Consider the following 144,179-nt stretch of genomic DNA (forward strand, 5'->3'; position numbering starts at 1 on the left):
AAAATTAATCAAAATATCTTAAACAAATATTTGTGTTAACTATAAGTGAGCTTTCTCCCCTCGGTTGTGGAGGCAATGTGAGAACCACTGCGGAGATGAGCTAAAAGTGGGTACGAGATGAGCTCCCCTGAGGGGATCCCAGACAGACCTGAGCTGCTCCATAGCAGGCCTAGCTATGTTCCTCTGGGACTGAGAAAGGAATCTTTTCTGTCCAGGGAGCCAAAGAGGAAATGAGCTTCCCCCTGTTAGGAGGAACTTGAAGGTGATTCCAACTCTGAGAGCCTCTGAACTATGGCTTCATTTCAGTGGCACCTGAGAAACCCAGGTCCAGACCTCCCAGGGCTCTGTTCTTTTCACTGAGAGAACAAGTAGAGGGAAGTGGAGGTGGGATGGAAAGGGATGAGGGTTGGAGACCTAAAGCAGTCAGGAAGCTCATTTTCTTTTCCTGACTTACCCTAAAGAAGCATATAGAAGGAAAATGCATTCCTTAGATAGTACCAGGATGGGAGTGTGTGTGTGTGTGTGTGGGGGGGGGGGTGCGTGTGTGAGGATGGGTGTGCACAGAGGGAAATCTGTGGGGGGAGTGGGTGTGGCTGTGAGTGAGAGGCTGTGTGTGTGCTTGTGGGGTGTGGAAGTGTGGGAGGGTGGGGGGAGAAGGTTGAGTGCAGGGGTGTGCGGAGACGGGTGATGGGGGTGGGCTAGGGTGTGGGGAGGGCAGTGGCCATGGGGTGTGCAGATGTGGGTAGGTTTACAGGGATGGGGAGAGTGTGGGGAGGGGAGTGGGCATGGAGTTTGTAGTTGTGGGTGGATTTATGGGGATGGAGGTGGTTTTGGGTGTGGCCTGGCCCGCCACACTGAAGGAATGAGCCTCAGCAAATACATAAAATCATAGAGGTCTTACCACAGTTAATAAGATCTTCTTCACTGGAGCTTTGCAAATAAGTTTATTTTCCAAGCATTCACTCACTTATTTTCCAATTATCAACACTGATGTACCATAAGAAAAAATATATTGAAATCCACGAGGAACTTACACTCTTGTTGGAGAGGGTAAGAGGCAACGAGTTCCTCAAGGGACAGTGAACACAGCGCTGCATGCAAGATGCTGTTCTGCACACTCTGTGTGCATTATCTGATGGCCTGCTCACAGTGCCCTGACATGATATGTCCTTTGGTGACTTCTATCTCACAGATAAGGAAACCAAGGCTTGTACTAACCAGTCCAAGGTCACACAGCTGGTGAGTGTGGCTAGGATTCCCATGCATTCAGTTTGGCTCCTGAGAAAGTGCTCTAAGTGTCACATCAAATCTTACCATCTGCTCCCAGCTGACCTACAGGGCTAGGCTATGTCCCTTGTAAAGGACTGGCTTCCAGAGAGAAATCACCCTTAAGATAATTGGTGCTCTAGCATCTGTGAATGCTTAACTCATTGCCTGAGGTCCACTGTTGTCTGGGCCTGATCTCTTCCCCACTTCCTCTCCCTACAGCTCTATCCTTTTCTATGTATCACCTCAAGCCTAGGCAGACAGAGGTGTATAGAGAGGAGACCAGTGTAAACTTGAGAGCCAATCTGCCCACTGCCTACCAGCTTCCCCATGAGTTCTGGTGCAGAGTACTTGTCCTGTTGTATTTTTCACCCCAAAGTCCTCTGTCCTGTTGATCCTGGGAGGCAGCGCCCATGACAGCCACCTGTCAAGTGGATTCTAAGCCAGGTCAGGCCCTGTCCCAAGTCTACTAGCCTGAGAGACCAGGACTTCCTGGGAAATAACTCAACCCCAGGTGACCAAATGGAGACTGGTGCAGAGAAAGACCTGCTATCTCTCCTCAGCTTTGCCCCAGGCTGTCAGCCTCCCTTTTCCCCAACACCATTGTGCCTGGGTCCTGAGCAAAGTGGCCAGTGAGGACAGATTGGAAGAGCAGATGCAATCAAGGGTCCCCAGTCCATCAGAGGTCAGAGCATGGTGACGCCCTTAAGTAACAGGTGACATAATTAAGATGAAGAACGCCCCCTGTGGTTGTTCCTCAAATCACCGCAAGGCTTAGGTGTGCTAAGTGGATCAGCAGAGGCAGCCCAGGCAGGGAGTGACAGCTGCAAAAACGCCAGTGCCAGAGGTGGCAGGGCCAGGGTGTGTGTGGGGAGAGGACAGAAGGCAGAGGCTACCATCTGAGAGCTCTTAAAGGCAGAGAGACATTTTGGTGTGGGAGCAGTTTGAAAGAGAACAGGACCATTAGAGCGAGAGTCTGTTTACTCTACGTCATCATTTCTAGCAGTTAAAGCCCTTATTTATAAATGGATGTGAGAGTTGGACTATAAAGAAAGCTGAGCACCGAAGAATTGATGCTTTTGAACTGTGGTGCTGGAGAAGACTCTTGAGAGTCCCTTGGACTGCAAGGAGATCCAACCAATCCATCTTAAAGGAAATCAGTCCTGAATATTCATTGGAAGGACTGATGCTGAAGCTGAAACTCCAATACTTTGGCCACCTGATGTGAAGAACTGACTCATTTGAAAAGACCCTGATGCTGGGAAGGATTGAAGGTGGGAGGAGAAGGGGACGACAGAGGATGAGATGACTGGATGGCATCACCGACTCAATGGACATGTGTTTGAATAAACTCCAGGAGTTAGTTGGTGATGGACAGAGAGGCCTGGTGTGCTTCTGTCCATGGGTTCGCAAAGAGTTGGACATGACTGGGCAACTGAACTGAACTTAACGGAACTGATAAATGGCTCCAGAAGCCTACGTTCCTGCCTCAGGGCCCATGGAGGTTTTAGCAGCAGAGTACAAATGTTAGCCATTGTGTCTTCTAAAAGGAACAATTCAACAAATGGCCCCAGCTGAAAGAGCCGAGGGACATTCCTCGGATCTGTTTGTCCCACTCCTGGTGTCCAGTACAGCGGGGAAGTCATCTGAGCCCACTCAGGCTGACTGTTTGCCTATGACCTGTGGCCCAGCCCATAAAGGGAGCGGGCCAATCAGATTCCCACCTCAGGAATCTGAACCAAGAATGCTGAGGCGTTCAGGCAGTTAGCAGTGGGCTGGAGAACAGGAACACACTGGAAAGTTCTACACGGTAGGGTCTGAGCTGCCATGTGAGGAGAGACCAGGAGGAGACCCGGGCAGGAGAAGGTATGCAGTGAGAAGTGAGACTCTAGAGAGGACGGCGAGAAAGGCAGTGACAGGTGGAAACCACAGAGAAGTCCCTGGAGCCCTTTAGTCTCAGCTCCAGCCCTGACTCCACCATGCTCCCTTTCTCCTGAGAGGCTCTTTTTTCCCTTGAAACCAGGAAGCCAGAGTGTCCGATGGACGAGGGGTGACCTCCCTGCAGGATGGTGGGGGCGTCTGGGTTAAAGGAGACCCGATTTTCTGTCCACAGTGGCTTTGCGGAGTACATCCAGGGCACTGAAGGATGGCGTGAGCAAGGCACAGGGTGGCCGTGATGACCAGCTGCCTCCTGCCACATCTGAGCTGAAGCAAAAGGAAGGTGACTTTGAAAGCTTCCACACAACTAAAGTGTACCTCAGAGTGCATGCATGCGTGCTTAGCCCTGTCTCTTTGCGACTTCATAGACTGCAGCCTGCCAGTCTTCTCTGTTCATGGAATTTTCCGGTCAAGAATACTAGAGCAGGTAGCCATTTCCTACTCCAGGGGATAGTCCTGACCCAGGGATTGAACTCATGTCTCTTGTGTCTTCTGCATTGACAGGCGGAATCTTTACAACTGGGCCACCTGGCATGACCACAATTGTGCCTCAGGAAGGCAAGCAGATGGCAGAGAGGTTGCTTCCCCAGGTTTGGCAGCTAGACTGCCTTAATTCCTAGCTTCTCTAACTGTGAGAATGTGGGGACGGGGTTGGGGGGGGGTAGAATGTACTCTTCTAAGACTCAGTTTCCACATCTGTAAAATGGGCATAGAACAGAACCTGCTCCTTCAGGGTGTTGGTAGTCTCACAGGGGGGTGTCCAGAAAGAAACACACTTGGTCTCAGGTGAACTCTATCCTTTAGCTGCTGTAATTATGTGCATAAACTCCTTCATGTAGGGCCAGACCTGGATTAGAAGTCAAGGAATCTCTTTCCTTGTAGAATTTTCTACCTGTAATGATCAGCAGGGGCTTGTCTGGTGACAAGAGCACACCCTTCTTGTCACTCACAGGGCCTTTGTGGGGAAAGAGGCTTTCAGAGTCACTCTGGCCGCAGGCAGGCCTTACTTAGTTAGCCAGGCTTATTAATAGGAGTGTGTCCATTTCTGTCTTAAAATAGGTATAGAAAGTTATTTAAAATGAGCTTCCTGGTGGTTGGTCAGATTGCGTTTTATTGTCTTCCTCTCGGGAGAGTTCGAGAACTCTCACATTTTTCTGGTTTATTTATAGCAGAACAGTAATAACAGGAAGATCCATTGCTATGTGTGACTTCCTGAGTCAGAGATGCCCAGGCTGTCTGAGGGATTCACAGCCAGACGCGGCCCCCACCACCACCCACCACCCTTTACAGAGTTCTAGGAAAACAGTCATTTGCCAGGCTTGGGGGCTTCCTGGCTCCAATGGGAGAGGCCTGCCTGAGGGAGGGACACTGGACTTGGAGGGCAAGAACCTTGATCTAGAACAAGGCCCTCACTGCCTACCTAACTCAGGCCCTTGCCTCTGTTCTAAGTACTTTAAGAGACTCTCTGCCTAGAACAAGGGCCTTATAAGTCTCTTCCCTGACCTCAAATTCCATGCCCCCCTCACTCCCACCATTTCTTGCCCTAATATTTCTGACTCACTCTACTCTCAAATACTATTTAGACATTGCACCCTCAGGAACCCTCCATCCACTGTGAACACATGTTTCCTCTATACCCAGATCCTTCAGAAGGCTCTCATCACCTTCTGTTTTAACAGAAGTCTTCATTTCTATGTAGGCCTTTGGGACAAAGCTCACCCTCTCAGGACCATACCGTATGCCTCTGAGGCAGACATGGTGGTTGCATCGTCCTGGCTCTCCGTTGTCACATCCACACCCCTGCTTGTCAGATTCGTATCTTTCTTAGAGCCTCATGCCAACCAACATCTCTCCTTCCCAACCCTGAGAACTGTCCACTGCTTGCTCACTGAATCATTCGTGGCGTGACTCTCAGTATCCCTCTCCTGTTCAGGTCCTCCATCATCCTAAGAGACTTCAGTGCCCAGGCAGACAACGGACTGGACTGTTATTTCTTAGATCTCTTTAATACCAAGGGACTTCACCTCCACTCTGCTTCAGCCATCATTCCCAGACCCCATCTTGGATCTTGTCAAGACCCAGGGCTGAGTCATTCAGACTCGAGTAACCTCCTTTATGGTTGCATTCTCCCAATCTTTTGGTGATTTCATGATCTCATACCCATGATACCTGTACTCTGACCTCCAAGAAATGCTGACCCTTTGAGTCTTCTGTTTCCTTCAGTCAATCGTCCCCTGGGCTGAAAGTCCAGACCTGATAGAGGATCCTGTGAACTGCCCACACTAGTACCACCATTTTCCTTGCATGCTATCCTGCTATGCTTTCCTGCCCCAACAAATTCCAGTTATTTTCTTCCAATCTCCGTAGAGACCATTTAAGTCCAGCTCTTCAAGTGTGCCCTAGACCTCCCCTGCCACGTCCTCTGTTATAACCCCTCTTCTCTGCTTTGACTCTTACATTCCTCTGATATTTTCCTCTGTCCAGTCTACTCCAGCTGATAAGCACTCTCCTAAGCCCTCTTCTATCCACCAGTTTGGGCTCCCCTTACTATACTTATTCATGTGTCCCCCCCTTTCCTCACCTCTTACACATTCCCCAACCCACTGCACTCTGGTGTCTGTCCTAACTACTCCGTGGAAATGACTTTCTCTAAAAGTGATTGTTCTAGGTACTATTGTGTTGTTCTAGGTATTATTAGTATTGTGCAAAGTGGTGTCTGATTCTTTGAGACCCTATGAACTGTAGCTTGCCAGGCTCCTTGATCCATGGGATTTTGCAGGCAAGAATACTGGAGTGGGTTGCCGTTTCCTTCTCCAGAGGAACTTCCCAATTCAGGAATCAAACATGGATCTCCTGCTTGGCAGATGGATTCTTTACCACTGAACCACCCGGAAAGCTCTCTAGGTACTGTCACTGTGTAATAAATTACAAATTACTCCAAAGCTTAGTGGCATAAAACAGCCATTTTATTATGCTTTTGTGTTCGGAGGGTTAGGAAGTCAGACTGATCACACAGTATAGCTTGTCTCTGCTGCATGATGGTGACCAGAGACCTGTATATAACCTTTCTATGTGGTTTGGCTTCCTTGCAGCATGGCGGCCTTAGGGTAGTCTGTCTTCACACAGGGCATGCTCTAGGGTTTCAGGAGATGAAGTGGAAGAGGCATTGCTTGTTATGACTCAGAAATTGTGAGTTTTATAGCTTCAGAAGTCCCATAGCATAATTTCTGCCATGATTGTTAGTCAAAGTGGTCACAAGACCTCTCAGAATTAAAGGAAGATAATATTTATCTGCTCCCTAAATGGGACAAAGGCAAAGAGCATGTGAAATGGGAAATGTGGTTACAGTTATTTTTGAAAGATACAATCTTCAGTTCCAAGGGGTGTTAATATCTTGATCTCTGTTCTTTTTATTATTATTGATCATTACCTGTTTTGTGAAACCATCGACAACCATGCTTCTGGGTTACTACACTCTTCCTATTCTAGACAGACTTCTGTGCACTTCCTCCTTTTCATGAGAATGTTCCCTAAGGGTCTATTCTCAACCCAAAAGCTTATCTCATTCTTTGTTCTCTGTCTCATGGCTTCAGTCACCATCTACATGCCATTAACTCACAAATCTATCCCACCACAGACCTCTAAGCCGTAGGCTATAACACATCAGTCTGCTTGACATGTTAAAAAATACCTCAATTTTGGCATGTTCAAAGTTGAACCCACCATATTCCACTGTAAATGGGCTCCTCCTCTGGTCTTCTTTATTTTTTTCTCTCTTAGGAATATTCAGTTATCCAAACTTTGACTCTTCCTTTTCCCTAACCTCTCACATCTGATTATTTACCAGGTCATACTCTTTTTATCTCTTAAATCGTTCTACAAATTTTATTTATCACTTTACAAATGAAAACATTAAGAATAAGACAGGTTATTTCCCAAGGTTAAGCTATTATCTATTTATTCTTCCATGTGTTAATCAAACATTTATTGAGTACAGCTAAGTTATAGGAACTGGAGAGATTGGCAAGTAAGCAGTAGATTACTATAATGTGTGATAAATGCTGTGATTCTGGGAAGTGTCTGGTACAACAGGGACAACGAATCCAGCCTAGAGTGGGAGAGGTGAAAGTGGGGGCTGACTAGTCATCTATTGCTGTGTAACAAATCACACCAAACTTTAGCTGCTTAAGGGTTTTCCTGATAGCTCAGTTGGTAAAGAATCCACCTGCAATGCAGGAGACCCTGGTTTGCTCCCTGGGGTAGGAAGATCCCCTGGAGAAGGGAAAGACTACCTACTCCAGTATTCTGGCTTAGAGAATTCCATGGACTGTATAGTCAGTCCATGGGGTTGCAAAGAGTCAGACACAACTGACCAACTTCCACTTTCACTTAGCTGCTTAAAACAGCAAACATGTATTAGCTCACCATTTCTGTGGGTCAGAAATCTGGGTACAGCTTAGCTGATTCAAGGTCTCACAGGCTGCAGTTAAGATGTCATCTGGGACTGCAGTCATCTCAATGCTCAACTTGGGGAGGATTCATCTTGAATCCATACCCACCTCACCAGGCTGTTGGCAGGCTCAGGTTCTCACCGCCTGTTGGCCAGACACGCCAGTTTCTTGCCATGTGGGTTACTTACAACAAGGCACTTGACTTCCTTGAGCAAGGGTTCTGAGAGGAGAGTGAGAGTGAGGCAAGAAGAGAGGGAGCCGTGATGGAAGCCACAGTCTTCTTGTAACCTCATCTTATAAGTGACATCCCATCACTTTTGTCATATTTCACTTGTTAGGAGTGAATCACTAGGTGTAGGGGTTGCACAGGGCATGAAGACCAGGAGAAGAGGCTCACGGGGACCATCTCAGAGGCTGTCTATCACAGGGTCAGGTGATACCTGACTACACTCAGGAGTCAGCTTGACAAAGAGCTATGCAAGACAGTCCCAGGCATAGAATGGTATAAATGAAATAACCTGGAGGTCAGAGAGAGAGATCTTGGGGTTGGAGGAATTACATATTCAAGAAGGTTGGAGTGGAGGCCGCTATCTATATGGAGATTAGAACTCAAGCTAATGCTGTTGAGTTGTGTTTGACAGCTAATTCTGCCATCTAACCGACCATTGGTGCTTCCCAACTTCATGACAAATTCCTTGCTTAAAGTGCTATTGTCCACTCTGATTTAATCAAGTTTTAAATAATCAACATTGAACGTTTCACATACAAAACAACGCTTCATTATGTTAAAAGAGGGATTGACCTTGTAATCTCTTCTTCACAAAACCTCAAAAATGGTCAGAACAACTTTCCAGTAGAACACATTTAAAATCATTACAAATGTGAAAAGCATGACTAGTATTTCCAGTTATCGGCGGTTAAAGATGACTTGACACTCTGGAATGTTTTTATTTAATTTTTAAATAAAAATTTACATTTAAATATAACACACACAGAAAAGTGCACAAAGTACAGTTCAATGAATTTTCACAAAGTAACACAGTCTTATAAATACCCAGATTGGAAAATGAATAAGGACAAATCACCTTTCTCAAATCTCCCTTGTGCTACCTCCTAGTTGCTCTCTTTCCCAAAGATACCCATTACACTGATTTATTTCATCAGAGCAATTTTTCCTGCATTTGAAATTTATTAAATGGAAACAGTCTATACTTTTTGTAGCTGGTGCTCATTGTTCCTGTCTGTGAAACTCATTCATGTTGTTTCAATGTAGCAAAGTTTGGTTCATTCTCACTGCTGCATAATATTCCACTGCATGACTAAACCACAGTTTGTTTATCCATTCTGCACTGGATGTAAATTTAAACTGTTTCCAGTTTGGGGATATTAAGACCATGCATGATTATGCCCTATATTGTGTATATGTACACATTTTTTATTGGGTCTATGCCTGTGAGTGGACTGACTTACTGGGCCATTAGATTCTGACAGTTTTCTTTCTTTAAAAAAAAAATATTATTTATATATTTAACTGCACCAGGTCTTAGTTGCAGCTACTCAGGATCTTTAGGTGTGTCATGTAAACTCCTGGTTATGGCATGTGGGATCTAGTTCCAAGACCAGGGATCAAACCCAGGCCCGTGACATTGGGAGCTTGGAGTCATAGCCACCAGACCACCAGGGAAGTCCCCTGATAGTTTTCTGAGCAGTTTTTAGCAACTTACATTCCAGGAGCAATGTTTATGAACTCCATTTGCTCTATATCCTGGCCAATGCTTTTTATTATTAACATTTTAAATAAAAGTTAGTCTGAAGAGTGTGCAGTGAATGAAGAGTATGCAGTGAGACCTCATGGAGGTCTTACATTTCTCTATAATTAGTCATGTGAGCATTTTTTCATATGGCTGACCTTTGAATATCTTTTTTCTTGAAGTGTTAGTTTAAACTTTTGCTCATTTCTCTACTGGATTTTTTTTTTCTTATTGCTTTGTAGACATTCTTTATATATTATACTAATTTCCTTGGGGAGTCATAGCAAAGTACTACAAACTGGGTGGCTTAAACAACAGAAAAGTATTGTCTCACAGTTCTGGAGGCTAGCAGTCTGAGATCAAGGTGTTGGCAGAGTTGGTTCCTGCTGAAGGCTAGGAGGAAAAAATCTATTTCACAATTTTCTCCCAGTTTCTGGTGGTTTACTGGCAATCTTCAGTAATTCCTTGGCTTGTTAAGCTCTGATTTCATCTTCACATTGTGTTCTCCCAGTGTACATGTCTCCATATCCAAATTTCTCCTTTTATAAGGACACCAGTCATATTGGATTAGTGACCCACCCCACTCTGATATGATTTCATCTTAACTAATTACATTTTCAATGACCTTATTTCCAAATAAAGTCACATTCTAAGGTACTAGGGGTTAAGACTTCAACATATGAAGTTGAGGGAAAAGAACACAATTCAACTGATAATGTTGTTGTTGTTTTCATTTTTATTGGAGCATAGTTGCTTTACCAACCCACTCCAGTATTCTTGCCTAGAGAATCCTGTGGACCGAGGAGCCTGGTGGGCTGCCATCTCTGGGGTCTCACAGAGTCAGACACGACTGAAGCGACTTAGCATGCATTGGAGAAGGAAATGGCAACCCACTCCAGTGTTCTTGCCTGGAGAATCCCAGGGACCGAGGAGCCTGGTGGGCTGCCGTCTGTGGGGTCACACAGAGTTGGACACGACTGAGGTGACTTAGCAGCAGCAGCAGCAGTGGCTTTACCATGTTGTGCAGTTTCTGCTGAAGAGCAAAGTGAATCAGCTATATGTAGTCCCCTCTTTTTTGGATTTCCTTCCCACTTAGGTCACCACAGAGCCCGAAGTAGGGCTCCCTGAACTATATAGTAGGTTCTCATTAGTTATCTAGTTCATACATAGTATCAATAGTGTATATATGTCTATCCCAATCTCCCAATTCATCCCACCCTCTCTTTTCCCCCTTGGTGTCCATACATTTGTTCTCTATGTCTGTGTCCCTATTTCTGCTTTGCAAATAAGATTACCTATACCATTTTTCTAGATTCTACCTATGTGCATTAATGTATGGTATTTGTTTTTCTCTTTCTGACTTACTTCACTCTGTATGACAGTGTCTATGTCCATCCCAGCTGATAACATTTCTGAACATTATTTCTCATCATCTGTGGCTTGCTGTTACATTCTTAATGGTATTGCAGTAGATTAAAGATGATTATAAATTCTTTTTCATTCTCCCATTGAGAACTGGTGTTTACTACTCCCTTCCTCTGGATCTAGGCTTGCCCTGTGACTGCTTAACTGATAAGGCATGTTGCAAGCAATGCTGCACCAGTTCTGGTCCTAGCCTTTGAGAAGTTGGGCAGTTTCTACTTCTTCTCTCTTGGAAGACTTACTCTTGAGACTCCAGTCTCTGAGAAGTCTGAGTCATGTGGAGAGGCCATGTGAGTTATTCCAAAGTCAATCACCTTAGCGAAGCTCCCAATCAGTAACCACCATGGACTGACCAGTCATGTAAGAGAGCCATCTCGGATGTTCTAGCTCAGATGACCTTTAGACACCTCAGCCTCAACCAGCATCACATGGAGCAGCAGATTTGCCCATCTGAACCCACTCAACCCATTCCCTAAGAGGGAACAAAGTGGTTTCTATTTGTGTCAATAAGCTCTGATGAGTAGAAGTTCTTAAATTTAATGTATTTGAAGTTTATCAATACTTTTCTTAAGGGTTAGTGCTTTGTTTAAGAAATATTGGCCTCCTTCTTGGAGTCGTCTCCTATGTTATATTCTAAAGCTTATTGGTTATCCTTCACATTTTAATCTACATTATCTAAATGATTTTTATGACTGCTATAATGTAGTAGGGACATGTTCCTTTTGGATTTAATAATAATGATAACTTTTATGAATTTATAATTATTAATAAGTGTGTGGTAGAAAATCCCAACATACTAGTAACTTAACATCACAAGTAAGTAAAAGAAAATCTGAAACCCCCATAATTATTTTGATTGTTCAAAACCTATCTGCTATCCTATCTCTCCCCAATGGGTCTCAAGACAATGGAGATTTAGTTACTTATTCACTCATAAAATATTTATTGAGAGATTTACATTTATATGTGCCATATTCTGAACTAGATGATGAAATACATCAAAGGAGATATAGACCTCTCTTCATGTAATTACAGTCTTGTGGGAGAAATGGGCAATAACACATAATTTAAACTGTGCTGACTGTTATGAGAAAAGTAAAGATGATATTGGAGACCAGGAACTCTTAACTTAATCTAGTGGGACGTTGGGGTCCATCAGAGAGATTCCCTATAAAAGTGATGTTTAAGCTGAGACTCATGGTATGAGTATTAATTATCCAGACAAAGAATTTGGAGGAAGGAAAATTCCAGGCAGAAGAAAACACAATACACACAGAAAACTCTGGGCAAGGAAGAACCTGGGGTGTTTGAGATATTAAAAGCAGTCTCATGTGGCTAGAGGAGAGAGGATGAGTGTGACACAAGATGAGCATGGAGAGGCAGGAAGGGGCTAGACTTGCAAGCCTTCTTAAAGGAATCTAGATTTTACCCCAAGAGCCATGGGATGCCATTGAGGGATTTAAGTGGGAGAGTAGCATGTTCAGAGTTGTGTTCTTTGAAGATCACTAAGGCTGCCTTGTAATACAAGGTAGATGTTAGGCTGTACCTCTCAAACCTGCAAACCTTGTAATAGCCCAGCTTCAAGGTCAAAAAAAGAACCTAGAGACAACGACAGAGACATTAATGATACACTGGATAGCATGTGTTCCTGTGGGTTGTTGTGTCTGACTCTTTTGATCCCATGGACAGAAGACTGCCAGGCTCCTCTGTCCATGGGATTTTTCAGGCAAGAACACTGGAGCAAATTGCCATTTCCTACTCCAGGGGATCTTCCTGACCCAGTGATCAAACCTGCATCTCCTGCATTGGCAGGCAAATTCTTTCCCACTGAGCCACCAGGGATGCTGTATTAGAGGAAATTGTACAAGTCCAAAGTGAAGTCCTGGTGTGGCGCCCCACCATGTATAGCAGACACAGGCAGGACAAAACAGCCGTCTTCTGGTTTGGGGAGGGAACCTACCAGTTACCGGAAGCTCATCAGTTGCCAGGGACACCAGCAACTGGGGTAGGGGTAAGCACCTCAGGTCATTACATTAAGCCCTATGATTAACAGGATTGAATGGTCATGTGAGTAGGGTGTAGGTGAAGCAGGGACTGGACAGCAGGGGCTGTACAAAGAGCAGGACAACAGCCATCTTGGGTGGCCTGACCACACAGGAGAACATGAGTGGGGTCTGATGTATGCCACTGTGGTCCTAAGGATGGAGAAATCCCATTATTGGGGCATCAGGAAGCCCTTTATGGAGATGGTGCAGTTGCAAGGCCGAATTATTCAGACGCGGGAAGACAGTGTGTGTCTATGTGTCGGTAGGCAGATAATAAAGAGTCCAGGTATGGAGAGTGGCCCTCACTCAGTTACAAGCTAGATAAGTGTGAGACATGTTTGGAAAGTGGTTAACTGTCCAGTTTGACTATAGGATAATGGAGGATAAACCTGGAGGGATAGCTAGCAAATATTAAGGTTGGAGGGCACACACGGATATATATGTGTATAGCCATTCCTCATAATGTGTGGATTCTGTATTTGCAAATTCACTTACTTGCTAACATTTATTTGTAACCCCAAATCAATGCTTGCATCACATTTGCAGTTATGTGCAAAATTTTTACCAAAATTTTGAGTCACATTCCCAGCAGAGGTTGCAAGTTGACCCTCTGCTTTCATATTTTAGTCTCATGCTATAAGCAAGCATCCTATTTGTGATCTATTTGGTGGTACTTTTGGGCATTTTCACACCATTTGCAGGTGATTTCAATGTTTAAGATAGAACCACAGCAGAGTGCTAAAGTGCTACCTGTATTCCTAAGCATAAGAAGACTGTTTCTTAGAGAAGATATGTGTGTTGGTAACCTTTGTTCAGGTGTGAGTTATAGCACTGCTGGCCATTAGTTTAATGTTAATGAATCAGTGATACATATTCAAAATATAATGCGTGTGTATATATATATTATTTTTTTTCATTTATTTTTATTAGTTGGAGGCTAATTACTTCACAACATTGCAGTGGGTTTTGTCATACATTGACATGAATCAGCCATGGAGTTACATGTATTCCCCATCCCGGTCCCCCCTCCCACCTCCCTCTCCACCCGATTCCTCTGGGTCTTCCCAGTGCACCAGGTCCGAGCACGTGTCTCATGCATCCTACCTGGGCTGGTGATCTGTTTCACTATAGATAATATACATGCTGTTCTCTCAAAACATCCCACCCTCACCTTCTCCCACAGAGTCCAAAAGTCTGTTCTGTACATCTGTGTCTCTTTTTCTGTTTTGCATATAGGGTTATCATTACCATCTTTCTAAATTCCATATATATGTGTTAGTATGCTGTAATGTTCTTTATCTTTCTGTCTTACTTCACTCTGTATAATGGGCTCCAGTTTCATCCATCTCATTAGAACTGATTCAAATTTTCTTTTTAACAGCTGAGTAATATTTCAGCTTCCTTATCCATTTGTCTGCTGATGGGCATCTAGGTTGCTTCCATGTCCTGGCTATGATAAACAGTGCTGTGATGAACATTGGGGTGCACATGTCTCTTTCAGATCTGGTTTCCTCAGTGTGTATGCTCAGAAGTGGTATTGCTGGGTCATATGGCAGTTCTATTTCCAGTTTTTAAAGAAATCTCCACACTGTTTTCCATAGGGGCTGTACTAGTTTGCATTCCCACCAACAGTGTAAGAGGGTTCCCTTTTCTCCACACCCTCTTCAGCATTTATTGCTTGTAGACTTTTGGATAGCAGCCATCCTGACTGGCATGTAGTGGTACCTCATTGTGGTTTTGATTTGCATTTCTCTGATAATGAGTGATGTTGAGCATCTTTTCATGTGTTTTTTTTTGCCATCTGTATGTCTTCTTTGGAGAAATGTCTGTTGAGTTCTTTGGCCCATTTTTTGATTGGGTCATTTATTTTTCTGGAGTTGAGCTTCAGGAGTTGCTTGTATATTTTTGAGATTAATCCTTTGTTGCTTCATTTGCTATTATTTTCTCCCAATCTGAGGGCTGTCTTTGCACCTTACTTATAGTTTCCTTTGTTGTGCAAAAGCTTTTAAGTTTCATTAGGTCCCATTTGTTTATTTTTGCTTTTATTTCCAATATTCTGGGATGTGGGTCATAGAGGATCCTGCTGTGATTTATGTCGGAGAGTGTTTTGCCTATGTTCTCCTCTAGGAGTTTTATAGTTTCTGGTCTTAGATCTAGATCTTTAATCCATTTTGAGTTTATTTCTGTGTATGGTGTTAGAAAGTGTTCTAGTTTCATTCTTTTACAAGTGGTTGACCAGTTTTCCCAGCACCACTTGTTAAAGAGGTTGTCTTTTTTCCATTGCATATCCTTGCCTCCTTTGTGAAAGATAAGGTGTCCATAGGTTCGTGGATTTATCTCTGGGCTTTCTATTCTCTTCCATTGATCTATATTTCTGTCTTTGTGCCAGTACCATACTGTCTTGATGACTGTGGCTTTGTAGTATAGTCTGAAGTCAGGCAGGTTGATTCCTCCAGTTCCATTCTTCTTTCTCAAGATTACTTTGGCTATTCGAGGTTTTTTGTATTTCCATACAAATTGTGAAATTATTTGCTCTAGTTCTGTGAAAAATACCATTGGTAGCTTGCTAGGGATTGCATTGAATCTATAGATTGCTTTGGGTAGAATAGCCATTTTGACAATATTGATTCTTCCAATCCATGAACACGGTATATTTCTCCATCTGTTTGTGTCCTCTTTGATTTCTTTCATCAGTGTTTTATAGTTTTCTATGTCTTTTGTTTCTTTAGGTAGATGTACTCCTAAGTATTTTATTCTTTTTGTTGCAATGGTGAATGGTATTGTTTCCTTAATTTCTCTGTTTTCTCATTGTTAGTGTATAGGAATGCAAGGGATTTCTGTGTGTTAATTTTATATCCTGCAACTTTACTGTATTCATTGATTAGCTCTAGTAATTTTCTGGTAGAGTCTTTAGGGTTTTCTCTGTAGAGGATCATGTCATCTGCAAACAGCGAGAGTTTCATTTCTTCTTTTCCTATCTGGATTCCTTTTACTTCTTTTTCTGCTCTTATTGCTGTGGCCAGAACTTCCAACACTATGTTGAATAGTAGTGGTGAGAGTGGGCACCCTTGTCTTGTTCCTGATTTCAGGGGAAATGCTTTCAATTTTTCACCATTGAGGGTGATGCTTGCTGTGGATTTGTCATATATAGCTTTTACTATGTTGAGGTATGTTCCTTCTATTCCTGCTTTCTGGAGAGTTTTAATCATAAATGAGTTTTGAATTTTGTCAAAGGCTTTCTCTGCATCTATTGAGATAATCATATGGTTTTTATCTTTCAATTTGTTAATGTGGTGTATTACATTGATTGATTTGTGGATATTAAAGAATCCTTGCATTCCTGGGATAAAGCCCACTTGGTCATGGTGTATGATTTTTTTAATATGTTGTTGGATTCTGTTTGCTAGAATTTTGTTAAGGATTTTTGCATCTATGTTCATCAGTGATATTGGCCTGTAGTTTTCTTTTTTTGTAGCATCTTTGTCTGGTTTTGGAATTAGGGTGATGGTAGCCTCATAGAGTGAGTTTGGAAGTTTACCTTCTTCTTCAATTTTCTGGAAGATTTTGAGTAAGATAGGTGTTAGCTCTTCTCTAAATTTTTGGTAGAATTCAGCTGTGAAGCCATCTGGTCCTGGGCTTTTGTTTGCTGGAAGATTTCTGATTACAGTTTCAATTTCCTTGCTTGTGATGGCTCTGTTAAGATCTTCTATTTCTTCCTGGTTCAGTTTTGGAAAGTTATACTTTTCTAAGAATTTGTCCATTTCATCCAAGTTGTCCATTTTATTGGCATAGAGCTGCTGGTAGTAGTCTCTTATGATCCTTTGTATTTCAGTGTTGTCTGTTGTGATCTCTCCATTTTCATTTCTAATTTTGTTAATTTGGTTCTTCTCTCTTTGTTTCTTAATGAGCCTTGCTAATAGTTTGTCAATTTTGTTTATTTTTTCAAAAAACCAGCTTTTAGCTTTGTTGATTCTTGCTATGGTCTCTTTAGTTTCTTTTGCATTTATTTCTGCCCTAATTTTTAAGATTTCTTTCCTTCTGCTAACCCTGGGGTTCTTCATTTCTTCCTTCTCTAATTGCTTTAGGTGTAGAGTTAGGTTATTTATTTGGCTTTTTTCTTGTTTCTTGATGTAAGCCTGTAATGCTATGAATCTTCCCCTTAGCACTGCTTTTACAGTGTCCCATAGGTTTTGGGTTGCTGTGTTCATTTTCATTTATTTCTATGCATATTTTGTTTTCTTTTTTGATTTCTTCTATGATTTGTTGGTTATTCAGAAGCGAGTTATTTAGCCTCCATATGTTTGAATTTTTAACAATTTTTTTCCTGTAATTGAGATCTAATCTTACTGCACTGTGGTCAGAAAAGAGGACTGGAATGACTTTTGAATTTTCCAAGACCAGATTTATGGCCCAGGATGTGATCTATTCTGGAGAAGGTTCTGTGTGCACTTGAGAAAAAGGTGAAGTTGATTGTTTTGGGATGAAATGTCCTATAGATGTCAATTAGGTCTAGCTGGTCCATTGTGTCATTTAAGGTTTGTGTTTCCTTGTTAATTTTCTGTTTAGTTGATCTATCCATAGTTGTGAGTGGCGTATTAAAGTCTCCTACTATTATTGTGTTACTATTAATTTCCTCTTTCATACTCGTTAGCATTTGCCGTACATATTGCGGTGCTCCTATGTTGGGTGCATATACATTTATAATTGTTATATCTTCTTCTTGGATTGATCCTTTGATCATTATGTAGTGTCCTTCTTTGTCTCTTTTCACATCCTTTATTTGAAAGTCTATTTTATCTGATATGAGTATTGCGACTCCTGCTTTCTTTTGGTCTCCGTTTGCGTAAAATATTTTTTTCCAGCCCTTCACTTTTAGTCTGTATGTGTCTCTTGTTTTGAGGTGGGTCTCTTGTAGACAGCATATATAGGGGTCTTGTTTTTGTATCCATTCAGCCAATCTTTGTCTTTTGGTTGGGGCATTCAACCCATTTACATTTAAGGTAATTATTGATAGGTGTGGTCCCGTTGCCATTTACTTTGTTGTTTTGGGTTCACGTTTATACAACCTTTCTGCATTTCCTGTCTAGAGACGGTCCTTTTGCATTTATTGAAAAGCTGGCTTGGTGGTGCTGAATTCTCTCAGCTTTTGCTTGTCTGTAAAGCTTTTGAGTTCTCCTTCATATCTGAATGAGATCCTTGCTGGGTACAGTAATCTAGGTTGTAGGTTATTCTCTTTCATTACCTTAAGTATGTCCTGCCATTCCCTTCTGGCCTGGAGGGTTTCTATTGATAGATCAGCTGTTATCCTTATGGGAATCCCTTTGTGTGTTATTTGTTGTTTCTCCCTTGCTGCTTTTAATATTTATTCTTTGTGTTTGATCTTTGTTAATTTGATTAATATGTGTCTTGGGGTGTTTTGCCTTGGGTTTATCCTGTTTGGGACTCTCTGGGTTTCTTGGACTTGGGTGGCTATTTCCTTCCCCATTTTAGGGAAGTTTTCAGCTATTATCTCCTCGAGTAACTTCTCATGGCCTTTCTTTTTGTCTTCTTCTTCTGGGACTCCTATGATTCGAATATTGGGGCGTTTCACATTGTCCTAGAGGTCCCTGAGGTTGTCCTCATTTCTTTTGATTCTTTTTTCTTTTTTCCTCTCTGCTTCATTTATTTCCACCATGTTATCTTCTACCTCACTTATCCTATCCTCTGTCTCCTTTATTCTACTCTTGGTTCCCTCCAGAGTGTTTTTGATCTCATTTATTGCATTATTCATTTTTAATTGACTCTTTTTTTATTTCTTCTAGGTCTTTATTAAACATTTCTTGCATCTTTTCAACCTTTGTCTCCAGGCTATTTATCTGTAACTCCATTTTGTTTTCAAGATTTTGGATCATAGATTCCCTATCTCCTCCTCTTTTGTTTGACTTGGTGGGCATTTTTCATGTTCCTTTACCTGTTGGGTATTTCTCTGCCTTTTCATCTTGTTTAGATTGCTGTGTCTGGAGTGGGCTTTCTGTATTCTGGAAGTCTGTGATTCCTTTTTATTGTGGAGGTTTTACCCAGTGGGTGGGGTTGGACGATTGGCTTGTCAAGGTTTCCTGGTTAGGGAAGCTTGCGTCAGTGTTCTGGTGCGTGGAACTTGATTTCTTCTCTCTGGAGTGCAATGGAGTGCCCAGTAATGAGTTTTGAGATGGGTCTATGTGTTAGGTGTGACCTTGGGCAGCCTTTATGTTGACATTCAGGGCTATGTTCCTGCATTGCTGGAGAATTTGCGTGGTATGTCTTGCTCTAAAACTATTGGCTCTTGGGTGGTGGTTGGTTTCAGTGTAGGTATGGAGGCTTTTGGACAGTCTCTTATTGCTTAAAGTTCCATGTAGTCAGGAGTTTTCTGGGGGTGTTCTCAGGTTTTGGGCTTAAGTCTCCTGCCTCTGGATTTCAGTTTTATTCTTCCAGTAGTCTTAAGACTTCTCCAACTATACTGCACTGATAATAAAACTTCTAGGTTAATGGCGAAAAGATTCTCCCCTGTGAGGGACACCCAGAGAGGTTCACAGAGTTACATGAAGAAGAGGAGAGGGAGGAGGGAGATAGAGATGAGCAGGAGGAGAAAAGGGGGGACTTAAGAGGAGAGAGACAGATCTACGCAGTTGTCTGTTCCAAGAGTGTTCTCCGTAGCCCAGACACCCACAAAGATTCACAGAATTGGATTGGGAAGAGAAGCGGAAAGGAGGAAATAGAGGTGTTCTGAGGTAGAAAATGGAGAGTCAAGATTGGGAGAGAATAATCAACACACTCCTGAATAAAAATGGGAACTGAATATTGGATTCTTAAATGTCCACAATTTATATCATATACTGAAAAACAAAGATTAAAAATCTAGAGTAGAGGTTAGACTCTTAAAAATACTATATTAAAAACAAAAACCAAAACACACCAAAAAATTTTAGAAATATATATGAAGTTCGGTTTAAAAATAGGGCTTCTCTTTTTTTTCGTAAGGTTATAATGTAATGAAAATGAAAATTAAGGAGTAGTAGAGGAGTAATAGAGGACTTTAAAAGGAAATAAGAGAAAAAGAAATATAGAAGAGAAAAAGGAAAAAAAAGAAAAAATTTTTTTCCTAATTAAAAAAACCATAAAAATCTATGAAAATGAAAGCTAAGGAGTAATAGGGAATTTTAAAAGAAAATAAAAGAGAAAAAATAAAGAAAAAAGAAAAAAATTTTTTTTTTTTTACTTAAAAAAAAAGTAAAAATGTATCTAGGAATTTCTCTGGAGCTGTTGCGGTCAGTGTGGGTTCGGTTCAGTTTCAGATAGCTCCTCGTTTCAGCTTACACTTCTCGATATCTACAGGCCCCTTCCCGTGTAATCGGTGCTATCTACGGGGATTTTAATCTGTTGCACGGGTCCCTTCTGAAGCGGTTCCCTTTGTTTATTTGGCTTCTGTTTGCCGGTCTCTTCAGTGCCTAATTTCCGCCCTGACACAGGCGGGCGGAGGTGGACTCTTATTCGGGTTGCTAGTTCCGTCGCGCTGCGGCGAGAGGCTGGTGCTGCTTTCCCCTCTACGCTGCTCAGGCTCTCGGCTGTTCTATATGGAGCGTGCCCTGCGCTGCACGCAGTTCAAGCCCTCGGGTGTTCCACAAAAGCGAGGAACAAAAAGCTGCGCCTGCTTTTTGTGCCTTCCCCGTCAGAGCGGCTCAGGCAGCCAGGGGCTTGACGGGCGCACTCTCCCCGGGTGCGGTGCGCCTTCTCCCCTCCGCGGTCCCAGCCCCAGTCCCCGCCCGCGCCGGTTGTGTGCCTGCACCCTGTGTCTTGCCGCGACCCTCCTGGCGGATGTCGACCATCCAGAATCTCAGGAGGTCTTTGATTAGAAACTGGAGGCCTGTTTGCAGTGCGGTAGGGGATGCGGTCCATGGGGCAGAGCCTGCCCCTTTCCCCTCCCCCCTGCCTCCAGTCTCCAGCGGGGCTGGGTCAGTCCGCAGCCTGCGAGCTCTTCTCTGGACTTGCTCGGTCCCTTTGTTCTGCGAACGGCTGGCAGTGTGTTCGGGCCGGTTAATTTTCTCTCTCTTTTGCTGTCCCACAGTATAAGTTGGTAACTCACAAAAGCTCCCTCCGATTGTCCTCAGGGCACTCAGGCCCGGTCCTTACCCTAAGCAATGCCGCCCACTCCTCTCCGTTCTGCCCCCACTTGCTGGTGGCGGATGCGGGCGTCTGGGGTACTTTTCTGCTGGGAGTTGCTTTTAGGCACGTAATCTGTGGGTTTTATTTATTGTTCCCCTCTCAGTCAGGTTGCCCTCCGAGATTCAAAAACTTCCCCCAGACCCGCCAGTGCGAGGGTTTCCTGGTGTTTGGAAACTTCCTCTATTAAGACTCCCTTCCCGGGACTGATCTTCGTCCTTAGCTCTTTCGTCTCTCTTTTTATCTTTTATATTTTGTCCTACCTCCTTTCGAAGACAATGGGTTGCTTTTCTGGGCGCCTGATGACCTCAGCTAGCGATCAGAAGTTGTTTTGTGAAGTCTGCTCTGCGTTCAGTTATTCTTTTGATGAATTTGTAGGAGAGAAAGTGGTCTCCTCATCCTATTCCTCCGCCATCTTGGCTCCTCCTATATATATTATTTAAAAAGCATAAAACAAGGCTGTATATTGATCAATTGATGAAAATGTGCCCTAACCTTGTATTTCCCCTGGTATCAATTGTTCAATACTAGCAATTTCAGTGTTTGCTGCCACTTTACAGAACTACCTCAAATAATGAGAACTGACTGTATCTATGCACACATTTTCCCCCTGGGAGCCAGTTACTAAACATTATCAACACACCATTGACTGGGATGTCCTTTCTCAAAGAAGGATCTGAGTGACCCATCTCTAGGTTGGCTGTAATTTCCCATACCCCACTTAGAGAGGATTTAGTCTTTGCAGTCATCAAGACCCATGTTTAAACCCCATCTCTCCATCATACTAGCTGTGTCCTCAGGCAAGTGATACTGTGCTTCAGCATCCTTGAGAGGAGAATAATATGAATACTAATAATATTAATAGCCATTTCACAGCTTATATTGTCCCAGTGAGATCATGTATGTAAGATCCTCAACCCAGAGCCTTGCAAATTCAAGGTAGATGATGAATACTTGGTAATTCTCCTACTGTGTGTCTGTGTGTTAGTCCCTCAGTCATGTCTGACTCTTTGTGACCCCATGGACTGTAGCCCGACAAGCTCCTCTGTCCATGGAATTTTCCAGGCAAGAATGCTGACATGGGTTGCCATTTCCTTCTCCAGGGGTTCTTCCCGACCCAGGGATTGGACCCATGTCTCCCACATTGCAGGAAGATTCTTTATGCTCGGAGCCACACCTTTCAAATTCGAGCAAAAGGTGGGGGCAAGGAGGCATTCCATTCTCTGCCTGTTGCTCAGTTCCTTGATTATGGAGCTCCAGAATCCAGCAGGGTGGTGTTTTCATTCCATTCAGGGTGGTGTTTTCAGATTTTCAGACTCACTATATGAAAGACCCAGGTTGGGTCTTGCAGTGGAGATGCCCAAACCTGAGATTCTAGAAAACCTGCTGTCTTCAAGGGATCCTCTCTCCCCAGGACTGCCAAGGGTCCACTTTTTAATATAACCCTTGTTGCTTTCCCAGTCATGACAGGAAAAATAGGCCGCGCTCTAGCCAGCGTCTCTGTGTCCATGGCTTCTGATTTTGTGAGGGGCTGGGGGCCGGGGGTGGATGTATTTGCTTAGTTTGTGTCTCATCTTGTTTCTCAATCTACTCTGGGATTTAGAAGCTGCGGCCATCCCAGTTCAGGCCTTGTTTTCTCTGACTCAGCTTTACCCTCAAGACACAGCTTCATCTCTGAGTCATCAGGCTGAGCTTTCGAGGACAGCAGTCTGGCACTCCAGCTTCATCTTCCCAGGAAAGGTGCTATGTCTCCACATCCTAGTGCCAGCCCCATGCTGAACTTGGCTCACAATGCCTAGAAATCAGGCAGGTGGCTGGGGGAGGCTGGGGTGGGGGAAGGGGTGGTGGTGAAAATCTTGAGATCAGAGGATGCAGAAAGAAAAGTCTCAAAGATCAGGACTCAGACTGCCTAGCTTTCACTTTCAAATCTAGCAATTAGCTTGTGCAACCTTGAGCTACTTAGGGAAACCTCCTGCACTGGGGTTTCCTCTTGCATAAAATGGAAATAGTAATCTGTGCTGGGTACATCCTATAGGGGCCATGGGAACTCTAAATGAAATCCTGTGAGGTGCCCAAGGGGCACCAACCCCTGCTCCATGGGCTGGATCTGTTCCATAAATTAATTTCATTTGACTTGAACCATGTTGACCTATGGGCTTTTGAGGTGGTGCTAGTGGTAAAGAACTGGCCTGCCAGTGCAGGAGACTTAAGTGAGGCGAGTTCAAACCCTGGATCAGGAAGATTCCCCTGGAGAAGGAGATGGGAACCCACTCCAATTTTCTTGCCTAGAGAATTCCATGGACAGAGGGGCCTGTCTCTGTGCTACATGGGCTACATACAGTCCATGGGGTCGCAAAGAGATGGACATGACGGAAGAGACTTAGTATAGCACAGCACATGTTGACCTATAAATCAAGTGCTTAGTATTTTCAAAATGTTGTTGTTCAGTTGTTTGGTCATGTCCTACTCTTTGCGACCCCATGGACTGAAGCACTGCCAGGCTTCCCTGTCTTTCATTATCTCCTGGAGTTTGCTCAAACTCATGTCCATTGAGTCCATGATACCATACAACCATCTCATCTTCTGTCGCCCCCTTCTCCTGCCCTCAGTCTTTCCCAGAATCAGGATCTTTTCCAATGAGTCAGCTCTTTGCATCACATGGCCAAAGTATTGCAGCTTCAGCTTCAGCATTAGTCCTTCCAATGAATATTCAGGGTTGATTTCCTGAGTTATCAATAAATTGGGAAACTTGACTTAGATATCTGGATTTACATCTTCTCTGTGTCCATCTGGTCATATAAACTTGTTGCCCTGAGTGGCAAAAACTGGCAAGAGCTGGTTAGCAGCAACTCCTTCACTTGGGAAGGAGCTTGGATCTGCCCTCAAGTTCACCACCCCCTATCATTCCCAGTACTGAGGCCAAGACTGCACCATTTACTGTGACTCCAGGGCCATGGATTTGTTTATAAGGGCGCCCTAGAGGAAACCAAGCATCATTATAACCGTGCATCCATCAAAATGTGAAAAAGAAAGTCTCAGAAGTGTCCCTTGCCCTAAATTATCTCCCCCCCTTCACAATTTCAATCTCAAAAATGAAACACCTTTGGTTTAGGTTTTACCTGGCACCAACGGAGCCTTGGAAAGGTGCCCACAGTGGGTCAGTGCTGGGGTCTGAAGTCCCACAGACTCATTCATTCCATCCCTACCATACTTGTTTGTCCCCACCCGCAAAATGGGGCGGTGACAGCTGCTTTCTCCTGTTTGTTGTGCACAGTATTGTACTCAGTGAGCAGGTCATTCAAGGTTAGTGACTGAAATGCAAATATTTCAAACTGATAAAAGGTGTTGTGGGCAGTGCAAGTGTGAAGTGAGAGAGTGGGGCCAAAGCAACTGCTGGAAAGCAGAAAAGCAAAAGGAAAAGGAAACGACTTAGGAGAGAGAAAAGTTGGGATACGCTCACTCCCACCTTCCTTCCACTTCTGCAATGAGAAAACCCCAGAGCGATGTATATCCCCTCGCTGTACTCCATTACCCAGATTGGGTTCTAATTCTGGTTTGGTCAAATGATTACCCTGTGTGATGGTGTCTTCCCAAACCTAAGAGGATAGAAATGCCCCAACAGTTAGTTACTGTTGTAGTTTAGATGAACTAAGATAAATACACATAAAAGCACTTTGGAAATCTGCAAAGCGTTATACACAGGTTAGGAGTTTTTGGGTCTTCTTTCAAAAAGTTTTTCTTCCAAACTCCATCCAAAAGCTTTTTGAGTTTCCCAAGGCTAAGACCCTCCCCTCGGTTTCGCAATGCCGCCCCTTCCTACACACCAAAGCCCGCGCCGCGTCAGGAGTCTTTTTTTTTCCCCCTGGCGAAGGCGGGGACTCGGGTGGTGCTGGCAGCCGGAGACGCCGGGCGCAGCTTGGGCTGCCCGCGCCTGGCCAGTCCCGCAGCGGCCCGGGTGGGTGTGCCCCGCGGGGTGTGCGCCCCCGGCTCAGGCCAAGCCCGCCGGCGAGAGGGCGTCCGAAGTGGTGAGCGCCCGGGACGACGAGGGTGCGCCAGCCTAGGGGAGCGCGCCCGGGACGGGGACTGTGCAGCCGGAGGCTGCGTGCGCCCCGAAGCCCGAGGCACAGTCGGCGCCCCGCGCAGGACTCCCCGCGGCTCAAGGTAAGGCGCTCGGCCACCCTGGCTCTGCCGGTACCGGCCCGGCGCGACCCGGGTCTTGGCCCTGGAGCTCGGCCGCCCCTCTCTGTCTCTGTCACCCGCCTCGTCCCTTGTAGGCGCCGCAGCCCCCGCTCCCCTAAAGCAGAGGCTGCGGCAGCCTGGGCCAACCAGGCGCCCCCGCCCGAGGTCCGAGACAGCGCGGGGAGGGGGCTGTCCAAGGGCAGGCGCCACTCGCCTTCCGCCCATCCGCTCCTCGCGCCCCTGTGTCGGGGACCGCGGAGATCGATGGGGATGGGGGAGGCCGCGGTGCCCTTGCGGCTCGGATGGTGCAGCCCCCGCCCAGCGCCTTCGAGCCCTGCGGTCAGGGATGCAGCGTGCCGGACTGGGGCGCCCTGCCGCCGGCTCCTTCTTGCACCTGGAATCGAGCTCTTAGCCTCCCTTCCGCAAAAGCTGGCCCCGTCTCCTGCCCTGGTACCCCTCGGCCCCTGGCTGAACTTTCCAGCGCTCCTGTAGGACCGCGACCTTGGGTGGAGGCAAGGGGGCCTCTTGGGGAGCCGGATGTGCTGGCCGCCGCCCCGCTGAGGTCGCTTTAACCCAGCCTGCACTCCGCTTGGTGAGATTCCCTCCCTCTCACCTCGCCCTTAAGGTCAAACTTTTGACCCCAAGTACTTTGAACCTGCCGAGTGGCCAGTTGCTTAGCATGGGACTTGGAAAGTCGAGCCCCATGGCCCCTACACTAGGTCTGAATTTGCACTTGCCCTGAGTGTCTGTCAGGGCTACACGAACCATAGATTTTGGTTGTCAGACGCCCTAGGGTTCTGGCTTGGAGGGTCAGGAGGAGGAGAGGCAGAGGAAGGAGACCGGTCCTCCTTCCGGGGGATGACCCGTTGAAGCAGGGCAAGATCTTGTTGACCAAGTAGGTTTGAGGAGGATCGGATGCATGCAGCCAGTGACCGATTGAGGCTTGGAGAGAAAGCATCTTAAACAGGGTTCCCAAGGATCCTCCTTGGTAAACCAAATGTGGGTTCTTTTAGAGTCTTTCAAGACAGGACACAGGAGAACACAGAGCTACATTTGGAACAGAGGCAACGTTCACTCTGATATTGCCTTTTCAAGTCCAATCTTCCTGCCCCTCTCCAAACCTCCTCTTCACTGGACCAAAGTGTGAGTTATGGGATATGTTAAAGGCAGTGAGAATGGGGAATGGCTCGTGGTCCACACCAGTTTATAATTCAATCAACATATACTTGCTCTGTGCCAGGCACCGGCAAGGAAGTAAGATACAGAAATGTCTGGTCTCATGGAGCTTGCGGTCCAGAGCCAAGAATAAAATCACTCAAATAAATATAGAATTAGAAACTGTGCTGAACTGGTTGAAAGGAAAGGATAGGTGCTATGAGAATCTGTGATACATACTGTAGTCATTCACTTGGAAGGCTGATACAATGTATGTATACATATAGCTGATTCACTTGGTTGTAGCCCAGAAAGTAACATAACACTGTAAAGCAACTATATTCCCATGAAAAAGAAGAAGACGTAACTGCTTGAAGAGGGTGGAAAGGACCTTCTTGGCAGAAGGAGCAGCATGTGAGAGAGCCCTGAGGCAAGTAGCGAAGTCCTTTAGATGGGCTAAAAGACTGTTGACCAAGTGATGACCTGGGGCCAAATGGGCATGTGCTTTATTTCTGAACCCCATCACCTGGGCCAGTCACTACCTTCCTTTCTCAGCTATAATCACCAGTGGTTGGAGTTGCCCAGTCTGGGAGAGAGGAAGAGACTGACATGCCGGTGCAGAAAAGGCATGGAGGGAGTGGGCTTCTCTCTTGCTGCCACTGGAGCTCTGGCCGGCCTGCCTCCTGCTTTCTGCAGCAAGACACGTGCTTCAGGCAGCTGGGCCCGCGCAGTGCCTTCTTCGCTGCAGATCAGGGTCTTCAATAATTCACTAACTCACGCCTTCATCAAAACTGCATTGAGTCTCTGAGTTGTGCCAGGCACTGTGCTGATTGCCATTTATAAGGAAGGGTCATGGAGGGGGAGTCATGCGTGCACTGACAACCGGCACCTTTGCAGACAGCCCATGCTCACTCAGGTTGCCAAGAGGCAGCAGTTCTTTCCTCTAGCTGTTCCCTGTTACTCACTGTGCTCACAAAGGACTAAGGCTTCTGCCAAAATTCATGAAGATTCATTCTGATCATGGTAGTTCATCCTAGACTTTTAAAACTAGAATGAACTCATTGGCTACAATGTAAAGTTTTTTAGGTTGATTTATATGGCATTTCCGAATCTGGACCCTCCTTGCCTCTCTAGCCTCATTTCTGGCTTCTATCTTTCCTTCCACCCACCTCTTCCCTCAGTGAGCATCTTCTTTGTCCTACTCACAATTATACTTCAGTTTCCGAAACAGTTGCTGCCCTTTTGATAAAATACTCTTCCTACTTGTTCACCCAGTGAACGCACACTCAACTTTCAATATCAACATTTAACCTAGGATTCCCCCAGGACTCTGAAGGCCTTTTCCCGACCAGAGTCAAATGCTCCCTCTTATTTGTTTCTTAAGCTTCTGTCACATTGAGCAGTAAAATGCTCTGAGCTTCGTAAAGACAGGACTTTCCTGTCATATTTGTGTCTCAAATACTGAAGACAGAGAAGGGCACGTAGAAGGTGCCCAGTAACTGCTTATTGGATGGAAACCATCTAGCCTAGTATTTCTTAACTTTTTATGGAAGGTGGGTGTTGAATGTTACATACACCTTTGAGATTCTGATGCAAATTATGGATCTGCTCTTCCAAATGCGTATAACCTAAAATGTCTTGCATACAACATCATGTGATTCATAACCCTCCTCCCCTCCTCATTGACCCCACTTTCCAGAACTTTGAACTTCGATTTTATAGGAAATGGAGGCCCACTGAGGGCCAGTAACATCCTGAGTACCTGTAGCTGGTCAGAAGTATGGACACACACCCCCATCCAGTCTTCACACACACCCCGTCATCCCTCCATCCCTCCACCTCCTGACTCTCAGGCCAGCGCCCCTTCCAGCTGTCTCTGCTTCTTGTAGTCAAGTAGCCTCTTTTTGTCCCTGGCCCCTTGTGAAGGCCGCTGCTCATAGCTGGAAGATGGATATCTTGGTTTTGCTTTAGTTCAGTAGCAGCCTAAGGTGTGACAGGGAGACAAATCTTGTTATGGGCAGAGTTGACAATTAGGAAGACAGATGGGCCATCTTGCTGGCCTGTTCACTGCCCTGCCTGCAATGTTATTACATCTATTTTAGCTGGAGGAGGGTCACGTGTACGCTACAGTTGTCTTCTGGGCTCTGGATTGAGCCATGTAGGCCAGGTTTGGAAACACTTTGGACAGGACTCTTGCGATCAGGGGCCCAGCTCTCCATCTTTTCAAAGGCTTCTTCTCCATACAGCTGGCTGGGGGAAGGCATGGAGGGAGTGGGGTTCTCTCTTGCTGCCACTGGAGCTCTGGCCTGCCTGCCTCCTGCTTTCTGCAGCAAGACACGTGCTTCAGGCATCTGCACCCATGTAATGCCTTCTTATCTGCAGATCAGGATCTTCATGATTCACTAATTCATGCATTCTTCAAAACTGCATCGAGTCTCTGCATTGTGCCAGGCACTGTGTTGACTGCAGTTTATAAGGAACGGTTGTGGAGGGTGAGCCAGTGATAGATGGTGCTGGGGAAAGAGGTAACCCTTCTAATTCAAACCTTTCCTCAGGGCATGTGGTAAGGAGGACAGTTAGGGCAGCTAAGAATGTGTTCACTTTTAAAACTCTGGTCTCACGCAAGTTAGGTCATCTCTGGGGCTACTAAGTTTTCTTAACTGTGAGATGGGTTTGATAACAGTCTTTTCTTGCTAATCTCTGGGCAGCTGTGTGGATACAGTTATCACATATTGAATGGCAGATACACTCACTTCTGTATGTGAGATAGGAGCAGTATGTGGGAAGATACAAACTTTCTGTCGCAGAGTATGTGGGAAGCTCCAGGACTGGAGCCTCGATCTACTGCTCTACTGATTTACAGCTCTGTGATTTTCAACTGCACTGATAACCTCTCTGTGCTTCAGAATGCTAATCATCCAGACCCAGAGTTTAGACTGTTTAGACTAGCTTTAGATAAATAATAATAAGCCTTTCTGTGAAGTTTCCAGTCTACATGGATAATATTTCAAAGTACGATTAAAGGGAAGAAGTGCCTTCCCAATGAAAATAGGATTGTCACAGTTTCCTAAGATTTCAAGTAGATGCTTAATGTGATGCGCATGCAGTTACAGACTGGTGGTGTCTGAAGAAGATGGCTGAAGGTTCCTTCTCCAAAGGAAAGAAGTCTGCTTTCAAAAGGAATGCCTCACTACCTTGCTGGGCCTCTGGGACCTGGGGCTTGCCCCTCACTTAGCTTTCTGGGGATAGAGGCACTGTGGGAAAAGACACAAATCCTGATTTCCTGATTCTCTTTCCCCACCCCATGTTTCCCCCAAAGTAAATAAAATTTATTGGCTGGGGATTATGTATGTATATATGTCTTTTTTTATGTTACTGTGGCTTTCCCTCCATTGTGTGGAAGGAACTTTGGTGTCTCTTTTGGTATGTTTATGTATTTCTAGCTTATTGCTTTGAGGTCAAGGGACAAGGGAGAGAGAATTATGACACTGGGGAACATTTGCCCCATGCAAAGATAAAAGAGCAGCCTTTGGTGCCCGTTCTCCTTCACAGCTTGGTTTCTGCCCAGAAGCCAGAGATGCCGGCTCTCAGTGAAATCGATTTGGATTTTCATAGCAGGGCACCAGACAGCAGGGCTGAGTGTTTCCAGGTGCTGTCTTCATTGGCTGGTCCTTAACACCCCACTGTCATCTGCCTTGGAAATATAGCCATCCTACAACTGGGGAAAGGTTTAAAAGACAAGAACTTCAAGCTGGGTGGTGGCTGAGTAGGGCCTACTGGGGTCAGGGTCTGTCCTTCTTAGGGCAGTACAGATGTGTAGCAGAAGGACATTTCAGCAATAATGGCTATGTTTTTTAAGAGATTGTTTTCATTTATCATTTGCGAGATTTTAAATAGATAAATAATAAAGGCTATCACCTCTCTCTTCCTCAGAAAAGGATTACTAGCCCTGTGGGCCCAAGCAAGTGACTCCTGTTGACTGAATTTCAGCTTCCTCATCTGTATTTGCTGTTGATGATACTGACTCAGGGCTATTCTGATACAGAAAAGAGATTCCCTTAAGCTGGTTCTAATGAAAAGAGTGAGGAACCATGAAATGCAGTATGATGTCTAAGCAGAGGCCTGGAAGGAGGTGTTGGGGGGGTGGTGTGGGGGGTGAGGTTCTGAGTTTGAGGTTATTCCCCTGGTGCTGTTGGTCACTGGCCTTCACTCTGAGTGCCATTGGCTCAACTCAGCCCCTGCGCCGCATCCGTCGCCCCCACCCTCCTCTCTCTATCACCCAATCCTCTCCTTTGTCTCTGAGTTCAAGTTTCAGGGAGAACCCTATTTTCTGAGCTTGAGTCTGTGAAAGCTAAGGCTTTCTTTCCAGGCAAGTCTCTGGTCAACTTTGGCCCATCAGCTGGGAAGGGAGGCCACAGGAGGGTCATATGTGCATAACTTGACCTTTTGAAGCAGGAAGGGCTGTGTGGGTAAAGATCCTTTGAGAAGGAGATGAAAACGAGCAGGAACTCAGGGATATACCCAGTACAGATACCTATTGAGTTATGAAGGCTCTAATAGAGATTCTTAACTTGGGGTTAAGAGCCTCAAGGGGCCCATCTGTGGACTTCAAAGGAGTCTGTGAACTTGGATGGGGAAAAAATATGGCATCTTTATTTAGCATTTTCTTCGATGATGAATGTAGGCAACAAAGCAGAGTATTTATAGTACCTGTGACATTGTCACCAGGAGAAATCACAGATATTTTCATATCGCCTTTCAGCTGCTGCAGATATCTGGAACTATGATTTATGTTCATCGCAGCCTTGAAATTATAGCAGTTATTACACCTGCTGCTAGAGCTTGTTATTTAATGCATTAATAAAGAACATATACTACTGTATTGCACACTCATTTTGTAAAAATTAATAGTTATATTTCATTTTAATTGGTTTCTTTGTGGTCAAGCTATGTATTTTATTTTATACATTTTAAAACATTCTGAGAAAGGATCCAGTAGGGTTAGTCAGTATGCTAATGAAGTCCGTGGCACAAAATAAGGTTAAGACCACCCCCTCATGGAAAGTCAGTAAGCTTTAGTTCCCAATTTCCCACCCTCCCCTGCCTTAACCTTTCATATACCCATCTATCTCTGTCTAATTAGTACAAGACGTTCTTGAGCAGCAGTAAATTTCATTTAATAGTTTGGCAAATTTGCAAAAGCACATAATTTGTGGTTTGGGTAGAAGGATTTAATATATATACAAAGATGAATTTACAAATTGCAGGCACACATGGGCAAGTAGTTCAGTAATTCCTATTAGCAGACCCACCAACCTGAGCTTTGATCACGAATCCCATGCAAACCTGTCCATTGAAGCAGTCACAGAATGGACAGTTATGTTCTTGAGAAGTTAAGGAGCTTGTGTAGATTAAGTGATGAATCACTCAATCAAATGCAAGCTAGGATTGTAGGAAGAAAGAGAAGCAGTGGGAAAGATAGCTTTGAAGTGGGTTCTGAAATGGCAGGAATAGAAGAAGGCTGAATGGAGGAGGGAGGGAGTCAATGAGGATGTGGGAGGACTGACCAGATGTTGATTTTGAGGAGGAAACCTGGAGGGAGGAGGGTCACTAGGAGCAACATTAGAATAGTGGTTGGTTTTTTTGCTATCTTTTATTGAATGCTTACCATGTGCCAGACACGATGCCAAGCCCTTTAAACAGAGCAGTGATTTAATCTTTACCAACTACTCGGTAAAGGATAATTGTTATCATTCCCATTGTATTGATGAGTAAAGTGAGGCTCCAAGAAGTTGAATACTTGCTCTAGGTCACAGGGGTATTAACTGGTGGAGCCTGGAGATTGGCACTTATCTGCCTGATTCTAGAATCCTGTGCCCTTAAAAACCGCTCTAGGCAACCATAGGAGAGTCTGTTTGGGAAAACTATGGTGCCAATTTGTTTTGGTAAGAAAGTGCTTACTATCCATTCCTGACTTCCCCACCCTTCCCTCTGGCCTCTTGCCCGTTCTCACACCTCCTTCCTTCCACTTTCCACCCTGAATCCACTCACAGGCACACATGCTCCAGGAGTGAGGACAGAATAAAAGTTAAGAGGAAAGCTGTGGGGTCAGGCAGAACTGTGTTCCAACTCTGGCTCTGTCACCTGGCTCTGACTGTGCCGACTGTTGGTTTTCCTGTCTGTGAAATGGGGGTAATTGTGTACCCTTCCTAAATTTGCATGTCTTCTCTCTAGTGCTTCTTTTTGGCTAAGTGCCTCCTCTCTCTGCTTACAGTGGGACATTGTCCCCATCTTCTTCACATATCGGCTGTTCTAGAAGGGCTTCCCTGAAACCCCCAAACCTGGTCTGTGGGCCACAGGCATCGCTTCTCTTAGTGGAGAATTCTTGAGTGTTACTTGGGTATATGCTCGCTTCCTCATCCTTGGTGCAGCATCTGGTGCAGAGTCCTTTTCAGTAGAGCCTTGATGAAAGCTAGTGAACGTTGTCCTTCAGTCCCCTTTTCAGCATCCCATTTCCCATCCTTCACTCTGGTTCTGGGTCCCATCACCCAGAGCTGGTCTTTAGGAAACCTCAGTGGTTACCTGGCCCACGCCCCTCTGCTTTCATACTGATGACTGGTGTGGGCAGGTTGCAGGCCCGGGAGTGTGGGCCTGAGCTGGAATGAGAACACAGACCTTTTACACCAGCACACTGCCTGGTCCTGACACTAATGCTAGAAGTGTCTCTTCCACCGTGGTGTGTGGGCATGCGTGCTTAGTCGCTTCAGTCGTGTCTGACTCTTTGTGACCCTATTGACTGTAGCCTGCCAGGCTCCTCTGTCACTGGGATTCTCCATGAAAGAATACTGGAGTGGATTGCCATTCCCTTCTTCAGGGGATCTTCCCGACCCAGGGATCGAACCCACGTCTCAAGTATCCTGCATTGGCAGACAGATTCTTTACCACTATTGCCACCAGGAAAGCCCTTCCATACTGGTAAGCAGGCTAATATTTTGGGGATGAGGGGACATTTGTGGAGCACCTGGAATCATTTGCTTCTGCAGTTGCTTACTTGCCCCACACTAGTCCCTGCCTCAGGCCTGGCCTTCTGACCTCATCTTCTCTCCCATTCTACACCCTTGCCCTGGGCTTTGCCAGCTGCTGAATGGAGCCCCGTGTTAGCCGGGCCTGTAGGTGGCCGCCTTCGGGTGATGCCTTGTGGTGCCAAAGGCTTTTGCTCTAAGAACTCTGCCCACTGGCAGAGCTGAGGCCCGAAATTCCTGGCATTAGAGTCATTTCATTCCTTTGGATTACTTTGTCTTCTCCAGAGAGCTATTGTTAAAATGCAAATATGTTACCCTGAAGGGTAACCAGTTACCCCACTACTGTGGCCCCTTGGAGGAGCAGAATGTCCCAGGGCTTTGGTTAAGTCACACTCTCCTTGGCCCTCAGTTTCTTATCTGTAAAATGGAGACAATAAGAGACTGCTTATGGGGTTACCCCAAGAATGAAATGAGATAGTACACCTAAAGCCCTGGACACATAATCAATAAAATTTGGGGGAGGGAGGTTGTTTTGTTTTGTTTTTTTAAGCAGTTAGGGTTATCTGTTTAGTTCTCTAGCTAAAGTTTCAGCTCTTATTTGTTTGGTTTTTAAAGTATTTTGTTTTAATGTAGTCTCCTTTCATTTTAAGATATTTTCCCCCTTTCTAATTATAAGAATGGTTTTGACCTTTATTTTCTTACTTTTAAAACAGGGTAAAAGATCCTACCTTATTGGTTTATTGAGGATTTACTGAGATAAAGTGCTGCCTGTGGATGCCAGGCCTGCTCAAGGCTCTCACTTAAACTGGAGGTGGCGTTGAAAGCCCCTGAGGGCTTGGGGAACTTCTGGGTGGGTCACTAGAGAGGAGATGGAGGAGAAAGGGGAAACCGGGGGACTCTGCTTCCTCTGCCCCAGCTGCCTGGATGTGGAGTCTGGATGGGAGGGCCCCTGGGAGAGGGTGGACCCTGTGACCTTTCCCCTCCCTGGATCAGAAGATCCTTTGCCTTCTAGGCATTTCTCTGAGGTCTTGCATTCCCAGGAGGAGTGGCATCCTTGGCCTCCCTCTGTGACTTGACTTTGGTGGAGTGGTGGTGAGGAGAGGTGAATTTATTTCCTTACCCCTCTTGTCTCACAGGGTGGTTTAAACTGAGTGGGTATCACTGGGAGGTATAAACTGCTTCTTTGAGAGGCAGTTGGGCTTCTGAGAACATCAACCCAGGTGAGATTCTCTGCAGTGTCTCTGGAGAGCAGGATAGTTCTCTTCCGGCTAGGGCAGGGAGAGGATCCAGGAGCAGAAGCAGCTTTGGCCCAGCCTCCTGGCCTGAGAATGAGGAGGGGTGAATGGGTGGGGGGCACAGGAGTCTCCCAGCAACTCCCAGAGCAGGGCGCCACACTTCCAGTGTTCTGGGAACAAAGATGGCCCTCTCCCCCTTGTCTGCCCTGGGCAGTGAGGATTGTCAGCCCTTCCCCGTGCACTGGCCTTCTCCAGTGTGCTTTCCTGCCAGCTTCTGGGGAAGGCTCATCCCCACTCTTAATCCATCAAACTCATCCCCACTCTCAATCCATCAAATCCATTATCCTTCCAAAGCAGAACCTGGCTGATGCAGAAAATCGCTTTCCCTCGAGCTGGAGGACAGGATTGAAAAGTGGAGGTGAATGCTGGTTCTTGGGACTCCGAAGCCAAGCAGCAACCTGCCACCTTGCCACCTGCCTGCCCCACTGTGGCAGTGGGAAAGAAGGGGCTGCAATGGGAGTCTTCCGCTTTGAGGCAGAGCACAAAAGAGCCAGCATCAATTCTAGCCCAGAAATGGGGCTTGCAGTTGTGAACTACCATTACGGCTCCCATGTGTTGGTGGTCTATGGGATGTTACTATCCTTTTTATTCTCTTTCCCTTTTTCCTCCTTCCCTCCATCATTCCTTCCCTCCCTTCCTTCCAGCCATCCAATAAATACTGATCACCTGCTCTGGGCTAGGTGAAGTGAAGTGAAGTGAAAGGTGCTCAGTCATGTCTGACTCTTTGTGACCCCTTGGGCTATAGAGTCCATAGGATTCTCCAGGCCAGAATACTGGAGTGGGTAGCCTATCCCTTCTCCAGGGGATCTCCCCAACCCAGGAATTGAACCGGAGTCTTCTGCATTGCAGGTGGATTCTTTACCAACTGAGCTATTAGGGAAGCCCTAAGTACCTGGGCTAGGTACTAGGCTGGATAAGAAGTTGCCAGTTCAATAGAGACAAAGAGTTAGCTAATGGCAGGACAGTTTGATGAGTGCCATGATGGATGTTCTTACAGGATGATCTTGGTACATAGAATTTGGGGGACGGGAACCCCTCCTGACTGGTGGGTGGAGAAGGGAAGATGCTGGTAGGTAAAGCATCTTGAGGGCTGAGTAGGAGTTACCAAATAGAGAAGGAAGGAGTAAGATTTTGTGTAGAGGGAGCAGAAGGAAGTCTAGAAGATGCACAGCTAGAGGATGTACAGAGAGCTCAAGATAGTCACTGATTCACTGAGTTTTGGTTCTCTCTCCTGTAAAATGAGAATAGCACCAAAGTCATAGCTGGCACACATCAAAAAAGTCCTTCCTTTCTTCCAATTTATTTTATTTTTTTACCAGAAAGATTTTACCATGTGGGGAAAATGGCAATGAGAGGCAAAACATTCTAAGTGCTGGAGTCGATGGAAATACGATGGCAGGATGTAGCATTTTGGAGGATGGGCATTATTAATTGAGATTGATATTTAAGATTGGCAACAGTTGGCACAATCTAGGCAGATCCTTGAAGAATGGGAAGGATGCTGCTAGAGAAGGCAGAGAAGGGCATGTTAATGAATTGGTACATGGTGAGCCAAAACACGGGGGTGTTCAGGCACAAGGTGAGGTGTGGGTGCACTTTTCAGGGCCAGAGCAGTTGAGGGTGAGGCTGGAAAAGTTTGATCTCTAACCAGTGGGTACATAGATGGTATCTGGTTTGCATGTGAGTTTTGTTGGATCTGCACAGTATTCCTTTTCTTTAAAAGATCAGATTTTACATAAATCCACATTCCTGACTTCTTTTGGAAAAAAAAAAAATCAGATCTGGCAACACTGGCCCCACGTGACAGCACCTAGCTGGAGGGTGAGTGGTGGACATTCAGGATGACAGCCTTCAATCACAGGTGGCATCTCCCGCTGGCCAGTTAGCTTGAAATCGCCCTCATTCCAGTCTTCAAACAGTATGTTCAGAAAGCTCCTAATAAAATGCATTACAAGGAAAGAGAAAGAAGCTAAGCTGTTGTAGTTCCTTACTAGATTAGGGAATGAATTTTACTCCTCCTTGGGTAAATTTTGGTTGTGGAGTAGCAGTTAGGTGGGGAAAATGCGATGCTTGATGCATGATGGCCTGAGAAGGAAGCTCTCGGAAGTGAAGGGTGGAAGTGGACCCCTGGAAAGATGGAGATAGTGGGGCCCTGGTGTGAGCCATTGTACCCACTCCTCTCAGTCGTGGCGAATTCTATCTTTGCTGGGGAAGGACACCAAAATGCTTGTCCTTGTCAAATATTTATTGCATTTTAAGACATTTGCTACCTTATTTTATTGATTTTAATCTTAAAAAAATTAGACTCTTGAAGGATAAGGTAAAATTTGTGTGGTTTTTTAAATTGGTAAAGAAAAAAAGTGGAAAAGAAAAAATTTCTCCTATTTTTTGAATAATATTTGGAGTGTGTGTATGTGAGTGGGTGGTTTTTATAATTAAAAGGCTCAATAAACTCTACTGTTATTGTTGTTATTTTTCAGTTGCTCAGTCATATCTGACTTTGCTTTTTAATTAATTATTTAAAATATTATACCAGTTAGTAGTAAACATTTGAAATAACGTAAAACCATACGAAGGAAAAAACTCCATAAACTGTCAAACAATGGTGGTTAGGACATATGGGAGAATTTGGAGTGTATTGTTCTAGACTTGGATGTGGCTATATATGAGGTATAAGCTTCCCTGGTGGCTTAGATGGGAAAGAATCTGCCTGCAAGTCAGGAGACCCAGGTTCAATCCCTGGGTTGGGAAGATCCCCTGGAGAAGGGAATGGCTATCCATTCCAGTATTCTTGCCTGGAGAATTCCACAGACAGAGGAGCCTGGCAGGCTGCAGTCCATGGGGTCTATTGTTCTAGACTTGGATGTGGTTATATATGAGCTATAGGTATGTCCTTGTATATATCTAGGTAAATGCTCACGCAGATATTTGGATAGAAATTTTTAATAAAAAGGTTTTTACATACTGTCCTGCTATGTGTTCCTCTTAAACCTCTCTCTTGAGCATGTTATAGGTCATTACATCACCTCCAGGCCTATGTAAGGAGAGCTCTGCAATGGAAAAGACCACTGGATAGCATGCGATAGTTTTGAGTCCCCTGCTGTGTTCCCCTGAACCTCACTCCTCTCCTCTATAATGGGGATAGTAATTCCTTCCTTCCAAGAATCGAATGAGGGTTAAATAGAATGCTAATGTACTCAGCACAGTTTATTGGATATTGGGTCACCAGAGCCCATTACACCATTGAGAAAATGTCTTTCATTCCCTGGATTCCTCATTCTCCACCCTTCACCCCCTTGGGAGGGAAGTGGTGGGGGGTTGGGAGAGATGAGGGTGAATCTGGGGCGAATTACAGCTTTTCTCAATGGAGTTTAAAATCCTCTTTTCAGTGCTGGGTAACATTAAAATCTCAAACAGTTCATTAGCAGATGCATTCCAGTTTTGTCTAGGAAGTTTTCTCTGGACTCATGTTTATTTATTCAGCTGCAGGAAAATTCCTGCAGCCAGGTATGTTGGTAGGAGGGTATGTCTGATAGGAAGGCTGTGCCCTGCGCCTGCCCTTCGTGGGGGTGTCCTTGCTAGTGGGGAGAGTCTGCCCCTCTTGGTACGAGGAGGATTCATACCTTGTCTTTGCAAATGGCATACCTGCTACTCGGTTCTCTTCTACTTCTCTCCTTCCCCTTCCAGCATTAGATTACCATATTCTCTTTCCTTTGTGTAACATATCATTAACAAAGACTTCTTACTTCTAATATTTCATGAACCCTCTGGCAAGTAATAAATTTAGGTCCGTATAATGTGACAAATGAAGCAGTGGAGGCCCAGAGGAGCTGTGACATGACTCAAGCTCACACAGCAGAAATTGGACAGATCGGGATTTCTTGGCTTGCAATCCAAGCTAGTCGTGCTGTATCATGTTGCCTGCTTGTCTAATTGTTGGCAGGAAGCTCCTGAAAGGTGGGGGCTGCAGGAGGTGCTCTCATCCTGGCCAGTGGGGAAGACTCTTTGGAATGCATGCAGTTGTGGGCCTTAGTGTACTGGGAGGGACTGGTGAGAGCAGATGAAGGGGACAGGTTTGGAGGTCACCCCAAGGTCAGTGGAGGCCGGGAGCTGGCGGGTTGAGAATAGCCTGGTGCAGAGCCTGGATGCCGAAAGGGAGGCTGGCCGTTGTGGTCACTTGCAGGTCTGTGGGCTTTTCCAACCTGATGCAGTCTCATTTTGGGTATTTGACCCTTTTTTTTTCTCAGTCAGTAGCACACCATAAAATCCTCTTGCACATTCCACAGAGGATCCCTTTCCTAATTTAGCTCACATCTCCTGGGCCCTCTATTCCCATATCCAACAGATCAAAACTTATCAGTTCTGTTTCCCATTCTTTCTGAGAATAGCTGAGAGAGATCTTCAGATAACCTCATTTGCTTCAATGAGAGTACTGGCTGGTTCCATCTATATAGCTGTGTTTAGTATCAGAGTAGCCTTATAGACCAGCTCTTCCCAATAGAAATATAATGCAAGTCACATTTAAAATATGCTAGTAGCATATTAAATAAAATAAAAAGGAAACAGGTGACATTAATTTTAATAATATATTTTTATTTAACCTAATACATCCAAAATATCATTACTTTAATATGTAATCAATAGCGAAAATTTAATGAGATATTTTACATTTGTTTTCTCATCTTAAGTGCACATTTTACCCTCACTTACTTTAATATGTAATCAATAGCAAAAAATTAATGAGATATTTACATTTGTTTTCTCATCTTAAATGTGCATTTTACATTCACATCACATTTTAATTCAGTCTGTTAAGTGCTAGTTGCTCAGTCATGTCCAACTCTTTGCGACCCCATGAACTGTAGCCCTCCAGGCTTCTCTGTCTATGGGATTCTCCAAGCAAGAATACTGGAGTGGATTGCCATTCCCTTCTACAGAGGATCTTCCCAATCCAGGGATCGAACACGGGTCTCCTTCATTGCAGGCAGATTCTTTACTGTTTGAGCTACAGGAAAGTTTTTTAGTTCAGACTAGCCACTTTTCAAATGCTCAGTAGCCACATGTAGTTTGTGGCTATGGTTTTGTCAGGTGTAGTTATGAGGCTTCATTCACTATTAAACCAAGAATGCTTATTTTGTGATGGGTAGTGGGGTGCTTCTGGGCACGGCCCTATCTCTCCTGCATTCCACTGAAGTAGTGAAGAATAGCCCCACCTGCTGCTTCTACCCTCTTGTCAACTCCGGGCACCTTCCCCTGCTTTGCTGACACTGAGCTCATGGCTTTTCTCAAGACTCAGCAACTTTGGGTTTCTAGGATGCAAGCCACACTGGTTCTTCTTTCTCCCCTGCTCCTCACCGGACTTTTCCCACATTCCTCTCCTGCACACTTTTGCTCTTCACTCCCACCACCTCTGTAACCATCACACCAATCATACCAATACGGATGACTCTCGAATCTACACTCTCGTCTTCAAGCTTCTCCCCTGCTCCAGACCCACCTTTTCTACTGCCTGCTGGGTCATCCTTGCAGGATAAACCCTTCTCTTTGGGTGAACACACTAGGTGGACACATTCGTTCCTGAAGACAAATGGTCCAGCCTCCAAATGGACCATTTGGAGGTTAACAAATGGACCATTAACAAATGGTTAAGTAGCTTCAGTCGTGTTGACTCTTTGCAACCCCATGGACTGTAGCCAGCCAGGCTCCTCTGTCCATGGGATTCTCCAGGCAAGAATAGTGGAGTGGGGTGGCCATTCCCTTCTCAGGTGGATCTTCCTGACCCAGGGATTGAACCAGCGTCTTCTGCATTGACAGGCAGCTTCTTTACCACTCACGCCACCTGGGAAGCCCAGGCATTTGCTATACTTCATCCCAACTCATCTGTACAACCCTGTAAGGAGGAAGTTGCGGGTATCTGCTTTTGTTTTTGTTTTTCTGTTTTCTGTTTGTGGACACTGGGGCTAGCGGAGCTTAGGGAATTTGCTGAACATGTGCTGGTAAGTGGCAGAGCTGGGAATCGAACTCAAGCCTGCCTTATTCTAAAGCCCACATTCCTGATCTTTATACTCTCCTGCCTCTAGCAGTTCCAGCACTGGGCTATGCTGTTTTCAGAAGTGAGTGTGTACTGTGTATGTAGATACTCATCCTTAGAAGAACACATCCTTCTGTGCCTATGTTGCTTGCGTGTTGTTGTTCTGCCTGCTGTTATCCAGGCTCATCGCTGGTTTATTTCCGAGTCTGCGCCTTAACCTTTAGTGTTAGCACTTGAAAACCATCACTGAGACCAAGTCCCCTTCTGTGAAGTGTCAGAGCCTAGAAATAGGAAAGTGAAAACATCTTCCAAGAGGTTATCTGTTTCCCTTTCTGAAATCTTAGGCTCCTCAGCTGTAAAATGAGAGAGTTGCTTCAGTTAATTGCAAGAGCTTGTCCTGCTCTTATGCTCCATGAATCCGTTTCATGGTTCTGCTTCCCAGGGGCTGACTGTGTGCTCAGCACACGATGGATGCTGTGGGCTGTGCAGAGAGAGCCCAGAGACATCGCCCCAGCTGTCAAGGAGTCGACAAAACTATTCTGAAGACAAGCCAACATTCAGGAAACTGCCAGCAGTATAAGACATTATGTAATTATGCCTGCAATCTCAGATTATATACATTTGTGATGGTTCAATAAAGGAGAAGAAAAGCGGCTGTTCTCTTAAAAGAAAAAAGAATACATACATAAAAGGAGCAGTTAGTGGAAAGCATGAAGTCTGGCCAGCCTGCTCGTCACATTTGCTCCTCTCTCTTCCCTCTTGAAATCATTCTATAAATATTTACTGTCTACTAATGGGCCAGGCTCCGGGGACACACACTCTCCCTCACTGTAGCTGGAGTTGTATCTCAAACCCAGCCTTTATCTGGTTTCTTCCCTGCAGAAGACCCTTTGCAGGTTTCCAACTCTCTAACAGAATGAAATGAGCTGACCTCCAGCTCTGCCTTCTTCCTTCTGGGCCCCTCACACCTGCACGTTAGGCACGGGGCACTAGTCATTCCTCAAGCCCACTGTACCTGTTTTCATCCCTGGGATAGAGGGCTGCTTTCCCAGCCTGCCTGGTGAACTTCTATTCATCCTTCAAAACCCAGCTGAGATACCACACTGTGATGCTTTCGTGGTCCTCCATCATGCCTTTGCCCACTGCTGTGACGCCATATGTCTTTGTTTAGGTCTTCATCTCTTGTTTTGAACCATGAGTTCCTTAAAGGGTATTTATTCCCTGTCTTCTTCATCAGTGACTCCACAGAACCTAGCCCTGGGCCTTTAGAATAGTTTCTGATCAGTGGCTAATTGAACATCATTCATAGAGGCTGGTGTTTGAACAGGAAGCTTCCCTTTCCTTCTCTCGAGCTGCTGGGCTGTTTAACTCCATGCCTCGTGGCCTGCGAAGCAGACTGGATGGTTGAGAAAGCATCATGACTTCCTGTCTCCACACAGTAGTGGGGACACCCCACCACAAGAGCCTCACTGTAGCCCTGGAGGGGGACTTTCAAAGGCGGCAGCTGCTGACACCACACCCAGCAGGGGGCTGTGGTGAAGGAGGCATTTGTGTTGGGCTTGGCAGGCAGGGGGCTTTGTGCTCCAGAGCACAAGTGGGTAAGTATGTCGGGCAGGCTCCGGGCTGCACACGCCCGCCCAGGGCCTGGGCCTCTAACGCCTCCTGCCCTGGGAAGAAAAGGAGGCATTGTGTGCGCTGGCTGCCCTCCAAGGGAAATATTCCTGTTGTTCTATTTTGAACTGCTCCCCTTTTAAAGGGGAAAAGTCCAGAAGTGAAAATCTCTCTCCACTCTAACACATCCTGTCTACCAATTCCAAATCAGTTGCTGCCTTTGAAATATTAATTCGTCCATTGATTGATTCATGTCACTCTGACATCTTCAGGGAGCACGGTGATGGGTCATCTGTGTCCTGGGCATGGGAGACACAGTCCTCATCCCTTTGAGGCTCTATTCCTGATTGAAGTGAAGTGTTAGTTGCTCAGTCGTGTCTAACTCCTTGTAACCCCATGGACTGTAGCCCTCAGGCTCCTCTGTGGGATTTCCCAGGCAAGAATACTGGAGTGGGTTGCCATTTCCTTCTCCAGGGGATCTTCCCGACCCAGAGATTGAACCTGGGTCTCCTGTAATGCAGGCAGATTCTTTACTGTCTCAGCCACCTGGGAAGCAAGTTCCTGATTGCTGGGTGTCCACATCCTTGTGAAGCCCAGCCCCGCTCCTTCTCTGGGGCCTGATGTCCCTCTGCAGCTCATCACTCCCATTTCGAGGATTCTGTCTGCCCTGCCTGTCTGCCCACTCTGCCACCTAGTCCTGCATAGTATCACCCCCTAGAGGTACATGATTTCAGCTCACCACTCTTCCCTCCATTTAGGCCTTGCAGGCAGGTGTGGACAGAACCATGACTCAGTCTGGGCATAGAAACTTAGCAGGAAGACCTGATTTAGCCTTAGTTCTGCCTCTCACTGTCTTTTTGAGCTGGACCAAGTTCCTCAGGCTCTCTGGACTTCAGCTTCCTAATCTGCAGAACAGGACAAACGACACCTGACCTTGTACACAGAGCCGTCGGGGAGGAGGAAGTGGTATGGTGCTGCTGGCACAGGGCCTGTCCTGCCACATGGCAGCTCTCGGTGAATAATAACCAAACAGGGAACAACTACTGAGAACTTACTAGTCCCTTCCTTCCCTTGGGCGCCACAGCAACCATGGCTTATGTTGGAGTGTTTTCTGCCTGCTAATGCTGTGTTAAGTCCAGCCACGTCGCCATCAGACCATCAGCCTCTAAGGAGTGTGTTACTTTCTGTGGCCTTTCACAGCCGAGGAAACTGGCTCTGAGATAGAGTGACATGGCCAAGGTCACACAACTTGCAAGCATGAAGCGAAGAATGGTGCCGAGGTCTGTTGGATCCCTTCCCATCCCTTCCCAAGCAGACAGACGCCCATCACAGGCTGGCTTCTTGGTGCTGGGATCTGCAGCATCAGCATCTTTTGAGAGCGTGTTGGAAATGCAGACTCTCAGGCCCTACCCCACCCACAATGACTCAGCATCTGCATTTTATTAAGATCTATCGGTGTTGGATGTGCGTGATGCAGTTTGAGAAGCACTGAATTGAGTCCCAAAGTGTTTTTTTTTTTAAAGTAAGTTAGAGCAGGACTTCTCAAACTATAGAGTGCCTAACGACCACCTGGAGGGCTTGTAAAACATTGATTTCTGTCCCAGAGATCCTGATTTTTGTATTCATTGTTTGTTCATGTCTTAAAAAAATTTTTTTTTATTGGAATACAGTTGCTTGGCAATGCTATGCCAGTTTCTCCTGTACAGCACAGTGAATCGGCCACATGTACACACAAATTGCTTCCCTTTCGGATTTCCTTCCCATTTAGGTCATGGAACATTGGGTAGAGTTCACTGTGCTATACAGTAGATTCTCACTGGTTATCTATTTTATACATAATATTGATAGTGTATATACACTGGTCCCAATACGCCAGTTCATCTCACCACCCCCCCCCCCCCCACTTCTCCCTTGGAATTCATATGTTTGTTCTCTATGTCTGTGTCTCTTTTTCTTTGGAAATAAAACTATCTATACCATTTTTCTATATTCCACATACATGTGTGTTAATATATGATTCTTGTTTTTCTGACTTGCTTCACTCTGTACAGACTAGGTCCATCCGTGTCTCTGCAAATGACTCAATTTCATCCCTTTTGAAGGTGGAGTAATATTCCATTGTATATATGTACCACATCTTTATCTGTTCCTCTCTGGATGAACATTTCAATTGCTTCCATGTCCTGACTATGGTAAATAGTGCTGCAGTGAAGATTGGGGTGCAAAGTGCCTGAGTCTTTTTGACTTATGGGTTTCTCTGGGTATTCGCTCCATTCTTATCTATTGCCTTCACTTCGTGGGTTCCTCACAATAGGTGTAGTGGATGTGAGTAGGATCCAGGCAAACTTCTGGCTCACGTCTTGGCCCAAGGCTGCTCCTGGTTTATGTATGTGGAGGCATTAAAGGGAATCTGGGCTGGACTTGGGTCCTGCACTGAGTCTTTGGCAGCAGCATCCCAATGCTTTGGAGGGAACCGTTCCACTCTCAGGAAGGGCATTTCTCTCCTGAGTTATATGAGGCAGGAGCTGTGGAGCCCTGCAGCAGCCACATCACCCCCACCCTTGTGAACAAAAAGGAAATTAATTTGTAACCTAAAACTCTGAAAATACATGTTTGTAATGGAAATTTTGACAGAGCAATAGATATGCAAACAGCATTTTCTCTAAAATTGACATCTGTGTAACTTGACTGCTGCTATCTGATTAAATGGCAATTAAATGTTTCAAGACTCCTTGGAACTTTCAAAGATTATTTGAAAAGTAATTGTATTGTATTGATTAAATAATTTTAAGTTAAGCAGAAAGTCACTGCATTTCTTAGTCTATTCCTTTGCAAATACATGCATCTTATTTATAGACCTATTGCATGTCCCCCAAATGTTGTTTATATGTTAATAATCATCCAATATTTAATGAGTATGAGTGGTGATGGAATTAAACGGTAAATTCGTTCCTTTGCTAAATCCTGTCTTGTTCCTTCTCTTTCTATTCTGACTCCACCGGCAACTCACTTCACAGACAACTGTAGAACTAAAACCTGAAAGGCAGAGAACACTGCGGTTAAGAGCTTCGTCTCTAAAGTGAGACATACCTCAATTTGAATTCCAACCTGCAGCTTACTAGCTTTATGTTCTGAGCCTATCATTTGTGAAAAGGATATAATAGCACCTACCAAATATGGTCATTGTGAAATTGAACATTATCATTGTACAACATTGGACAGTGTCTGGCTAACAATAATTTTATTATTATAACAATAGGAGTAGTGATTATTATGATGATGATGCCTCAGTTTTTGAATCTGTAAAATGGATGTGACAGGGAATTAAGAATGTAAATGCATGAGTATTCAAAGCTTCTTTGCCCATAGAGCCTTCAAGTAATTCCCTTCTAAGAAAACTTCTGGCATAGCTTGCTTGGCTCTTGCCCCTCCATTATTATGCCAACTGGGGTCATCCAGTGATGAGAATCTCTGGACAAATGGAGCCAATATTAGGACTGTGACAAGGAGAGAGAGAGATGGTAGAGGATGGGAGAGTGGATGCCAGAGGTGAGGGAGGGGAGGGAGGGAAGAGCCAGGTGGAGAGTTTGCTAAGGGATGCTGGGGAACAGAGCACACGGCTGCTAGAGCAGTTGCTTCGCTGGAAATAGATACTGAGAACAGCAGAGACAGGAAAGAAAAACTTTAAGACTTTGGCTTTGTGCTAAGAATGCACTTCCCCTTTCATGTTTTCTCTAGAGACTGCAGTGAAGCTTTGGACTGCCTCCAATTTGTTTTTTTTCTACTTAACTGCTGTTTCTTTGAATACGTCCCGAGCTGAGGCCGGGCCATGAGGTGGCCATCTTTACTTCATTTACAGGGGAGTTGAGCTAGTACCATTCCAGGGCTGAATGAGGATGGTTCGAGGACCCAGTACACAAGATGTGCCTAATTGCCAGTGGCAACTATTTCCATTGCTGTGCATCACACTTTGCCTGAGCCCAGAGGCTGTAAGCAAAGGTCACCAATAGGAGTAAGAGCCGTTCACCTGCTCAATTTACCCACATCGGTGCATTATCCTCTGTTTAAACTGGGGACACCAGCCACATTGTTTGTTTTCAAAGAAACCATCAATGTGGTGTCCTACAATGCTACACTGCAGACCAGGGCTATTAGCACGAGGTTTATAAAGGAAAGCAGGAGGCTAGGAGGCAGAATCTGACCTTGGCCTTGCTGTGTGGTATGGGCAACTCCTTGAGCTGCATTTTCCCCATTAGTAAATGCAGATAGGTCCAAGGTCCTGTGTTGTGTGTCTCACCTTCAGGTGCAGACAACAGTAGATCATCAGAAGGACTAATTGCACACTCCACCACCTGCATTGCTCTGAGCTAGTGCCCTAAAGGAGACCCAAAAGTATAAAAGAGGGGCCTCAATTGGGAAAAAAAAAAAAACCCTAAAATCTGACTGAAAGAAGAAATGTGAACATCTTTGTGTTTTTTTTTTTTTTTAAATTGGAGTTACCTAATCAAAGTCCAATCAGTCCATTCTAAAGGAAATCAGTCTTGAATATTTGTTGGAAGGACTGATACTGAAGGTGAAACTCCAAAACTTTGGCCACCTGATGTGAAGAACTGACTCATTTGAAAAGACCCTGATGCTGGGAAAGATTGAAGGTGGGAGGAGAAGGGGACGACAGAGGATGAGGTGGTTGGGTGGCATCACTGACTCAATGGACGTGAGTTTGAGTAAACTCCGGGAGTTGGTGATGGACAGGGAGGCCTGGTGTGCTGTGGTCCATGCAAAGGGTCGGTCATGACTGAGTGACTGAGCTGATCTGAACTGAATGGAAGTCTGGGCTTCCCTGCTGGCTCAGATGGTAAAGAATTCACCTGCAATGCAGGAGACCCACACTCAATCCCTGGGCTGGGAGGATCCCCTGGAGAAGGGAATGGCAACCCACTCCAGTATTCTTGCCTAGAGAATTCCTTGGACAGAGGAGCCTGGTGGACTGCAGTCCATGGGGTCTCAAAGAGTCAGACACAACTGAGCGACTAACACTTTCACTTTCAGTGAAATTCTACCTGTCATATGCTCCCAATGTGTAACCATTTTGTGACACCTTTGAGCTGCTGTGGGGTGATACAAACAGTGGATGTCAGTTCTGAAAACACCTTTCCTTAGTGACTTTAAAACAAAACACATCAAAACAAAACCTAAACCAGAAGAGCGTAAAACCTTACTTTGTATTGCCATGTGGCGCACTGGCAATGAACCAATCACCAAGGAAAGTTGAGGTCGATAGAAGTTTCTTGAGCCCTTCTCTCACTGCCTCTCTCTGGTTCATCTTTAATGATGCCCAGCCTGTCTTCAGCCACATGCTACTGAGGTTAAATGCTCATCACCCTTGTCTGATCCACATCACAGGTGCCCGCTCCTTTTGTGACTGTGTTAGCTAGAGGGCCAGGCGGGACCTTGTGAAATAATAATAAAAAGCCTTCCAACTTGCCTGAAAAGTTTGGAAACATCTCTGGCTTCACCTGGGTATCTGGAGATGACTTATCAGTTTCAGTTTTGTTTAACAGACTTCCTTGTGCCAAGAAAAATCTTCCTCCCAACCTAGAAGGCAGATGCCGCAGCCCACACGAGCCCTCAAGTGTCTGCACCTGCAGCCGTGTTCTGAAGCCAGCCTGATGCCTGTGAAGTCTTCCGCTGGACCCTGATCAAGACCGTGATGCTGGGAGTTGGGGCTGCCCAAAGAGGGTATTTCAGGGGCACCCTACTGCAGAGGGTGCACATGTGCTTACTCTTAGGATGCTTTCACTGAAGGGACCCAGGAGGGAGGAGATGAGGCTGAATTCCTTGATTTACTCCCAGTTGTGGTTCCAAGCTCTTTGGATTGTGGCCCAGTTTGGCCAAGCAAAAAACCTGGTGGCCCACTGAGCCCGCTGATTCTCACTTTTGGGTGAGAAAGAATTTGGTAATAAAGGACAAGGGGGAAGAGAAAAATCATCGACATGGTCATGCAGTAAATCCTCAGGACAAAACAATCAGCAGGAACTCTGAAGAGCAATTCTCCAAGTAATGTAAATTAATGGAATAGAACAATTAAAAACCCAGCCAACGCTGATGCCTCATTATAGCAGTCAAGGGTCACAGTTGCAAACAAGAGAACTGATTCTAGCAAGTTTACGTCAAAGAGGAATTTATTAGAGGATGTCAAGTCACTCCGCCACCCTCCCCAGAACTGCTTGCCTTCAGCCCTTGATTTTCCAGGGCACTTTCTTCTAAGCTGAGGCCTGGCCTGGGTGCCTCTGCATGTTGAGCGCAGGTCTCACAATGGGCTCCTAGCTGTAAAAGAGGCTGGCACTGTAAATTCTGTGTTCTACCTTGAAGACGTGGAACTCCTAAGGAAGGAAACAACCCAGACATAGGAAGGGTGTTCACATGGTGCTGGGTAGGCAAAAAAAACACGGCAAATATCTTTTGCAGTAAGAACAAAGCACCCTTCCTGAAAACTGCAGGATTTCCAGCTCTTTGCCTGCACGTGTACACCCTAGTTCTGCAGTATTGTTTACTGATGGATGGAGGTCATACTCTTTTGTAGAACAGAGAATTAATATTGTCAGTAAACTCTTCTAATAAACTAATTTTCATGTATGAATGCCAAGGTTTATTAATTCTCAATAATTCATTATGTTCCTAATTCCATATAAAAATGAAATCCCATGTATGAAATTTCCTTTGAGGGTAATGAAAATGTTCTAAAATTTGATTGTGGACTTTTCAATAATGAGTCCTGGGAATGTTTGAATATTCAAATTCCTAAGATTAAAACCTTTATCTTAAGCCTCAAAATGGTTCAAAATGACCTCAGAATGGTTCAAAATCCTAAATTTAAGAGCTAAAACTATATAGCTCTTAGAAGAAAACATTGAGGAAAATTTCTATGGCAGTGAATTTGGCAATAATTTCCTGGACATGATACCAAAGCACAGGCAACAAAAGACTGTATAGATAAATTGGACTTTATAACCTTTTTACATCAAAGAACACTGTCAACAAAGCAAAAAGACATCCTACAGAATGGAAGAAAATATTTGCAAATCACATATCTGATAATGGGTTAATGATATTAGTGATACTAACCCATTACCAGATATGTGATAAAGAACTCTGACAACAAAAACAAACAACCCAATTAAAAAATGGACAAAGGACTTGGAATAGACATTTCTCCAATGAAGATATACCAATGGTCAATAAGGACATGAAAAGATGCTCAATAATCATTAGTCATTAGGGAAATACAAATCAAAACCACAATGAGTTAACACTACACACCTACTATACTTACTAGGATTCCTATAATGATTTTTTTAGTTGAAAAAAAAACATGTTGGTGAAGATATGGAGAAACTGGAACCTTTATGTGTTTCTGGTGGGAATGTAAAATGGTGTAGCTGTTTTGGAAATACTTTGGCAGTTACTCAAAATTTAAACAAAGAATTAACATATAACCCAGTAATTTCATTCCTAGGTATATATCCAAAATAAATGAAAGCAGGAACTTGAACAAATACTTGTATACCAGTGTTCACGGCAGCATTACTCACAATAGCCAAAAGATGGAAACAACGCAAGTGTCAACTGATAGATGAATGGATAAACAAGGTGTGGTATGTACATGTGATGGAATATTACTTGATCATCAAAAGAAATGAAATTCTGATATATGCTGCAACTTGGATGGGCCTTGAAAACATGCTAAATGAAATAAGCCAGACATAGAAGGACAAATACTACATAATTCCACTTACAGAAGGTACCTAGAATAGGCAAGTTTATAGAGACAGAAAGTAGAATGGGTCTTATCAGGGCTGGAAGCAAGAGGGAATGGGGAGTTATTGTTTAATAGGTTATAGATTTCATGTTGGAGATGATGAAAAAGTTTGGGTTATAGATAGTAGTGATGATTACAGAGCATTGTGAATGCCACTGAATTCTACATTTACAGATGGTTAAAACAGTAAATTTTATGGTATGTATTAACATATTTTGGGCTTCCCTGATAACTTAGTTGGTAAAGAATCTGTCTGCAATGCAGGAGACCCCAGTTCGATTCCTGGGTTGGAGATGTGCTGGAGAAGGGATAGGCTACCCACTCCAGTATCCTTGGGCTTCCCTTGTGGGTCATCTGGTAAAGAATCCGTCTGTAATGTGGGAGACCTGGGTTTGATCCCTGGGTTGAGAAGATCCCCTGGAGAAGAGAAAGGCTACCCACTCCAGTTTTCTGGCCTAGAGAATTCCATGGACTGTATGTCCATGGAGTCCCAAAGAGTCAGACACAACTGAGTGACTAAGCACACACACAACATATTTTACCATGGGCTCCCCTAGTGGCTAAAGTGGTAAAGAATCCACTTGCCAACGCAGGAGATGTGGGTTTGAACCCTGGGTCGAAAAGATCCCCTGGAGAAGGAAATGGCAACCCACTCCAGTATTCTTGCCTGGAGAATTCCATGAATAGAAGAGCCTGGTGGGCTACATACAGTCCATGGGGTTCCAAAAGAGTCAGACATGACTTAACGACTAAATAACAGTATTTTATCACAATTAAAAATATTAGGTTGTGGCAATGTTTCCACAACTCTGAGTATGCTACAGCTATTATATAGCTTTTATTGGTAAATTGTATGGTATGTAGATTATATCTAAATAAATCTATTAAAAAATCCTTTCCAGCTCTGGCAGTCTCTATGATGTATCCATTAATCTGTTTATTTATTCATTAATTCAACACATTTTTGTTGCGTTCCTGCCGTTCCAGCTGTTAGGAGTAGGGAGATAAATAAAATAAATGCAATTCCTGGCCTTTCCTTGCTTAAAACACTGTGGGTTTTAAAAAGTAATCATAGCTAACATTTATTGAGTGTTCACTAAATCTTGAGCATTGGCAAAAGCACTTAAATATACCTTATCTCATACGGTTCTCCCAGCTGTGTACTGAACTGGGCTCTTCTTGAATAAGGAAATTTGCTCAAGATCACACAATCAGAATTTGAACCTGGTCTATCTTACCTTGAAATCCTTGCTCTTAACCATTCATCACCACATGTGGCAGCTGGGTTCCAGCACCTGAAATTGGGGTATTCCCTGGAGAGCTGCCCATAGGCCTGTCTGACAGTCTGGCTGATCTGGGTAGCATTGCAGGGAGGGTTAAACTTAGAGATGAAATGATCTCTAGGAGGAAGTGGGTTTGGAAAATAAGGCCTAAGTCCGTGGAATCTTGCACAACCATTTACAGTAATCACTATAAATCGGGTATCACTGTATTTTCTAAATGTTACATGATAAAATTTTAAATACAAAATCAAATTCATAATTAAATTTGCATCGTTATGTTAATAGATAATATATTTATTATTTATTAAACACAGACTATATACCAGCCTCCAAGTTGTTGACCATCTTATTTAATCCTCCTGACAGATCCATGATGTGTACAGTGTGTTACTATTCCTATTTTACAAGTGAGGCAGCTAAGGCACAGAGTAGTAGTTAGTAGTTTAGTCGCTAAGTCATGTCTGACTCTTGTGACCCCATGGACAGTAGCCTGCCAGGCTCCTGTGTCCATGGGATTCTCCAGGCAAGAATACTGGAGTGGGTTGCCATTTCCTTCTCCAAGGAAGACACACTCCAGGGAAGAGTTTAAGTAATTTGTCCAAGATTGCACAGTCATTAGCAGAGCTGGGATTCTAGCCATGACTTCTTGACTTAGTGTCCAGACTTGTAGCCACCACAGAAATTGCTCTTCAATTATGTTAAGATATGCAAAATAGATGGACAGGAAACGGGTTGTATCAAGATGAGGGGATGATGGTGATTTCCCACTTTCCCCCCACCCCAGTAATTTATTGTTTTCCAAGAATACGTCATAATAGTGATGACTTTTTTAGACCAACAAAAGAAATCGCTGGTCAGTGGGACCGTTTTCATCTCCTTACTTCACGGTTTCATTTTGTTGTATTTGACTTTGCAGTTGCTTGTGCGCATGCGCAGACTAAGCCTGCGCAGTTGCGCCCACACGCCGGGGCTGGGAGAGGCTGACCCTACGTGGGCTGCCGCTGCCATCTTCTGGGGAGGGGAGGATCACGCTCTTCTCAACACTAAGGACCTCTCTTTAAAACAAGCTTGTTTTTCTAACTTGTGTGAGAGTCTGCGTCATACTGTGGTTAAAAGCAAAATGATACCTGGGTTCGAATCTCGGCGCTGATGGTCTCAGTATCTGGGCAACTGCTCGAAGCCTCAGCTTTGTCCTCAAATAATGGAAATAATCAGTACTACTGTATGGGGTCATTGTGGGAGTTAAACTGGCCGGTTTCGAGATGGACCTAGGGTGCCCGGCACAGTGTAGGGTAGATAAATAGTATGCCGTTCTGATGTTTCTCTGGCATCTTTTTGATGATTAATTCATGTGGTTAAACATTTTTCTAATAGTAAACACTGGTATTTCTTCTTTTCTGAATTGGTTGCTTGTGCCCCTTCCTCATTTGTCTACTGGTGTCTCGATTTTACAGTGTGTTTGAGTCAGAGACTAAGAGCATTCTGGAAGGGTCTCAGTGAGGGGAGGGATGAGGAGTAGAAGTCTTTTCCCTGGGACCCTGATGCCTTTCTTTTTTCCCAAGGAGCATTGTTTACAGCAGCCTCCTCACTCCCTGCAACTGGCCCTGTTTCCTCCCTGGGAAATTTTCATCTGCCTTAAAGGGTCAGTCATTTGAACAGCTCATTCCCACTGGACTGCTACACCCACCGATCTCCCACGGGTGATCTCTTTCTGCGTCCAATGAAATTGTGTTCCGTCAGAGTGGCTGTAACCACTCTGCTCTGAGGCTGTTTCAGGAGCACGTGTCCCTAAGCAGTGCGCTGCTCCCCAGCCCCGTGTAATCGCACAGACTGCCAAATAGCTGACCTCTCTGGGCAAAGTGCAAAAGCCTAAGGAACCGCTTAGATAAAAGGCACATTCTTCAGATAGTTCCACCTCTTTTCCCGCTTGCCTGGTGCCATCTTGTCTGACTTAGATGCCTACCTTTTCTTCATCATGGAGCAAAAGGGACCTGGGACATAGAATTTGGAGCTTTCTAAATTGCAAAAGGAGTCAAACCTCCCCCCAGACAAATGATTCCTGATGGAAAGGTTTTCTTGGATAACTGTGTCTGGTCCAGGGGAATTTTCTGGGTAGCTTGGTGGTAACATGAAATTGGCTACTAGTCTTAAGATATGTGTCTGAATGAGGTGTAGGGGTAGAAACATGCCAGTATCCCAACATGGTAAAGGCCAGAGGCGATGGAGAGGAAGCTCAGATTTCCTCTCCAAAGTTGCTGGCTTTTCCCATGAAGAACTTCCCTAAATGTGAGATCACCTTCTGCCTTGAGAGCAGTAGCACTGAAACTTACATCCTGGAGTCCTGTGTCTCCTGAATTCACCTGCATGCCCAGTTCAGGCTGTGTGGTTTAGAGGAAAGAGTATTAGAGTGGAAGACAGAACATCTGGGTTTGAATTGAGTCTTTGCTTTTTCTTAGCTTTGTAACCGTGGGAACCAACTTTGTTTTCTCATCTGGAAGGTGGGGATAAGATTCCTGTTTCTGCTCACCTCTGTGCTTGGCCGTGGAGTAAATTGTGTGTACTAGGTAAGGGCAAAAGACAGAAAAGACAGAAGAATCTCCTCTCCTCTTAGAGACATAGGCAGTCAGCACCATGCCTGAACTAGTACCTCGTGTGGAGCTCAGAGAGCTGACAGTGCTACCTGTCTTCAGGAGGAGATCTGGAGGAGGGAGGGAGCCTTGGTTCGAAGTGCACGTGTGTGCGTGTGTGTACTTTCCTGTGACTCTGCTGTCCTGGCACCTGAGCCAAGCTGGTCTGTGGCACTGCTAGGGACTAATATTTTCATCCCTCATTCTGCTGAGTTTTTTTTTTTTTTTTCCAGTCTGATGAGAGGCCTGGCACCTGTTGGAAAGGAGAGGCACTTTCTTGGTACCTCAGGGAGTATCTGAAGAGGTCACCTGTGTTTATAGCCATTGGTATCGTGGATAAGTTCAGTTTGACAACCTTTATGGAATGTTGAGCTCATGATGCTGGTCTGGGAGACAGACACAGAGGCAGCAATTAGAATTCAGGTGACAACTGCTGCAGTTGAGGGCCGACAGGAGCAGTGGGAAGAGGAAGGCTGGCTACAGCACTTGGGGGGGCGAGGGGGATGCTGCAGAGAGCTGGAGGGGACAGATGGGAACTGGCCAGTGTTCCCTGAAGAATGTTGGTTGCTTCAAGAAAGGCTCAGTTCTGCGAGTAAGCCTCTCACCATTTTGTCTTGAATAAGGAAGAATTTATCTTGGGAGAGGAAATGGGAGGGCTTACCTCTGTCACATAGAGAAAGCAGAGAGGCAGAGTGGGTGGCTAGAAAGTCATGGGCCCTGGGGAATGGAGAGCTCTTTTTAACTCAGCTTCCTGGTGAAATGTCTTATGCCTCTAGCCATTCTGTAGCCAGTTCTGAGGGGATGGTTGATGGTCATTTAAAAGCTATCAGAGAGACAGTTTGCACCTCTGTATATTTTTTCGTATAACGGCAAAGTGTATTTCTGATTTATTTTTAAGTTTTGATGGTTTGGTCTGCATGCTAGTTAAATACTTTTAACAGTTGAAACAACTGAATGTTGGCATTTCCTAGCCTCATGCATCACATCATCCCATGCCCTTCAGTAAGTTTGTTAACCTCTGTTTTGAGCAAGATGCTCTAAAGTCTTGCAAGGAAAGTAAGAAGTGTGATCCAGTGAAGTGGGAAAAACACAGAAATCTATCCCAGGAATCTTCATTTTAATCCAGATTCACTCGTGGGTGAGCCAAGGGAAGTCACGGTCTCTCACTTTCTTTACCTGTCCAGTGGGGTCGCTCAGCCCTGCCCGGCTGCTTTAAGCTGGAGGTGAAATGCTTTCCCAGTGTCCTGGGCTGGATGCAGTCAGCACTTCAGGGTGACACTCAGCTCTGGCATCAATTTCAGTGTCAGTTAGACAGGAATCTGCCCTGGCCTCTGAGAACACATCTTGACAGGCAGTGTCTGCAAAGGTCAGAGCTGCTTTGACATGTCTTCCTGACGGGGCTTTATTTCCAAGGACAGCCTCCTTTGGCTAGAGCCACTGAAGGTCAAGGGGATAAGGTCCTCCAATCCTTTTGCTGAGACTGTATACGGGAGCCCAGACGCTTTCCTGGCCCCGTTTGGACTGCACCCACCCCCTGTATCCCCTCCAGGTCCAGTGGTGGTGCTAGCTTTGCAGAGCGTCTGTGCCTGCGCCTCACACCTGCCTCAGCTCCAGAGAGCTGCGGCTGCAGTGGGCTGGCCGAGCCTCTTCACGCCGCCTGCCTGGGACACCCTGAGACCTTGCTCTTGCACAGCTGCCGTCTCCCTGGCTCCTGCACCCGCCCCTCTGAAGTCACTGGTCCGCGCTACAGTTGGAAGCCCTGCCTGGAGCTGGATCCTTAAAGAAGGTACTTCCTTGCCTTTCTCTTTCTGCCAGAATTGGGTGCGTATCGGTGCTGGGGCATCAGATTCGTAGAGCGGCAGGGAGCGGGGGCTGCCTGTCTGGCCCCAGGAACTCACTGATCATTGTTTCTTCCAGCTCTGCCCTATAGACTTCCAGTCGCTGATTGATGGGGGCAGTGAGCAGTCTGGGGATTGCTCACAGAAGCCTTGCTCCGCTGTGGGATCTAGGAGGTGGGTGGGCGGGGGAGGAAGTTTCTAAGACAGAGATTGGAAGAAAGAGATGCACCACTGGAGGGTTTCAGCTCTTTAGGATGCTGTGCTCTCATTAGGAACAATTTTATTAATGAGCCACTCAGCTGGAGGAAGGGAGGAGGAAAAGCATAATTAATTATGACCCCTGTCCCAGTGGAGCGCCTAGCTCTGGGAGAGTACAGGGAGAAAGGTGTGTACCATTTCAGGATCTTTAGATGCATCCCTCTAAACTGCTAGCAGCTCTGAGAACAAACTTTCTAATCGAATGATCTGTGCTTTTTCCTCTTTCTGCAAGATCTAGTATCAGCTTATTGAGCATCAAATTCCTTTCTGACCCCAGTCCCCTCTTCCTGAGAGCCAAAATGAAGTCAGTGTTTGCTTTTCCAGCAAGGTCACAGATCACCTGACCAAATCTTTAACAGCTAGGGAACCAGTGCTGCCGTGCTGAGCTCAGGAGCAATCAGCTCCGGTCCAGCAGCAGAGCCCCGGGGAGGAAGTGACTTCTCTGGCTCCAGGCTGGGGTGGGGGGAGGATGCCAAGGGAAGGTACTGTGGTCACTACTTCCCTCCTGACTGTTTTCTCTTCTTCATGAAGCTCCAGATTCAGCTGCTGCAATGCAGGCAAAAATGACAGACACGTGCAGAAAAATGTGGGAATGGAGTTAATGGGATTGTGTTAATGTGTTATTTATTGAGCGTGAGTTATCTCTTTGTTTCCTGGGTTGGTGGGAAGCGAGCCCGCTGGAGAACTCGGTTGGTGGAAGCTTTTCCAGGAGTGTGTCTCACTCCCCGGGTGCCTGTGCTTTAGCCCTCTTAAGCAGCTCTATCAGATGCCTCCGGATTCTTAGCACAGGGGACATTTCCACTTGGAGGCGTGGGGCCCTGGAGCGGGGAAGCGGGAAGCTCTAATCATTTGGGGAGATTGGTACCAGGTATCAGTAATATTTTTTCCTCTTTTGGAAAGAGCATTTTTGTCTCTGCAAGAGGTCGTGCAGGGATTGACAGATCGCTGTTGGTGCACTACCTTGCTAAATATTTGACTTTGTTAGGTTGAATTCTCCAAGAATTCTCATGGCAATAAGACTGTGCTTTGAGCCAAGTTTTCTTTTTAAGGAAATCCAAGGTGCTATTTATTTTGGCATACAGCCTGTTCTGGGATGAAATATGGCATTTTTATTATTGCAGAATAAAGAGACGTTTGAAAGGAACACAAGTACAGAGCTAGGTTTCAGTTTCAGGGCTAAATAGAGGAAGGTTTCTTTGTATTTGGATTTGGGGTTAAAAATGGTATCATTAAAAAGAATCAATGTGGAGGGAGAGGGTGTGGGGATATACTGGGGAGTTGGATATACGGAGGGAGTTGGGCTGACCCAAGGAAATCCATGCTCCTGGCACGGGCCGTGCTGGAAATGTTTCTAGCGTGGCCTGGTAGTTACACGTGGGCCATCACTGCCATCTGCCAGTGACTGCCTCTTTGGTCGATTTTGAGCCGAAAGCTTCAGTCCTCATCTCTTCACTGCACATTGACTTTGAGAGGCAGGGTGGACTAATGCAGTCCTGCCCCTAATTAACTGGATAAATTTGGATTGGCTGCATAGCTTTTTTGTGTCTTTGTTCCTTATCTGTAACTTGGAGATGATCTGCCACATGTTAGGATGGAGAGGGTGGGGAGTGTCTACAGAAATGAATTGTGTAGGAGTTCTGACCTTCACAAACCTAATAGGGGATAAAAACTAGAAAAAGATAAAGTTGTATATACTTAAAACATCTAGAATATGATGAGCTTGTGAGAGAGGTTGGGAGCTAACTGGGCATACTCGATTCTGGCATAGGCCATAAACAAATGAAAAATTACATAACACCACTAGGTATTACAAGGTTCGAACACTGGGCAGGCAGTTTAACAGAACATGTAATAAATTGCTTCTATGTCAAAATATTAAATGCTCCAGGAGGTTGCAAAATTCCATTTTAAAGGGAAATTCTGTCCAACAAAGCTATTTTTCATATTCTGTTGTTTTGCAAACAAAGTAGCGTGTGTTGATACAGCATTTAGTTTTTGATTCCACTCCCCTAACCACATCAAACATCCACTCACTTGAAGAAAACTCCCTTAGCTAAATTCTGAGATGTTCACCGTAAGGACCCTGGGCCAAAGGGGAGAAGGCTGGGGTGGGTGGGGCTGAAAGTGGCATGATGTAGACATGACTGTCCCCCCTTTTCTTTAGAGCTTTAGAGTGAAAGGGCTTGGCCCTTTTCTTCAGAGAATTGGGGTATCAGCTCCATTTAATTTCTCTTGCCTTGGAATGACTAATTTTAACAAAATTCAAGTCTAAGGGAATGATTAGAGGTCTCTATAGAGTTCTTTTTTTTAAATGAAATTTGACCCCAAGTGTGCTGCAAAGTTATTTGAAGCTCTATGATCTGGTATATGAAGGACTGAATTGTAGCTCTAACCAAGGGCAGTGGGTGTGACTGAGCTCCTTGAGGTGAGGGTGAGTTTCTGCAGCTGGAGGTTCACCTGCACCCTCTTTCTTAGGAGGAGCTTTCTTACTTGGTGTCCAGCCTCAGAGAAGCAGATCGCACTTGGCCAGAAGGACTTACAAAGGGAGCCGTCCTCCTTGTGCCTGCCCAGAAGATGCATCATCTGCACTGGAGGGAGAAGCAAAGAAGCAGAGTCAGGAACTTTTTCCCTCACAAAAAAGAGCTAGGGATCAGTCATCAGGCTTGCTTACATTAGTGGACAAATGTTTACAAATCACTTTCGTTCCCAGCACAGACTTAGAGTTGACTTGACTTAAGAGCAAATCCTACACGAACACTGGCTTGTTATGTAACTTGGGGCAGCCCTTTAAACTCTCTCAGCCTCAGTCTCCCATCCAAGTACTAACCGGGACTGACCCTGCTTAGCCTCTGAGATCAGACGAGATCGGGCGCATTCAGGGTTGTATGGCTGTAGATAGCCTCAGTCTCCTTATCTGGAAAATGGGGACAATAGTAACCCTCTTGGGTTATGGTGAGGCTTGCATGAGGTAGTTCGAGTATGCCAAGTGCTCTGAGCTCTGCCTGTTACTCAGTAATGTTATGAGGTGGGAGGAAGAGGGATAGAGAGGGAGAGAAGAGGCTGTAATGATGAAGGGGCCAGGTATAGGGTTTTGTCCCCACCCCTTTCCTCCACACTTTTCACCTGGAAGCTGCTGGGCCTCTTGTGCCCCACCCCGCCTCACTGCATCTGGGAGTCCCCTTCACGGGCTGTGGACTGCAGAGCTGGGGCATGGAGATGGGCAGCAGTGTCCTCTGCCCAGGAACCTTCTCTTTCTTTTTTCAATTGAATTATAATTGACATCTAACCCTGTGTAGTTGTATAATTGACATCTAATACGGTGTCCAGCATAATGATTTGATATTTGTATACGTCATGAAATGACCACCACAGTAAGTTTAGTTAGCATCATTATGTCACCTAGTTTTTTTTGTGTGTGATAAGAACTTTTAAGATCTACTCTCTTAGCAACTTTCAAAAAAATATAATACAGTGTTGTTGACTATAGTCACTATGCTATACATTATACCCCCAGGTCTTATTTATCTTAGAACTGGAAGTTTGTATCTTTGGAGCCCCTTTACCCATTTTGCCTACCCCTCACCCACCCAGCCCCTGCTTCTGACAACCACCAATCTATTCTCTGTGTCTATGAATTCTTTTTTTTTTAAATGAAGTTTCACATGTAAGTGATACCATACAGTATTTGTCCTCAGATGTACCTGAGGGCATTATGGTCAGTGGACTAAGTCAAAGACAAATACAGTACATGTTTGTGTTATCACAAATGGTAAGATTTCCTTCTATTTATGGCTAAAGTAATATTCCACTCTGTGTGTATACACCTGTACACACACACACACACACACACACCACATCTTCTTTACTCCTTCATCTGTTAACGGACACGTAGGTGGTTTCAGAACTTCCTCTTTCTAGCAAGGGTGGTCCTCCCTCAGCCCTGCCTAGGACCTTCCATGACTTTCCATTGTCTGCCTGCTTAGTGCCCACTCTAAGCCTCCAGGACCAAATATAGTCCACATATATAAATCCGCATTTATCTTTCTTCTCCCTAATTTCTCTACTCCAGCTCCATGCTGCCCCCCAGTTCAAGTACTTGTTGCCACAAGGTAAGTGACTTAGTTTCTGTGATCATTCTGTAAGGAGTGTCTCTGCCTACAGAAGCCCTGCCTGCCCTTCCAGGCTCCATCACTCGGCAGTGGCAGAGGCCCTCTGGCTGCTGAGTGGACTGTGGTTATGGGAAAACCAAGACAGGAGCGGGTGATGGCTTTGGAGACCGTAGCCTCGCTTACAGAGAGAGTGTACACCAAACTTTCCATCAGGCAGACTTCAGACTTCCTTTAATTTGGCAGGTCTCATATTTCCCAGCCTTCTTCCCCAGTTTGCTTGTTTGTTCCCCATTTTTTATGCCAGGTTGCTGGGGGCTTGCCGTCATCCTTCTCTCACTTCCAATTCCCCCCAGCCTTTCCCTCATCCCTGGTACATTTTTCTGATCCAGAGGTTGTGGTCAAGCACATTGGAATTCCTAAAACAATCCTGTTTCCACTGCTGAGGTGTCACAGATTATTTATTATTCTGATGTGTGTGGAGTTAGAATCATAAAAAGTCAGTTTCCTGGGTGATTTATTATATTGGGGGCAGGAGCCAGGTTGTTTACCATTTGAAGAAATAGTTCTGGAAAAGGATTGAAACTTTGGGGAGAATTTATGATCAAACCTCAAGGGACTCTAATTCAGAGTCAGGAGAGTATTCTGCTTTCTAGTCACCGATGTCTTCTGGCCACCTAGTTCGAATGAACCCCTCCTTGTTCTGCCCATGGTTAGAAATCACGCTGAACTATCAGCTCCTTGTCAGTCCTTCTAGTTAGTTCATCTTTGTCTTGAGTCTGATTGGGATGTCACAGATCATTTGAAGCTTCTCTGGTTCTAACTTTTCCACAAAATGGTTTAGAATTCGTTCTCTGTGATGGAAGTGAGTAGGTATCAGCTCCTGATATTGTGGAAAGCATACCTAGCTGTTTGTTGGAGCCCTGGGCCCAGTTTCTTCACTAATATGCTGAGAGGTGTTGCACAGAACAACTAACTTCTAAGCCTCAGTTCCCTCATCTGCCCAGTGAGGGAGTCGGACCAGAGACTTCCTTTGGTGTCAACCACTGCTAACATCCCAGGAAGACACACCCAAGATTGGACTCTAGGTATTGTGTAGAGGCTTTTAATCTCCCTCCTTCAGGGCTAAGAGCTCACGGGCACCCTGGGACAAAGGTGAGGAGGGGTCCTCTACACTTATTCTAACTGTAATGAGATTCTCCACTTTTCCTTCCTTCTTCCTTTCAGAACTCTCCAACGAATTGTACAGACTTATTGGATGAAGAGTACCTGAGAGACTGGTGGTCAACAATCCCTAAGATGGAGAAGACGGATGGTAGGCAGGCTCCTTTGTAGTCCCTGGTCTACAGTGAGCAATTGGGTTGGAAAGAGATTATTACCGTAAATCCTGGACGCCTTGGGGGAAACATGGGAGACCTTCCCCATATAGGCGGTGCTGGGAAACCCAAACCATGTATTTCAGGCATGAACAAGAGAAGGTGGTAGGGAATGAAAATGAAGCCTCATGTTTATATTGGACTTGTGTAATTTTTGGAGTGTTTCTCATCCTTTCTTGGCACCAAGAAGGGAGCAGGATGACCTCCCTCATGAACTTCATTTTAGAGACGTGGCATGATATGGTAAAAGAGCCAACATTCCTACCTGAGTGATCCTCCAAGGCATTTCACTTCTCTGAGCCTCACTTCCTTCATGTGTCAGTTAGCTTTGACGCATAACAAAACACTCAAAAAAAAAAAAAATACCAACTTAAAGGTATTTATTATTTCTCAAAAGAGTCTGTGGGTTGGCTGAGCCTTTGTTCTGAGCTGGGCCAACGTGACTGATCGCTGTTGGACTTGTTTATGTGTCTGTGGTCTTCTGGGCGACTTGTCCTGACGGTTTAGGATGGCCACACTCACATGTCTGGTGGTTGACTCCACATCACCTGGGGCATTGGTGATGATTTGGCCGTGTCTCTTTTGTTGTCCAGCAGGCTGGCTGAGGTATGTTCACCTGTTGACAGAAGGGTTCCCAAGCACCGTAAGAATAGACAAACTCCTGTGTGCAAGCAACTTTCAAGTCTCTGCATGTGTCACATTTGCTGTTGACCCACTGGCCAAAGCAAGTCCCAAAGCCAAGCTAGGATCAGTGTGGGAGGGAAGTACACGGGGTGGGTTATAATTGTGGCCATTTTTGTTAATAGTCTGCTGCACCTCATCTATAAGCAGATCCGAATATCTACTTCACAGGGATGGGAAAGGACTGAATGAGATAGTGCATGTAAGGTTGTTGAGTAATCACTATCTAGCCCAACAAATGTCTCAAGGAGTGTTCCTCCTTTCCCCTCTCTAGGAAATTTGCCAAATGTCATGGACTAGACCCTGATCCCCTGACTTCTAATGAAGTGTTTTTTCCCAAATCACTGAGTGACAGGAAACAGGAGAGCCTAGATGGCCCTGCAGGGCTTAAATTCTGGACAGCAGCTCCAGCCCCTCCATACCCTCCTTTCCAAATGCAGTTACCATCTATTTCAAAAGTCTGCCTCTCTCCCCAGAGAGCTGCCTTTTCAGTGCATCCCTGGAAGTGGTCCCACAGAACACCAGCTAATTCCCTTAATGCCCCGGGGGCCTGTCATTTCTGCTTGCCTCATTTGTCCCTGCTCAGCATCCTCGGCACAGCTGCTTGCCACGTGATCACCCACAACCAGCTGAGAAAGGCGGCCCTCCCTTCAGGCCCACACATCTCACAAAATAAAGGCAGGAGAGGGAAAAGAGTTTCCGCTGTCTTGGCCTTTTGAGGAGGCTTGTTTAATTCCTCTTCTTTCCGGTTGTAGTTTTGGCCATTTTCTCTCTTATTTCTGTTTTTCCCATTTCCTTCAGAAACTGAGTATAGGCTTTTGGACTTTTCCGCATCATTTTATTTATTTATTTATTTTTCCTTTCAAAATAAGTTTTTTTTTTTTTTTTTATTAAACAGCTGTTAAAAGTGATACTACATTTTCCCAGTAGCCTGGTCTTTGGAGTTTTCTGCTTTATTTTCTTTTTTTTTATTTTTTATTTTTTTATTTTATTTTATTTTTTATTTTTTTTTCCATTTATTTTTATTAGTTGGAGGCTAATTACTTTACATCATTACAGTAGTTTTTGTCATACATTGAAATGAATTAGCCATGGATTTACATGTATTCCCCATCCCGGTCCCCCCTCCCACCTCCCTCTCCACCCGATCCCTCTGGGTCTTCCCAGTGCACCAGGCCCGAGCACTTGTCTCATGCACCCAACCTGCGCTGGTGATCTGTTTCTCCCTAGATAATATACATGTTTCAATGCTGTTCTCTTGAAACATCCCACCTTCGCCTTCTCCCAGAGTCCACACAGAAAAAGAGACTCAGATGTATAGAACTGACTTGTGGATTCCGCATCATTTTAAATGCCTCTAATGGATTCACTTACCTGCGCTGCGCTTCACTTTGTCCCTCAGGGCAATGACTGTGGCACCTCCCTCCTTTCCTTGTCTGTTTCTAATCTCTGTTCTCGCGTCTGTGTTTAACTTCCGCTCATGACTGCGTCTGCAGGTTCCTTTTCAAGGTCTGGTGATCTGGGGGCTTTCAGACCAAGACTCTAGAGAATTCTAGGTGGCTCTGAGCCTCATATTTGTTGCCATTTAGGTGCTCAGTAGTGTCCGACTCTTTTGCAACCCCATGGACTGGAGTCCACCCTGCTCCTCTGTCCATGGAATTCTCCAGGCAAGAATACTGGAGCCTCATATATCCTACTTTCTCCTTCTCCCCTGACTCATTTTCCCAGTTTCTTCAGAGTTGGTTTCTTGGACTCTCACTCCCTCCTGAGGCTGTCATCCTAACACAGAGTTAAATACTCCAAGAGAGAGCTCAGGCTCAGTGAATACCCGCTGCCCCATTCGGAACCAGAGCATCCTCGTTTTTTGGCCCCTTTGTTGAGTCCCTGTGTCATGTTCTCTGCTGCATCAGTGCCTACAATCACAACAACTCTTTGAGTTAGGTATCGTTATTGCTGTGTTACAAATGGAGAGATTGAAGCATAGGGAATTTAAGTAATTTGCCCAGAATCACAGAGGTAGGAGATGACAGAGGCAGGATTCAACTCCAGCCAGTTTGGCTATGTGTTGGTGTGTCTGATCTGAAGTTCATTTCAAGAAGACAGCTCTCCTAATTAATTCTTGCCCTGGCCCAATGCCTGGAATTCTGAGCTCCTGCATACCTATCACCAGGTAGAATTAAAAGGGGCAGAACTTAATGTGAACACAGATCTCCCAGTATATCAGATCAAGATCCTTCATTCAAGGTCCAACATTCCTCTTGCACTGGGAGAAAGAGAAGGAGCACAGAGTGGTAGGTGGCAAGCACAGCGGTGCAATGTGCGCATGTGTGTGTGTGTGTGTGTGTGTGTGTGTGAAAGGGACAGAAAGAGAAATATACCCCTACCTTGGGAAGCACCTATTAAAGCCATCATCGGGGTAACACTCTTACAGACATCTTTGGTTCACCTCAATCTCGCTTGTGGAATACTTCCCCTTTGAATCTGCTGTCTCTCATTTGATGCCTTTTTTGTATTTGTGCTCTGGCCCTGCTCCCGGAGGCTGATAGGCAAATCACTGCATTTCTACCGAATTGAGGCAATAAGCAGATAAATAATGCAGTCTCTCCTTTGTAGTGTTCTTTGCCTTCTGGGTCATAAATCTGCTCCCTGTTTAACTTTAGACAAATACCTCCTCTCTGATTTGGCTTGTCCCTGAAGTCCAGGAGGCTGCTAAGTTGACCAGTAGGCTTCAGAGTACAGCGGAGTGCAGCTGGTGAACTAACAGAGAACAGTTGCTGTCATTTATTGAGATACCAGTGTGCCTCTTTGAGGAAAAGCAGGTTGGTAAAAAAAAAAAAAATATATATATGTGGGTGAATGGGAACTTAGTTGGAATTTTTTGGATATTGGAGGACTGTTTACTCCTTTTCTGCCTGGAGTCCAGGTATTTGCACAGAAGCTCTGGAACCCAACTTGGACCCAACCCTGTAGATCAGCACCAATGCTTGTTCTGTTCCCTGTTGTGACTTAATCACCCACAGGCCCTGAGATTTTACTTAGCATTGAGGCTGGTAGGGTCAACTGTGTCAGTGTTCAAGGGTTCAGACTTCATGTGTCTACTTGACTTCTTTAGTTCTTTGGAGATAATTGTATTTCCATAAGCACAGTTCCTGTGCCCCAAGCATGTGACACTGGCCAGAAGGATAGATCACACAGGCAAGTGGGAAGAGCTCAGCCCTAATATGTCATCACCTTTAAGGAAAAAGCAGTCCTATGTGCCCCAGGTAATGCCATCACATGCATCTCTTCTTGAACCTGCCCCTTCTCTCCATTCCCTTAGCTTGTTTCACCTGGATCATTTCAGCAGTCTCCCAACTGGTCCTTGGGGTTCTGGTTTGTCCATCTTCTAATCCTCTGTGAGAATGATCACTGTGAAGTCACATTTGATCAAGTCACTCCCTTGTGTAAAACTCTTTGATGGCTCCCAATGCCTAGAGAGTAAAGTCAAAGCTTGGTGGCAAGCATGCAAGTGGCTCCTTGATCTGGGTCTTGCTGACCTTCCAATTTTGTCTTTTCCTACTCTTCACCCTTCTCTTCCACATTTTAAGTTCCATCCATATGACTGCAATTACAGAACCCTGAATTACCGTGGATTTTCACACAAGGGGCTTCCCTTGTGGCTCAGAAGATAAAGCATTTGCCTGCAATTCAGGAGACCCGGGTTTGATCCCTGGGTTGGGAAGATCCCCTGGAGAAGGAAATGGCAACCTACTGTAGTATTCTTGCCTGGAAAATCCCATGGATGGAGGAGCCTGGTAGGCTATAGTCCATGGGGTTGCAAAGAGTTGGACACAACTGAGCGACTTCACTTTCTTTCACTTTTTACACCTCAATGCATTTGCTCATTTTCTGACATATATCTGATCTGTCCTGGCTATCTATTGCTGCATAACTAATCATCCCCAAGTTCAGTGGAGTAAAATAATCATGCATTATTAACACAAGCTCAACTGAATGGTTCTCACTTGGAGTCCCTCCTATCAATGAAGTCAGATGAGGGCTGAGGCTGGAGTCATCTGGAAGTTCTTTTACTTATACTGGCACCTGAGCTAGAATGTCTGGAACAGCTCAGGCTGGCTAGGCATCTCTCTTCTCTCCACATGAACTCTCTATGGGGCTACTTGGGCTTCCTCACAGCATGGCAGTCTCAGGGATGCTGGGTCCCTTTATGTGGCATCTGGCTTCCCACTGAGTGTGCATCCTAAGAGACCCACATGACACTTAAGAGGCTTCTTATGAGCTAGCCTTGGGATTCTCTCAGTGTCATTTCTGCCATTTTCTTTTGGTCAAAACACTCACAGGCCAGCTGAGATTCAAAAGGGTGAAGAAATAGATGCCACGTCTTTATATGGGATTCCCTTGCCTGCCTAGAGAAGGTAGGAATTGATAATGGCCATCTTGGAAATATACAACCACAATGTCCTTCACTGTCTTATTCTCCTGGCTAATTGCTGTTTATTCATTTAATACCCAATTACATGGCTTCACTCTTGTGAAGTCATCTCTCTCCAACCAAGGCAGAATTAACCTCTAAGTCCAAGAAAGTTGTTCTGCAGAAACTTGGAAAATAAGTCAGGAAGGAAGACTGACCCTTGAGCATGTATCTGTTGCCATCCTTGTCACATTGCATCATACTTGTTGGTGTTTCTCCTACTTGACCATACTTTTTTTGAGAGCAGTGCTATACCTGATTTATCTCTAGTGTCCTTAGGATCTATCTTAGCAACCAACACAGGTGCTCAATAAATTAGTGGTTGAGGTAAGTGAACTGAATTACTGCTATTTTGTCATTTTGCCCCCAGGGCCGATCATTCTTAGAGTCAAGCAACCAATTAGATACAAAAGAATTTGAGGATCCCCTCCTATGTACCCAGCAAATCAGCTTCCATTAGAGGGCTTCAGTTCTCTATGATTTGGGATTCCACAAAGAGAGTAACTAAAATATTGAGTGTGTATTGAATGTTTATCATGTGATAGGCATTGTTCTAAGCATGTTATATGTATTAATCAATCAGTCCACACAATCTCATCTTCCCTATTATTATTGCCATCTTACGGATGATTAGATGTAGGGAGGCTAAGTAATTTCCCCAAAGTCACAAAGCTGAGATATAGACCAGGCTCCAGGGTCCATATTCTTGGCCTCTGTGCTCTTCAATAATGTTCTCTCCTGAGCTCAGCATTTCCAGAGGATGTTTAGCAGAATGTCACAGAGATAATAAGGGGTGTCACATGAGGAACATCAAAAGGACAAAGACTGTTTAACCCGAGGAAGAGGCTACTTGGAGACAAATCCCTATGGATCCAGATTATCAAAGAACTGACTTGTTCTCAGCATCCTCTGTTGGAGTCAAGATCAGTGGTGTTTTGGTATGATAGAGAACTTTTTCATTGTGCTATTCCCTGATACTTTGGGCTGCCCTGAAAAATCATGAGTCCCACACCTCTTGGAGGAAGTTTGCCAGTGTCTCTTTTTACATTAATTGTCCCATATTCCATCACCACTTTTTTTTTTCCAGTTTGTGAAAAACGTGATATTTCCTTACCTGGCATAAGCTTTTGAAAGTAAAACTTGTTTGTTAAGTACCATGCAGTTTTCTGGTGAAGAGCGTATAAGCTGAGTGTAACTATATGTTCCCTTTCCTCCTGAGCTTCACATACCTAGAGGCTCAGCCATCAGAGGAAGCTTAAATAATGTAGGAGGCATGACTCTGTGATATCTCTGGCTTTAGCAAGATTTACTAGTACCTATTTGAATAATGCAAGGTTCCCTTTTTAATGTTGAGAAAATTGTGTATCTCATCCTGCGAAAACATCCATATTCACAATTACCAATTAGTACCCTGATTTGGCAAATTCCTGGCTACTTCAATTCAGCAATTACATGACTCAAACCACAAAAAAATGGTATGAGACTATTTTATTTTTCTGATTTGCAGGCCGATTCCACAGTCATAGCTGAGATGACAGAGTGCAGATTGGAAACTATTCCCTTCACCTATTTCGTTGCAGACAGTGACTAAGTCCACACTGATTTAATAACAGGGTTTCTCAGCACAGCCAAAAGTCCGTGAACATTCAGCATAATTCAGAGGCTGGAACATTTAGGAGAACACTCATGCAAGAGCATTAAGTCAAAACCACACATATGAGGTCTCACCGTCCTGCATTTCTTATTAACTTTGTGCTTCTTTTTTTATGCCTTCTGCCTCCCAGCCAAAGACCAGTCCTCTCAGGGGGATGAAGAGAAAGACCCTCCAAAGAGCCACCCCTACTCCGTGGAGACCCCATATGGCTTCCACCTGGACCTGGACTTCCTCAAGTATGTGGATGACATCGAAAAGGGAAACACCATCAAAAGGATTCCTATCCACAGAAGGGCCAAGCAGGCCAAGTTCAGCACTTTGCCCCGAAACTTCAGCCTTCCCGACAGCGGGGCTCGCCCTCATGCTATTCCTTCCCGCCCGAACTGGTCCCCCATGGTGTCGAGGAAAGTGCTGGGGACAGAGGCCCGAGCCCAGCCACTGTCCCTCGGGGATCACCCCCAAGCCCCACAAGCCGCCAGCGGCAGTGAGGTGAGCTACCACCGGAAGGCCCTGCTGACGGAGACGGCCAGACAGCTGGAGGCTGCTGCTGCTCCCGGGGAGGCTGAGCTCACCTCCGGGAGTGGACGGCCCCAGCTTCTGAGAGCATCCAGCATGCCGGCCACGCTGCTGCAAACCAGGGCCTCGGAGGACCCAAGCCTAAACTCAGGACCCCCCACCCCGCCCGCCCTCCCCCCACTTCAGGGCGAAGGCGTTGTCTGTGATGGTGCCTTTGGGCCCGCGGAAGGATTTGCAGGTTTTTCCAACTCCACGCCGCGAGCAGCAACCCAACGGGAAGTCAGAGAGTCTGGAGACCTAGTGCCAGGGATTCCGGAGCTGATCCGGGAGGGGCCTGAGCCTCCAGAAGGCGAAGAAGAGGTTCCAAATCACCTCTCTTTCCCGAGTCCACCTTTCTCGCCCCAGAATGCACTTGTAGTTCTAGAGGATGCAAGTCCACCTTTCTCGTCCCAGAATGCACTTGTAGTTCTAGAGGATGCCGAAGACCAACAGAAAAGCAGAGAAGCCCAGGTGGTGGTCACAACCCCTAGCTCTCCAACACCAAGCCCCCCACCTCTGCCGTCACCCATGCCTGAAAATGAGCTCCCCCTGGAAGAAATCGAGCTCAACATCAGCGAAATCCCACCACCACCACCTGTAGAGGTGGACGTGAGAAGCATCGGGATCCGCGTCACGGAGGAAAGCCTGGGCCTTGCCTCCCTGGATCCTGGCAGCATCTCCAGCCTGAAGCAGCAGATCTCGGACCTTGAAGGCGAGCTGTCTGGAAGAACTGAGGAACTGGCCCAGGTCAGAGCTGCCCTCCAGCGGCAGGAAGAGGAAATCAAGGCGAGGGGGCAGAGGATTCAAGAGCTAGAGTGCACTGTTGCTCAACTGGTAGAAAAGCTTAGCAGTGGGAACACCAAAGATGCTCAGGGCCAGACTGATGCTGTGGTCAACACTGACCCTCTGCAGGAGCTCTTGACCAGACAGTCGTGTGACAAGAGCATTGGGGTCAGCCTTCTGGGCAGCGTGGGCTCTGAAAGCTGGGGAGCCAGGGGAGAGGGGAATGGCCTCCTGTGGGGGTGGGAAAGTCACAAACGAGAGGATGGGAGCCCAGCAGGACTTGTGTCACCACCCCAGCCATCACTGCCACAGGGATCTGAGACAGTCCTCATGCCTTCTTTACACAGCTGCCTCTCTACTGAGCTCAGGATCGAAGAGGGAGGTTCTGAGCAGGCAGGAGGTCCTTCGGTGGGAATTAAGGGTCTGGGCAGGGGAGTAGGAGGATCTCCAGGGAGTGGCGAGAGAAAGGCTCCCCCAGCAGGGAGGGAGGAGGCTGGTCCAGAGCTGTCGGGGAAGGAGCGCCCTGGAAGGCCACCAAGCTCCCCCACCGATGCCACTATTGGGCAGTACGTTAAGAAGATCCAAGAACTCCTGCAGGAGCAGTGGAGCTGCCTGGAACATGGGTACCCTGAGCTGGCCCGCGCCATCAAGCAGCCTGCTTCCAAGCTCAGCAGCATCCAGAGCCAGCTACAGAGCTCCCTCAACCTGCTTCTGTCTGCCTACTCGGCCCAGGCTCCACCCCAGAAGGAGCCCCCCGGCCCCTCCTCCTCCCCACCGATGGGTAAATACTGGTGCCTAAGACTGGGAGCCATTTCTCCTTTACTTGAGGAGTCAAAGGGGAAAAAGGGTTTTAATTGCATGCATGTGTTTTTTTAAAAGATTTAAATACATCCGGGAGCCCAGTGGAATAAAAACTGATCTCTGTAACAGTGGAGGCTTGGTACCCCTCCTCTTGTCCTTGCTCTAACATTGGGACTGACTGCAGGGCCACCACGTACAGCTGTTCAGATAGCGCAGGGCACAAAGATGCCAGAGGGTAAATGGGAGCTGAAACTCAGCCCACACTTGCCAAGCCCGCAGCACTGTGTCTGCCCAGAGGGGTGCCTCGTTCTCATTTGCCTTGTGTGCAGGCAGCCCTGGCCCTGGCTGTGAGTGCTTTACACCTCTGCCTTCCTTAACTGTGTCTTGGGCTCTTGCATTCCTGCGGTGCTCCCTAGTTCTTGCACATTAGAGGTTTTTTGTAGCCTTGTTTTGGAAGAAATTCTGTTGAGATCTGAAATATTTAACTGAATTTCAGTGTGTGTGTGTGAGACAGAGAAAGAGAGACTTCCATACTCGCATGTGCAAGTCGACCCTTTGGCTGAGCAGCACTTCTTCCTGTAACAGATCACACACTCTTCCCTGTTAAGTGGAACCATATTTTGCTTTGCTTAACGGGCAGCAATGTGTTAGTCTGCTTCCTGCCGCAGAGCACAAATTGGCTTTCTCATTATTTCGGTGCTAGTTCTAGTCTTAGCCCTTGTGAATTGCCCCCTGTACCTTTGAGAAGAGCAAAATAAGATGTGTGCTCTAGCTCATGTGTTTTCCATGGCTGCCCCACATCACAAGTATTAACCGACTTGTGAGCCAGGAAGGGCCTCTGAGGTGCAAAAGTGGGTGCTGGATCTGGGGTTGGGAGGCCTAAGTCCTGCTGCTGTTCTTTCATTTATTCAGCACATCTGAGCCTCAGATTTCCCCAGACTGAGATAGGGACAACAGTGGCACCCACACCACATGGTTCAACAATTCTCCAATAACCCTTCTCTGTCATCTACATGTAGAGGGTTTATAAACAGGAACAATTTGACTAGCATTGACCAGAAGGTTGGCGCTCCTCAAAGACCCTCAGAATATTTGCTTTATATTGTCTAGTTCCCGTTCTACCCCTTCACACACCTCCAGCCTGTGTCCCCTCAAAGCAAGGGTCAACAGTTTTGTTGCACTTTGGGGTATTCCCAAGATTGTGCTAACCTGTGATGTTGTGTCTGCCTAGAGATCTCCCCGTCGACCAGCCTTAAATCCATAATGAAAAAGAAAGACTATGGCTTCCGTGCAGGAGGTAATGGGACCAAAAAGAACCTTCAGTTTGTTGGGGTTAACGGTGGGTAAGCATCACTCGTGAAGCCCAGACTGCCCTGCACACCACCTCTCCCACTGTTGTCCTGAACACTCTTTTCCTAGGGGAAAGCATCTGGTTTTCATTCTTCTTCAAGGGAATTAATCTCAACGGCCCTTTAAAACTCCCTCTCGGGTTTGCATATGTTTGGCTGCCTGCCAGACGTGGTAGTTCTGTTGGATCCTGTGCTCATAATATGTCTTGGCTTTGGTTTCCCGGGGCCAGGATTCAGTACTTTCTGGGAGTTGGGGGACACATGAGCCCTTGAAGGAAGACATTTAATCTGAACCACAACACTACGTCGACAAACCCTTAATTTGTAGAATTTAAAATTTCATCCTTTTAATTTTTTCCTTCCTTTAACTAACTTAGGGCAAATCAAACTGACGTTTTTTAGGATGAAGAAAAACAACCAATGTCTGTGGACTCAGAACTTGAACCAGACCTTATATAGGGTAGACAGTAAACCGCTGGATTTAGAATACTTTCTCAGTCAGTCATTTAGCGAACATTTATTAAATACCAATGATGTGTTTGATGGTAGGGATAAAAAAAGTCAAATAAATCATGGTCCTTGCCCTTAACTCACAGTTTGGACCTGGGCAGAGTTGAAACAAAAGTAAAGAGAAAACTTGGACCGGCTGAGCTGAACTCTAGTTGAGAAAGAAGCAGAGGATGGTAGGAAAGCCCAGAGCCGGGGCACCGGGCCCAGCCAGGGATGTGCCTGCGAAGTGCCCAGAAGGGATTGGAACCCTGGCTGATTTGGGTCAGACCAGAAGGAAGACACCAGATTCAGACAAGGGTGTCCTCACTACTGTTTCAGGTTCTGTGAGGGAAACATCAGAAAAGATGAAATGGGGTCATAGGTGGGTTGCTATTCCCACTCCTGCAGCTGTCAGATATTGTGGCCCAGGAGAAACCACTTTTTTCTCTTACCAGCTTGTGTCCAGAAAGGATCAGCCTAATCTCAAAGCCTAAAGCAGGTCCTGCCTCTCCCCTGCTTAAATACTTGCAAAAGTGCCAGCTTTGTACTAAAACCCGGAAGTCTGTCTTGTGACTATAGCATGCCTTGTCCACCTCCACAGGCTCTGGCCTTTCTTCACTCAAACAAGCCGGGTCAGGCTGAGCTTGGGGACTTTGCATTTGCCTTTCCCTCCAGAGGAGGAAGTGGCAACCCACTCCAGTATTCTTGCTTGAAAAATCCCATGGACAGAGATACCTGGTGGGCTATAGTCCATGGGGTCGCAAAGAGGTGGACATGCCTGAGCAACTGAGCACACACACCATTTAAAGTGCTCCTTTCTTTTTTTTACACATATATTTAAATTTTTTTATGCATTGTTTTAAAAATATTCTTTTTCATTATGGTTTATCCAAGGATATTGAATATTAAAAAAAAAAAGTGACCCTTTTGCAGATAACTGTCAGTACGTGTCACTCTGGTGTGATGGTTCTCAACCTTGACTGAATCTAGTAAACCCTGGGGGAGCCTTGAAAAATATCAATGCCTGAGCCCCTCCCAGATGGAAGACTCTGGTTTAATTAGTCTCAGGTGCAGTACAGCTATTGGAAATTTTAAGTACCCTCAGATGACTCTAACATGCAGCCAATGTTAAAAAATTCTGCTCTAAATTAAGTGGCTCTTCCTCCCACCACAGTATCCCATGGCCCATTACTAGTTTATTCATTGTTCTTACGATTATCTGAATGCATTGTTCATGTGTTTATTTTCTCCCACCCCCTACTTAGAGTTTCAGCTCAGTTAGGACAGGGATTTTGGAGTTTTCATGGAAGCAATTCTAAGATAAAGAACTGTTTGGTAAATTTAATATGTCCCCCCACTTTCTTAATCACAAAAACAAAAGGTTGTTCCAAGCACAGTAGAGGAAGAAATATCTGGGGTTTGAACAAGACAAAATGCGACCATACCAGTGAGCAGGTTTGGTTTGCAAATCCAGTCAGCATAGGGGCCTTACATAGGGACCACTATTCAGAGAAAGAGCATGAGGGGATTCAGTAGAAAGCATGGCATTGGTCTCACCTCATCTCTGTGGAAGTGTCCAGCCGGCCAAGAATCTGAAGTCTTCCTCTTATCTGGAGCATCCTCCATCAGAGGTCTCTTGTTGACCATCAGCAGAGAGATCAATAAGTCTTCCAGAACTTTCCTCCATGGTGTCTGGTCTACCACCTCAATAGAGTTGCATGTAACTGAACATAAGGATTATTGCCACGAGTGACCTACACCCACACCTTTCCTCTTCCGAGCTGCGGATGAAATAGCAACTGAGAAAGGCAGGTGCTAGTTTCTGGATTCCCAGCTGTGGCCCAGGAGTAGACACAGATGGTTCTTCCCTTGCCAGGGGTGAGCTAGGCTAGAACAGGGGTCTAAAGGGAGGGTTCACTATCACCCAGAGATATGAGGCAATTCAGAGAATTCAGGGCAGGGATGGGGGCTGTTTGCCTAGATCTGGTTCCCTCTCTGTACAGTACCTTAGGATTCCAGAATCAAATACTTTCATGAGAACCTTGGATTGCTTGTCTGAATCATCTGATTGCATCTGAATGCATGGCCAATTAGGCCATGGGCTATTTGTACGTTTGTTGCAAAAAGCTTAATTACCTTTACTCCCCAAATGGCCTCTAGTGTTAGAGCTCTTAAAAGCAGGTTCCACTGACAGTAAATTTCCTGGGAGTCCCCTTGCTGAGGCCTGCAGATATAGACAATAAACGACAAGGTTAGTGAGCAGGCCAGTGTTATCTAAAATCCACCGAGTTCTCACCTGTGTTGGCATGAGCACTGGGCAGGAAGCACAGAATGAGTGACCCTGTCTCCTTCCACAGCTATGAGACCACCTCAAGTGAGGAGACCAGTGGTGAGGACAGCTCCCCAGAAGACTTGTCTGACAGCGAGGCTGAGAAGAAATGTGATGGCCCAGAACCCAGGCGGGGCAAGGATGCCCACCTCAGCTGTAGGGTGGGCCAGGGCACCCCTGAGGGCACCCGTGACACAGACCAGGAAACTGGGCCTGGCGAAGAGCTCCCCCATCCCAAGACTGAGAGGTAAGTTAGATGGGGACCGATGGGCACATGATCCTTTGAGAAAGAGCAAGCATATTTATTCACCTTTGTATCCAGTCATTTGTTTATTTGTTAACTCGTTTATCCATCTCCCTGGTGGCTCAGACGGTAAATTGTCTGTCTACAATGCGGGAGACCTGGGTTTGATCCCTGGGTGGGGAAGATCTTCTGGAGAAGGAGATGGCAACCCACTCCAGTATTCTTGCCCAGAAAATCCCATGGATGGAGGAGCCTGGTAGGCTACAGCCCATGGGGTCGCAAAGAGTCAGACACTACTGAGCGACTAACACTTTCACTTTCACTTTCTCCATCTATTCACCAGTATTTATTTGAGTTTCAAGTCTATGCCAGGTACTGTGCACTGGTTGAATGAAACAGATCTAACTCCTGCCTTCATGGATTATACTGTCATAGACAGAGCTCTGCCTATAAAGTTAACATGGTTCTAGCACTGAAAATGTAAAGGACTTGACATGCATTTTCTTGATGTAATCCTTTTAACAATCTGTAAGGTAGTAATTATTAGAAGACCCACTTTATAGATGTAGAAAGAGAGGCTTAGAAAAGTTAGGTGACACAACTAGCAGAGTATTTCAACTTTGGTTCTTTCTTTTGGGCTGCTCTGGGTCTTTATTGTAGCATTGGATTTTCTCTAATTGTGATTAGCTATGGCTTCTTCTGTTGTGGAGCGCAGGCTCTAGAGTGCACAGGCTCAGTAGTTACATGGCATGGGATAAGTTGCTCCACGGCTTATGGGATCTTCGTTCCCTAACCAGGGATCAAACCCGAGTCCCTTGCATTGGAAGGCAGATTCTCAACCATTGCATCACCAGGGAAGTCCCTCAATTTAGGTCTTTCGTAATTCTCCCGCGTGTTTTTCTGCCTCTCTCATTGGCCATGCTGACATAACCTGGACTTTTAAAGTGATGGGAGGTCATTTGGCATGATGACAAGAGTACTGTCTTTGGAGTTGGATATACTTGCTTCAAATCCTACATCTGCCACAGTGTTACTTTAGACAAGGTACTTAAGCTGTGGTTGCCTCAGTTTCCCCCTCTGTAAAATGTGGATAGTAGCGACCTGATAGATTTGGTCTGAGGACTAGTTGAGAAAAAGTATGTAACATGCCTAGTGCAGTGCCTGCCACATAGTAGACTCCATGTAAATGGGAGAAATGAGAGTAGTAAGTACCATTAATTGTCATTATCACCATCCCCAGCCTGGTTGCTGAAGAAGAGACGGGAGTGAACGGCAGCTGACTGTCCAGCAGGGCCACAGGGCTGCTCCATCATAGCAGCGCTGTAAGGACTTGATGAAAGTGGAGCTTCATGGTGACCAATGCCATTGACTCCCAGCCTAGGCCTCTCAGTGCTAAGCCTGCCCTTTGCCAGTGCAGCAATAGTGGGTATCATTGAGAGAGCCCTGGTGCTATCAATTTTCACTTGATTGACTCTATTAGTGCTTACTATATCCTTCATGGAAGAATAACCTGAAGAAATTTGCTGCTGTGGAGTGGGTCCTTTGGATTTTTCAAGTCACTCAGGCAGAAAATGTTTGCTCCAAATTCAGGAAGATAACCCTCCCTTTCCCAGCATGTCAGGAATGACAGTGGGGCCCGTGGCCCCCTAAAATGCTTTGCTGATCTGACCTCGTCCCCTGAAAACAGCAGGATCCAAAGGGAAATATGCTTGGCTCATTCTTCAGAAGAGTTCAGAAGTCAGCCCTGTCCGACAGGAGGCTGTGTTCACTCAGTGTTTCTGAGGAATGCCCCTGACCCTGAGAAGTTGCCTAGTTTGGATGTCTGAGTTGCTGAGAAGTAAAAAATGAGAGTGAAATTCAAGGTAGGGGACTTTTATCAAGATGGAGACTGATATATATATATATGAATTAATTTTTTTCTTTAGATATAAACCCTCAGAAGAATTCCTTAATGCATGCCGGGCATTGAGCCAACATCTGCCAGAAACTGGGACGACCACTGACCAGCTCTTGGTACTCTGATTTGTCACCGTCATGTAAAGCTTTCCATACTGTTTAAACTGTTAGTTCCACTCGAGCGACTTGGGTCCTGCAACTGAGACAGCTTTGTGGGTGTGCTTGGGATCCCTCTTTGCTGTGTGCTGTCTCACTTGCCCAAACTCTGCTGCCCGAGGTGATGGATTGTGTTGAGAAAGTAGAATCCGTGAATGTGCACAGGAACCAGGGCTGGGGCTCAGAGGCATTTACCAAACGTTATCAGGCATCCCACCCTGAATATGTCATGGAATCACTTGTGGCTTAGGCTCAAAATTACCTCACAGTTTGATAGAACTGCGGGTAGAGAGGAAAAGAGAAGGTGGAATGGAAACTGGGGTTCTCTTCCCTGGACTGCCATCTGTGAGATGCTGAGTGAGTCAGTTCAGTGGTGGTTTCCTCATTAATAAAATGAAGGTGGTGAACTGCATGTCTCCACTTTCTCAGGCCTTGGCATTTTGTTCTGTAGTCTTGATTGTTTTTCTTGAAGTTCACCTGTGGGTCAAGAGGCCAAAAGCAAGCAAATACATCTGTTTGCTCCCTAACACCATCATGGCCCACAGAGATTTAAACATTTAAGAATTAATTTCTGCTTGAATCAAGAGGTACTGATACAGATGCATTTTCCCATGTCATGAGAGCCACAGATAAGCCCCAATATGTAACAGTGTGTAAGCATTTTTAAGGCCCATTTTGTTCTCCTTTGCAGAAAAGCCTTAGGAGTAAAAATGATCGATTAGTCCATTTTCATTAGTATTTTATCTTCGCTGATTTGGCAAATAACTTGTTCCCAGATTGTTAAAGAACCAATATGTGATGTGGATATTGATTAAAACTCCTGCTACTTATTCTTCAATGAATTACAGAGCTAAGTTATTTCCTAGATCTTCAATTAAAATCTTCCCCTATGTTCCTTAATATTAGGGTCTTTCTCCAGATTCTCCTGAAGATCCCAAGGGTAAGGGAGATATTCTGATACATAAAAACTGTTTCAGTCACAAAAGAGTCCACTGTTTCTGGGTAGAAAAGAAATTAGAGGACATGCAAACTTGACATCACACACATGTTAGGATCAAAGCAGAGAACACCCCTCCCTACCTTAGAGACAAAGCAGCGTGTGCAGGGACCTCGTTTGGCAGAGCCTGAGAGGTTGGAAACCAAGCCCTTTTTCACCCTCATTTTATAGATAGTACGAGTAGGATTCAAAATGTATTAGGACTTCCAAGGTTCTGCAGCTGAGCCAGGACTTAAGCCTGGCCCTACAAGTTTAGTGTCTCCCAATCCAGTGCCCTTCCTGGAATGAATATGAACGCATCTCTTACAATCACAGGCCCATTATTTCTCCTCCCCTTTAGGAAAATAATCTAATCACATTCCATTTAAAGCACTTAGGTCATGTCACGTGCAGAGTTGGTGTCGTTTGCTCTGGGATTCTCCTTACCTGGAATACTGCAGATAGTGGGATCCTGCCATGGGCTGTTTAACCATTTTCTCTGAAGGTCCCAGCAAAGCTTCAAAGCCAAAACTATTTCAAGCACATCTGCTTGGATTTTACTTCATGCACATGTTGGGCATGTTGTTTGTCTTAGCTTCAGTGTGCGTTTTCCCCATTAATGTGACTCTCCAGCTATGCCTGTTAAAAACGTGCAGGTGCCCCAGTGGAGTCTGGGCTAGAGTCAACACGGGCTGGTGTAAATGTGTGAAAGAGCGGGTCGTGGTTATCCTGTGCTTATGGGGAATGTGAGCTAAATGAACAGTGGACTCAAGCTGTCCCCAAGTAAAGTGTCAGGTTACTGGCTGTTGTGCTGCTCTCCCAGTCCTCCTGTCTGCCTCACATGATGGGGGAGCCAATCCCGCAGGTTCAAAGAGTGGTGCTGTGTACCACACACCCTGCTAGCTCTGAGCCCTCCAGGAGTAAATCGCAGCGAGAGTTGGAGGGAATTGAAGGGATATACGTGGAAGGAACCTAAGCTGACCTTTCCCAGTGGAAACTGACACTCCAGCTGGAGCACCTCGGTAGGTAACCTTCTGGAATTGGAATGTGTTGGTATTTCAGAAGCAGAGCTTGAACACCATCAGTCAAGAGTGGTTCCGCATCTCCAGCCGGAAGTCATCCAGCCCTGCGGCAGTGGCCGCCTACCTCCGCGGGGTCCAGCCTCACTCCCCACACTTGCTAAAGCTGCTTGTCAATCTGGCTGATGGCAATGGGAACACAGCTCTTCACTACAGCGTGTCCCACTCTAACTTCTCCATCGTGAAGCTGCTGCTGGAGACAGGTCAGGAACACTTGTGCCTCTGCTGACTGGGTCCCTCTGAAGGGCAGTTCTTGTTACCACTTCTTTGCAGCAAGGAGCTTTTTTACTGTTCTGAATTCCTCCTGTACTCTAGGAGCTGGCCAGACCATTTTGCCTTTTATTATATCATATATTCATGAGATTAACCTAGCAAGCTGCTGCGATATTTATTTTTTCTGAGATGAAAGCAAAAGGAAAGGAGGTGAGGTGGGTGAAGGTCCAGAGAGATGTTGAGTAGGAGAAAAGGGAAGTGAGCATTAGGTTCTTAATTGTTCAGGGTTTGGAGAAAGGGAAGACTGTTCCCTCTGGTGGAGAATCATTGCAAATGGCCTTGACTCTCTTAGGAGCTGGAAAAGGCAGTTAAGAGTCAAATAAAGACCTTTGTGTCTGCTGATACGCTACCACAAGGCTTGTAGTGGAGTTTCAACAGATTGTGTGACAATGTCAAGCAGTCTAGGAGTGGTGGTATGAGTGCAGGGTGAGAGGACTGACTGAAGGTGTGCGGGTCCCAGTCACATGTCACCTGTGAGTTTAGGAAAGCTGTATGAAGGATATTTAGGATGGTACCTACAAGAGATATAAAACCCCAGATGATCTCCATAGATTAGGCCCTCCCTCTACTAAGCATCTGGCACCTGAGATCTCATTTAGTCTTCATAACTATCCTGTTAGTAGAATGATTATCCCCTTTTTTATAGACAATGAAAGTGATGCTCAGAAAAGTCAACAAATTTGCTCCAGATCAAGCAATTACTAAGTGCACTGCTGGGGTTTGAAGTCCATACTGTGGAACCCAGGAATCAGAGCACATGCTAGATGTGTAATCCTAATTTAGAGGCCACAGGGGAAGTTTAAACAGGCATCAGGAAGTCCAAATTCCAGATCCAACAACTTTCCTGCAATGTGGATCTTGTTCCCCTCACCCCTCCACCGGCTTCCATCCCTCCCATGGCTTCTGCTTGCTCTTGGAACAGAAGGCGGCTTCCTCAGCCTGGCCTTCAGGTATCCCAGATGCCCTTCCTTTCTCTGCAGCCGCCATGTACCCTCCTTCGTTCCACTCTAGCCACATGGCCTCAGAGTCACCACACTCATTCCCTCCTTGGGACTTCTGCATTTTCTTTCCATCCGGATCCTTTCACCTGAAACTCATGACTGGTTCCTTCTCATTGTTCAAGTCACAGCTCAGATGTCACCTCGGAAGGTGATCCATCTAAAGTGGCTGCCCCATCTCTCTCTAGTGGAACAGCCTGTTTATTTCTTTACGTGATCTCTGCTTGTCACGTCTATCTGAGCTCTAATAGAACTGAGCTAACCCAGGAGAGGCTCTGCCTGTCTCATTCCTTTCAGTATCAGCAGCACTTGGTCCACTTCCTGGCTCATGGTGGCTGTTGAGTGAAAATATTTGTTAGATGAGAGAGTGGATGGATGACCCCTGGGAGTTAGATTAAATTCCAGTAAGTTTCCCATTCTTCAAAATTCTCTTAAGTAGCCTTGAGGCTCTTTATGTGTGTGGAAAGGTGATGTATATAATGATAACCTAAAGTTCTTTCTGCATCCCATGTCATCAGAGGAAGATAAATTTACATTTCTAACATTCTTCGTGGATTCATGGATACCATCAAAATGGTAGCTCAGTTGAGAAAGACACCCACCTATGCCTCTGGGTTCCATTTAGTGTGTTCAGTCTTAGGGCCTTTCATTATGGAACATGTATAACAGCAACACTACTGCTTAAAAGGCTTCCTGGGTGGTGCTAGTGGTAAAGAATCCTCTTGCCAATGCAGGAGACTCAGAGATGCATGTTCAATCCCTGGGTCAGGAAGATCACCTAGAGAAGGGAATGGGAACCCACTCCAATATTCTTGCCTGGGAAATCCCATGGACAGAGAAGCCTGGTGGGTTACAGTCCATGGGGTCGCAAAGAACAGATCACCTTTGATTTGGTTGTTATAAATTTCTGCTGATGTTTTCTGAGATCCAGTCAATACTCATCAACCATAAAGTGGTTTGGAAGCTTTTCCCTTTAACATGCTGAAATAGCTAAACAGCCACAAGCATAAAGAATGGGGTGGGTTGGTTGGGAAGACGGCCTGAAAGTCCCATTCCTTTCCCTCACTGTAGAAGGGGTGTTGAGGAGGGCAGATCTGTCCCACTCCCAACTGGGCTCCCTTCCCAGCCATTTGTGCAGAATCTGGAGAGCACGTTACAAACTGTAAAAGGCTGCACCGAAGTGACTCATCGTTATTGAGAACAGAGTCGTGGGTGTACCTCCTTTGTGAACCGTGCTCTATTTTACCACGACCCCCCTGCAGAGGAGAAGCTGGCTGACTCGGAGAATGTCCAGTCAAGAGTCTGCCCCTCACCTCTGGGGAAGGTTGGTTTGCTCACTGGAGCTGCTCAGAAGCATTGCTTTGAAAGTGGGGTGTCCTCAGTCCTTTTTCAGAGCCCCTGGGGAGGAATTAGTCATTCTGCTGAGTTATAGGTCACATTTCTGAAGAGAGCATAGAGAGTCGAAACCTGAGGCTCATTTACACATCTTAAAAGCAAACATAAAATAGTCATGGGGTAAAAATTTTAAAGTCATTAACCAGGCAATGCAGATAGCTATTCCCGTCTTTATCAGAACAGGGTTATAAGGCATTGAATGGAGCTGATATTTGCCTTTCACAGCTCAGCTGGTCATGACAGTGGTCAGAGAAGCTTCAGTGAGGAAAACTGCTGATTCATGAGCACAACTGTATCCATTGGCATCCTGGTCCATTATGACACATTTCTGAAGAGTTGTTTGGGGTGGAGGGACTGTCAGCCAAATATTATTTTTTTCCCCTTGCACAGAACTTATGAGTAAATCTCACTGACATTTTGTCATAAATCAGATTTGTTTTAATGAATATTGAGTCTTCAAGAGCAAGTAGCAAGGATGTGATTATAGGAATACCGTTCTGGACAATAATAGCAGTAGCAGTTAATGCTCATTGAGTGTTTATTATGTGCTAGCTGCCGTTCTAAGTGTTCTTAATATATTAACTCATTAAATTTCACAGTAACCTACAGGTCCTTTTATTATCTCCCTTTTACAGAAGAAATGCTAAGAAAGGCTCAGACTTTTTCTACTGAGATAGTTTTATTACTGGCCTAAAGAGACACATAGTTTTTTCTCCTGAGCAGTAGTACAGGCAAGATTTAGTTTTTCATGCTGTATGTGTGTGTTAGTCACTTAGTTGTGTCCCACTCTTTGTGACCCCATGGACTGCAGCCCACCAGGCTCCTCTGTCCGTGGGATTCTCCAGGCAAGAATGCCATTTCCTTCTCCAAGCTGTATACCCCTTAAAGGGCTTCCCTGGTGACTCAGTGGTAAAGAGTCTGCCTGCCAATGCAGGAGACGTGAGTTCGATCCCTGGGTCAGGAAGATCCCCTGGAAAAGGAAATGGCAACCCACTCCAGTAGTCTTTGGCTGAAAGTTCCATGGACAGGGGCCTGGTGGGCTATAGCCCATGGGGTCACAACAGAGTTGGACACGACTAAGCAACTAAGCAACAACAACTGCCCTTAAAAGGTGGGAGTCTTCAGACAACAGCCTGATGATCTCCTCCATCTCCTTTGGTGGGAAAGGATGTGAATGCCTTTCCCCAGGGTTATGAAGCAGAAATTTCCCTTGAGTTCTCATGTAATACTTCATCTTAAAAATGTGCCAGTTTTTCATTCTCTTGTGAAATGTATATTCTTACTTGCTTTAATATAAACATTTGTGAAGTCTTTTTCTATTGTGCTCAAATGAGTTAGTTATTCCCAGAAGATTTCTGGGTTTACCCTGGGACGGTTTTCATGTCCTCTGATCCATTTCACAAGATATCACTAGGCCTTTGAAAGGACCTACAACCACAGCCAGTAGTTTATGAGTTATGCATAGATACAGAGCAAGACCTGACACCTGAGGGCGACATGAGGCTGTGTGAGTGACGGGCTCTAGCGTCAGATAGACCTGACACTGAGTGAGTCCTGCCCTCGATTCTCCTTCACTGGGGCACTGATATAGTTTCACTCACCTTCAGTGTCCTCATCTATAAAATATGAATAACTGTGCCCCACTTTAGGAGATAAAGTAAGATCATAGGCCTTGGTCATCTCTGACTCTCCTCTGCGCCTTTTTTGCTAGGTATCCTCAGAAAACTTGTAAAGAAAAGTAGCCACTGTTAAAAGCTGCTAAAAATGTAGGATACAGATTCTACCACTGGGAAAGAATTGCTCTATTCTGTGGCTGTTTAGCCAGCAGGAAGCCTCCTGTTGAACAGGCTAAAGCCTGGCTTCTGGCATTTTAAGAGCTCTTCTAGCATCAGTGTTTCTCTTGCAGGTGTCTGCAACGTGGACCATCAGAACAAAGCTGGCTACACTGCTGTGATGATCACTCCCCTGGCTTCTGCTGAGACCGATGAAGACATGGCTGTCGTCTGGAAGCTCTTAAGAGAAGGGAATGTGAACATCCAAGCTACTCAGGTAGGAGGCATGAACATGATCTCCTCTTTAATGAATGCAGACTCCTCCTAGTTTTATTCTGCCAGTGGGGTGAGGAACTCCATGCAGATCCAGTTTTTAGCTTGAGAAGTCTGGGCCCTCCAAGTGGCATCTATCCAAAGATTGGACTTCTGGTTTCCTTGGAGCCTCTTGAGGCCCAGACAGGCTGGGACAGAGGTTGTGAACTTCTAATCTATGTTCTGGGCTGAAACAGGGCAAATTCCTTCTGGGCCTGACTCCTTGAACTGAAAGTTCCCACAGATAGCATCTGGACAAGGCATTTGCTGGTTGTGATCTAGAAAGCCCCTGGAGGTGATACATAGAGGGATCATGAATCATAGAGCAGTTCCGAGGGTTGGGTTTTCTCTGTTCAGCTGCAGGGCCCTTCTACTTGAGAATATGGAACCAAGGTGTAACCCTTAGCCAGTAGGGCTTTGAGTCAGAGGGAGCTCCATGTGGAACAGTGGGAACTCTTCAAAAGGCCACTTGCCCATCTTTGACCAAGAGGAGAATAAGTGGAGTGCATTCCACTCTCCTTTCCCCCTAGAGTGATCATGGGTGTAGCCCTACTCTCAAGAACTATGAAGGATCTGAGATTGTACTCTCCCTTAAAGCTAACAAGTTAGCTGCCACAGTGTCATGGATGCTGGCAGAAGACACAGGACTCCTATGCCAAAGGCCAGTGTGGTACTCACAGTGGTAACAGTAGTCAGAGCATCGCTATTTATACCTGTTCCTGGAGTCCCAATAGCTACAGGGCGGTGTGAGGAGGAGCAGACCCCTGTGCACAGAGGGGGCTGTGTTACTAGAGAGAAACCCTGAGCTTAGGGGGACCTGAATCTTCCATACTGGATAGTGAGCATGACTGCCCTCTGTTCTGAAGGAGACACCACCTCTGTCTTCCAATGCTGTTCACTGTACGTTCTTCCTTAAAAAGACAGTGAAACAAAAGGCCAGATAGTGCCTCACTCACCGGATTGCAGCAAACCGAGATACCATAGAAAACAGTCTCCCAACAATCCATTTAACTCTGCTATCCACCCCAGCCCAAAGTGATTGCAGCTAAACCTGATGGCAAAGTCATTTTGCCCACTTCACATAATAGCAATCCTATTGGTGGCAAGAATCAGACATTTATAGCTTACTTTCTGGTTTTTAAAGTGTTTTCACTCACCTATAGCTTACACCATAGGACTCGTAAAGCTGTTTTCACTTCAAATAATGTTTTCCATAAACATAGTAAATCTTTTTTTCTCAATGGGCCCTCTTGAAGGCAGAATGCTCACTAATGATCAAAATATATGCACTTCTTGTAGAGGAGAAACCGATGCTCTAGGAGAATAAGGGACCCATCCCACCTTGCCAAGGGAAGGAAGTGATTACACATTGTAGCCGGGCTCTTCAGCGCCCCCTGGGGGTTTTATGTATTAAGGGAGCCACAGGCATCAGGGTAGATAGGAGTGAGCTGGAAGGCCAGGAGTCTCCTGGGCTAAGCTACCTATTTCTCTCTGTATCTCCAGGGTTGGCACTGCACCGCGCTGATAACAGTATTCTGTAAATGTTTGTTGAATTAAATTGTATGGAACCAGACCAGGAGGGAGGTGAGGAAGGAAAGGGTCCCAAGTCAGGCAGTGGGCAGACAGGAAGACATCTGTATATGACATCTGGCTTTCATACCACTCGGAGAGAGGGGCCTGGAGGGAAAACTGTGGTCTGGTTAGTACACTCAACAAGTATTACCTCAGGACTAGGCATAAGCAAACCAAAGAGCAAAGAGTCTTCTCTGGAAAGATCTGCATTCCAGAGAAATGGGGAACCAGGACACCTAGTGATACATTCCCATGGTGGTCAGACATTATCTCTAACACTCATAAAGACAATAATAGCTAAAATGTATACAATATTTGGGCTTTTCTAGTGGCTCAGATGGTAAAGAATCTGTCTGCAATGCAGGAGACCTGGGTTTGATCCCTGGATTGGGATGATCCCTTGGAGAAGGGAATGGCTACCCACTTCAGTATTTTTGCTTGGGAAATCCCATGACAGAGGAGCCTGGTGGGCTACAGTTACAAAGAGTGGGACACAACTGTGTGACTAACACTTTCACACACATGACATTTGGGCCTCATGCAGGTCCCACAGCAGCCCCAGGGGGTAGGTAATACCCTTAAGCATTCCTGTTTTACCAGGCCAGCAAAAATCACCAAGAGGTTAACTTATCCAGACTCACATACGCAGTATGTGACAGGGCCAGCCTTTTTCTGATTGCAGCCCCCTTACTGTTCTCTAAGCCCCAGCCTTCTGGGCAGGGAAACATAATCTATCAGTGACTGCACTTTGGAGCCTTAATCAGTGAACACATCAGCCAACATGTTTTACTTGTAAGACACTGCGCTCAGAGCCGCAGGGGATCTGAGGGAGAGAAAACAGAGCCCTTACCTCATTCTTACAACCTTCTAAAGCCTGACAGTCAGAGAGACTCGCCTGACCTGCCTGGAACCCAGGAGAGAATCGTAAGTGCAAAATATATAGTCAAGTTGTATAAGAGTACTGTGTATATACAGGAAAATCCAGGGGAAATGATGATCAATTTATTATCAGAAAAAATATCTGCCACATATTTTTATATTTATACCCTTTATTTCATTTGACTTTCACAAATACTCTGACCAAGACTGACCAAGATTCTGGGACACCAGGATGTGGCCAGGGCCACACACTAGGAAACAGCAGAACCAGAGCTTTGTCTCACTCTCTGACTCTGATCCATTGCTATGTGTGCTGATTATTACAAGCAAGTGAAAGATTGTTGTCAATGGCTGTGGGCTAGCGATGACCATAGTACCACGCAGAGAGCTTGGTGAGAAAAGAGGGTTCTGGGTATCATTCAGCTGAAAATATCAGAGGCGTTCAGAGCAATCCCAGGCTTCCTAGAGGAAGTTAGGCTGGGGCAGGCAGTCAGAAGCTGTGCTCCTGACTTTTAAGCCCTCCGTTTATTCCATCATTCAACATTTATCAGCACGTACTTGGTACTAGGTGCTGGAAAAGACTTAGTCCCTGCCATCAAAGATGTCATAGCCCATGAGAAAGACAGAGGTTGACATGTTGCAGAACCAAATGTGCTGTGTTATGAAAGCTGTGCTTGGAGTGTAAGTCGAGGGTTTTAGAGAGGATGTACATTTGACTAGTGTCTTGGAAGAGGAGTAGAAGTTTGCCAGGCTAAGGAAGATACGTCCCATACCACGGAGATTCAGATCAACTATCATTTTCCAGAGAAGTCTTTCCTGCTTGTACGTAGGCTATAGAGGGGGTCCTTCCCATCAGCCACAACCTGACCACACCCCTGCTGTCTGTGTGCAGGGGGGCCAGACGGCGTTGATGCTGGGAGTCAGCCACGACAGGGAGGACATGGTCCAGGCTCTGCTGAGCTGCCAGGCAGATGTCAACCTACAGGACCATGATGGATCATCAGCCCTCATGCTGGCCTGTCGCCATGGCAACACTGACATGGTACGGCTGCTCCTGGCACATCCAGCCTGCGACAGCAGCCTGACTGACAAGGTGAGACTTATAGGCAATTAACAAGTGGATGTTTCACTTTCCTTCCTGAAAAGTACCTTGCCAGCCAGCAGGATTCAAGGAAGCATATGGCAGTAGCAACAGAATTAATCTCATAAGGCTGTTCTTGGGTTTAAATGAGATGACCCATGTAAATGCTGAGAGACTTGGGGCTGGGAAACCCAACACTCTAGCCTTTTACACCATTCTGAGGGGTTATGTCCAGGCCTGCTCTCAGCCCTGAAGCACGTCTGATCACGGCAATAACAGTGTGTGTCCTTTGAGGCAGCAGCTTGAGCAGGGAAGCTCTGCTGTCCATGGGGCTCCCAAAAGGCAGGAGGAAGAAACCATGTGAAAATCATATCCCCCCTTGGAAGTGGCCCACCTTACAGAGAGGCCCGTTTCATGGAGACTCCCTGCCTGAAGCTGCATTGCCAGACACAGTCTTCTTGTAAGGCGGTGGTGAGGGCAGTGATGAGGATGGTGATGATGGTGGTGGTGACCATAATGAGATAACAGTAGTGAAGAGTTAACCCATATCATGTGCTGGCTTGGTGCCAGGTACCATACCAAGCAGTTACCTCAGACCATCTTGTTTAAATCCCATAACTACGTTATGAGGTTGACTTTGTTGATGCCACCCCTTCACTTATAAGGATACCGAGGCACCAAGTGGTGAAGTAACATATGCAAGGTCACACAGCTAGCTAGTAGAACCAGCTCCATCAGACTCCTAAGGACACTCATAGAAACTAACTCTTTCTCTGCATTACCTCATGAATCATCTCAATAATCCAGTCAGGGGACTTCAGTGATCCAGGATCCCTGGTGATCCAGTAGCTAAGACACCATGCTCCCAGTGCAGGGCCTGGGTTTGATCCCTGGTTAAAGAATCAGATCTCACATGCTGACATTAAGAGTTTTCATGCCACAATTGAAGATCCTGTGTGCCAAATGAATAAATAAATGAATAAACCAATCAATAAATATCCAGAAGATCCAGTGAGGTAGAGTCTGCCATCCCTGTTTTGTACTGACAAGGATGCAGAGGCCTTGAGCGCTTATGTAGCAGTTATAGGTCACAAGCTTCTTATTCTTGGAGTGAAAATTAAAACCCAGGTGTGACTCCAGTGTCCTTAATGCTGGCATTGTAATTTAATGCTTTAAACAGACTTCTCTGTATTTTCTTAGCATCCACAGTTCAAAAGGGACAAAGGCCTGGGGAGGGAAATAGCGCCCCCTTCTCACCCAGGGACAGCCTCTCTTACTGGGTCAACTCTGAACTCCCCACCATTGTTCCATCAGTGACTCAAGCTGCCAGGTCCCTTCCACCACACTCAGGCAGCAGGCAGACCCGCCCCTTGTCTTCAGGTCCCCTGAACCCCAGCTTGTTCAAAGTCATTTCTGTGATCAGTGGAGAGCACAGACCCTCTTGAAATGCCTGTGGGAACAGTGGCGGGCTCTGAAAATAAGAGCCTCCTTTTCCAGATGGGATACAGTCAGACAAAGGCTCTGTGTCAGTGAGCTCCCTGCAGGGTTGGCCTGGGGCTGAAGGAGGTGGCCCCTTAATCTGGAACAGGCCCAGGGCCCTTTCAGGGGTAACCACGGCAGTGGAGGAGGCCTGAGAGGGCAGGCCTGCAGGATGGAGGACAGAAGCTTTGCAAGTCCCTGGTTAGCGGGCATCCTCAGGCAGTGAGACTGAGGGTATCTCGCGGAGCCTGCCGCAGACTAGAGAGCTCGGTGGCTGCTTTGGGAGGTGGAGGAAGAGCCGTGGCAGGAAGACTCCATGGTTCTTCCAACAAGTTGAGTGATGGTTAGAAGCATGGACTTTTAAACACCCATGAGTTTGAAACTGGGCTGTGTAACTGTGCCTTTGGGCAGGTCACCTAACCACTCTGAGCCTCCGTATACTTGTCTGTAAATGAGGATAGTAATAGACCAGACCTTAATATGGTAGCATTTGTAAAGCCCCTATTAGATAGCTAAGAAATATTTAGTTAATGGCAACTGTTATTGTTGTGAATAGGTGAACCGTGATAGCAAATATAAAGAAGCCGCTACATGAATGAGTAGGGACCAGGGCATTTGCGGGCCGTGTCTGGAGGGAATAGGAAGGATGAAGGTCTAGAGTTAGGAGGGGACAATCAAAGAAGACTGGTCCTCAAAGGGAGACATGGTTCTCATTCGGGAGTGATTTTTCCCTCCGGGGAAGATCCCACAGTGTCTGAAGACATTTTTATCTGTTATAAGTATGTGCAGGGGTCAGTCCTGGCATCTAGTGGGTAGAGGCCAGGGATGTTGCTGGACATCCTACAATGTACGGCAGCAATGAAGAATTACAAATTATCTGGCCCAACATGTCAGTGGTGCCAAGGCTGAGAAACTCTGGTATAGGTTTCTGAATTACAATACTGTTACAATACAGTTACAATACTGAAGTACTGAACTTCTTGGATGAGAAGTCATCCAAGTCAAATGCTGGATCAGGAAGAGCCAGACCAGGGTTGAGGACCAGGCTGGCTGCAGTTTGGGGGAGGGCTGGAAGCTGGGGAAGTAGGAATGGGGCATCTAAACTGGAGATGGCGACAGAAACCCATCTTAGGGGAGGGTGGAGAGGGTTAGGTGACGCCCAGCGAGCACAGGGTTGCCCAGGCAGTCAGTCAGCAGGCCCACAGAAGGTTCTAGACCCCAGCTCACAGAGGTCAATCAATCACCGACTGCCTGCTGAGGTTTCCCAGCAGGAATTTTCAAATTGACTTGGGTGAGAAATGTCAGTGGGAGATAGGGACAGCTGACTGGGGACCCAGCAAGCACCAAGCCCTGTGCCTCCTGCTGTACATGGAGGGTGGGGGGTGGCGTCCAGCCCTTATCATGATCACCATCTCGTTTCAATGTTCAGTTTCCTATGGAGACTTAGGTACGCCGTTGGAAAACTGAGAGAGAAATCATGTCTTGAAATTGGGTTTTCTCATCCTGCCAACATTTAAAGGTTGCTGTGAATGCAGAACCCCCAGAACAGCCAGAAGGTGTCTTCCCCAAGTTTGGAAGGTAATTGGAGAAACTGATCACCCAGCCTCTTGGGGCAGCCAGAGTGATAAGGATGCGGAGGTGGTGGTGAGGGTGGAGGCCTGCCCCCAACCCCGAGGCTCACCCTTGGAAGGGCTTGTTTGGGCAATGCCTCCAAAACACTTATTAAATTGAGAGCTTCTAGAAGGCAGAGACTATGCCTTGCTCATCTTTGCCTGATATGCAGTGGCTTCTTGTTGAGTTCTTGTCATATTGAAAGAGAACCCCCCACCAGACACACACACACACACACACACACATACACACACACACAGGTGTGCTGGCTGCCCGAGCCCCTGCCATCTCTCTGGGCCTACAGTGATGCTGAACAGGGACCTGCCGTTCCTGACTCCCACCAGAGCTGCGTGCCATGGACTTGCTCCCAGTGCTCGGGCAAAGGCATCTCAGGGACACACCCTCCCCAGGTGGTCCCTCTGGCCACCCTTTCTGAACTGAATGGGGCCCTCCACTTTCTATGTCTGCAGTTGAAGAGCTCATAGATGTAGGCTGTCATCTCCAGGTGGGCCCTGTCAAAGTTGCACGTGCCCCTGGGACTGACTCTGTGACTCTTGCCCGGTCAATCACACTGTGTTTGTATTATGTGGAGCCTCTGTGTTGATGAAGTGCGGCAGGGGACAGGCCTAAATAAACCCTGGGTGTCTCTGTGGGGCTTTCACAAGATGCCTCTGAGAAACATCTTTGCTTTCTTCCAGACTTGTCCAGTCTAGGAGCATATTCGTTAGGATTCAAGTGGCTCAAGTTATTGAATAATTTGAATACTCTCTGTTATAATGTCACTGGTATTCCCTCTTTCAACAGTGCATATTAGGACTGACCAGACCACAGGCATGGGGCCAGGGGCTGGGCCAGCAGAACAGGCCAGATCCAGTGTCTGACCTCATGGGGACTGAAATTTGTCGAATAACCCCACAAATATCAAGTTGCAAAGACTGATAATAGTCACGAGGCCTTTTCAGGGAAAACTTCATCTTTGTCTGTTTGGGGAAGCCTGTTTGCTGAAACGCCGCTTCTTCTGCCTGTTCCCCACCCTTCCCCCATACACACAGGATGATCATCCTCTCTGGAGCTCACTCTACTTCTTTGCTGCTTGTTTGACCTCTGGCCATGCATTATAGTTAATTACATGTGTGTGGGGCCCTGGTGGCAGCTAGACTCCATCCTGAAGCTCAGAGAAGAGACTGAAGGGGTTTTAGCTGAGTGTAAACACTTCCTACCTGCTCCTGTGGAATTTCCACATTTTAGGAAGTAGCTTCCCCCATCTGCAGTAGAGAGCACTCTAGTAAGTCTTGGGTGGCCCTCATATGTCAACCTATTAATGTTTATGCTGCAAGATGTAAAAATATTCACACATTTAAATGGGCTAAGTAAGGACCAGAGATAACCTTAGGTTGGATTTTGCCTCCAAATGAGTTGCCAAAAAAGTGGGTTTTGGAGCTGTTTTGGTTTCATAATTCTGGGTATGGGCTGGAGCCCTCATGGAGCTCAGCGCCTACTGCATCATGGCAGCCCTTCCTCTCATCTCTGTGCAGAGAAGGGCTGGTGCTGCCTACTGAGAGTTGCTCTGCCTGCAGCTTCTTCAGATAGCACGATGCAGCTCCTTGCACTGCAACTGTCACGAGAAAAGTTAGCATGGTATTAAATATCAAGAGGTAAAAATGAATGTGCCCTTCCTAGTTGCAAGCCCATTTCAAAGATTTGATCCTTAGGAAATAATTAGGAATGCACTAAGTTTATGATGGTGAAGACTTGGAAACAACCTAAATCTCCAGTAGAAGGAAAATAGTTCAGTAAATAATGGAATATTATACAGTGGATAAGAAAAACGATATGTTCTGATGACTGTGTAAGAGCAGGGAAAATCTCATAGCATATTATGGTGAGTTAAAAATAAAAGCAACATTCAAAATTGATACACATGATCATTCCTCTACGTAAAAACCAACCACACATTTGCATAGAAGAAAAGACTGGAGGGAAATTCACCAAAAGGCTACTTCTCATTTAGGTCTGTGTAATGAAATAATGGAAGAGTTGTTTTCATCCCTCTGTTTTCTGATTTTAAAAGAAAAAGTGTTAAAAACCAAGTGACAGTTCTTTATTTTGATCGGAACAGATTTCCCAGGAGTGAATGCTGTTTCCACAGAAGGGAGCTCGTTTCTTTGATCCTCATGTCATTGGAGTCTCCTGCTTTTCTCTGAGAATGCTTGAAACAGACTTCCATGCCCTGTATATATCTCTGGCTCCCAACTCACCCTTTCTTTCTGCGGTGGGAAGCAGATGGGATAAAAATTTGTTTTTCCTTTTCTTTCTCTCTTGTAGGCTGGCCGAACGGCTTTGTCCATCGCTCTGAAATCGCCCGCCCATGTGGAAATTGCAGGGCTGCTTCGGGCCCACTCGAAGCAGGGCCGGTCCCTGGGGCCATAGGGGCTGTGGAAGAGCTGGCAGCTGTGAACAGAAGAAGCACTGTTTGGACTCTTCCCTCGCCCTTGGAGAGGGCATGGGTCATAGCCAGAGGGCTGCGCCTGAAAAGAAGAAACAATGTCAAATATGCACATACATTCCTGTTGTATAATTTTGCTCATTAGGATGCTTTGTAGTTTTTGCCTTAGGCCAGGCCCCAAAACTCTGGGCTGTAGAGGGGTGCAAGGTGCAGCGTGCATTGGTGTCGGCTAAAAAAATTCCCAAACATCTTCAGCCTCGAATTCCTTGTGACTCTACCCTTTGCCACACCGTGTAGAGAGCAAGCAGGCAGGAGCACAGTAGCAAAGCAATACTTTTTACATGGAATTTTAAAGTGTACCGTCTTTTTGTTTTTTAATCAATTATATATGAAGATGTCCCATTGGACATGCATGTCTAGAGAAGAGGGGTGGGGAAGGGGTGGGATTTAAGTAGCTGCCCTGGCAGTCATTCTCTGGAGGACCTAAAGAGAATCACCGTGCAGGCAGGTGAAACTGAACAAATCCCACTGGGGCCTCTGTTTAGTTGGGGTTGACAGAGAAATCTTAAATTCAGATGAGGTAGGAAGAAGCACATTGGTGTCAGTGCCAGATACACAGTCTTGACCATTTCCAAGTCATCAGGTGGCTCCACTTTGCTCCAGGGAAATTGAAATTAAATAGAAAGTTATCCAAACTAGTGAAGCACATCACGTGTATTTAGGCAGAGCCCAGTTACATAAGCTCTTCTAAATCTATGAAAGAAACAAATGAATCAGAGTGAGCATCCTTCTCAGGGTAGGTCCATGTCATCTAGAAGCCACCTTTTTCTTCGTAGTAGTATCCTTGGTAGTTTAGTTGCTAAGTCGTGTCCGACTCTTGTGAGCCCATGGGCTGTAGCCCACCAGGCTCCTCTGTCCTTAGTCCATGGGATTTCCTAGGCAAGAATACTGGAGTGGGTAGCCATTTCTTTTTTCAAGGGATCTTGCCTACCCAGAGATCGAACCGAGGTCTCCTGCATTGCAGGCAGATTCTTTACCCACTGAGCCACCTGGGAAGCAGCAGTACCCAAGGCCCTCACAGTAATCCTGGATCACTTCCACTCCACCTTTATGAACGGACTGTGAGCCCTCATGAGGTTCTGAGGTTTCCAAGGCTCCTGGATGCAGAACCTGCCAGTGTGGGCTGCAGCAGGAATGTGGAGGCTGGGCCCAGTAGGGCCTGTTCTGCACAGACATATATCTCTTCTGAAAAGCTCCTTCTTAGACTTCCACAATCCCAGGGGCCACTGTGTGCATGGCTTTATCTATGAATTTGTTCTTTTTAAAAAAATCTCATGCAAAAAAAAACCCTCTTGTATAAAAAGGAAAGACATCATAGTTGGGTGAGCCTCACACTGGCAACTCAAATGCTTGAGTTCTCATCTGATTCAGATACAGATTTGCTTAATGCCCCTTGAGTGAGTCATGGTCCCGCTTTCATCACCTCTAAAAACGGAAGTTATCATACAACCTAACTCCTGGGGGTGCTGGGCGAGGAACAGCCGATGGAAGTCTTAGGGTCCAATTTGTAATCCATGAAGACTGTCTACACAAATGGCACAGCAAACGTCAGTACAACTTGTGATTCAAAAGAGAGGCTCAAAAGTCCTAGAGCAGGACACTGATGTGTGACAGTGTTGCTCAGAGAGGATGAAGCAAAGTATGATCTAAAATGCTTTAAATGGGTTTGTTTTGACCTCAAAGCACATTTTAAGAGCAGAACCCTACATTAATAATGTGCTAGCCCAGTTCTTCTCAAACTTTGATGTGCATACAAATCACCTGGAGATCTTATTAGAGCTCAGTCAGTCTGGGAGGGAAGGGGGCTGGAGAGTCTACATTTCTAACCAGTTCTCAGGGGATGCTGACACTGCTGGGCCACACCACACCTGGGACAGCAAGACTGGCCTATCCTGACTGTTTATATATTAAAATGCTGCCTCTCAATCTTTTGTCTCAAAGTTTCTTTGCATTTCTGTGCTCTCAGCCTTTGGGAACTTGCAGTGTGAGTCTTATCTTCTGTTGTGGTTCTACAGAGAACAGTAAGGGGTCCATGTCTCATGTTGCCAATTTAGAGTCTGTTTTTGCATCTCATGTTGGGTGGCAACTTGCATTTGGTCACATTTTAAAAAATTGTCTCATTTGAGTCCAGCTATTATATTAAGTACAGCTTATTTACCAGAGAAGGCAAACTGGTTTTCTTAGTTTGAAGCCACTGAATCATTATCGAAAAGATCTTGTCCACCGTTTCTGAGATTTTAAATATTTCTTTTCCTCTTGAGTCTGGAATGTGAATACATGACCTCAGCCCTTATAACCATGCCATTCCGTTGAAATGTCTGAGTCCAGAACATTGTGAGATGAACAAGCACAGCTTGCCTCTTTACATTGTCACTGCTCTAAAATTCATTCCTCAAATATCTGCAGAGACTGACCAGGTGCCTGGCCTGTTCCCAGTATGGGCTGTTAGAAAGCAGCTGTGGTCCCCTCTTGAAAACCAGTGTCTAAGGTTACCATGATCCCAGTCTCAGGTTTTGGAGGACGTTAAGCCATGGGTCCACTGATTAATACAATTACCAAGTATTTGATGGCACAATCTCCAAGCAGCATAAATCAGGCTCCCTGGAGACAGGTATTAACCTCCGGCCTAGGGAGAGACCCACAGGTACTTCGGCTTCCCTCACTGCAATGCAGGAAATTCTTGCAATCTACTTTTGAAAGACAAGACATACTTGCTAATAGTTCATTTCACAAATAATTCTGGAGTGCCTACTGTGGACAGGAGCTGGGCTCAAATTAGAGACACCGGGGACACAATTCAGATGGTCATTGCATCTACTTGGGGAACAGTGGTGAGAAGGAAGCCCAGAACAATACAGGGTACCCATGAAGCGCACCAGAGCTGGTCTTAGGAAGTCAAAGGAGGCTGCTAGAGAAAGAGGAGTCTAATCGAAAATAGTGGATATTAGTTAGAAAAGGAAGAGGAGTGAGAGGTGAGGAGAAAACTGAGCCTGGCAGTTAGACTAGGGTTGCCAGGGCTGAAAGATTTGAGAGCCAGCATCGAGGACCTTCATTCAATTTGATCGAACTGCTGTGTAGGGTTTGAGACAGACCCTGAGACCAAAGGGTGGATTTGGAAGAGATGAAACAGAAAATACATGGTAACCAGATCATAAAGGATCCTAAAGCTGTGATTTCTTTGTACTAAAGGCAATGAAAAGCTATTGGTTTATGATGGAGAAATTAATTTGTCTAACTTTCATTTGACACAGATTTCTCAGGTACTTACTCCCTTCCAAGCCTGTGTTTGGGGTTAGGGACATGCTGGTAGGCAAGTTAGAGACAGGAACTTATAGGTTAGCAGGCAAGAGAGACAAGTCATTTTGGCCCAGAATAATGCATGCTGCCACTTGGAAAGTACAAGGTGTGATGGGGACACAGGTGGGACCCTCAGCCTAGTCTGAGGGTGAGGAGGGGATCAAGGAAGCCTTTGTGAGGACTGTGTAAGCACTCTGAAGAATGACTAGGCATTAGTCTAGCAAAGAAGAGCTGAGGAAGCATGCATTAAAGACTCAAGACAAGGGAGAACACATTTGGGGCATTAGAAGAACTCCAGTGTTTCTGGAGTAGAAAAAAGGAGGGATTGCAAGATGAGACCAGAAAGAAAGCCACTATAACAAGATGTGAAGGAAATAGGGACATAATACACAATGCTCAGATTTACATTTTAGAAAGAATATTCCAGGCTTGAGGGCATGAGTGACATTGTCTCAACAAACATTTGTGGACTATTTATGCTGGGTCCTAGGCTCCAGAGTTCATGGTTTGGTGGAGGAGAAAGACATAGGCTGACAGCAACTAGGATGAATACAATGGAAGTCGAAATAGTGCTGGGGTGACTGACTTGACCAGATCAGAGGGAGTGGAGAAGACTTCAGAGGGGTCAACTTTTAAGCTAAGCCGTAAGGATGTGTAGGAGTTTGCCCAGGCATTCCAGTTAGAATAGTAGGCATAAAGACGTGGAGTGTGAAAGAGCATGATCTGCTCTTTCAGAGTCATTTCAGGAGGTCTTGGGTTTAGGTTGCACAGGACAAGTGTCCAGAGAGGAGATGTGAGAAGAAGGTTGGTGGACACATCTCACTTTTTCATTGATTAGGGATTTAAACTTGAGCCTATAATTGGAGGGAGAATCACGGACTCCTTGAATCTGAAGCTTTCTTTGGAAAAATGCACATGTGTGACAAATATGCATATAATTTCAGGGGTTCAGAAATCTGCAGTTAAAATCTCACTTCTCTGAGCAGTGGAGCCTTTGAAGACCTTATCACCAGTGGAGCCGCACAATCAGATTTTCACTTTAGAAAGATCACTGGAGGAGGGTGGAAAGAGACTGGAGGCAAAAAGATCTGCTAAAAAATTCTCTTAAGACAAAAGTTATGAAGCTGTAAGGGCTATTCCATTGTGGTATCAGCAGGGATAAAGACTAGGGTAAGGCATCAGGAGTGGTCATGGGCCAGGGTGTGATGACAAATGGATTGTGGAGAAAGGTAAAAAATGAGTTACAGGGAAATGTTGGTGCCTCTGTCCCCAATATCTATTCTTCCCATCATTCTTAGTAGTAGAATCCCCAACTTTTAGCTGGACACATCACTACCCAGAACAGACTCCATCTCCCAGTAATCCTCACGGCTTGATGTGGCCACATAACAGTTACTTGTTCAGTAGTGTCCAGCTCTTTCCAATGCCATGGATGGTAGCCTGCCAGGTTCCTTTGTCCATGGATTTTTCCAGACAAGAATACTGGAGTGGCTAGCCATTTTCTTCTCCAGGGGTTCTTCCTGACCCAGGAATCAAACTGGGGTTTCCTCCATTGCAGGAAGATCTTTACCATCTGAGCTACCAGGGAGCCCCTGCAAACCCTGGCTCCTGCATTTAAAGAAGAGTGGAAATGCATTTCTCCCTTCTCACTGGCTGGAATGTGGTAGTGATATATCTTGATCCATGAAGGTGAGGCCAACAATCTAGGGATCATAGAATAACAAGTCAGAAAAAACTTAGGCCCCCAACATTGTAAAGCCATTGGATGTGCTCCTGACTTTTTATTCCCCATCTGCTATGTGAGTAACAAATAATTCTCTAACTTGTTTACACCATTGCACATTTCTAATCTGTTTCAGGAGAAATAGGACAAGTACACTCAGCATCCCAGGGCAGTCTAAAGGGTCTAAAATGAGATTATACAGGCTGGGAAGAAATATTTGCAAGTGATACTATCAACCAGGGCTTAATTTCCAATGAACAGCTCATACAACTCAAAGAGTCAGATACTACTAAGCTATTAAGCACACACGTATACAACTCAATAACAGAAAAATAAAAAAATGGGCAGAAGACTTAAACAGACATTTCTTCAAAGAAGACAGGCAGGTGGCCAATGCGCACTTGAAAAAACGTTCATCATCACTAACTGTTAGAGAAATCCAAATCAAAACTACAGTGAGGTACCACCTTACACTGGTCAGAAAGGCCATCATAAAAAAGTCTACAAATAACAAATTCTGGAGTGTGTGGAGAAAAGGAAATTTTTATGCAGTTTTGGTAATTATATAAATTGGTACAGTCACTGTGAAAAACAGTATGGAAGTTCCTCAAAAAACTAAAAATAGATTTGCCATGTTATAAAGCAATCGCACTATCCAGACCAAACTATAATTAAAAAATACTGAACCTCTATATTCATAGCAACACTATTTACACTATCCAAAAAATGAAATAAACCTAAATGAGCATTGACAGATGAATGGATAAAGACAAATGAGAGATAAAGAATATATATGAGTGTGATATACACACACATATACAAAATGGAATAACTCTCACTCAGCCTAAAAAGAGAATGAAATAATGCCATTTAAAGCAATATGGATGGACTTAGAAATTATCATACTAAACAAAGTAGGTCAGAAAGAGGAAGACAAATATCATTTATCACTTGTATGTGGAATATAAATCATGACACAAATGAACTTATCTGCAAAACAGAAACACAACACTATATGATATCACATTTGTGGAATCTAAAATATGACACAAATGAATTTATCTATGAAATGGAAACACAACACATATGATATCACTTACATGTGGAATCTAAAATATGACACAAATGAGCTTGTCTATGGAACAGAAACAGACTCACAGACATAGGGAACAGATATGTGGTTGCAAGGGGGTAAGGGAGGAAAGGATTGGGACTTTGGGATTAGCAGATGCAAACTATTATTTGTAGGATGGATAAACAACAAGGTCCTATGTGTAGCATAGGGGACTGTTGATCCAGAAGAGGGTGGGAGCAAAAGCCAGGACCTGTCTCTGCTCTGCCTTCCCATAGAGAGGATGCACGCAGGTCTGCTTTCCATCCACTGCTGGCTCAGCAGGACAGGCCCAGCCATGCCTCACTAAGGGACTAAGTTTCTAATAACCAGTTCCAGTGTGTGGGATGTTCCCCTCATCCAAACCATTCTTGGGCATCAGCTGGGTGTCCTACCTTTCAACTTATCTGATACTATGTACCTGGAAATGGAACCAGATATCAAAAGTTAAGGGTTCAGTCCCACAAGACTGCCCTGCCCTTCAGATGCCAATCACAAACCCAGGTTGTCACCTGTGCTTTTGATTGAGCGCTTGTAGCTTAGAGGCTCTCATGACCTCCTCTTGGGTTCAATTAATTTGTTACAGGATCTCACAGAACTCAGAGAAACATTTACTTCCTAGATCACAGGTTTATCATTAAAGGATATGACTCAGGAACAACCAGATGGTAGGGATGCATAGGGTAAGGAGGGGGAAAAGGACATAGAGCTTATTCATCCTCTCAAAGTATGCTACTCTTTGTATCTCCATGAATTCACAAACTGGGGAGCTCTACCAACTCTGATCCTTGGATTGTTATAGAGGTTTCAACATAGGCATGACTGATTGAATCATTGGCCAATGGTGATTGAACTCAATCTTCAGCCCCTCTCATCTCCTCGGAAGTCAGGAGGTCAGAGGAGTATAACTGAAAAACTCCAACCCTTTAATCACAGTGTTGGTTCTCCTGGCAATCAGTCCCCATCCTCAGCTGCCATGCAGAAGTTGTTTATTAGCATACAGAAGACCCCGTTATGACTCTCATCACTTAAGAGATTCCAATGGTTTTAGGAGCTCTGTGCCAGAAATGGGACAAAGTCCTATATATATTTCTATTATAAACGACAATATCATGGGAACACTAGACATTGAGGTCTCTGCCTGTGACCAGAGTGAACATGGGATTCTGGGTTCTGGGTACTCACTGTGTACATTTAAGTCATGTTCTTCTTTCTAGCTGTGATCAGTAATAAAGCTGACATCTCTGCTGTCTCATCTCTAAGCCATTTCCCTAACTCCTGCCCCATGGACCCCACACTCACTGGTCAGCACAGTGGTCTTATGGATGGGTCCAGTCTCATCCAGCTGGTGAAGTGGGGTGGAAAAGAAGGGCAGGGGTCCAGGAGCAGAGAAGGAATCTTGTCTGAAGGAGGCACTGCCACACTCAAAGGATGTTTGAGCCTACAGTGACACTAGTCACTTCTCTTGCACAACTCCAGGGGGTGTCATCTCAGTGTCCTAGTAACCAACACCTGCCCCTGTGTGCCAGGAGCTGCCATTCACAGATGGCACAATGTTTTCCTGGATGGCTGGACAACGGTGCTTAGAGTCAGGGAAAGGCAGAGCAGAGCCTCACTGGTGGGTAATTTGAGGTGTCTGGGTCTCAGGGTTCAGAGGTCTGGTCAGGTAGGTCACAGACTAAGATACAAGTAATTAAAATCCTACCAAAGGGCAATATTTGCACACCAGGAGCCCATCCGGGGCCCAGGAAGAGGGAGTCAGTGGTCTAAGGGAGCAAGGAGGGTGACAATTCAGGCTGGCACAATTATAAAGCCACCTGATTGCAACCCCACAGTCAACACAATCTAGATTTAAAGGCGGTAACAGCCCAGCAAGCAAGAGACATGTGGCCCAAGGGGTCAGGTCAGCCAGCGCTTCTCTCCCAGGTTCTGAGTAGGTCAGCCAGCGCTTCTCTCCCAGGTTCTGAGGGCCCCAGGCACTCCTTGGCATCTGACAGCATGACTCCAATCTCTGCCTCCTCCTTTACAGGGGCCGCCTTCTCTCTGTCATCTCATTATCTTCCTTCTGTGCATGTCTATTTCTGCGTCCAAATGTCTGTTTTGTTTTTTATAAGGATGCCAATCATATTGGATTAGGGCCCACCCTCAATACCTCATTTTAATGGACTGTTCTATGAAGACTTACAATCCTTCTAGAACTAACACCCCAAAAAGGTGTCCTTTTCATTATACAGGATTGGAATGCAAAAAGGAAGTCAAGAGGTACCTGGAGCAACAGGCAAATTTGGCTTTGATGTACAAAATGAAGCAGGGCAAAGGCTAACAGAGTTTTGCCAAGAGAATGCACTGGTCATAGCAAATACCCTCTTCCAGCAACACAAGAGAGGACTCTACACACTGACATCACCAGATGGTCAATACCAAAATCAGATTGATTATATTCTTTACAACCAAAGATGGAGAAGCTCTATACAGTCAGCAAATACTGGACCGGGAGCGGACTGTGGCTCAGGTCACAAACTCCTTACTGCCAAAGTTAGGCTTAAATTGAAGAAAGTAGGAAAAACCACAAGACCATTCAGGTAGGACCTAAATCAAATCCCTTACAATTATACAGTGGAAGTGACAAATAAATTCAAGTGATTAGATCTGATAGACAGAATGCCTGAAGAACTATGGACAGAGTTTAGTGACATTGTACAGGAGGCAGTGATCAAGACCATCCCCAAGATGGTCCACTGTATAATCGTACAGTCAGCTCCCAGTCCAGTTTTTTCTGACTGTATAGAGCTTCTCCATCTTTGGTTGCAAAGAATATAATCAGTCTGATTTTGCTGTTGACCATCTGGTGATGTCCATGTGTAGAGTCTTCTCTTGTGTTGCTGGAAAAGGGTGTTTGCTATGACTAGTACTTTCTCTTGGCAAAACTCTATTAACTGTTGCCATGCTTCATTCTGTATTCCAAGGCCAATTTTGCCTGTTATTCCATGTATCTCTTCCTACTTTTGCATTCCAGTCCCCTATAATGAAAAGGACATCTTTTTTGGGGTGTTAGTTCTAGAAGGTCTTGTAGGTCTTCATAGAACTGTTCAACTTCAGCTTCTTCAGCATTACTGGTCAGGGCATAGACTTGGATTACTGTGATATTGAATGGTTTGCCTTGGAAATGAACAGAGATCATTCTGTCATTTTTGAGATTGCACCCAAGTACTGCATTTCAGACTCTTTTGTTGACTATAATGGCTACTCCATTTCTTCTAAGGGATTCTTGCCCACAGTCATAAATATAATGGTCATCTGAGTTAAATTCACCTATTCCAGTCCATTTTAGTTCACTGATTCCTAAAATGTTGACATTCACTCTTGCCATCTCCTGTTTGATCACTTTCAATTTGCCTTGATTCATGGACCTAACATTCCTGGTTCCTATGCAGTATTGCTCTTTACAGCACTGGACCTTGCTTCCATCACCAGTCACATCCACAACTGGGTGTTGTGTTTACTTTGGCTCCATTTCATCATTCTTTCTGGAGTTATTTCTCCACTGATCTCCAGTAGCATATTGGGCACCTACCAATCTGGGGAGTTCCTCTTTCAGTGTCCTATCTTTTTGCCTTTTCATACTGTTCATGGGGTTCTCAAGGCAAGAATACTGAAGTGGTTTGCCATTCCCTTCTCCACATTTTGGACCACATTTTGTCAGAACTCTCCACCATGACCTGTCCATTTTGGGTGGCCCTATACAGCATGGCTCATCATTTCATTGATTGAGTTAGACAAGGCTGTGGTCCATGTGATCAGATTGGTTAGTTTTCTGTGATTGTGGTTTTCATTCTGTCTGCTCTCTGATGGAGAAGGATAAGAGGCTTATGGAAGCTTCCTGATGGGAGAGACTGACTGAGGGGGAAACTGGGTCTTGTTCTGATGGGCGGGGCCATGCTCAGTAAATCTTTAATCCAATTTTCTGTTGATGGGTGGAGCTGTGTTCCCTCCCTGTTATTTACCGGGGGCCAAACTATGGTGGAGGTAATGAAGGTAATGGTGACCTCCTTCAACAGATCCTATGCATGTACTGCTACACTCACTGCCCCCAACCCTGCAGCAGGCCACCACCGACCCACGCCTCCACTGGAGACTCCTGGCCACTCCTGGGCAAGTCTGGGTCAGTCTCTTGTGGGGTCACTGCTCCTTTCTCCTGAGTCCTGGTGCACACAAAGTTGTGTTTGTGCCCAAAAGTCTATTTCCCAGTCTTGTGTAAGTTCTGACAACTCTATGGTGGGGTTAATGGTGACCTCCTCCAAGAGGGCTTATGCCATACCCAGGTCTGCTGCACCCAGAGCCCCTGTCCCTGCCGCAGCCCACTGCTGACCCGTACCTCCACAGGAGACGCTCAAACACAGTACTGTCTCACTCTCTGTGGGGTGCCTGGGTCCTGGGGTGCACGAGGTTTGTTTGAGCCCTCTGAGTGTCTCTGGCGGGTATGGAGTTTGATTCTAAATGCGAATTCACCCCTCCTACTGTCTTGCTGGGGCTTCTCCTTTGCCCTTAGGAGTGGGATATCTCCTCACAGCTGCTCCAGCACCGAACAGCCACCGCTCCAGCGCCTACCATCTTGCTGGGGTTTCTCTGACCTTGGACATGGAGTATCTCCTCACGCCGCTCCAGCGAAGTGCTGCCACAGCTCCTGGTCTTGGACATGGGGAATCTCCTCACGGCCACTCCAGTGAAGCACAGTCGCCATTCCTGACCTTGGACCTGTGGTATGGGGCAATGTCAAAGAATATTCAAACTACCACACAATTTCATTCATCTCACATGCTAGCAGAGTAATGCTCAAAATTCTCCAAGCCAGGCTTCAACAGTACATGAACCGTGAACTTCCAGATGTTCAAGCTGGATTTAGAAAAGGCAGAGGAACCAGAGATCAAATTGGCAACATCCGTTGGATCATTGAAAAGGCAAGGGAGTCCCAGAAAAACAACTCCTATTTTATTGAATACCCCAAAGCCTTTGACAGTGTGGATTGTCACAAACTGGGGAAAATTCTTCATGAGATGGGAATACAAGACCACCTGACCTGCCTCCTGAGAAATCTGTATGCAGGTCAAGAAGAAACACTTAGAACTGGACATGGAACAATAGACTGGCTCCACATAGGGAAAGGAGTATGACAAGGTTGTATATTGTTACCCTGCTTCTTTAACTTATATGCAGAGTATATCATGCAAAATGCTGGACTGGATGTAGCACAAGCTGGAGTCAAGACTGCCAGGAGAAATATCAATAACCTCAGATATGCAGATGACACCACACTTATGGCAGAAAGTGAAGAACTAAAGAGCCTCTTGATGAAAGTGAAAGAGGAGAGTGAAAATGTTGGCTTAAAACTCAACATTCAGAAAACTAAGATCATGACTTCCGGTCCCAACACTTCATGGTTGATAGATGGGTAAATAATGGGAACAGTGAGAGGACTTTTTGAGAGGCTCCAAAATCACTGCAAATGGTGACTAGAGCCAGGAAATTAAAAGACGCTTGCTCCTTGGAAGATAAGCTATGACCAAACTAGACAGCATATAAAAAAGCAGAGACATTACTTTGCCAACAAAGGTCTGTCCAGCCAAAGCAATGTTTTTTTTCAGTAGTCACATATGGATGTGAGAGTTGGACTATAAAGAAAGCTGAGCACCAAAGAATTGATGCTTTTGAACTGTGGTATTGGAGAAGACTCTTGAGAGTCCCTTGGACTGCAAGGAGATCCAACCAGTCCATCCTAAAGGAAATCAGTCCTGAATATTCATTGGAAGTACAGATGTTGAAGCTGAAACTCCAGTACTTTGGCCATTGACTCATTGGAAAAGACCCTGATGTTGGGAAAGATTGAAGGCAGGAAGACAGAGGATGAGATGGTTGGATGGCATTTCTGACTCAATTGACATGAGTTTGAGCATTCTTCAGTAGTTGGTGATGGATAGGGAACCCTGCCATGCTGCATTCCATAGGGTCGTGAAATGTTGGACATGACTAAGTGACTGATCTGAAATGAACCGACCTCTGTAAGGAACCTATTTCCGATAAGGTCACATTGTGAGGTACTAGGAGTTAGGACTTCCATATGTGTTTTGAGGGGGGAAGAGATGACACAATTCAAAATATAATGTACTTTTTTCCCTCTCTTCTGAAGATGCTCTTTAACTCTCACTCTTCCTCACAGCTAATGCCTACCATTTTTTAAAACTATGCCTCAGTGTAACCTCCTCTGGGAAACCTCAATGACTTCTGTGACCTCCTGGTGGCTGCTGGATCCCCATAGATACTCACAATTCTGGAGGGATGATGTGCACCTCTCGTGAGCTCCACATCAGTGCCATTCAAAATGTGGCTAGAAACTTTACAACAATTTAACATTGTGCATTCTGTGGGCTCCTATTGAGTTTGTCTTTAATTTCATTTTCCTATGTATTCATGTTTATGGATAGTGCGGATTGAATGGTAGTCCTCAAAGGGGTGTTTTTGTCCTCTTTCTTCTAACCTGTGAATGTGACCTTATCTGGAAAAAGTCTTGCTGATGTGATTAAATTAAGCACGGCAAGATGAGATCATCCTGGATTTTCCAGGTGAGCCCTAAATGCAATGTTGAGAGTTCTTGAGAGAGTTACACATATTGGAGGCAGAGGTTAAAGTAATGCAACCACAAGTCAAGATGATGCTGAAGCTGAAGTTCCAATACTTTGGCCACCTAATGCAAGGAGCCAACTCACTGGAAAAAACCCTCATGGTGGGAAAAATGGAGGGCAGTAGTACTATTTCAGAGGATGAAATAGTTGGATGGCATCACTGACTCAATGGACATGAGTTTGAGCAAACTTTGGGATATAGAGAAGGACAGGGAAGCCTGGCGTGCTGCAGCACATGGGGTCCCAAAGAGTCAGACACGACTTAGTGACTGAAAAACAACCACAAGCCAATGAGCACTTGGAGCCACAAGAAGCTGGAAGGAGCAAGAACTGATCCTCCTGTAAAACTTCCAAAGGAGTGTATCCCTTCCAACATCTTGGTTTCAGACCTCTGGTCTCTAGAACTGCCAGAGAATGCATTTCTGTTGATTTAAGCCACTCAATTTGTACTAATGTGTTGTAGCAGTCATAATGAACACAATGACATTTTACAAAAGTATTGATCCACAATGGATTTGGAGGTGGAGAGGGATTTCTTCTTAAAAACACATTGTTTAAGAAGCATTATTCTCATAATATCATTGCACATAATACAATGTACTTTGTTTTAATTTCTCTTTTCTCATAAGAAGATGTGGACTGAAGGCAGACAGGGAAACTCCATGTAACTTCAGCTTTTAAGTCCCATTGCCTAGCCTCTGACCTGACAAACAGCAGACAATAATACATTGACTAGGACTTCTCAGGTGGTTCTGGTAAAAAAAAAAAATCCCGCCAGCCAATGCAGGAGACACAAGAGACCCAGGTTTGATCCCTGAGTTAGGAAGATCCCCTGAATAGGAAATGGCAACCCCCTCCAGTATTCCTGCCTGGAAAGTTCCATGGACAGAGTAGCACGGACAGTTATAGTCCTTGGTGCTCAAAGAGTCAGATGTAACTGAGCGACTGAGCAGCAACAGCAGCAATACATTGAATACCCACGTAGGGCCAGGCATATCACCCTGGCTATGTATGTTGAAGATAGACTAAGGTCTTTGTACTGCTTGAACAGAGCACCTCTAACCCATATCCCCTTTGAGAGAATTCTGGATGGGTTCCAGAACTTGTGGGGAGGTGGAGATGACAGATGAGACTGTCAAATACTGCCTTTCCCCCAAGTAGCACCAGGACAACCTGTTGGTAAGACAAGCCTGAGTTCATTCTTTTCTCAGTGAGACAGAATCTTAGTAGTGTCTTGGAGAGGAGAAGGCAAAGTCAGGATGTCTATAATGTTCTGGAGTCTGTTTCAGAATCTCTTTCAAGGAAGGGTTTGGTTAGGATTGGGTAAAAATCACAAAATAAGAGTTTAAGATGGCCTCAGCAGAAGAGGCAGCAAGGATTCAAAGAATTTGGGAAAGTAAATTGTCAGTTGATGTTTTCTGTTGAAAAGTTGAATAACTGAATGCTCATTTAAATCTTTTTTTTTTTTTTTTTTTTTAACTTGCAAGAACAAGCAATAGTTTCAACTTTCATCTTCTGGGCAAGAGTTCTCTGAAATAGTCAACTCTTGTTGATGCAGAAAGTAGAATAGGAAAATTCTGTTACTGTAGATAGTTTCTGGGTTGTTGTAGATGGTTTCAGTTCTCTTGAATCAGGTGACCCACCTGAGAGAGGAGACAGTGGGGGATGCTCAGAGCTGGAGGGCCCAGACATGATCAACTGCTTATCAGGATGCTAAAAAAAAATCTTGCAATGGGAAACCTTTGTCCTTGTAGCCATGTAACACAAAAATGTAATTTGAATGTATGCTCACTGTTCTCTTGGCATTGACTTTTCATCACTGACTCCACCGCTTTGTTCTCTCTCCTCCACCTTTCCTCTCCTTCTGAGCATGGTGTAGCCTTGACTCAATTATGGGGCTACATAGGTGTCTAAAATCTGGTTAGGCTTCCCTTTTGTCCCAGAGCCCACCATGGCCAGTGTGAACGTTTGCTGGTAGGTAAGTCACAAAAGACTGTGTGGGTGACCTTTTCCATCTCTCTCCAGGGGCAGGAGATCTCAGAAGCTTCCAATGTGATTATCCTGCTGCAGACATCAGGCAAAATGAGCAGGCTTAGAAGGGGTAAATGCTGTGTCTGGCCCCAGACAAGAAGATCTAATCTGATTTGTAAGCAGGGAGAAAATAGCTCCTTCTGAAGAAACACCAGGCCTGATTTGTCTAGATTTGTATTGGGAGAGGGACATGGGGCGGGTGGGGGGTGGGTGGTGGTTGTAGATAACCAACATTGACTGAGAGCCTGCAAGCCATTTTTATACACATCACATCATGGAAAACTCAGCATATCCACAATCTTTGAAATCAAATAATATTTTAGCATGCTGAGAGACCTCTGTTTAAAATAAATTTGTAGCAAATCTTTTCTAAAATTAGAACATCTGCTTGTTTTTTTTTTTTTTTTTTTTTCTAGTTGACTTCTCTTTGACAAAAGACATTGGTTAATATCTTCCACTGAACACATGCTACCCAGATAGGTAAGGTGAAGTTTGACCTCCTAGTCTCAATAATAGCAACAACAATTCTCTAATATTTTGTTTGTTAATTGTGAATAAAGTGAAAGTATCTGAAGGGTGAAGAGTCCATTCTCTTCAGAATGACTTCCCATCAGTGCTTCCATTTGGCTGTCTAGCCCTCACTAGTTTAGTATTAGCAGTGAGGGCATTCTCTAGAAAGGGGTGTCTTCACCTCCACCCCACCCTCCTCCACCAGTGTTCAGGCTTGCTTCCTTGTAGCTCAATGCAGCTCTGGCCCTTGGCTTCTGTGACTGCTCTCATGGTCTCCTCCTCCAGATCCCTTTCTTGGGCTCCTCTGTTTAAATCCCTTTATATACAGTTTCATCCTCGTCTCCTCCTCTCTTCCCTTCTCTTCCTTAGAACATCAGGACTCCTGTGATTACTTTCATGCAAACCACCTCAGTCCTGCTTCTCTGTCCTGACCCTCCGAGCTCTGTTCACCCATTCATCTCATCTGACTTGAGTTCTGATCATGCAGGTGTCCCTGGCATCTTGCCCCATCCACTGCATCTGGCATCCTAGTCCTAGCATCTCCAGAACCCCTTCTGAGCTTGTGGCATGCAACACTAAAAAAGCCTACCCTCAAGGACTTCCCTCAGACTACAGAAATTCTTTAGCCTTGTATTCAAGATCCAGTTGGTCTGGCTTCTAAATGTCTACATGCGTGCTAAGTTGCTTCAGTCCTATGTAGCTCTTTGTGACTCTGTGGACTGTGGCTCACCAGGCTCCTCTGTCTGTGGGATTCTCCAGGTGAAAATACTGGAGTGGGTTGCCATGCCCTACTCCAGGGGATCTTCCTGGCCCAGGGATGGAGCCTGCCTCTCCATCAGCATTTGCATTGCAGATGGGTTCTTTACCACTGAGCCACCTGGGGAGCCCCTCCAAAGGTCTACCACTACCCTATTGCCATATATTCCAGCTAGAAAATATCCCTAATCTTTCCATATATCTGAGAATTTCTTACAATTTTCCCTCAGCTATTACAATCTTTCATGTCCAATTTCTGCATGTTCAAATCTCACCCAGCATTCTTATCTAGTCCTTTGTGTTTAGAGTCTCTTGGAAAGTACTTATAATAAATATAATAGACATGCAAAATAAATTCCAAAAGCTATCTCAGTGAGTGTAATATCCTGGAAGTTAAACTGAAGATGCATATCCACTACTTCACTGGAAAGCCCAGTTATATTAATTGCCATTAAAGAGAAAAAATACATGAAGGGAACTCTCCTGGCAGTCCAGTGGTTAAGACGCTGCACTCTCAATACAGGGGGCATGGGTTCGACACCTGGTTGGAGAACTAAGGTCTTGCACACCCCATTGTGTGACCAAAACAAATAAACAAAATAAAGTATAAAAGGACTCACCTATTACTATTTCAAGAAGTTAGAAAAAGTAAAATAAATTCCAAAGAAAGTAGAATAAGGAGATAGTAAAGTAAAATCAGAAACTAATGATTAAGAAAACAAACCAAAAAAATGTAACTCTAAAAGCTATAACTTTGTAACTCTAAAATTTGAATAGCTGAAAAATATGGTTGGTGGTACTACCTGTAAAGAAGAAACAGGAGGGAAAAAGCACAGCAACACAAAATAATGATAAAGAGAACCTTGCCCCGTATGCAGAGGAAGGATAGATAGATGTGAGACTATTATGCACTAATATAATTAGTATATTTGAAAACGCAAATAAAACTGATGCTCTTCTATGAAAATATCCCTTACCAAAATTAGATTAGAAAGACATGGAAAACCTAAGAAAGTTAATGACATAGAAGAAATTAAGAAAATTCTCTATGACCCACCTCCCAGAGTAATGGAAATAAAAACAAAACTAAAGAAGTGAGTCCTAATTAAACTTAAAAGCTTTTGCACAACGAAGGAAACTGTAAGCAAGGTGAAAAGACAGCCTTCAGAATGGGAGAAAATAATAGTAAATGAAGCAGCTGATGAAGAATCAATCTCCAAAATATACAAGCAACTCATGCAGCTCAATACCAGAAAAGTAAACGACCCAATCAAAAAATGGGCCAAAGAACTAAACAGACATTTCTCCAAAGAAGACAAACAGATGGCTAACTAACACATGAAACATCACTCATTATCAGAGAAATGAAAATCAAAACCACAATGAGATACCATCTCATGCTGGTCAGAATGGCTGCCATGAAAAAGTCTACAAACAATAAATGCTGGAGAGGATGTGGAGAAAAGGGAACTCTCTTACACTGTTGGTGGGAATGCAAACTAGTACAGCCACTATGGAGAACAGTATGGGGATTCCTTAAAAAACTGGAACTAGAACTGCCATATGACCCAGCAATCCCACTACTGGGCATACACACCAAGGAAACCAGAATTGAAAGAGAAAAGTGTACCCCAATGTTCATCACAGCACTGTTTACAATATCTAGGACAGGGAAGCAACCTAGATGTCCATCAGCAGACAAATGGATAAGAAAGTTGTGGTACATATACACAATGGACTATTACCCAGCCATTAAGAAGAACACATTTGAGTCAGTTCTAATGAGGTAGATGAAACTAGAGCTATTATACAGAGTGAAGAAAGTCAGAAAGAAAAACACCAATACAGTATATTAACACATATATATGGAATTTAGGAAGATGGTAACAATGACCCTATATGCAAGGCAGCAAGAGACACAGAGGTAAAGAACAGACTTTTGGACTCTGTGGGAGAAGGTGAGGGTGGGATGGTTTGAGAGAATACCACTGAAACATGTTTATTACCATATGTGAAAGAAAGAAAAAAAAAAAAAAAAAACAAAAATCAAAAACCAACTCCAGATAACCACAACTTGGGACCACAACATCAAGTACCTTGGAGCAACTGTGCAATACTTGACAATCCTAGACTTGTGTGCTTATCTGTGTGTGATGGTCCTGATAACCCAGCTAGGAAGCAGTAAAATCATAGTTCAAAGCAGGTCCTGGCATAGGGCCAAAATTGGCCCTAGAAACTGCAAGGTGAAATAAGTCTACATGAGCAGACAAAACAAAGTAAAATAAGCAAGTGCAGGAATAGATAAGATTCAAAAGCGTCAAACTCTGTGGTGTTTAATTTTAAATAATGAAACATTTAAATTTTACCCATAAGGAAAAAGACTACATTTCCCAGGATGGAATGATGATCTACTATGGAGTCTATTACTGGAAACTGGGGTGGGGAGCACCTTGGATTACCACTTGAGCAAATGTCTAGAGTTTATCAACCCATTGCACCAAAAAGCTGGTTGAAGCCAGTAAGTTAAACATGCAACAAACAAAAAATAGATAAATACCAATGTCTTTAGTTATTGGCACCTGGAGAATGTTTAAGTGTTATTTAAGGTAAAATAATGGTGCCACACAAAGAAGAGGCATTTTAACTTTGGACTTTAATAAAAGAGTAAATTCAACAAGGACTGTACAGCACATAGAACTCAATGTTATGTGTGAGCCTGGTTGGGAGGGGGGCTTTGAGGAAGAATGGATATATGTATATGTATGGCTGGTCTCTTCACTGTTCACCTGAAACTACCACAACACTGTTAATTGGCTATACCCCATAACAACATAAAAAGTTTAAAGTCTGGGGGAAAAAAAAGTCGCCTTCCAGTGCAGAGGTCCTGGGTTTAATTCCTGGTCAGGAAACTAGGATCCCACGTTCTTCCCTAAGCCTGCTCCCTTCAACTAGAGAGAAGCCCAAGGGCCACAATGCAAGATCTTGAGTGCTGCAACTAAGACCAAAAGTAAGGAAATAATAGTAATTTTTAAAAAGGCAAGAAGAGGGGATTCTTTAGGTGTTGGATACAGAGCAGTAGCTGAGGTTATGTAGCCCTCAAGAGGACCAGAGGCGGGCTGCAGAGGCTGCTGTTTAAAAGCCCATAGACCTGGCATTGAGTGAGGACCTGGGGCTGGAGCCAGGACCAAGCTGCCATCCACAAACAGGAATCTGAGTGTCCTTCCATTCGCCCAGGTTCTCAGCAAGAAGACAGAGTTAGTTCTCCAAGACTGGAATCATATAATAGGAATCTTGGGTCTGTACCACATACATGTGGGACCTACATTCTCAAAGTAGCAAAATCCAAGCCAATCTACAAATATAAAAAATGGTCCTATCTGAATCAGGGGACTCAAAATAGTACCTCAGCAGAGGCAACCAAATGGAGCTTCCCCAAATGGAGACCGTCCCTACAAGCCAAGTCACATGAGTAGAAATCCCTTGAGCAAGAATTATACCTGTGAGGAAACCCAATGCCATTTAAGTACAATCTATACACTCCTGAAGAAGTAAATCTACTAGAACAATCTAAAAGAGAAATTAAAATAAATACAATGGAGATGTGAGGATAAAGAAAGAATAACATCTTTAAGCATAAATAGGAGGCAATGTTCTACGTCTTGGTAGCTCAACTAGTAAAGAATCCGCCTGCAGTGCAGAAGACTGAGGTTTGATCCCTGGGCCAGGAAGATCCCCTGGAGAAGTGATAGGCTACCTGTTCCAGTATTCATGGGCTTCGCTGGTAGCTCAGATGGTAAAGAATCTGCCTGTTATGCAGGAGACCTGGTTTGATCCCTGGGTTGGAAAGATCCCCTGGAGGAGGGCAAGGCAGTATTCTGGCCTGGAAAATCCCTATGGACAGAAGAACCTGGTGGACTACAGTCCATGACATTGCAAAGAGTCAGACAGGAATGGGCAAATAAGCATGATTCTATTGTTGTAGCCACACATTCTGGGAAACAAACTCAGAAGGACAAGGCAGATAGTAGAGTGCAGTTTATTACATTGGTGGGCCCAAGGCAGAGTCTCCTCTTAGCCAAGGACCCTGACCTGTTTTTCTGAAAACCTTATATACCCTAAGTATATGTGCCCAAACCCACCTCCCCAAATTCCCTGAAACTAGTCTGAACAAAGGAAAAGAAAGATACAATCAAAGTTAACCCATGATTCATATGCCTTAAGCCTAGGTAGTTAACAGTGGACAATTATCAATAGGCCTGTGGTCATACCCCAATAAGCATAATAGAATGCATGATTCTATTCAGTTACATAGATAATTAGGGTATTCTTTTAGGCAACAGAGAGTCTAGGTACAAGCCCTGGGGCTCTTCTGTCCAGGGGGCCTGGTTTTCCAGTTGGTATGTCATTTCCATAGATACTGGGCATATAGCTCAAAGTCCACAGTCTGGCCCAAGATGGAGTCCTGCTTTCAAGATGGAGCCTGTTCTGTCTGTTTCTTCCTTCATTCCCCACTCCTGATGCTCTTAACTCATAGTATGAACATCATTCATAGAGATATATTGCAGCCTGACTCTCTGACCTCCAATTTGGGATAATGACATCAACCTTTGGGTTACAAAGTTCACAATACATTGTAAAATAAAGGATCCACAAAGCAGAACTATCAAGGCAACTATAACATTGGTAAATATAATTTTCCACCAATCATCCTTCACCCAAGGTAAGACTGAAGTTCAAAAAGGAAGATTATCATCAGACATAACTTTTACCTGACCTTTCATGTCATCTAGGGTGGCTGATATATAGCCAGATAAATCAGGAATATATACACAACATTCAACTTTAATTATAGCACAGGTCCCTCTTTGTACTGAAACAATGGTTAGTCTCAAGATGATATCAGCAAGTCCTTGTAGCAGCAGTTGATTGTAGAGCTTCATCTCTTTTTCTTCTTTAAGATGATCTTGGTTTCCCGGGGATCAGTGGGGTCCTTTGTGTAGCCCACTCGGCGTCCTCCGGGTCTGTGTGGTATGCTGTCTTCACCCTCATGTGGTGGATCCAGGAGTGACACCTGCAACTGTAACTGCAGTAGGACAGGTTAGAACAACAGTATCCGGACCCTTCCAATGTGGGGCCAAGGAGTCGTGTTTCCAGTCCTTGACCATACCTGATCCCCGGGCACACATTCATGAATCTGTTCCCCAAGGGGGAATGGCACATCTTCTTGTACAAACTTAGTTACCTGATTTATTACCTCACCCAGTTGCTCCACCTGCTGTGAAATCTCATCTCCCCTTACCTGAGGCAAATTTGTTGACACCTGTTTTACTATGGGAGGGGGCCCCCCATACACAATTTTCTACGGAGAAGAGCCATGGGACCGTGGGGTCATCCTGAGTCTGAACAGAGCTGTTGGAAACAAGTCCGTCCAGGAACAGTCAGTCTCTAAGCCCCACTTGGAGAATGTCTCTTTAAGTGTCTGGTTGGTTTCTTCCACCATCCCAGAACTCTGAGGCCTATATGCTGTATGTAATTTTCACTTGATATTTAAAGTTTTGCTTACTTGTTATACTAAAGCAGCTACAAAAGCTGGGGCATTGTCCAATCCAATGCTGGTAGGAAATCCAAATCTGGGAACTATCTCTCTAAGCAGGCCCCAGGCTGCTTTTGATGCTCTTTCAGTCCGGGTAGGAAAAGCTTCTACCCATCCTGAGAATGTACATACTATGACCAGCAGGTAATTGTAGTGTCAGTGAGGTTTCATTTCAGGGAAGTCTACTTCCAGGTGTTCAAAGGGCAGCGTGCCTTTTAGCTGAATCCCTGGAGGTTTCTGTCTGTGCCAAGAGGCAGCATCGACCTGTGAGCAGGCAGTGCAGTTCTGAGATTTTCTCCTTTTGACAGCTGGAGGGCCTGGATTAGAGCATATATTTCGGCCTGTTGAGCGGACCAGTGTGATGGCAGAGAGCTAGCCTCAACGATGGTTTCTTCCATGACTACTGCATATCCCGACAGTCATTGTCCTTGTTTCACCCCGCTGGTGCCATTGGTGTGCGGGACCAAATCTGGGTCCGGGATTGGCTGGTCTCTCAAGTCAGATCTGCTGGCATATTTCCTTGCAATCATGTGAGGGCCCACCTTCTCCCACAAGAAAGCGAGTGGCCAGATTCAGGGCCTGACAAAGCTCAGTAGTAACATGGCCGTTCTCATGTAACAGTCTCTGGTATTGAGTAATCCGGGATGTTGACAGCCATTTATGGGGGTCTTCTCGCAGGACAGTGTTGACCTCATGCAGGATTTTTACGAACAAATCTTGGCCCAAAGTCAGCTTGGTTGCCTCCCAGACCAGTAAGGCAACTGCAGCAACTGCCCATAAGCATCCCAGCCACCCGGTGGCAATGTTGTCCAGCTGATTCGAGAGATAAATCACAGGTCTGTCCCATGTCCCCATAATCTGGGACAACACTCCCATAGCCTCCTTGTCCTTTTCAGTCATGTAAAGGGCAAATGGCTTAGCAAGGTCTGGCAGGCCCAAGGCGGGTGCTGACGTAATTGTACCAGGTTTGAGTTCTATTGCCGTGGGACTTGTTTTGCAAGCCTGGAGCAGAGGGGGGGAGATGGGTCATCTTCCACCCAGGTCTCAGGGAATTGTTGTTAACTCTCTCTGTCGACTATTTAGCCCATCTGGTTTCCTTTCCGGGAGATTGTGCAACCTCCATTCATCTTGAGGGGTTACTGAGAGGAAGAGTAAATAGGTGGTTGAGCCCACTCGAACAGTGGGTCTTTAGTGGGGAAAGGTCACTTGTGCCCCCAATTTAGGCAGCAAGCCTCTTCCTAACAAAGGTACTGGGCATGTAAAATAATTCATGAGTCACTTGGTGTCCCCCCATCTGACATTTTCAGGGTAAGCTAGAGACACAAAGGCTGCATTTATCACCATCTGAGACCCAGCAATCTCTGGCTGGGTCTATAGGCGTATAAAGTTTATAGGCCTCACACAGTCTTTCGCAGAAGTCAGGGTGATTCGCTTTCCCTTTGAATCACTGCGGAGGGTTTTGAGATACTCATAGCTTTTCGGGCCCCCCTCTTCAGACCGTGTAAAGTAGCCGCCCGATATCTCTCCAGGTGGCCCCTCCCTTCCTCTGTGTTACAGCCCCAGTTGGGCCCCTCATCGGGGGTGGCTGGTTCTGCCCACCGCAGCGGGTTTGCAGTACCCTCAGGCGCCATTTCTCGGAACCATTTTCTGGCCTCAGTTAGGATCCTGTGTCCTTCCTCAGTACTGAAAAGGGAGACTAGTAGTTGGATTGTGTCATCCCATGTAGGGCGGTGGGTTTGAAAAATAGTCTCCGTTAGCCTAATCATGGCTTGTGGCTCCCCCGAGTATGGTGGAGCGTATCTCTGCCAGTTTAATATATCCGTAGAGGGAAATGGCTGGTAATAACAGGCTACAGGGGGCTGATGCTAGTGCCCCATGCGTCCTGAACTGGAGGCTGTTGTAGCTCTCTGAGGGGCATCTGTAGTGGGGTTCTTTCCCCCTGTTTCTTGGCGGAGCACAGCCTCTGTCTAATTGCTGTGTTTTCTTCCCCCTTCCCATCAGTACTCACCGGGGAGAGGTGGATACAATCTAGGAGGTCCAGCTGAGGTGGAATTCTGGGGGCGCTGACCAGAGGTCTCCATTGCTGGGATGGGAGCCTGCCGAAACAGCGGCTCTACGAACTCTGGGAGAGCTGGCGGAAGAGCAGCGGCTGCTGCAGGAACTTCACCCGGCCCTGGATCGGGCATTAAGGCGGCCCCCGGTCCTGGTGGAGCCCTGGGAGGCAGGCACCTCATTATCCAGCATGGGGGAGGGGTCAGGTCATCCCCATCCAAATCCTGTAGAATTTCCTTTTCTATCATCAGTCAATTTTTGTGCCATTAATATTTTCCCCTTTCCCTTCTGGATACAGAACCTTGTCCAAGTACGAGGGTCTTGAGCTAACCCTAGCCATGAGTCAATATATGGATATTGATCCAGGTGTCCTGGTTCTCCTGTGACTACTGTATAGACTGCTTCCACTTTTTTTTTTTTAATTAAAATACTGAGCTTATTTCACATGTATATTTTTGTCTCCCCACCATTTCCATCTGTCTGACCACCACTACTACTATTCCTATCATAACATTCCATACATACTTAAAACCAAGAAAAGGGTGGAGTTTCATCGTTAAAAACTGTACAGGCATTTTGGGCAACACATTCTTGGCAATGGAATGTGGACAACGCTTATCAGACACAGTAGGGAAAGTTCTCACTGCATTATAAAAAGGACAGCCAGATATCAACTGTTATAGAAATGAAATAAGACGGAAAATTTTTAACTGTTTAAACTATTTTCTTAAAGAGACTTCCTCCACTGCCAGAGATCTTGAATAGCCTCCTGGTCAGTTATCCGGAAACAACTCTTCACATAATTGATAAATTTGGTTTCCACTTTGGGAAGGGAACCACCTTTCCCTATACTTGCTTGCATTTTTGCTTTAATGTCTTCTACAGAGCTAGGTCCTTTCGGTGTTTTAAGTCTTTTTTCCTGTTTTTTGAAGGATTCTTGACCTTTTGATCTTGGTGTTGATGGTTTTGAGTCTTTTCCATTTTGGTTCGATTTTTGTGCATTTTTGGCTGGAGTATCTTGTACAGATTTCTTTACTGGAGCTTTTTCTTCAACTTCCTCATCAAAATCTTCATCATCATCATCATTTCATCTTCATCATCATCGTCATCTTCATCACCAGCAAGCTTTACTTTTTTTCTGGGGAAACTTGCTACCACTTCCAGGGGCAGAACGCTTTCCAGATACACTTAGGAGTTTCACATCCTCCTCCTCTTCATCTTCTGATTCTGCATCTTCCTCCACAGCTACTAAGTGCTGTCCACTGATATGCACAGGCCCTGAACCACACTTCAACTATAAGACCACAGGTGGTGTAATTTCAAAGCCCCCAAGAGAAACCGTTGGCTGTACAGACATTTTTAAAGTTGCCAGTGTTATTTTTATTGGACTGCCTTCATAATTCATCGCCTCTGATTCAACAACGTGTAACTCATCCTTTGCTCCAGCCCCTAAACTGACCGTTCTTAAAGATAACTAATACTCGTTTTCATCATTCTCCACCTTGAAGTGATAATCTCTGTCAGCCTTTAGTTCACAACCGAAAAGATAGTTCTGGGGCCTCAAGGGGCTCATGTCCATGTCCATTGAATCCTCCATGGGTTGGCGGCATGCACTTATGTGGGAAAGAAGCCGGACGGAATTAAATGACTACTAGTCGAATAAGCAGCCATGCAGGACGGAATCACACCAGGGGGCTTCCACTATTTTTAAGTTCATGGTGTTGGTGGCCATCCTACTCCCATAGGGCCGTTCGACCTCACAGAGTATGTGGAGGCCGTTAGGCTTCATCTTCACCCCATAGTCTCCTCCAAATCCCTTCTTTAAATTTTTAATCATGCACTCCAATATAGTTGCTTAATTCACTTCCCTTTATCTTGCTTACCTCCTCAGACCTTCTACTTATCGTTTTCGTTCTCTCTACAAAGTTCTCAGTACCCTATGTACTTCTGATATTTCCTCTCAATGACACTTAAATTGCCATTCTGCCTCCTTCCTAACGGGTGAGAAGAGCCTTATCTGCCAGATCGCAGAGGGAGAAGGGGAATCGGCATGTCTTTACCTGCTGGTCAGCACAGCCGAACCAGAACACCACGTAGTCCAAGACTGTTTCTCCCTTAACTTTTAAAGTCCATTCTGCCTTGGTGGGCTTGATCAGGTGCAGATGAAAATACAGATGGGTTAAATATCCCATGTCTCAGGCCGTCTCCGGAAAAGCCAATTCGTACTCACTTATGTATCCTCCTCCTTCTAGCCTGACAATTCCGAGGGGGTCAAGAACTTCATAGCAGATGGAACACCTCCTTGGGGTGGGCAGAATACGAACACACAAAAACCAAGTTTCTTCTCCTAAAAATCCCCTGGCAATGCTTGGTAATAATTTTCCCCGACGGCGTGAACACCATCTCCTAAATGACCTTCACAAATTTCCTTCCTAAGTGCTAACATGCTCGTCAACCTGTGTTCCAAGCAATCATTGCCATCTGCCTATTCCAGGCTCCTGTGGGTCTGTGCCCCTTTTAATCTCTCCCAGGGGGGTGATCAGGCCCCCTCTTCTACCCTACCAGGTGAGTTCCTCATCACCTGAGTGCTCAGTTCCCCTGCCGCCGTCCACTACCTGCTAATGTGAAAGGTCCGGGCGTTGAGAAGCAGAATCCTTCCAGAAGGGCGAGGCGCCTTCCCCTCTCTAGAAGATTCGAGTCGCAAGGCCTCAGAGTAGTCCCAAATGGGACTTGTCACCTCAAATTGAGGAGTTTCCCGGCCAATGCACTAAATGTTGTAGCCACATGTTCCGGGAAACAAACTCACTCAGAAGGACAGTGCAGATAGTGGCGTGCAGTTTATTACACTGGCGGGCCCAAGGCAGAGTCTCCTCTTAGCCAAGGACCCTGACCTGTTTTTCTGAAAACCTTATATACCCTAAGTATATGTGCCCAAACCCACCTCTCCAAGTTCCCTGAAACTAGTCTGAACAAAGGGAAAGACGATACAATCAAAGTTAACCCATGATTCATATGCCTTAAGCCTAGTAGTTAACAGTGGACAATTATCAATAGGCCTGTGGTCATACCCCAATAAGCATAATAGAATGTATGATTCTATTCGGTTACACAGATAATTAGGGTATTCTTTTAGGCAACGGAGAGTCTAGGTACGAGCCCTCAGGCTCTTCTGTCCAGGGGGCCTGGTTTTCCAGTTGGTATGTCATTTCCATAGGTACTGGGCATATAGCTCAAAGTCCACAGTCTGGCCCACGATGGATTCCTGCTTTCAAGATGGAGCCTGTTCTGTCTGTTTCCTCCTTCATTACCAGCATGACTCAAGCCAGTAAGGCTTTCACCTTTAGTCACTTGCACTGCCAGAATCTTTTCTCTCTGACAGTTATCTATTATATTTTGTCCTACCTCCTTTCAAAGTCAATGGGCTGCTTTTCTGAGTGTCTGCTGTCCTCTGCTAGCGATCAGAAGTTGTTTTGTGCAGTTTGCTCAGCATTCAAATGAACTTTTGATGAATTTGTGGGGGAGAAAGTGGTCTCCCCGTCCTATTCCTCTGCCATCTTCTCTAACAGTTTTCTAAACCAGATCCCCATGGACTCACATGCCTGGTCCCAACTCCTTCCCTGGTGGCTCAGTGGTAAAAAGTCCACCTGTCAATGCGGGAGACTTGGGTTAGATACCTGGTACGGGGTCCCAGGCTCCTTTGTCCATGGAATTCTCCAGGCAGGAATACTGGAGTGGGTTCGCCATTACCTTCTTCAGGGGACTTTTCCGGCTCAGGGATTGAACCCGTCTGAGCCACCAGGGAAGCTCATATAACAGTAAATGTACCGCCTAAAAGCTGAGTCTGCCTTACAAAATCAAGAAGAATGGCGTGGTGTTATCTGCTGACTTGAGGAAGCCACAGTTTTGTTCCCAGGATTGGCACGAGGATTCAGCTCTGCAAGCTGAGACCAGACCCATAGTGACTCAGCACTTTCCAGTCCCTGGGAACCATGGCTGGCAAAACCTACCTCACTCCAATTTTATTGAATCCAGTCCTTTTTGATAGAAAATTGTCTCATTGGTTTCATCCGAGCCCAAGATGTCCGGTGCCCTCTGATTTGGTATGTGTTCTGCTGGGCGAGCTTGGTTTTTCCAGCATTCATTAGCACTCATCCTAGCCAGCCCTGCTGGTTTCCCAGACAAGTGGCAGGTTTGGAAAAGGTCACCAGTGTCCTCTCTACAACTGCCTCCTCAGGCACACAAAGGGTACACAGACTCTACTGTGACACTTTACTTGGTGCTAGTCTGATTTTAGTTTCTAGCTTTGGTTCTGTGAGATGGAATTAGGGCTAAGCCGGGAGGTGTGGAGAGAGGGGCAAAGACACAGAAGTTAGTTGCAAAGGGATTACATAGTCTCACAGTTCAGCACAAAGTCATTGCTCAAGAAAATTAAGCACTCCCCAAAACACCTCTGATTTTGTGTGTGTGTGTGTGTGTGTGTGTGTGTGTGTGTGTGTGTGTGTGTTTTCTTGTGGAAATTAGAGAAATCAGATTGGGAGTGCAGATGAGAGTGTGGTCTTTCGGTTTTCAGGAAGTACTTTTTAAAAGTGCTTCTCTAGGAAATTGATAGCTTGTCACTAATCAGACCCTCCTTGGCTGGCAGGTTTCCAATGGGGCCAACGAGCTCTCACCTGCCATCTCAGCAACTTGCCCGGTTGGGGCCTATCCTGACCTCAGACAGTAGTAAGAAATTCCAGCCGAGTACCCTGCTGTCTATAAGGGACCTTCAATCTTTCGGGTATCTTACCACAGCCCTTCAGTTACTGATGTCAGGGAAGGGGAAAAATTCCCTTTCCTCTCTTCTTGAGTTCTTACAGTTAGGCTAATAATAAAACTGGCAGAACATATATTCACAGGAGAGAAGGAAACAAATTTTAATTCACATGAATGGAATCTCATGGAAATAAGAATTAAGAAGTGGCCAAATTAGGCAACTTTCACAATATTTAGCCAAAGAAATAATAAATTTGTGAGGAATGTTAGTGCAAAGAAATTTAGATTTTGGGTGCTTAATTAGTAATAATGATGAATCTGAACAGTTCTGTTTTGTTGTTGTTTAGTTGCTTAGTTGTGTCCAACTCTTTGCAACCCCATGGACTGAAGCCCACAAGGCTCCTCTGTCCATGGGATTTCCCAGGCAAGAATATTGAAAGTGTTGCCGCTTCCTTCTCTAGGGGATCGTCCCAGCTCAGGGATTGAACCTACATCTCCAGCATATCCTGAATTGTCAGGCAGATTCTTTACCACTGAGCTACCTGGAAAGCCTGAGCAGAGTTTGGGCTTGGGGTAGTAAATTCAAATAAGTAACAAGATTTGTCTACACAGGCTTCTCAGCTATGAATTCCCTGTCTCTGATGATAAGGGTTTCCTCCTACCTCCAGATGGAGGGAGTGCACCTTTCCCAGAAGAGATTCATTTCTTGCTTTTCAGGGAGACAGCAGTCAGAACTTCCTACTTGCATTATCTGTTTCTCAAGCAAGTCCAATTAGAAATGATCAATATGGCATTGTGATAGATTTGGGGATGGCCCACCCTGAACCCCACGCTGAGTACTTGCTTCCAGCCTGAGGCTTAAAGAGAATGGAAGGGCCCTGTGATCTTAGGCCTTGGGTATCAGGTACAGCTTCCTGGAGGAGGCAAAACTGACTGCTTTATAGAACTAATTTCCAGGTGATGAGATCAGTTTTTGAGGAGTAGAAATAACTTATGGACCAGGCAGAGGAAAAGAGAATACAGCACATTCAGAGAATTGCTCGTTCTGAGAGGCTGTGAGGCAGAAAATAGGCAGGGAACAACTTTTTAAAAAATGACTTAGACATTGAAGACACAACATAAAATGCTTAGAACCATCTAGGTCCAAAATGGTGGACAAGTCAACTTCCACTAGACCGTGAGCCACAGTATACACTCATTGTAATACATCATCCGGTAAATGACACACCCACAGGCACCATGACAGTTCCAAGGGTGACCATAAAGGTCAAAGAGTGGGCATTGGCCCCAATTCGTGGCAATCTCTGCCCCTCCCTAAAATAGTTGGAATACTCCTCTCACTCGTTAACCTATGAATTTATCCACCCTATAAGAAACTGATAATTTTGCCCCCTGGTACCTCTTACATCTGAGATGGCCCACACTCTGTCTATGGGGTGTGTATCTCCCTGAATAAACCTTCTTTTACTTTACTATGGCTTATCCTTGAATTCTTTCCTACATGATACTAAGAACACACACTTGGGATGTGTCCAGGGATGTGCCTGAGGTCTGGGATGTGACTACCCTCTCACACTTCACTTTGTTTGCTTCTGAAAACAGTTGGATGGAGAAGGACAGGGAAGAAAGAAAGAGGCCAAGTAGTCTCTTTTAAAGTCTCTGTTGTCTTAAGTTTTACAGTTGTTTTACAGTTGTTTGTTACAGCTAAAATTACAGTACATGTAATTTTTTAAAGACCTTGCTGGTTAGAAAGATTGAAGGCAGGAGGAAAAGGGGATGGCAGAGGATGAGATGGTTGCATGGCATCACTGACTCAATGGACATGAGTTTGAATAAGCTCCAGAAATGATGAAGGACAGGGAACTCTGACATGTTGTGGTTCATGGGGTTGTAAAGAGTCTGACACGACTGAGTGACTGAGCAACAATTCAGCCCACACCATCCATAAACATAAATACGTAGGAAAATGAAATTAAAAACAAACACAATGGAAGCCTTCTGACTGCAAAATGTCAAATCACTGTGAAGTTTCTAGCCACATTCTGAGTGGCACTGATATGGAGCTTATGAGAGCTACTGGTCATCCCTCCAGATTTGTGCCTATCTGTGGTGGTCCTGCCTGGGGGCAGAGGTCATGGAGGCTTCCAAGAGGAGGTTACACTGAGATGCAATTTTAAGAAATGGTAGGCATTAACTGAGGAAGAGTGAGAGCTAGAGGGAAGAGCATCTTTAGAAGAGAGGAACAAAAATATGTGTTATATGATGAATTGTGTCCTCTCTTCTCCCCCAAACAGATACATTGAAGTCCTAAAAACTAGTACCTCACCATATGACCTTTTTGAAAATAAGTTCTTTACAGAGGTCGTCCAGTTAAAGTAAGATACTTACGGTGGGCCCCAGTCCAGTATGACTGGCGTCCTTAAAAAAACAAACATCTGGACACAGAGATAGATATGCACAGAGGAGGCTCATATGAAGACACAGGCGAAGATGGCCTGGGCTTTGTTTCCACCCTGTTCTGGATCTACAGTTCCCTGTTCTACACATAAGACCTTGTTGTTTATCCATCCTACAAATAATTGCATCTGCTAATCCCAAACTCCCAGTCTTTTCCTCCCCTACTCCCTTGCAACCACATATCCGTTCTCTATGTCTGTGAGTCTGTTTCTGTTTTGTAGATAAGATCATTTGTGTCATGTTTTAGATTCCACATATAAGTGACATCATATGATATTTGTCTTTCTCTTTCTGACTTTCTTTGCTTAGTATGGTAATCTCTAGTTCCATCCATGTTGCTACAAATGACATTATTTCATTCTTATGGCTGAGCAGTGTTACTATATATATAGTATATATATATACACACCACATTTTCTTTATCCGTTCATCTGTCGTTGTTTCCATATCTTTTGTAAATAATGCTGCTATGAACAAGAGGTGGATGTATCTTTTCAAATTATAGTTTTGTCTGGATATACTCCCAGGAGTGGAGTTGCTTGATAATATGCCAACTCTCAGGTGGTGCTAGCGGTAAAGAACCTGTCTGCCAATTTGGGAGATGTAAGAGATGTGGGTTCATTCCCTGGGTCATTACAATCCCCTGGAGGAGGGCTTGGTAACCCACTCCAGTATTCTTGCCTGGAGAATCCCATGGACAGAGGAGCCTGGCGGGCTACAGTACACAGGGTTATACTGGGTTGGAGATGACTGAAGTGACTTAGCATGAATGCACGCCAACACTATTTTTAGTTTTTTGAGGAACCTCCTGCTCTATACTCTTCCCCATAGAGGCTGTACCAAGTTATAGTCCCACCAACAGTATAGGAGAGTTCCCCTTTCTCCATACTCTTTCCAGCATTTATTATCTGTAGATTTTTTTTGAAGATGATCATTCTGACCAGTGTGAGGTGGTACTTCATTGTAGTTTTGATTTGCATTTCTCTAGTGGTTAGTGATGATGAGCATTTGTTCATGTACCTATTGGCCACCTGTATGTCTTCTGTGGAGAAATGTCTATTTAGGTCTTCTGCCCATTTTTCAAAAGGGATTTGGGGATTTTTGTTGCTGACTTGTATGAACTGTTTGTATATTTTGGAAATGAAGCCCTTGTTCATCACATCATTTGCAAATATTTTCTCCCACTTGGTATAACCTCAACTTTAGACTGTTGAGACTGCCATGGGATGCTGAGTGCATTTTTCCAGTTCCTCCTGCAACAGAGATCCCAAACATTCAGTGGAGTAAACAAGCTAAAGAATTATTTCTTGTTCACATATCAAATGGGGAATAAACAGTCAGAAGCAGAATCAATGGCTTTAAAATGTTGAGGGTCTAAGCTCTATCTGACTTGTCATTCTATGATCCCTAGACTGTTGACTTAATCTTCATGATCAAGATTCATTACTACTACATCCCAGCTAGTGGGTAGGGAGAAATGCATTTTCCTTCTTTTTTAAATGCAGGGGCTAGAGTTAACTTGCAAATATATCACTTCACTCATATTTTATTAGCAGGAGCTAATGTCAAACTGTGAGGGAGGCTGGGAGATGGAGTCTCTGTTCTGCGTGGTGATGTGTTCAGCTAAAAGATGGGGATTCTATTACTAAGAATGATGGGAAGAACAGATATTGGGAACGGTAGCACCACCATTTTTTACCCTTCTCCATATCCATTTGCCATCACATCCTGGCCCTTGCCCACTCCTGATGCCTTTCCTTTTCTTTATACCTGCTGACACTATGATGGAACTACCCTTACAGCTTCATACCTCTTGTCTTATGAGAACCTTATAGCAGATCTTTTTGCCTCCAGTCTCTTTCCACCCTCCCCCAGTGGCCATTCTATTGCGCAAATCTGATCATGTGGCTCCACTGTTTGGAAATTCTTCAAAGGCTCCTTTGCCCAGAGCAGTGAGATTTTAACTGCAGGTTTCTGAATCCCTGAAATTATATGCATATTCTGCACATATGTGCTTTTGTCCAAAAATAGCTTCAGATTCTTCAAGGGGTCGGTGATTCTCCCTCAAGTTATAGGCTCAAGTCCAAATCCTTAATAAATGTACAAGTGAGAATGTGTCTACCAACCTTCTTCTTAAATCTCCTCTCCAGTCAGTCACTTGCCCTGTGCAACCGAAACCCAAGACCTCCTGAAATAACTCTGAAAGAGTGGGCCATGCTCTTTCACATGCCACATCTTTATGCCTGCTGTTCTAACTGGAATACCTGGGCAAACTCCAATGCATCCTTATGCATGTATGTGTGTGTGTGTGTGTATGTGTGCTCAGTCACTTCCATTGTGTCTGACTCTTTGTGACCCTATGGGCTACAGCCTGCCTGTATCCTCTGTCCATGGGCTTCTCCAGGCAAGAATACTGGAGTGAGTTGCCATGCCCTCCTCCAGGGGATCTTCCCAACCCAGGGATTGAACCCATGCCTCCTACATTGCAGGATTCTTTACCCCTGAGCCACCAGCTAAGGTGCTTGCATCCTTATGTGTGTATGTGCTAAGTCACTTTAGTTGTTTCTGACTCTGCAACCCCGTGGACTGTAGCCCCCCAGACTCCTCTGACCATGAGATTCTCCAGCCAAGAATACTGGAGTGGGTTGTCATGCCTTTCTCCAGGGGACCATGCCAACCCAGGGATCAAACCCGTGTCTCCTGCACTGACAAATGGGTTCTTTACCAAGTGCCACCTGGGAAGCCCCTTATGCATCTTTATGGCCTAGCTCAAAAGCCACTCCCTCTGGAGGTTTCTCTGACTCTCTCTTTTTAAGTCAGTCTGTAGCATAATTCAGACTTTCATTATTTAATTATTCCACTGTTGCTGTCAGCCTGTCTGTCTCCTCCACCAAACCATGAACTCTGGCTCCTAGGACCCAGAATTGATAGTCCACAAATGTTTACTGAATAAATGTCATCAGTACCCCCCAAACCTGGAGTGTTCTTTCTAAGATGTAAATCTGAGAATTGCTTCCTATATTCCTATTTCCTTCAATCCAAACTTGTTATATAGTGGCTTTCTCTTTGGTCTCATCTCACAATCCCTCCTTTTTTCTACTTCAGGAACAGCTGAGCTCTTCTAATGTTCCAAGTGAGTGTTCTCCCTCATCTTGAGTCTTTATGCACACTTCCTCAGCTCCTCTTTGCCAGCTAATGCCTAGTCATCCTTCATATAGCTTACACATCCCTCTCGAAGCCTTCCTTGGCTTCTTCTTGCCCACAGTCTAGGCTGATGGTCTCACCTATGTGTCTCCATCATACCTTGCAACTTCCGAGTTGCTACATGCATCATTCTGGGCCAAAATGACTTCTTTGTCTCTCTTGTCTGCTAACCTGTAAGTTCTGTGCCTAACTTGCCTACCACCATGTATGACCCCAGCCCAAAACACAGTGCTTGGAGGGGAGCAAATACCTGACAAATCTGTGTCAAATGAAGGTTAAATAAATGAGTTTCTCAATCATGAATCGAAAGCTTTTCATTGCCTTTAGGACAAAGACATCAAAGATCTAGGGTCCTTTATGATCTGGTTCCCATGTATTTTCAGTCTCATCTCTTCCAAATCTACCTTTTGATCTCAGGGTCTCTCTCAAACTCTACATGGCAGTTATATCAAATTGAATAAAGATCTCCAAATGCTGTCTCTCAAGTCTTTCAGCCTTGGCAACACTGGTCGCTCTAACTGCCACACTCCCTTTTCTCTTCACCTCTCACTCCTCTTCCTTTTCTGGCTAACATCCACTAATCTTTGCATTTTCAATTAGGCCCCTCTTTCTCTAGCATGCTCCCTTGACCCTGAGCTCTGTTGCACTTTGTTGATATCCCTCTCATATTCTGGACTTCCCGCTAACTCTTCTGTTTCCCCTAGTACACGAAGTGGCTGTCTGAACTGTTTCACTGTGATGTCTGTAATTTGAGCCCAGCAACTGCACACAGTGGGCACCCTAAAAATATTTGTGAAATGAACTATAATTATCAGGTCTTAACTGTTTACTATTAGCAAGTGTGTTTTGTCATCTTAAAGAAGATTGCAAGCTCCATGAAGGCAGTGAGGGAAGTTGAAATACCTGTGAGTCTCTCCCAGGCCTGAGCCTAATACCTGTCTCCAGGCAGCCAGATTTATTCTGCTTGGAAGCTGTCAGGCACTTGACACATGTCTTAATCAGTGGAACCTTGACTCAATGTCCTGGTTAGCCTGGAATTCAGATCATAGTAACCTTAGATGCTGGTTTTCTAGAGGGGACCACAGCTCCTTTCTAAAGGCCAGTACTGGAAACAGTGTCAGGCACCTAGCCAGTCTCAACAATTATTTGTGGAGTGAGTTCTAGAGCAGTGACAATGTAGAGAGGCAGGCTGTTCTTGTTCATCTCACCTTGTTCTAGGCTCAGACATTCCAATGGAATGGCATGGTTATAAGGGCTGAGATCATATATTTACATTCCAGAGTCAAGATGAAAAGAAAACTTATTTAAAATCTCGGAAAAGGCTGGGAAAAGTCTTTCTGATACTTCCTCAATGGCTTCACATTCTAGGAAAATAGTTCCCTTCTATGGTAAATAACCTATATTTAATAGCTGGACTCGAATGAGATAATTTTTAAAAATGTGACCAAAACCAAGTTACCATCCAATGAGATGCAGAGTAGTTCTAGTTCAGTCACTCAGTCGTGTCTGACTCTGTGATTATATGGACTGCAGCACGCTAGGCTTGCCTTTCCATCACCAACACCAAGACCATTACTCAAACTCACGTCCATTAAGTTGGCGATGCCATCCAATCGTCTCATCCTCTGTCATCCCCTTCTTCCACCCTCAATCCTTCCTAGCATCAGGGTATTTTCCATTGAGTCAGCTTTTCACATCAGGTGGCCAAAGTATTGGAGCTTCAGCTTCAGCATCAATCCTTCCAATGAATATTCAGGACTGATTTCCTTTAGGATGGACTGCTTGATCTTCTTTCAGTCCAAGGGACACTCAAGAGTCTTCTCCAACACCACAGTTCAAAAGCATCAGTTCTTCGGTGCTCGGCTTTCTTTATAGCCAAACTCTCACATCCATACATGACTACTAGAAAAACCATAGCCTTGACTAGATGGACCTTTGTTGGTAAAGTAATGTCTCTGATTTTGAATATGCTGTCTAGGTTGGTCATACCTTCTGTTCCAAGGAGGAAGTGTCTTTTAATTTCATGGCTGCAATCACCATCTGCAGTGATTTCTGAGGCCCCCCCCCCAAAAAAAATAAAGTCTCTCACTGTTTCCATTGTTTCCCCATCTATTCAGCATGAAGTGATGGGACCAGATGCCATGATCTTAGCTTTCTGAATGTTGAGTTTTAAGCCAACTTTTCCACGCTCCTCTTTCATTTTCATCAGGAGACTCTTTAGTTTTTCTTCACTTTCTGCCATAAGGGTGGTGTCATTTGCATACCTGAGGTTATTGATATTTCCCCAGGCAATCTTGATTCCAGTTTGTGCTTCATCCAGCCTGGCATTTTGCATGACGTGCTCTGCATATAAGTTAAATAAGCAGGGTGACAAGATACAGCCTTGATGTACTTCTTTCCTGATTTGCAACCAGACTACTTTTCCATGTCCACTCCTAACTGTTGCTTCTTGACCTGCATACAGATTTCTCAGGAGGCAGGTCAGGTGGTCTGGTATTCCCATCTCTTGAAGAATTTTCCACAGTTGTGAGTCACACAAAGACTTGTGTTGTCAATAAAACAGAAGCAGATGTTTTTCTAGAACTCTCTTGCTTTTTCAGTGATCCAACGGACATTGGTAATTTTGTCTATGGTTCCTCTATCTTTTCCAAGTCCAGTTTGAACATCTGGAAGTTCATGGTTCACATACTGTTGAAGCCTGGCTTGGAGGATTTTGAGCATTTGCTAGCATGTGAGATGAGTGCAATTGTGTGGTGGTATGAACATTCTTTGGCATTGCCTTTCTTTGGGATTGGAATGAAAACTGACCTTTTCCAGTCCTGTGGCCACTGCTGAGTTTTCCAGATTTGCTGACACGTTGTGTATAGCACTTTTACAGCTTCATCTTTCAGGATTTGAAATAGCTCAACTGGAATTCCATCACCTCCACTAACTTTGTCCATAGTGATGCTTCTTAAGGCCCACTTGACTTCCTAGGATGTCTGGCTCTAAGTGAGTGATTACACCATCATGGTTATCTAGGTCATGAAGATATTTTCTGTGTAGTTCTTCTGTGTATTCTTACCACCTCTTCTTAATATCTTCTGCTTCTGTTAGGTCTATATAATTTCTGTCCTTTATTGAGCCCATCTTTGCATGAAATATTCCCTTGGTATCTCTAATTTTCTTGAAGTGATCTCTAGTCTTTCTTGTTCTATTGCTTTCCTCTATTTCTTTTCATTGATCACTGAAGAAGGCTTTCCTATCTCTCCTTGATATTCTTTGGAACTCTGCATTCAAATGGACATCTTTCATTTTCTCCTTCGCCTTTAGTGTCTCTTTTTTCCACAGCTATTTGTAAGAACTCCTCAGACAGCCATTTTGCTTTTTTGCATTTCTTTTCCGTGGGGATGGTCTTGATCCCTGTCTCCTGTACAATGTCACGAACCTCCATCCATTGTTCATCAGGCACTCTGTTTATCAAATCTAATCCCTTGAATCTATTTCTCACTTCCACTGTATAATCATAAGGGATTTGATTTAGGTCATACCTGAATGGTCTAGTGGTTTTCCCTACTTTCTTCAATTTCAGTCTGAATTTGGCAAGAAGAAGTTCATGATCTGAACCACAGTCAGCTCCCGGTCTTGTTTTTGCTGACTGTATGCAGAAACAGACTCTAATTTGGCAGCATGGGACATGACCCCCTACTGCTCTCTTCAGAACCACAACAGAAAATAGGACTCACCTTGCAAATTTCCAAGAACCAAGAGCACAGAAATGCAAAGAAACTTTTGCAGAGAAGATTGAAAGGCAGTATTTTATTACATAAATGGTCAGGTTAGGCCCGAGTCTTGCTCTCCAAGTGTACTGTGGTCTAGCAGGGCCAACTTCTCCTGAAAAATGGTTAGAAACAGAGACTGTCCAGCCCCCTTCACTTTCAGATTGACTGAGCTCTAACAAGATCTTCAGGTGATTCATATGCACATCGAAGTTTCAGAAGCACTGGACCAACACATTATAAATGTGGGGTTCTGCTCTTAAAATGCACTTTGAGATAAAAATGAACCCATCTAAAGCATTTTAGATCATTCTTTGCTCCATTCTTTCTGAGCAACACTGTCACATATCAGTATCCTGCTCTGAAACTTTGAGCCTCTCTTATGAATCATAGAGTTGTCCTGACATTTGCTGTGCCATTTGTGTAGACAGTATTCATGAATTACAAATTGGATTCCAAGACTTCCATTGGCTATTCTTTACATAGCACCCCCAGGAGATAGGTCGTATAATGGTTTCCATTATTAGAGATGATAAAACTGAGGCTCAGGGAGGTTCCATGACTCACCCAAGGGGCATCAAGCAAAGTGGTATCTGAGTCAGTTGAGAAACCAAGGTTTTGAGTTGCCAGTGTGAGGTTCGCTCAACTTTGATGTCTTTCCTTTGTATATAAGAGAATAGATGTTTAAGAAATTCATAGGTAAAGTCATGCATATGTGAGCCCCTAGGATTGTAGAAGTTTTAGAACAAATTTCTGAGTGAGAGATATGTCAGTCCAGAGTGGGCCCTGCCCAGCCCAGCTTCCACATTCCTGCTTCAGCCCAGGAATGCTCTGTCTCCAGAACCACCAGCCTAGTCCAAGGCACCATCATTTCCTGCCTGGAGCTATTTCTAATTGCTTTTTCATTTTTCAGTCTCTCAACCTTCAATTCATATTCCATTGAATTGAATAACTTTTTGAAATGTTCATAGGCTCTTGTAACTTCTTCCCCATCCCTGCTTCAAACCCTTCATTGACCTTAGGATAAATTCAGTTTCTTTTAATGTGGCCTAGAATGATCTGTTCTCATCAACATTTCCCTTGCTGTCGCAACCACTCTTTCAGTTCCTCTTGTCCAGAATTCCTGACTCAGGACCTGCACTCAAGGTCTTCTTCCCACTTTTGTGCCTGACTAACTTCTCTTCTTCCCTCAACTCTAGATGTTATGTCTCTTCAGTGGGATCATTCATAACACCAGCATAACATCCTTATCCTGCTATTATTATTTTTATATTAATCCTTGGCTGTTTGTCATTACTGCGTGCATGCATACTCAGTTGCTTCAGCCATGTCTGACTATGGACTGTGGCCTGCTAGGCTCCTCTGTCCATGGGATTTTCCAGGCAAGAATACTGGGACTGATTGCCATGCCCTCCTCTAGGAGATCTTCCTGACACAGGGATCAAACCCGTGTCTCTGGTGTTGCAGGCTTACCACTGAGCTATCTGGGAAGCTCCTTTTTGTCTTCAGTACACTTAGGCAGTTGTGTATTATTTAGTGTTTTTGTTTGTTTACTGTATGGCTCCCCTACTAGGTTGCAAGTGTGGTGGGCATGGCTTAGTCGCTAAGTCATGTCTGATTCTTGCGACCCCATGGACTGTAGCCCACCAGGCTCCTCTGTACATGGAATTCTCCAGGCAAGAATACTGGAGTAGGTTTCCATTTCCTTCTCCAAAGGATCTTTACAACCAGGGATCGAACCTGGGTCTCCTGCATTGCAGGTGGATTCTTTACCGACTGAGTCACTAGGGAAATGCATATTTATACTGGCCTCTACCCCTTCTTCTTTGGAGAGGCTCCTCAGAGCTATCTGAGGTGAGGAAACAAAGTAAAAAGACCATCTCATTCTTCCAAATATCTCCTAAAGTGGCAAGTCTCAGGCAGGCAGGAGAATGTGCTTCACTTCCTTACAATCCTTCACAGGTGGGCAAGGTCAGGCTCTCTCCCTGAAGCAGGCCATTATGTGTGCCAACAATAACAAAAGGGGCAAGATAAAGGATAAATTCACAGAAGCAGATCTGGTATGAATTCAAAATTACCCTTCCCTCATTACACCATCCTTGATATTATAGAGGGACATTCCTGTGTAGTTGTTATGTGCAGGGACTCTGGAGCAGGAACACTTAGATTAACATCCTGGCTCTTACATTTTTGAGCAAATTCCTCTGCCTAGTGTTTCCATCTGTATATTTGGGAAGATGATGATGATGATAATAATAATAACTACCTTATAAGATAACATAGGTGCTAGTGGTAAAGAACTCACCAGCCAGTGCAGATCTAAGAGATGTAGGTGCGATCCCTGGATAGGGAAGATCCTCTGGAGAAGGGCACAGCAACTCACTGCATTATTCTTGGCTAGATTTCCACCCATATACAGAGGAGCCTGGGGGTGGGGGTGGGGGGCTATGGTCCCTGTGGTTACAAAGAGTTGGACACAACTAAAATGGCTTTGCACACACAACACAGAATAACATAACAGAGAATAATTAAATGAGTTGATATAGATGTAAAAGTAGCTGTGCTTGGTGTATAGTAAAATTAACTATTATTACTACATCTGTACCTTTGCATTGCTTTACTAGTGTGTGCATCACTTTGTAATTATTTTCATACCTATGTCATTCTCTAGGTCATGAATTAGATTGCTGCTCACTTCATACTCATTAAGTCTAACACAGTGCCTGGTCAAGCCAGCACTCAATAAAACTGAACTTAACTTGGTATATTATATAACATTCAGTTACTAAAAATGAACATTATATCTTTTTCTCATTATACTCTCCTATTACTAAACCTCTTCATTAAGATTAGGCTTATAATGAATAACAAATCTTCAAAATGGAAGATTATTTTTACCTTGTGGAAAAGAAAAAGAGAAGACAAAGAACACAAATAAAAAGTATACATGGAGAGAAAATAGCTCTTGGGTTGCTAAATTCTGCTAAACATTTGGAAGGACAGGCTTTATGATTCTAATTAGAAATTGCGGTGTTTGTACAGGAATTGACTCCTTTCATCTGTGCAATTCCATGTTTTTGACATTCTGCCTAATATATTAGATCAGGAAACAATGTGCTGACAATATTATTAAGAGTCAATCTGTACCACAGTCATTCCTAGTGTACCCTAAAGAAATGATCAAATTATACACAGAGATTAATGTAAATGGATGGTCATACAAATACCATACTATGATTTCTAACAGTGAAACCATCCTAAAGGTCTTCCATAACTCAAGTAGGAGCAGTTAAACATTACATGGCACATAGTCACCAGCAGAAAATGATGGAGTTAGTTCAAACCATATTTTCAAAGGAGTTTTTGTTGGAGACACAAAGGAAAAGGCAGAAAAATTAAATTAGAAAGTGATACTTTTATCTGGTGTTACATGTGATTTTAATTTTCATCTGTAATACTGCTGTACTTTCCAAACTTAAACATTTTAATGAAAAAGTGTGAGATTTTTTGTTTGTTTGTTTGTTTTGCCATGCTATGCGACTTGTGGGATCTTGGTTGCCCCACCAGGGAACAAACCCAGGCCCAGAGTGATGTAAACACTAAGTCGTAACCACTGGACCACCAAGGAATTCCACAAGAAGTGTTTCTTTTAAAAATCATAAAATGACTTGAAAAAGAACCCATTATTAATTTACATTTGGCATTCGTCCCATTATTTTTACTGTTTCTCAAGAGTGTTGTCCGTGAACAGTTTACATGAGGATCCTGGTGAAGGCAGGTGCACACTTAGGAATCAGAATCTGACTTCTCACCTAATCCCACAGGTGAATCGTCATTGAATACATGTTGAAGTTCACAAAGCTTTAGATTTAGCAACTAGAAAAGAAGAGAAAAACCTGTATTTAATATTCAATTCAGTTCAGTCGCTCAGTCATGTCTGACTCTTTGCGACCCTGTGAATCACAGCATGCCAAGCCTCCCTGTCCATCACCAACTCCCAGAGTCTACCCAAACCCATGTCCATCGTGTTGGTGATTCCATCCAGCCATCTCACCCTCTGTCGTCCTCTTCTCCTCTTGCCCCCAATCCTTCCCAGCATTAGGGCCTTTTCCAATGAGTCAGCTCTTCGCATGAGGTGGCCAAAGTATTGGAGTTTCAACTTCAACATCAGTCCTTCCAATGAACACCCAGGACTGATCTCCTTTAGGATGGACTGTTTGGATCTCCTTGCAGTCCAAGGGACTCTCAAGAGTCTTCTCCAACACCACAGTTCAAAAGCATCAATTCTTCAGCTCTCAGCTTTCTTTGTAGTCCAACTCTCACATGCATACATGACTACTGGAAAAACCATAGCCATGACTAGACAGACTTTTGTTGGCAAAGTAATGTCACTGCTTTTAAATATGCTATCTAGGTTGGCCATAACTTTCCTTCCAAGGAGTAAGCATCTTTTAATTTCATGGCTGCAATCACCATCTGAAGTGATTTTGGAGCCCCCCAAAAATAAAGTCTGACACTGTTTCCACTGTTTCCCCATCTATTTCCCATGAGGTGATGGGACCAGATGCCATGATCTTAGTTTTCTGAATGTTGAGCTTTAAGTCAACTTTTTCACTCTCCTCTTTCACTTTCATCAAGAGGCTTTTTAGTTCCTCTTCACTTTTTGCCATAAAAGTGGTGTCATCTGCATATCAGAGGTTACTGATATTTCTCCCAGCAATCTTGATTCCAGCTTGTGCTTCTTCCAACCCAGTGATTCTCATTAAGTACTCTATGCATATAAGTTAAATAAACAGGGTGACAATATACAGTCTTGATGTACTCCTTTTCCTATTTGGAACCAGTCTGTTGTTCCATGTCCAGTTCTAACTGTTGCTTCCTGATCTGCATATAGGTTTCTCAAGAGGCAGGTCAGGTGGTCTGGTATTCCCATCTCTTTCAGAATTTTCCACAGTTTATTGTGATCCACACAATCAAAGACTTTGGCATAGTCAATAAAGCAGAAATAGATGCTTTTCTGGAACTCTCTTGCTTTTTCAATGATCCAGTGGATGTTGGCAATTTGATCTCTGGTTCAGGCGGAGGCCTTTTCTAAAACCAGCTTGAACATCTGGAATTTCACAGTTCACGTATTGCTGAAGCCTGGCTTGGAGAATTTTGAGCATTATTTTACTAGCATGTGAGATGAGTGCAATTGTGCAGTGGTTTGAGCATTCTTTGGGATTGGAATGAAAACTGACCTTTTCCAGTCCTATGGCCACTGCTGAGTTTTCCAAATTTGCTGGCATATTGAGTGCAGCAATTTCACAGTGTCATCATTAAGGATTTGAAATAGCTCAACTGGAATTCTATCACCTCCACTAGCTTTGTTCGTAGTGATGCCCACTATGGCCCACTTGACTTCACATTCCAGGATGTCTGGCTCTAGGCAATTGATCACACCATCGTGATTATCTGGGTCATGAAGATCTTTTTGTACAGTTCTTCTGTGTATTCTTACCACCTCTTCTTAATATCTTCTGCTTCTGTCAGGTCCGTAGCATTTCTATCCTTTATCGAACCCATTTTTGCATGAAATGTTCCCTTGGTTTCTCTAATTTTCTTAAAGAGATCTCTAGTCTTTCCCATTGTATTGTTTTCCTCTATTTCTTTGCATCGATCATTGATGAAGGCTTTTTTTAAATCTCTCCTTGCTATTATTTGGAACTCTGCATTCAAATGGGAATATCTTTCCTTTTCTCCTTTGCTTTTCACAGCTATTTGTAAGGCCCCCTCAGACAGCCATTTTGCTTCTTTGCATTTCTTTTCCATGGGGATGGTCTTGATTCCTGTCTCCTGTACAATGTCATGAACCTCCATCCATAGTTCAGCAGGCACTCTGTCTATCAGATCTAGTCCCTTAAATCTATTTCTCACTTCCACTGTATAATCATAAGGGATTTGATTTAGGTCATACCTGAATGGTTTAGTGGTTTTCCCTTCTTTCTTCAATTTAGGTCTGAATTTGGCAATAAGAAATTCATGATCTGAGCCACAGTCAGCTCCCAGTCTTGTTTTTGCTGACTGTATAGAGCTTCTCCATTTTTGGTTGCAAAGAATATAATCAATCTGATTTCGCTGTTGACCTTCTAGTGATGTCCATGTGTAGAGTCTTCTCTTGTATTGTTGGAACAGGGTGTTTGCTATGATCAGTGTGTTCTCTTGGCAAAACTCTGTTAGCCTTTGCCCTGCTTCATTCTGTACTCCAAGGTCAAATTTGCCTGTTCCTCCAGGTGTTTCCTGACTACCTACTTTTGCATTCCAGTCCCCTATAATGAAAAGGACATCTTTTTTGGGTGTTAGTTCTAAAGGTCTTGTAGGTCTTCATAGAACCGTTCAACTTCAGCTTCTTCAGCGTTACTGGTTGGGGCATAGGCTTGTTTTACCGTGATATTGAATGGCTTGCCTTGAAAACAAACAGAGATGAATCTGTCGTTTTTGAGATTGCATCCGAGTACTGCATTTTGGACTCTTTCAATATTAAAGAACCATAAATGGAGCATAAACTATAAAACTGTGAGTCACTATACTGTACACCTGTAACTTACATAATATTGTACATCAAATATATTTCAATAAACAGTGTTTTTAATAGAAAGGATGGGGAATACATGTAAATCCATGGCTAATTCATTTCAATGTATGACAAAAACCACTGCAATGTTGTAAAGTATTTAGCCTCCAACTAATAAAAATAAAGGGAAAAAAAAATAAAGTTTCAAGTAAGCTGCTCACACTCATGGCCAGAAGATGATGCAGATTTTCCATTACCTGATTCATGTCATCAGAATGAAATCTCCTTCCAAAGAAATTGCTTGATCTAACTACATAAACACAGGAGAGCAGCCTCACCCTGAAATGTGAAACTAGAATATTTAATACAATATGGAATTAGGTGTCCTTTCTTCAGAGAAACCACTTTCCTCTAGAGAAAGATTACTAGGTTAGAATATGTCCACTATGCTAAAACAGTGCTATACCCCAAAGGAAAGCTCTGGGTTAGCTGCAAATTTAGGTGGGTTAGGATAGGGTGGGTCTCTGTGGAATTTTGGAGCAACAGGAGTTAAAAGCAAGGGACAGGGTCTCTAGATAGACTAGACTATCTACCCAGTCCCCAGAAGATAGAGATGGATGCAACAGACTCTCTAACCTGTTCTCTTCATTTGCCTTCACTTTGACTTCTGGCATCAGTGGTGTGAACCACCACCTTGGCACCTCCACTGAACAGGAGTTAGGCAGTGATGGGAGCACAGTTCCAACAACAGGTGCAAAATGTTTTTCCTTGAGGACTCAGCCCCCTATGACCACTTCCAAGAAACTTGCCCAGACACTCTCTGCAAGTATGGCTGGCAGCCTTCTCTGCCATTCACAGAACCCATGCTTGCCTTTATTTTTTCAATTAAGGTGTTACATTAATTTAATCTGTTTACGAGATCTGTCTTTCCCAGGGGATGCTAAACTATGAGATACTAGCCAAGGGTGTCAGCTATTTCTCTCCAATTTATCGGTCGTAGATTGGGGTGTGGGAAATATCATTCACATTGCAGTGAAAATAATATTTACCCGGTAATAATATTAACTGAAAAAGAAAGAAAATATGTGAGACTTATTTGAGAAAAAAAGTGGCCAAGTTTAAACAAATGATATTAACGAGACTAATAGATGATTATAGGAGGCTTACATAGCACTATTCTAGCACTTTTTCATATTTCACTTCTTTTAATCAACAATCGATGAGGTAGGTACCACCATGTTTCTCATTGTATAGGAAACAGAAGTACGAAGAGCTTAAATAACTTGTTTGATGAGATTTCATCTTCACTGTTGAAAAGCTTGAATAATATCTAACTATTCCTCAATCGTTTTTTTAATATTTAACTCAAGTCTCATGAAAATCCCTAAAGAAGGAGAGTTCACTGTTATAAGAGGTTCATATTTTATTCAAGTACAAGTCCTAGAAAAAAATCTGAAAGAACATGCATCAAATGTTGAGGGTGCCTTTGATTCTTTATACTTTCACATATTAACAAAAGTTGCAATATGCATGTATTACTGATTTCTAAGCATCATGAAGGGCACTTTACCTGAATTATGTCAAGTTCTCCCAACACCATGAGGTAGGTACTATTTTGGTTACTTCATACATTTTAGAAATGGAAGCACAGAGAGGTTTGCTAACTTACTTCGGGTCGCAGAGCTGGTACAGTGGTGGTCTCAGCCCAACAGCTTGAATCAGGATGGATGAGTGCCTTGATAGCAGAAGTCCAGGGTGCTGGGACTCAGAAGAATTGGAACATATGAAACCTGAATCCTGGAAACTGAGCCTCTTAAACTCTTTGGGGGCCACAGCACAGGGGTGGGGGCCATAGCATAGGGTGGGGAGGCCTTGGCTTCACAGTCTTTCCCTTAGTTTTCCTCTCTCATTCTCTCGCACAGACTCAGAACTGAGAATGTAGAAAGCCAAGGAGAAAGTGGGAGAAAATTCGCTATGGCTGTTGCTAGAAAGAGCAATTCATAAATGCTCTGTTCCTTTTTTAACCTTCCAGTTTGGCACCATACTTTATCTTGTGTAGGCTTTTTGTTCTTGAATGCTGGATAAACTTCATAGGCTTAACCTACAGGCCTCAAAAATAATGGGCAGTTGCAGTGTCTGTCTACCTGTCTATTATATAATTATAATAATTTGCTTGTGCATTTAAAAAAATTGACATGATGAGAAACCCACCACTCATATAATTCATATATATATATAAATACACACACACACACATATATATAAAACTCATTCCATTCATATAATCACAGAAGAAATACTTAGAAGAAGCCAACTCAGCCTTAAGAGCAAATTCTTATCAATGGCATGAACTAAATGTTCTTTCTTATAGTCAAGGAACTTTAACAATGAAAACTGAATGCAGACATATGAACATTAAATATTTATAAATTTTTGGCATTATACTTTTGACCACAATTAATTTGACTCTCTTTTTGAGATGCACTGGGATGTAAAACAAAATGCAAATTGAACTTTACATTCAGTTCAATTCAGTTTAGATTCAGTTCAGTTCAGTCTCTCAGTCATGTCCGACTCTTTGCGACCCCATGGAGTGCAGCACACCAGGCCTCCCTGTTCATCACCAACTCCCAGAATTTACTCAAACTCATGTCCAAGTCAGTGATGCCATCCAACCATCTCATCCTCTGTCATCCCCTTCTCCTCCTGCCTTCCATCTTTCACAGCATCAGTGTCTTTTCCAATGAGTCAGTTCTTCCCATCAGGTGGCCAAAGTACTGGAATTTCAGCTTCAACATCAATCCTTCCAATGAATATTCAAGACTGAGTTCCATTAGGATTGACTAGTTGGATCTCTTTGCAGTCCAAGGGATTCTCAAGAGTCTTCAACGTCACAGTTCAGAAGCTTCAATTCTTTGGTGCTCAGCTTTCTTTATAGTCCAACTCTCACATCCATGCATGACTACTGGAAAAACCAAAACTTTGACTAGATGGACCTTTGTTGACAAAGTAATGTCTCAATATGCTGTCTAGGTTGCTCATAACTTTTCTTCCAAGGAGTAAGTGTCTTAATTTCATGGCTCTAGTCACCATCTGCAGTGATTTTGGAGTCCCCCCAAAATAAAGTCTGTCACTATTTCCACTATCTCCCCATCTATTTGCCATGAAGTGATGGGACCAGATTCCATGATCTTAGTTTTCTGAATGTTGAGCTTTAAGCCAACTTTTTCACTCTACTCTTTCACTTTCATCAAGAGGTTCTTTAATTCTTCTTCACTCTCTGCCATAAGGGTGGTGTCATCTGCATATCTGAGGTTATTGATATTTCTCCTGGCAATCTTGATTCCAGTTTGTGCTTCATCCAGCCCAGCATTTCACATGATGTACTCTGCATATAAGTTAAACAAGCAGGTGATACAGCCTTGACGTAGTCTTTCCCCAATTGGAACCAGACTGTTGTTCCATGTCCAGTTCTAACTGTTGCTTCCTGACCTGCATACATATTTCTCAAGAAGCAGGTCAGGTAGTCTGGGATTGCCATCTCTTTAAGAATTTTCTAGTTTGTAGTGATCACCCAGTTTGTGGTGATCTACACAGTCAAAGGCTTTGGCATAGTCAGTAAAGCGGAAATAGATTTTTTTCTGGGACTCTCTTGCTTTTATATTGCTTATAAATTATGTTATGATGTAATTTCTTTTGTGTTATAGTTCCGATTCATCTTGTGTGAAACTTGTAGGAATTTAGGCTATGTTAAGGACTTTACCATCACTTCATGGGAAATAGATGGGGAAACAGTGGAAACAGAGTCAGACTTTATTTTTTTGGGCTCCAAAATCACTGCAGATTTTGATTGCAGCCATGAAATTAGAAGACACTTACTCCTTGGAAGGAAAGTTATGACCAACCTAGACAGCATATTAAGAAGCAGCAACATTACTTTGCCAACAAAGGTCCGTCTGGTCAAGGCTATGGTTTTTCCAGTGGTCATGTATGGATGTGAGAGTTGGACTGTGAAGAAAGCTGAGCGCCAAAGAATTGATGCTTTTGAACTGTGGTGTTGGTGAAGACTCTTGTGAGTCCCTTGGACTTCCAGGAGATCCAACCAGTCCATCCTAAAGGAGATCAGTCCTGGGTGTTCATTGGAAGAACTGATGTTGAAGCTGAAACTCCAATGCTTTGGCCACTTCATGCGAAGAGTTGACTCATTGGAAAAGACCCTGATACTGGGAGGGATTGGGGGCAGGAGGAGAAGGGGACGACAGAGGACGAGATGGTTGGATGGCATCACCGACTTGATGGATGTGAATTTGAGTAAACTCCGGGAGTTGGTGATGGACAGGGCACCTGGCATGCTGTGATTCATGGGGTCACAAAGAGCCGGACTTGACTGAGCAACTGAACTGAACTGAAGGACTTTAAGTCTCAGGGACAAGGGTGAAATAAAATGTTCGTATTTTTATATGAATTTTTGCTTCCATATTTTTGCTCTTGAAAAAGCCAAGGTGCCTTGGGTGTGTTAGTTGCTTAGTCGTGCCTGTTTGTGACCCCATGGACTGTAGCCCACCAGGCTCCTCTGTTCATGGGGTTCTCCAAGCAAGAATACTGGAGTGGGTTGCTATTTCCTTCTCCAAGGGGTGTCTTATGGGAATAAATGAGAGAATTTTGATGTGTGACACAAGTTACAGGAACAGAAGAAGCAACTGATGAGTCAAGGTCCCCTCCCCAGGGGTAAATGTTATTCCTTAAAATGATATGTTTCACTGAGGACCTGACTCCACCTGTTGAGAGCTGCTGCGTAGGGACACTGCCAGAGGCCCTGTCAGAGCAGAGGGCCACTTCCCACTCACACTTGTCTGGAGACCCACTGCAGACAGCAGACCACTCCTGCTGACCTGTCTCCTGCCCAGACTTCTCCTTGGAGAGGTTCCTTACCCTCTTTTCTATATTCTCTGTTTCAGTTAATGTGTCTTGAATGCTAATTGCTTGCAATAAACTGAGTAATTTGTGAACTGAATATTTGCCATGTTTCATTTATCTCCAACCCATGATGTGTATTTGTCCTTACTGCTAGGCCCTGTGACAAATTTTGGGAGATTTTACTGAACTAAACTTGGGCCTGCTTGCCTGCATGCAGTAAACCCAATTTACTGACACTGGGTTGTAGTGAAGGAAAGTGTAGGTCACCAAGCAAGGGGTTCAAGGAAGCTAGCACTCAAAATACTTGAATGCCCTGGTGGGTTTCAGGAAAGCTTTGTTTTGTTTTGTTTTTCCTTTTTGAACAGCATTTCTAAAGGCCAGTGAGGTAGTGGAGTCACAAGGCATGTGATCAGTTTGTGTGTATAAGACTCTGATTTCTTGGTGGTGAGGTAACATGACTATATCATTTTATCAGTCCTCAGGCACCAGTAGGTTTGGGGAGGCTATGTGTTCATGGTCATCAAATAGTTAACTTTATCAGTTACGAATTGGTACTTGCCATCTACCTCTACAAGGATTAAGTCATGTGGTGCTGCAGCTGCTGGCTTTCAACACTCTGGAAAAGGAGTGTAGAGTGGAGAGATGAAATGAGGTACTCTGCTCAGGGAAAAATTTGTAGGTTTTCAAACAGATATTTTCAGTAACTGATTTTATGAGGCAAATTCTTGCATCTTCTGATAATCTAGAAATTTTCATAAGACTTGCAGAAACCTTCTGCAAAAATGATGTGCTTGATTGCATGAATTCCTCCTCCACCAAAATCTCAACTGTGCTACCTTCCCCCATACCTCTGTGGAGCAGTTTCTCAGAGGTATCTGAGGTGCTGTCTCCCAGGCTATAGTTATCATTTTGCTCCCAATAAAATTTAACTCACAACTCTTATGTTGTGGATTTCTTAAAGTCAATAACTTCTTCCATTGTGGGGGGTGGATTTTAGCACCTGTACAACAGTTCAGGAAATGTACATCAAATATTGTTTTCTGGGGACCTCAGAGAAGAGTTAAAATGGAAGACATGTTGGGAGCATTCTGTCCCAGAAAGGCTGCCTAGAATCCCATGTGATTACAGAGCCAAAGAGAGAGAGAAAAAAGAGGACAAATCAAAGGGCTTGGGAATGACTAAATGTGGGGATTGAAGAAAAGAGGGAAGTCAAGTTTGGCTCCTGGGGTCAATTATACCTGAATAACTTGGTAATTAGTGTTCCCTTTATTGCTTTGAGGCAGCTTCCCTGGTGGCTCAGATCATAAAGAATTCACCTGCAATGCAGGAGATCCAGGTTCAATCCCTGGGTCAGGAAAGTTCCAAGGAGAATGGAACGACCACCCACTCCAGTACTCTTGCTAGAATTCCATGGACAGAGGAGCCTGATGGGTTATAGTCCATGAGATCACAAAGAGTCAGACAGGACTGAGAGACTAACTCTCTCTCTCTCTTTTTTTTAAATTGCCTTAAGAGCCTGGAACCCTGGCAGGTGTGGGGTGGGAGAGAACAGGCTCAGCCAGAGGTGCCCAAGAATTGGAGTTGAAGATGGAGTTTGGTATTTATGCTTTGAAAGTCAATATTGGAAGTCAGCAGTGCCTTCAGGGCTGCATGAGATGTCAGGAAAGACAGGGAAGGGGTGGGATTGGGAAAGGATTGGGCCTAGAGATTTTCAAACTCTGCAAGAGGAGGGAGGAGCCAAGAGAAGACTGTCAGCCCTCCAGCCTCCTTCCTCACTCTGCTCAGGGCTGTGTCTTTGG

At 44.7% G+C, this 144,179-nt stretch overlaps 1 protein-coding gene, 1 long non-coding RNA gene and 1 pseudogene across 4 annotated transcripts; 1 reads left to right on the forward strand and 2 right to left on the reverse strand.

The window, feature by feature from the left end:
• Positions 1 to 24,941: 24,941 nt before the first annotated feature.
• On the forward strand, positions 24,942 to 94,915 carry KANK4 (KN motif and ankyrin repeat domains 4). 3 transcript variants are annotated; one of them, XM_070468058.1, is made up of 11 exons: positions 24,942 to 25,209; positions 55,620 to 55,856; positions 61,500 to 61,587; positions 68,585 to 70,573; positions 71,825 to 71,936; positions 74,789 to 75,007; positions 76,930 to 77,017; positions 79,095 to 79,314; positions 83,684 to 83,826; positions 87,205 to 87,405; positions 92,809 to 94,915. In XM_070468058.1, exons 3-11 carry the CDS (start codon positions 61,572 to 61,574, stop codon positions 92,911 to 92,913), a joined length of 3,093 nt encoding a protein of 1,030 aa, XP_070324159.1. In that variant the 5' UTR covers positions 24,942 to 25,209; positions 55,620 to 55,856; positions 61,500 to 61,571; the 3' UTR covers positions 92,914 to 94,915. The 3 variants fall into 3 exon arrangements, with proteins under 3 accessions (XP_070324159.1, XP_070324161.1, XP_020741081.2); XM_070468060.1 differs by lacking the exon at positions 55,620 to 55,856; XM_020885422.2 differs by lacking the exons at positions 24,942 to 25,209; positions 55,620 to 55,856; positions 61,500 to 61,587 and having other exon boundaries at positions 68,609 to 68,690.
• Positions 62,014 to 64,096, reverse strand: LOC139035223 (uncharacterized). Its single transcript, XR_011487849.1, has 2 exons — positions 63,704 to 64,096; positions 62,014 to 62,264 (listed from the first exon to the last, which is right to left on the reverse strand). It is a non-coding gene; the product is annotated as an uncharacterized lncRNA (long non-coding RNA).
• Positions 94,916 to 117,457: 22,542 nt separating the features above from the next.
• LOC110132398 (nucleophosmin pseudogene) lies at positions 117,458 to 118,357 on the reverse strand (annotated as a pseudogene).
• Positions 118,358 to 144,179: the final 25,822 nt, after the last annotated feature.

The sequence above is a fragment of the Odocoileus virginianus genome, chromosome 5, assembly GCF_023699985.2.
Source record: "Odocoileus virginianus isolate 20LAN1187 ecotype Illinois chromosome 5, Ovbor_1.2, whole genome shotgun sequence".
NCBI lineage: Eukaryota > Metazoa > Chordata > Mammalia > Artiodactyla > Cervidae > Odocoileus > Odocoileus virginianus.

Coding starts and splice junctions, on each gene's coding strand:
- KANK4 (XM_070468058.1), top strand. Junction 75,008..76,929: donor CCCCATCCCAAGACTGAGAG/GTAAGTTAGATG, acceptor TTTTTTCTTTAG/ATATAAACCCTCAGAAGAAT. Junction 83,827..87,204: donor TGAACATCCAAGCTACTCAG/GTAGGAGGCATG, acceptor GTCTGTGTGCAG/GGGGGCCAGACGGCGTTGAT.